The following is a 144,179-nucleotide window of genomic DNA, read 5'->3' on the forward strand; positions in this document are numbered from 1 at the left end:
AGTGTATATTAATGATTTCTTCCAGGCTTCAGAGAATGAGGTGTCTAGAAGAAATCCCTGCCTCTTCTCTTCATTACAATGGCATTCTCCTCCATAGCATGTCACAATGACCTGTGATGAGCAGTTGCAGTGCTGGAAGCCTGGCATGCACCGTCCACTCTCATGAACTTTATCTGCTCATCTGTGAGCAGTCTTCATCAATCTTCTGCGCAAGCAAGTCAATGCGCAGTGGGCAGTAGCCATGAATGATCTTCTGCTTCATCACACCCTGGAACTTAACAGAAAATTGTGGGTCCTGGCTGGGTGTTAGTGTTGTGAGGGTCTTGTGCCCATGCAGGCCACCAGTAGCCAGTGGTATTGACTAGCCAGGACCATGAGCTCCACAGATTAGTGAAGGAGACTTCCTTTCAAACATGGGGCCTTTACTGAACTTGATAAGGGTTATGTATAAGGGTTAGTGGGTATAAAGTCTTATGGACGTTTCTATCACAGTGTAATGCATTTTCACACAGAAAAATGATCCTTCCACTGTAGTCTACTACAGGACCAATGAAGCACACTATTTTGCCCTACTGTGTCACAGTCTAGCTTATCGCCACAGTCCTGATCTCTACCTGCTCAGCGGTTCCGTGTCTTATCACTTTGTACACCCTGGACCACCCCATAGTCCCCAGCAACTCAGTCCTGTTTAGGTCTGTTACCGTTTAGCAAACTCAGGGTTTTTTGTAGAACGTTGTCTTATTCAAGGACCCCTTTAAGGTGGAAGGCCAGTCTGTCTCTTCTGTAAGTTTCAGGTCACTCTACTTCCTTATCCCTTTGCCTCCTTTGCTGTAGTTCACCCAAACGCCAGCACTGCTCACAGACAGACACCTCCTAGTGCTACTTAAATTTGTCTCTCTCTGACTATCAGGAAACAGTCACTTGCCCTAATACTAAGCACTCCCCCTGTGGGCTAGTTCCAACATTAACTCGCTCTGACCCTGCAGTCTGTTGCTGGGCATTATACATTACTAATATTACCTATAACACTACTAATATCACGCGACTGGTGTCTCCAGGGATAGGAGTGCGACAGTCATTGTCCACACTTCTTACACTTGAGTTAAACAATCCAAACTGCAAATGTCTTGGCACCAGACACCACAGGACACCTTCCAAGTTATTATGGAGGCCATGCTTTGGTGGCATCAGAGAAAGCTATTTTCTTACAACTGCTTGGTCTGTATACCGATCTAAAAAACTAAAATCTGCTCCACTCTCCTTGTATTAACTTGTGTGAAGCTGAATTTAGATGAAATATATATTTTTTTAAATGCAGCACTTACTATTAAGCAGACCTGCTTTACAGTGAGCATGCAAAAAAGTTATATACAGGACATGGAGTGACAGGTATACATGGCAGCACATAGTGGCATCTGATTTATCATGGTATTGAAGAGAGTGAAAAACAGCTGGTGCTGTCTGTGGCAGTAATGGGACAGTGACATCTTTATTGTTACCCAAACAGCTCTAAATTATTCTGAAATATTCTTGGCCTCAGGGAATCTGTTTATACAGTTGTTTTGGAGGAACTCGGAATATACTGACAATGACAGAGGATTCCCTTAAATTAAAGTGTATTTGTCAGAAAATGATATTAGTCTCCAATGTTTAAATCATTTCTTGATATTTCAAAAGTAAAAACAATAACATACAATGAAAAAAATCTAAATTCTATGATTTAAATGTCTTTATTAAACTTTTTATTGTTTGCAAGAAAAAAATCCTGTTACTTTAGTTTGAATGAAGACTCTGAAGACAAGAATGTGCTATAAACTCTCCAAGGTCTGTAATAAACTGTCCAATCCTTCCTTGGACACAGTCACAGAATGTTTATTCATCTGTTTGCCCTACCCTCAGACTTTGCCATCTGGTATCTGCATTTAGGGTGAGATACAATGAATCATCTGGTAGGGCAATCAGTGTTAAATCCTCGCCCAGCTACAATGCCATGGCTGAAACACTGCCCCCTTATTCCATTGACAACTTCCTGATATGAATATTAGCCTACATAAATGTGTATTTTTTTTCTTGATTTTTGGGTTCTAGAATACACATCAAAATTGACCATTTAGAACGAAATTATATTACAAGTTACAACAGCTACAAATGGCAGAAAAACAATATGCAACTATATAATACAGAAATTAGGCGTAATAATGGTAGAAAGAGAAAACAAACTCTCATTCAAAAAAACAAAACACATTCCATGAACTTTCTGTGAAAGAGTTATAGTGGAACAACTCCCATGGTGTGACAATGCGAGACCCAAGAATCAGCGTAATGGTTAATGAGGAACGTTTATAGGGTGAATGAGGAGTTAACCTCCATAGCAGTCAACAAACGGATGAGAAAGGAGACTATGTCTGGAAAGGGTGGAGATTTCCTTGTGTGACAAGCGCACACATTCACACTTTACAGTGCACTATGACACAGTAGGTAACTTATTGCACTCTCTCACGCACCCACACTCTGCCTTCAACCATCTTTTTTAACCCCCACAAAAAACAGACTTTGGGGCTATCTCATATCTATTCTGCAAGTTAAAAGATGTGATTCATAGACGATTGAGGACACCTTCTGCAACAGCTGTTTGAGGTGAGGAGTATGTCTGAGTGTGATTATTCCGATATGTATGACTTAATCTAAAGCAAAGGAGAGTGCCTTATACTGTCTGCTTTCACATATGGTATCTTATTCTAAAATGCGAATAACATCATTGGAATATACAGTTTTATTTTTCATGAATTACTCAAGCATTTCAAATTAGATTTTGTCCATTGTGGCTTAGATAAGAAAATGTAAGTGCTTCTACAGCGATTAGTTTTCCATACTGCAGGTCTCCTCCATTGTCTCCCTGTATGATGTCTTTATTCTTATTTTCCTCCAAATCACACACTGTAGCTAAATGCATCCAGTGCTCAGCTACCATTTAGCTGGTTGTGGCCTGGCATCTCCTGGAGATTTCTATCTATTTCGGGCTGTCTCAGATGTCTGTATTTTTAGATCTCTTAATTGTTGGTTGGATAAGGATAGAGTCAACGTGTTATGTATGCGTGCGTGTATATCTGTGTATACTCATGTATATAACTATACTTGTATATATAAATATACATGTGTGATTACGGTATATATGTCATTATACATATGTATATATATATATAGATATATCGAAAGAGAGATATATATGTGTACAGTGGTGCTTGAAAGTTTACATACCCCAGCAGAATTTTTGCTTGGCCTTTTTTCAGAAAATATGAATGATAACACCAAAACTTTTTTTCCACTCATGGCTAGTGGTTGAGTGAAGACATTTATTGTCAAACTACTGTATGTTCTCTTTTTACATCATAATGACAACCCAAACATCAAAATGACCCTGTTTAAAAGTTTACATACCCCATTTCTTAATACTGTGTATTGCCCCCTCTAACATCAATGATAGCTTGAAATCTTTTGTGGTAGTTGTGGATGAGGTTCTTTATTTTCTCATAAGGTAAAGCTGCCCATTCTTTTTCGCAAAAGACCTCCAGTTCCTGTAAATTTGTGGGCTATCTAGCATGAACGGCGCGCTTGAGATCTCCCCAGAATGGCTCAATGATATTGAGGTCAGGAGACTGAGATGGCCACTCAGTTTGTTCTGCTGTAGCCAATGACAGGTCGACTTGGCCTTGTGTTTTGGATCGTTGTCATATTGGAACGCCCAAGTACGTCCCATGTGCAGCTTCTAGGCTGATGATTGCAAATTTGCCTGCAGTATTTGCTGATAACGTGCTGCATTCATCTTTTCTTCAACTTTGACCAAGTTTCCTGTGCCTTTGTAGCTCACACATCCACAAAACATCAGTGATCCACTTCTGTGCTTTACAGTAGGAATGGTGTCACTTTCATCACAGGCCTTGTCGACCTCTGTCCAAATGTAACGTTTATGGTTGTTGCCAAAAAGTTCAATTTTGGTCTCATTATTCCAAATTAGCTTGTTCCAGACATTTTGAGGCTTGTCACTGTGCTGTTTTGCATATTGTATGTGAGATAATTTGTGACATTTGCGCAGTAATGACTTTCTTCTGGTGACTCGACCATTTTCTTCAAGTGCCTCCTTATTGTACATCTTGAAACAGCCACACTTCTAGTTTTCAGGGAGCCCAGTATTTCAGCTGATGTTATTTGTGGGTTTTTCTTTGCATCCCAAACAATTTTCCTGGCAGTTGTGGACGAAATTTTTGTTGGTCTACCTGATAGTGGTTTTGTTTTTACAGATCCCCTAATTTTCCATTTGTTAATCACAGTTTAAACGCTGCTAACTGGCATTATCAATTCCTTGGATATCTTTTTGTATCCCTTTCCTGTTTTATACAGTTCAACTACCTTTTCCCATAGATCCACTGACAATTCTTTTGCTTTCCCCATGACTCCCAATCCAAAAACGTTAGTGACTGGATGAAAGGTGCAAGAGTCGGTCTGGATCCCAGAAGCTTTTATGCACACACACTGATTACAAGCAAACAGGTGAGGATGTTACCTTTAGTAACCATTCAAACCCATTTGTGTCAACGTCTGTGCATGTTATCAGGCCAAATCACCAGGGTATGTGAACTTTTGATCAGGGTCATTTGCATGTTTTGGTTTGCCATTATGATTTAAAAAGAGAAAACACAGTAGTTTGACAATAAATGGCTTCACCCAATGACTAACCATGAGTGGAGAAAAAGTTTTGGTGTTATCATTCATATTCTCTGAAAAAAGGCCAATAAAACAAAAATTCTGCTGGGGTATGTAAACTTTTGAGCACAATTGTATATATATATATATATATACACACATATATACATATATATATGTCTATATACATAATTGTCTAAGGGGTACTTCCGTCTGTCTGTCCTTCTGTCACAGATATTCATTGGTCCTGGCCTCTGTCTATCATGGGAATCCAAGTCGCTGATTGGTCGCTGCAAAACAGCCACGACCAATCAGCGACGGGCACAGTCCGGAAGAAAATGGCCGCTCCATACTCCCCGCAGTCAGTGGCCGACGCCCGCTCCCCGCAGTCACTGTCCCCAGCGCTCCGCTCCCCGTAGTCATTGTCCCCGGCGCTCCACTCCCCGCACCGTGTCCCCGCCGCTCCCCACACTGTGTCCCCGGTGCTCCGCTCCCCACACTGTGTCCCCGGCGCTCTGCTCCCCACACTGTGTCCCCGGCGCTCCGCTCCCCGCACGCTCCATATTTCCCTCCAGTCACCACTAACACAGGGTTAATGCCGGCGGTAACGCATTCCGTTACCGCCGCTATTAACCCTGTGTCCCCAACCTTTTACTATTGATACTGCCTATGCGGCATCAATAGTAAAAATATGTTGTGTTAAAAATAATTAAAAAAAACAAAAAACCTGCTATACTCACCCTCCGCCGCCTTTCTCGCTCCTCTCCACGCTCCCGGGATCGCTCCATTGCAAGTGGCAGGTTCCGCTCCCGTCCCAGGGCTGGTGTGGGACAAGGACCTGCCGTGACGTCACGGTCGGTCATGTGACCACGACGTCATCATAGGTCCTGCTCACACCAGCCCTGGGACCGGACCGCAAGCTGCCGCTTGCAATAAAGCGATCCCGGGAGCGTGGAGAGGAGCGAGAAAGGCAGCGGAGGGTAAGTATAGCAGGACTTCAACGGGCTATAGGTGAGTATATGTTTTTTTTTTCTTTTTTTAAGTCTCTATACTACGTGCCTCTGTGCTGGGCAATATACTACGTGGCTCTGCTATATACTATGTGGCTGGGCAATACGTGGCTGGGCAATATACTACAATGCTGGGCAATATACTACGTGGCTGGGCAATATACTACGTAACTGGGCAATATACTACGTGGCTGGGCAATATACTACGTGGCTGGGCAATATACTACGTGGCTCTGTGCTGGGCAATATACTACGTGGCTGGGCAATATACTACGTGGCTGGGCAATATACTACATGGACATGCATATTCTAGAATACCCGATGCGTTAGAATCGGGGCACCATCTAGTATATATACACATATATATATATATATATATATATATATATATATATGTGTGTAAATGAATGAAACTGGGTGTAGGTGGCTGATATAATTCTTGTCCCTTGTTAAAACTTGAACAGGCTAGAGTAGTTCCTATTTGAAAAACGTGCCTTTAGATAAAAGCATTTTCCTGGCTACTAATTAAAATTTATGGACAGCTATTTTGTTTTACATAACATTGCGTCTCCATGCCATCTACTTCTTATTGTGTGAAACGTTTATTGTGGCTGCTGGCAATATTAAAGCATTGATAAAATCAAAATATGCTAAAAAATCAAATAATATTACAGAATTGCCAGTTTGTTCAGACTACATGTTATATGCATGCTTGTGTGTATATATAAATGTACCGTATATACTCGAGTGTAAGCCGACCCGAGTTTAAGCCGAGACCCCTAATTTTGCCACAAAAAACTGGGAAAACTTAATGACTCGAGTATAAGCCTAGGGCGGGAAATGCAGCAGCTACCGGTAAATGTCAAAAATAAAAATAGATACCAATAAAAGTAAAATTAATTGTGACATCAGTAGGTTAAGTGTTTTTGAATATCCATATTGAATCAGGAGCCCCATATAATGCTCCATATAGTTTATGATGTGCCCCATAAGATGCTCCATACAGACATTTGCCCCATATAATGCGGCACAAATGCTGATTATGGCCCCATAAGGTGCTCCATAGACACATTTGCACTGTATAATGTTCCACAAATGCTGATTATGGCCCCATAAGATGCTCCATAGACACATCTACCTCGTATAATGCTCCACAAATGCTGATTATGGCCCCATAAGATACTCCATAGACACATTTGCCCCGTATAGTGCTGCACAAATGCTGATTATGACCCCATAAGATGCTCCATAGACACATCTACCTCCATATACCTCAATATATCCATATTGAATCAGGAGCCCCATGTAATGCTCCATATAGTTTATGATGGGCCCCATAAGATGCTCCATACAGACATTTGCCCCATATAATGCTGCACAAATGCTGATTATGGCCCCATAAGGTGCTCCATAGACACATTTGCACTGTATAATGCTCCACAAATGCTGATTATGGCCCCATAAGATGCTCCATAGACACATCTACCTCGTATAATGCTGCACAAATGCTGATTATGACCCCATAAGATGCTCCATAGACACATCTACCTCGTATAATGCTCCACAAATGCTAATTATGGCCCCATAAGATGCTCCATAGAGATATTTGCCCCACATAATGCTGCACAAATGCTGATTATGACCCCATAAGATGCTCCATAGACACATTTGCCCCATATAATGCTGCACAAATGCTGATTATGGCCCCATAAGATGCTCCATAGACACATTTGCCCCGTATAATGCTGCACAAATGCTGATTATGACCCCATAAGATGCTCCATAGACACATTTGCCTCGTATAATGTTCCACAAATGCTGATTATGGCCCCATAAGATGCTTCATAGAGATATTTGCCCCATATAATGCTGCACAAATGCTGATTGTAGCCCCATAAGATGCTCCATAGACTATTATGCCCCATATGCTGATGCTCCGATTAAAAAAAAAAGAAGAAAATCACATACTCACCTCTCGTCGCTCAGGCCCCCAGCACTTGCTATATTCACCTGTCTGCGTTCCACCATCGGCGCTGCTGTGTATTCCTCGTCCTCCGCACTGACTGTTCAGGCAGAGGGCAGTAAGCACACTAATCGCTTCATCACGCCCTCTGACTTGAGCGTCACTGCAGATGATACAGAACACACAGCGGCGCCAACGGTGGAACGGGGGACAGGTGAATATCGCTAGCATGTGACCGCTCAATACAGGAAGAAGCTGCCAGCGCCCGGAGAACCACGGACGTGCAGGGACCGCTCCAGGAACAGGTGAGTATTATTAGACAACTGTCGCTCCCCCTCCCCTGCCGACCCCTGAGAATGACTCGAGTATAAGCCGAGAGGGGCAATTTCAGCCTAAACAAATGGGCTCAAATTCTCGTCTTATACTCGATTCTCGATTAAATACGGTATATATATTTCTATTTTATAAATATATAATAAATGTGTGTGTGTGTGTATATATACAGTATATATATATATATATATATATATACACACAGTATGTATATATATAGTACAGACCAAAAGTTTGGACACACCTTCTCATTTACAGATTTTTCTGTATTTTCATGACTATGAAAATTGTACATTCACACTGAAGGCATAAAAACTATGAATTATCACATGTGGAATTACATACATAACAAAAAAGTGTGAAACAACTGAAATTATGTCTTATATTCTAGGTTCTTCGAAGTAGCCACCTTTTGCTTTGATGACTGCTTTGCACACTCTTGGCATTCTCTTGATGAGCTTCATGAGGTAGTCACCGGGAATGGTTTTCACTTCACAGGTGTGCCCTGTCAGGTTGAATACGTGGGATTTCTTGCCTAATAAACGCGGTTGGGACCATCAGTTGTTTTGGGCAGAAGTCTGGTGAATACACAGCTGATAGTCCTACTGAATAGACTGTTAGAATTTGTATTATGGCAAGAAAAAAGCAGTTAAGGAAAGAAAAACGAGTGGCCATCATTACTTTAAGAAATGAAGGTCAGTCAGTCCGAAAAATTGGGAAAACTTTGAAAGTGTCCCCAAGTGCAGTTGCAAAAACCATCAAGCGCTACAAAGAAACTGGCTCACATGAGGACCGCCCCAGGAAAGGAAGACCAAGAGTCACCTCTGCTTCTGAGGATAAGTTTATCCGAGTCACCAGCCTCAAAAATTGCAGGTTAACAGCAGCTTAGATTAGAGACCAGGTCAATGGCACACAGAGTTCTAGCAGCAGACACATCTCTACAACAACTGTTAAGAGGAGACTTTGTGCAGCAGGCCTTCATGGTCCAAATTTGAGTTCTTTGGTTCAAACCACCGTGTCTTTGTGCAACGCAGAAAAGGTGAACGGATGGACTCTACATGCCTGGTTCCCACCGTGAAGCATGGAGGAGGAGGTGTAATGTTGTGGGGGTGCTTTTCTGGTGATACTGTTGGGGATTTATTCAAAATTGAAGGCATACTGAACCAACATGGCTACCACAGCATCTTGCAGCAGCATACTATTCCATCCGGTTTACGTTTAGTTGGACCATCATTTATTTTTCAACAGGACAATGACCCCAAACGCACCTTCAGGCTGTGTAAGGGTTATTTGACCAAGAAGGAGAGTGATGGGGTGCTACTCTAGATGACCTGGCATCCACAGTCACCAGACCTGAACCCAATCGAGATGGTTTGGGGTGAGCTGGACCACAGAGTGAAGGCAAAAGGGCCAACAAGTGCTAAGCATCTCTGGGAACTCCTTCAAGATTGTTGGAAGACCATTCCCGGTGACTACCTCTTGAAGTTCATCAAGAGAATGCCAAGAGTGTGCAAAGCAGTCATCAAAGGAAAAGGTGGTTACTTTGAAGAACCTAGAATATAAGACATAACAAAAAAGTGTGAAACAACTGAAATTACGTATATAATTGCACATGTGTTAATTCATAGTTTTGATGCCTTCAGTGTGAATGTACATTTTTCATAGTTATGAAATGACAGAAAAATCTTTAAATGAAAAGGTGTGTCCAAACTTTTGGACTGAACTGTATATATACACAGTGGGTATGGAAAGTATTCATACCCCTTTAAATTTTTCACTCTTTGTTTCATTACAGCCACTTGGTAAATTCAAAAAAGTTCATTTTTTTCTCATTGATGTACACTCTGCACCCCATCTTGACTGAAAAAAACTGAAATGTAGTAATTTTTGCAAATTTATTAACCCCTTCCCGACCCATGACGCCACGTAGGCGTCATGAAAGTCGGTGCCAATCCGACCCATGACGCCTATGTGGCGTCATGGAAAGATCGCGTCCCTGCAGATCGGGTGAAAGGGTTAACTCCCATTTCACCCGATCTGCAGGGACAGGGGGAGTGGTAGTTTAGCCCAGGGGGGGTGGCTTCACCCCCCCGTGGCTACGATCGCTCTGATTGGCTGTTGAAAGTGAAACTGCCAATCAGAGTGATTTGTAATATTTCACCTATTATAACGGGTGAAATATTACAATCCAGCCATGGCCGATGCTGCAATATCATCGACCATGGCTGGAAATACTAATGTGCCCCCACCCCACCCCACCGATCGCCCCCCCAGCCCTCCGATCTGCCCGGCACACTGCCCCGCTCCCCTCCGTCCTGTGCTTCGCTCCCCCCCGTGCTCTTGTCCGCTCACCCCCATGCTCCAATCACCCCCTTGTGCTCCAATCACCCCCCCGCACTCCGATCCACCCCCCCGTGCTCCGTTCCACCCCCCCGTGCTCCGTTCCACCCCTCCCGCGTTCCGATCCACCCCCACATGCTCCGATCCCCCCCCCCGTGCTCCCCCCCACCCCATCATACTTACCGATCCTGCCGGGGTCCGTCCGTCTTCTCCCTGGGCGCCGCCATCTTCCAAAATGGCGGGCGCATGCGCAGTGCGCCCGCCGAATCTGCCGGACGGCAGAGTCGTTCAAAGTGCATTTTGATCACTGAGATATAATCTATCCCAGTGATCAAAATAAAAAAATGATAAATGACCCCCCCCCCCCTTTGTCACCCCCATAGGAAGGGACAATAAAAAAAATATAGAATTTTTTTTTTCCACTAATGTTAGAATAGGGTTAGGGGTAGGGCTAGGGTTAGGTTTAGGGTTAGGGTTAGAGCTAGGGTTAGGGTTAGAGCTAGGGTTAGGGCTAGGGTTAGGGTTAGGGCTAGGGGTAGGGTTAGGGGTAGGGCTAGGGTTAGGGCTAGGGTTAGGGTTAGAGCTAGGGTTAGGGCTAGGGTTAGGGCTAGGGTTAGGGTTTCGGTATGTGTACACGTATTCTGGTCCTCTGCGGATTTTTCCGCTGCAGATTTGATAAATCCGCAGTGCTAAACCGCTGTGGATTTATGGCGGATTTACCATGTTTTTTCTGCGCATTTCACTGCGGTTTTACAACTGCGGTTTTCTATTGGAGCAGTTGTAAAACCGCTGCGGAATCTGCAGAAAGAAGAGACATGCTGCGGAATGTAAACCGCTGCGTTTCCGTGCAGTTTTTCTGCAGCATGTGTACAGCGATTTTTGTTTCCCATAGGTTTACATTGAACTGTAAACTCATGGGAAACTGCTTCGGATCCGCAGCGTTTTCCGCAGCGTGTGCACATACCTTTAGAATTAGGCTATGTGCACACGGTGCGGATTTGGCTGCGGATCCGCAGCGGATTGGCCACTGCGGATTCGCAGCAGTGTTCCATCAGGTTTACAGTACCAAGTAAACCTATGGAAAACCAAATCCGCTGTGCCCATGGTGCGGAAAATACCGTGCGGAATCCGCAGATGAAATCCGCACAAAAAACACTGGAAATCCGCGGAAAATCCGCAGGTAAAACGCAGTGCCTTTTACCCGCGGATTTTTCAAAAATGATGCTGAAAAATCTTACACGAATCCGCAACGTGGGCACATAGCCTTAGGGTTAGGGTTGTGGTTAGGGTTGTGATTAGGGTTATGGCTACAGTTGGGATTAGAGTTAGGGGTGTGTTGGGGTTAGTGTTGGAGTTAGAATTGAGGGGTTTCCACTGTTTAGGCACATCAGGTCTCCAAACGCAACATGGCGCCACCATTGATTCCAGCCAATCTCGTATTCAAAAAGTCAAATGGTGCTCCCTCAATTCCGAGCCCCGACGTGTGCCCAAACAGTGGTTTACCCCCACATATGGGGTACCAGCATACTCAGGATAAACTGCGCAACAATTACTGGGGTCCAATTTCTCCTGTTACCCTTGTGAAAATAAAAAAATGCTTGCTAAAACATCATTTTTGAGGAAAGAAAAATGATTTTTTATTTTCACGGCTCTGCGTTGTAAACGTCTGTGAAGCACTTGGGGGTTCAAAGTGCTCACCACATATCTCGATAAGTTCCTTGGGGGGTCTAGTTTCTAAAATGGGGTCACTTGTGGGGGGTTTCTACTGTTTAGGCACACCAGGGGCTCTGCAAACGCAACGTGACGCCCGCAGACCATTCCATCAAAGTCTGCATTTCAAAAGTCACTACTTCCCTTCTGAGCCCCGACGTGTGCCCAAACAGTGGTTTACCCCCACATATGGGGTATCAGCGTACTCAGGAGAAACTGGACAACAACTTTTGGGGTCAAATTTCTCCTGTTACCCTTGGGAAAATAAAAAATTGCAGGCTAAAAGATCATTTTTGAGAAAATAATTTTTTTTTTTCCATGGCTCTGCGTTATAAACTTCTGTGAAGCACTTGGGGGTTCAAAGTCCTCACCACACATCTAGATTAGTTCCTTTGGGGGGCTAGTTTCCAAAATGGGGTCATTTGTGGGGGATCGCCAATATTTAGGGGCTCTCCAAACGTGACATGGTGTCCGCTAATGATTGGAGCTAATTTTCCATTTAAAAAGCCAAATGGCGTGCCTTCCCTTCTGAGCCCTGCCGTGCGCCCAAACAGTGGTTTACCCCCACATATGGGGTATCAGCATACTCAGGACAAACTGGACAACAACATTTGGGGTCCAATTTCTCCTATTACCCTTGGCAAAATAGGAAATTCCAGGCTAAAAAATCATTTTTGAGGAAAGAAAAATTATTTTTTATTTTCATGGCTCTGCGTTATAAACTTCTGTGAAGCACCTGGGGGTTTAAAGTGCTCAATATGCATCTAGATAAGTTCCTTGGGGGGTCTAGTTTCCAAAATGGGGTCACTTGTGGGGGAGCTCCAATGTTTAGGCACACAGGGGCTCTCCAAACGCGACATGGTGTCCGCTAACAATTGGAGCTAATTTTTCATTCAAAAAGTCAAATGGCGCTCCTTCCCTTCCGAGCCTTACCATGTGCCCAAACAGTGGTTTACCCCCACATGTGAGGTATTGGTCTACTCAGGAGAAATTGCCCAACAAATTTTAGGATCCATTTTATCCTGTTGCCCATGTGAAAATGAAAAAATTGAGGCTAAAAGAATTTTTTTGTGAAAAAAAAAGTACTTTTTCATTTTTACGGATCAATTTGTGAAGCACCTGGGGGTTCAAAGTGCTCACTATGCATCTAGATAAGTTCCTTGGGGCGTCTAGTTTCCAAAATGGGGTCACTTGTGGGGGAGCTCCAATTTTTAGGCACACGGGGGTTCTCCAAACGTGACATGAGTGGAGCCAATTTTTCATTCAAAAAGTCAAATGGCGCTCCTTCCCTTCCAAGCCGTGCCGTGCGCCCAAACAGTGGTTTACCCCAACATATGAGGTATCAGCGTACTCAGGACAAATTGGACAACAAATTTCGTGGTTCAGTTTCTCCTTTTACCATTGGGAAAATAAAAAAATTGTTGCTAAAAGATAATTTGTGTGACTAAAAAGTTAAATGTTCATTTTTTCCTTGCATGTTGCTTCTGCTGCTGTGAAGCACCTGAAGGGTTAATAAACTTCTTGAATGTGGTTTTGTGTACCTTGAGGGGTGCATTTTTTAGAATGGTGTCACTTTTGGGTATTTTCAGCCATATAGACCCCTCAAACTGACTTCAAATATGAGGTGGTCCCTAAAAAAATGGTTTTGTAAATTTCGTTGTTAAAATGAGAAATCGCTGGTCAAATTTTAACCCTTATAACTTCCTAGCAAAAAAAAATTTTGTTTCCAAAATTGTGCTGATGTAAAGTATACATGTGGGAAATGTTATTTATTAACTATTTTGTGTCACATAACTCTCTGGTTTAACAGAATAAAAATTCAAAATGTGAAAATTGCGAAATTTTCAAAATTTTCGCCAAATTTCCGTTTTTATCACAAATAAACGCAGAATTTATTGACCTAAATTTACCACTAACATGAAGCCCAATATCTCACGAAAAAACAATCTCAGAACCGCTAGGATCCGTTGAAGCGTTCCTGAGTTATTACCTCATAAAGGGACACTGGTCAGAATTGCAAAAAACGGCAAGGTCTTTAAGGTCAAAATAGGCTGGGTCATGAAGGGGTTAAAAAAAAAGAAAATTTTAAATATCACATGGTCATAAGGATTCAGACCCTTTGCTCAGTATTGAGTAGAAGCACCCTTTCTAGTACAGCCATGAGGCTTCTTGGGAATGATGCAACAAGTTTTTCACACCTGGATTTGGGGATCCTCTGCCATTCTTCTTTGCAGATCATCTCCAGTTCCATCAGGGTGGATGGCAAACGTTGGTGGACAGCCATTTTCAGGTCTCTCCAGAGATGCTCAATTGGGTTTAGGTCAGGGCTCTGGCTGGACCAGTCAAGAATGGTCACTGAGTTGTTCTGGAGCGACTCCTTTGTTATTTTAGCTGTGTGCTTAGGGTCATTGTCTCGTTGGAAGGTGAACCTTCAGCCAAGTCTGAGGTCCAGAGCACTCTGGAAGATGTTTTCATCCAGGATATCTCTGTACTTGGCCCCATTCATGTTTCATTCAATGACATCCTGTCGTCCTGTCCCTACAGCTGAAAAACATCCCCATAACATGATGGTGCCACCACCATGTTTCACTGTTGGGATTGTATTGGGCAGGGGATGAGCAGTGCCTGTTTTTCTCCACACATACCACTTAGAATTATCACCAAAAAGGTCTATCTTCATCTCATTAGACCAGAGAATCTTATTTCTCATAGTCTGGGAGTCGTTCATGTGTTTTATTTTAGCAAACTCTATGTGGGCTTTCATATGTCTTGCACTGAGGAGAGGCTTCCGTAGGGCCACTGTGCCATAAAGGCCCAACTGGTGGAGGGCTGCAGTGATAGTTGACGGAACTATCTACCATCTCTCTACTGCATCTCTGGAGCTCAGCCACAGTGATCTTGGGGTTCTTCTTTTCCTCTCTCACCAAGGCTCTTCTCCCACGATTGCTCAGTTTGGTTGGACGGCCAGGTCTAGGAAGACTTCTGGTGGTCCCAAACTTCTTCCATTTAAGGATTATGGAGGCCACTGTGCTTTTAGGAACCATGAGTACTGCAGAAATTCTTTTGTAACTTTGGCCAGATCTGTGCCTTGCCACAATTCTGTCTCTGAGCTCGTGGCCAGTTCCTTTGACCTCAGGATTCTCATTTGGTCTGACATGCACTGTGAGCTGTGAGGTCTTACATAGACACGTGTGTGCCTTTCCAAATCAAGTGCTCTTAGTTTAATTAAACACAGCTGGACTCCAATGAAGGAGTAGAACAATCTCAAGGAATATCACAAGGAAATGGACAGCATGTGACTTAAATATGAGTGTCTGAGCAAAGGGTCTGAATACTTATGACCATGTGATATTACATTTTGTCTTATTTATTAAATTTGCAAACGTTTCTACATTTCTGGGTTTTTGTATCAGTCAAGATGGGGTGCAGAGTATATTAATGAGAAAAAAATGAACTTTTTTTGAATTTACCAAATGGCTGCAATGAAACAAAGAGTGAAAAATTTAAAGGGGTCTGAATACTTTCCGTACCCACTGTATGTATATATACAGTACAGACTAAAAGTTTGGACACACCTTCTCATGTAAAGATTTTTCTGTATTTTCATGACTAAGAAAATTGTACATTCACACTGAAGGCATCAAAACTATGAATTAACACATGTGGAATTATATATTTAACAAAAAAGTGTGAAGCAACTGAAAATATGTCTTATATTCTAGGTTCTTCAAAGTAGCCACCTTTTGCTTTGATGACTGCTTTGCACACTCTTGGCATTCTCTTGATGAGCTTCAAGAGGTAGTCAGCCGGAATTGTTTTCAGTTCACAGGTGTGCCCTGTCAGGTTTAATAAGTGGGCTTTCTTGCCTTATAAATGGGGTTGGTACCATCAGTTGTGTTGTGCAGAAGTCTGGTGGATACACAGCTGATAGTCCTGCTGAATAGCAAATAGATCAATGGTTGCACTCAATGTTACTGTACTAAAGCAAGGAAATGTGCGATACATGAAATGTGAATAGCATAATGGCTTGTGAAATCTATGAAAAAACACATGAGAAGCTTAGCACAAGATTTGGCCAAAAATTGTGAGCCCATCCACCAAACGTCAAGGTAATCTCAGATCGGATGGGTACCTGACCTGTCTGCCTAGTGTGAACACTTACCTCTGGCTAATAACATGGTAAAGCCTGCATTTATAGGAAGGTCGGAACCAACTGTGTTTGGATGTAATTAAAATCACAGCATGGTGAAGGGCGGGGCGTTCAAGTAAAAAAAATAGTGCATAGTAAATATAGGAAAACTGACTGAACAGCAATCTAGTCTGAACTGGTGCATAACCAAAAAAGACATACATAGCAAATAGATCAATGGCTGCACTCACATTTCATGTATCGCACATTTCCTTGCTTTAGTACAGTAAAATTGAGTGCAACCATTGATCTATTTGCTAAGACTAAGTTTAGTCTTTCAGGTTTAATTAAAGGGGTTGAACAAATATGTCCTGTGAAACATTTAGGAATTGCAACAATTTTCTGCAAAGCCTCCTCATTCAGGGGCTCAAACGTACCATATATACTCGAGTATAAGCTGAGATTTTCAGCCCAAATTTTTGGGCTGAAAGTGCCCCTCTCGGCTTATACTCGAGGGGGAGAGAGGACTGTGACATACTCACCTAGTCCCGGCGCTCCTGGCGCTCCCCCTGCCCGTCCCACAGTCTTCGGTGCCGCAGCTCTTCCCCTGTTCAGCGGTCACGTGGGACCGCTCATTAAAGTTATGAATATGGACTCCACTCCCATAAGGGTGGAGCCACATATTCATTCCTCTAATGAGCGATAACAGTGACCGCTGACAGAGGAAGAGGCTGCGGCACCCGGACACCAGCTGTCTGGGATAAGGAGCCAGGGACGCCGGGAGCAGGTAAGTATGTCATAGTTACCTGTCCACGTTCCACCCGCCAGGCGCCGCTCTGTCTTCCGCATCCTCTTGCTCTGACTGTTCAGGTCAGAGGGCGCGATGACGTACTAGTGTGCGCGCCGCCCTCTGCCTGAACAGTCAGTGCGGAGAGACGCCGAGACGGGACGCTGAGGAGCTGCAAGCAAGAGAGGCATGTCATTTTTTTTTTTTATTGCAGCAGCACCAGCAGCATTCTATATTGCATAGATTTATATGGAGTGTCTATGGGGCAATAATGAACGGTGCAGAGCATTCTATATTGCACAGCTTTTTACGGGGCCTTGAGGGTGGGGGAGTTGGTGTCTCCCACTACAGTTCATCAGGGGGGCCTTTGGGCGGGGGACTTTTTTGTTTCCGAGGGGTCATTGCAGTTTTGGATTCGGAAGTCTAAGACGGATCAGACGGGAAGGGGTAAAAGGGTGGTTTTGGGCGCCGTTCCTGGGTCCATTATGTGTTCTGTCCATTGCTGGTGGGATTTTGATAGGCTCCACCCGTGGGGTGATGGGCCTTTGTTACGTCATGAGGACGGGTCTTTTCTGTCTAAATACCAGTTTGTAGCGGTTTTCTGGCAGTCTTTGGAGGCCATTGGCGTGGATTCTTCCAGGTTCGCCTCGCATTCTTTCCGGATCGGGGCCGCTATGGAGGCGGCGCGGAGTGGTTTGGCTCCTGCTGTGGTACAGAGGATAGGACGGTGGGAGTCTGGTCGTTATCGGAGTTATGTGAAGCCCTGAGAGGCTGGTGACTGTCGGTCATTGTACTCGTTGTCGACGCGTGCCTAAGTTATGTTTTTCAGGTTCATCCTCGCTGTTGGTGTGGACTGTCGGCCACTCTTACGTGTACTGGGGTGCAAAGCGAGCAGATGTCCGACGGGATGGAAGACAGCTCGGCTTTTCCAGGGATGTTGCCGTCATCAGGTGGTTGGGGTTTCGGGGCTTAGGTTGGAATAGAGTCCTGGAGGAGGTACACAACGGCGTGCGGTTGGACAGGCCTCCCGACATTTTGGTTTTACACGTTGGGGGAAACGACTTGGGAGTTCGCCCTTGTCGTGAGTTGATCCGGGACATTAAGCATGACTTGCTACAGCTATGGGTTTCTTTTCGGGACATGTCTATCATGTGGTCGGAGATCGTTCCACGGAAATCCTGGAGGCACGCTAGGTCAGTGGACAAGATTAATAAGGCCCGCATCAAGGTGAATCGGGCCGTGTCTGGTTTTGTCGCACGGAATGGGGGTTTTGCCGTGCGTCATTTTGAGTTGGAGCGTGGTGGTGACCAATATCTTTTGGGTGATGGCGTTCATCTGAACGCGGTGGGCATTGACTTGTGGGCCCTCGGGCTGCAGTCTGGAATTGAGCGGGCCATAGCGGTTAAGGCTGGTGGGGTCTCGGGTACTTGAGGGGGTCAAGTATCCTCGTGGTGGTGGGGGGAGGGGTCCTTGGAGTTGGTACTAAATTGGCCTGGGGGGTCCGTGGGGATACGGATTCTCCAGTTGGTATATGTTTTGGTTGCGGGTCTGGTGGTTTGGGGGAATCTTGGTAACGGTGGGCCAGATTCCTAAGTTGGAAATGGGCAAGGGTAACCCTTTGGGGTATTTTGGTGCTCTCGAGCCTGTGGGGTAACGGCTGAGAGTAATCTACAGTTGGTCTCTTGTCCACTTGTTTATACTATGGTTAACACCAGACTTTTAGCTTCAAGGACCCCTTCTCGGATCATGTTACGGTTAAATGTTTGTCTGTTTATAATAAAGGCCGCTGTGGCCAATTATATCCAACGTGATGATGGGAAGGAAAGGGGTCGGAGACCCTTGGGGAGACACTTATTCACGGTGGTCGACAATACCAATGTCATGAAAGGTGCAGAGCATTATATATGGCACAGCTTTCTATGGAGCATCTATGGGGCCATACTGAACGGTGCAGAGCATTGTATATGGCACAGCTTTCTATGGAGCATCTATGGGACCATACTGAACGGTGCAGAGCATTCTATATGGCACAGCTTTATGTGGAGCATCTATGGGGCCATACTGAACGGTGCAGAGCATTCTATATTGCACAGCTTTATGTGGAGCATCTATGGGGCCATACTGAACAGTGCAGAGCATTCTATATGGCACAGCTTTATGTGGAGCATCTATGGGGCCATAATGAACGGTGCAGAGCATTCTATATTGCACAGCGTTATGTGGAGCATCTATGGGGCCATACTGAACGGTGCAGAGCATTTTATATGGCACAGCTTTATATGGAGCATCTATGGGGCCATACTGAACGGTGCAGAGCATTATATATGGCACAGCTTTATGTGGAGCATCTATGGGGCCATACTGAACGGTGCAGAGCATTCTATATAGCACAGCTTTATGTGGAACATCTATGGGGCCATACTGAACAGTTCAGAGCATTCTATATGGCACAGCTTTATGTGGAGCATCTATGGGGCCATACTGAATGGTGCAGAGCATTCTATATGGCACAGCTTTATATGGAGCATCTATGGGGCCATAATGAACGGTGCAGAGCATTATATATGGCACAGCTTTATATGGAGCATCTATGGGGCAATAATCAACGGTGCAGAGCATTCTATATGGCACAGATTTCTATGGAGCATCTATGGGGCCATAGTGAATGGTGCAGAGCATTCTATATTGCACAGCTTTATGTGGAGCATCTATGGGGCCATACTGAACGGTGCAGAGCATTATACATGGCACAGCTTTATATGGAGCATCTATGGGGCCATAATGAACGGTATGGAGCATCTATTTTTATTTTTTAAATTCACCAATAGCTGCTGCATTTTCCACCCTAGGCTTATACTCGAGTCAATAAGTTTTCCCAGTTTTTTGTGGCAAAATTAGGGGGGTCGGCTTATACTCGGGTCGGCTTATACTCGAGTATATATGGTAATTGGACGAATGAACTTTACCATAAATAAAATGTTCAGTTTTAGTACCGTATATAATCGAGTATAAGCCGACCCGAGTATAAGCCGACCCCCCTAATTTTGCCACAAAAAAACTGGGAAAACTTATTGACTCGAGTATAAGCCTAGGGTAGGAAATGCAGCAGCTACCGGTGAATTTCAAAAATAAAAAAAGATGCTCCATACCGTTCATTATTGCCCCATAAGATGCTCCATATAAAGCTGTGCCACATATAATTCTCCATATCGTTCATTGTTGCCCCATAGATGCTCCATATAAAGCTGTGCCACATTTAATGCTCTGCACCGTTCATTATGGCCCCATAGATGCTCCATAGAAAGCTGTGCCCCATATATAATGCTCTGCACCGTTCATTATGGCCCCATAGATGCTCCATAGAAAGCTGTGCCATGTATAATGCTCTGCACCGTTCATTATGGCCCCATAGATGCTCCATAGAAAGCTGTGCCATATATAATGCTCTGCACCGTTCATTATGGCCCCATAGATGCTACATAGAAAGCTGTGCCATATATAATGCTCTGCACCGTTGATTATGGCCCCATAGATGCTCCATAGAAAGCTGTGCCATATATAATGCTCTGCACCGTTGATTATGGCCCCACTGATGCTCCATAGAAAGCTGTGCTATATAGAATGCTCTGCTCCTTTCATTATTGCTCCATAGGAAGCTGTGCCCCATACAGAATGCTCTGCACCGTTCATTATGGCCCCATAGATGCTCCATAGAAAGCTGTGCCCCATATATAATGCTCTGCACCGTTCATTATTGCCCCATGGATGCTCCTTATAAAGCTTTGCCATATATAATGCTGCTGCTGCTGCTGCAATAAAAAAAAAATCACATACTCACCTCTCTTCGCTCAGGACGCTGGCGCTTTCAATATTTACCTGCTCCTCGTGCGGTTCCGTCTCCAGCACTGTCGCTCAGCAGAGGGTGCGCACTGACTACGTCACTACGACTGACTAACCTGAGCGTCACTGCCAGAGGACGCTGGAGACGGGGCCGCACTGGAGTGAGGAGCAGGTAAATATCGCGCAGCGCTCCCCTCCCCATATACTTACCTGCTCCTGGCGCGGTCCCTGCAGTCCCTGGCTTCCCCGGTGCTGCATCTTCTTCCTGTATTGAGCAGTCACAGTTACCGCTCTTTTACAGCAATGAATATGCAGCTCCACCCCTATGGGAGGTGGAGCCGCATATTCATTTCTGTAATGAGCGGTACCATGTGACCACTCAGTACAGGAAGAATCTGCAGCGTCGGGGAAGCCAGGGACTGCAGGGACCGCGCCGGGAGCAGGTAAGTATAATTACACAGCCCCCGCTCCCCCTCCCCTGCTGACCTCCCGGTATATGACTCGAGTTTAAGCCGAGAGGGGGACTTTCAGCCAAAAAAAATGGGCTGAAAATCTCGGCTTATACTCGAGTATATACGGTACTTTGTAGAGAATCCTTTGCAGGCAATGACTGCCTGAAGTCTTGTAGCCATGGACATCACCAAATGCCTTTCCCTCAGCTGACTTCAGTTGTTACTTGTTTGTGGGTCTTTCTGCCTTAAATTGTGTCTTAGTCATATGAAATATATGCTCAATGGGGTTGAGATCTGGTGATTGACTGAGCCATTGTAGAATATTCCACTTATTTTGCTATGTGCCCACTATCAGGAAGTAGCAGCATTTTGCATGCAGAGTATTTTCGTGCTTCCAAAACGCTGCTTTCTAATCACACATTTTTTCCCTTTTCACTAAATCATGCAGATTTACCGCATTTAATGAATGGCTATGCGTGAAACTACGCAGCCGAGAAGCTAATCTCCGCTGCAGATAATTGACATGCCGTGGCTCGTATACCTGCACCGCGGGTGAGTTTACTCAGTGTTAAATAGAGGCACAGTGGGCATGGGATTTATAGAAATCCCATCAACTATGCTTCTAATGTAGAACGCTGTTTTTTGGGCATAGTGCAGGTAAGCTGCATCCAAAACACTGGTCTTCCTGATAGTGGGCATGTAGCCTTTGCCTTAAAAAACTTCTGGGTTGCTATCGCATTATATTTTGGGTCATTGTTTATGTCTACTTTGAAGCGCCGTCCAATCAACCTTGCTGCGTTTGGTTGAATCTGGGCAGAAAATATAGCCCTGTACACTTCAGAAGTCATCCAACTGTTTCTGTCTTATCAGCAATAAACACTAGTGTCCCAGTGTCATTCTGGTACAGGTTGATCTTAGTTTCATCTGTCCAAAGAATGCTTTTGCATAACTGGGCTGGGTTTTCTAGATTTTTTTTAGCAAGGTCTATTCTGGCCTTTTTATTTTTAAGGCTGATTAATAGTTTGCATTTTGTGGTAAACCCTCCGTATTTGCTCTCATGAAGTCTTCTCTTTAGGCTATGCGCACACGTTCAGGATTTTTCGTTTTGGTTTTTTTTTTGCATTTTTCGGCCGTTTTCCGAGGAAAAAACGCTAAAAAACAAAGCTTACATTAAGCATCCCATCATTTTAATGCATTCCGCAATTTTTGTGCACGTGCTGCTTTTTTCCGCAAGAAAGCATCGCGGTAAAAAATGCAGCATGTTCATTAATTTTGTGGATTTTTTGCATTTTTGCCGCTATATTATTGCATTGGGAAGCTTCAGGAAAAAAAAGCGAGAACTCTGCAAAAAAAAGCGATAAAAACTTGAAAAAAAACGCAAGCAGATTTCCTGCAAAAACAGTCCGGTTTTGTTCAGGAAAATTCTGCAGACATTCCTGAACATGTGCACATAGCCTTATGATAGATTTAGATACCGAAACCCCTTCTTCCTGAAGAATATTGGGTGGATGTTGGGAAGGGGTTTTTCTTCACCATGGAAAGGATTCTGCAATCATTTATCACTGTTGTCTTATGTGAACATCCAGGCCTTTTTGATTTCCCAAGCTCACCACTGTGCTTTTTGTGTTTTGCAGAATGTACCAAACTATTGATTTAGCCTCTTCTAACATTTCTGATATCCCTCCGATGGATTTCTTATTTATTTCAGACTTATGCTGGTCTGTTTTTTTCCATTGAAAGTTCCTTTAACCACATGTTGTGGATTCACAGCAACAGCAACCAAATGCAAATGCCACACTTGGAATCAGCAACAGGTCTTTTACCTGCCGAATTGATGATATATATATATATATACACTGCTCAAAAAAATAAAGGGAACACTTAAGGGGAACCTGTCACCCTAAAAATCGTATATGAGCTAAGGCCACCGCCATTGAGGTCTTATCTACAGCATTCTTTAATGCTGTAGATAAGCCCCCGATGTAACCTGAAAGGTAAGAAAAACAGGTTATACCAAACTCACCCAGGGACGGTCCCGCTGCGGTCCGGTCCGATGGGCGTTGCGATCCGGGTCCAGTACATCCTATCTTCATGCAATGACGTCCTCTTCTTGTCTTCCTGCCACTGCTCCAGCGTACTTTGTCTGCCCTGTTGAGGGTAGAGCAAAGTACTGCAGTGCGCAGGCACCTGGCCTTCTGACCTTTCCCGGCGCCTGCACACTGCAGTACTGTGCTCAGCCTTTGTGCAAGGAGGAACAGGAGGAGCACTGCCAGAGCCCTGCAAAATGACCTCCAGCAGGCCACAAATATGCATGTGTCTGCGCAAAGGGTTAAAAACCGACTTCATGAGGATGGTCTGAGTGCCTGACAGATGGGGGTTGTGCCTACAGACCAACACCGTGCAGGATGCTTGGCGTTTGCCACAGAACACCAGGATTGGCAAATTGCATGCCCTTATCATCTCCTGCCTCGACTACTGCAACCTCCTACTCTCTGGACTCCCCTCTAGCACTCTGGCACCGCTCCAATCCATCCTACACTCTGCTGCCTGACTAATCTACCTGTCTCCCCGCTATTCCCCAGCCTCTCCCCTATGTCAAGCCCTTCACTGGCTTCCTATCGCCCAGAGACTCCAGTTCAAAACCCTCACAATGACATACAAAGCCATCCACAACCTTTCTCCTCCATACATCTGTGACATGGTCTCCCGGTACCTACCTACACGCAACCTCCGATCCTCTCAAGACCTCCTTCTCTACTCCCCTCTCATCTCTTCTTCCCACAACCACATCCAAGACTTCTCCCGTGCTTGCCCCATACTCTGGAACTCTCTACCCCAACACATCAGACTCTCGCCTACCATAGAAACCTTCAAAAAGAACCTGAAGACCCACCTCTTCCGACAAGCCTACAGCCTGCAGTGATCCTGAAGTTACTGAACCACCGCGCAACCTGCCCTACCCTCTCCTAGTGTTTCATCACCCATCCCTTGCAGACTGTGAGCCCTCACGGGCAGGGTCCTCCCTCCTTATGTACCCGTGTGCCTGTTATCTGCTCATGTTTAATGTATTTGTCTATATTTGCCTCGTATTCACATGTAAAGCGCCATGGAATAAATGGCGCTATAAAAATGTATAATAATAATAATAAATTCACCACTGGCGCCTTGTGCTCTTCACAGATAAAAGCAGGTTCACACTGCGCAAATGTGACAGACGTGACAGAATCTGGAGACGGCGTGTAGAGCGACCTGCTGCCTGCAACATCCTTCAGCATGAAGGTTTGGCAGTGGGTCAGTAATGGTGTGGTGTGGCATTTCTTTGGAGGGACACACAGCCCCCCCATGTGCTTGCCAGAGGTAACCTGACTGCCATTACAGTTAGGGCCAGAAATATTTGGACAGTGACACAAGTTTTGTTATTTTAGCTGTTTACAAAAACATGTTCAGAAATACAATTATATATATAATATGGGCTGAAAGTGCACACTCCCAGCTGCAATATGATAGTTTCCACATCCAAATCGGAGAAAGGGTTTAGGAATCATAGCTCTGTAATGCATAGCGTCCTCTTTTTCAAGGGACCAAAAGTAATTGGACAATGGACTCTAAGGGCTGCAATTAACTCTGAAGGCGTCTCCCTCGTTAACCTGTAATCAATGAAGTAGTTAAAAGGTCAGGGGTGGATTCCAGGTGTGTGGTTTTGCATTTGGAAGCTGTTGCTGTGAGCAGACAACATGTGGTCAAAGGAACTCTCAATTGAGGTGAAGCAGAACATCCTGAGGCTGAAAAAAAAGAAAAAATCCATCAGAGAGATAGCAGACATGCTTGGAGTAGCAAAATCAACAGTTGGGTACATTCTGAGAAAAAAGGAATTGACTGGTGAGCTTGGGAACTCAAAAAGGCCTGGGCGTCCACGGATGACAACAGTGGTGGATGATCGCCGCATACTTAATTTGGTGAAGAAGAACCCGTTCACAACATCAACTGAAGTCCAGAACACTCTCAGTGAAGTAGGTGTATCTGTCTCTAAGTCAACAGTAAAGAGAAGACTCCATGACAGTAAATACAAAGGGTTCACATCTAGATGCAAACCATTCATCAATACCAAAAATAGACAGGCCAGAGTTAAATTTGCAGAAAAACACCTCAAGAAGCCAGCTCAGTTCTGGAAAAGTATTCTATGGACAGATGAGACAAAGATCAACCTGTACCAGAATGATGGGAAGAAAAAAGTTTGGAGAAGAAAGGGAGCGGCACATGATCCAAGGCACACCACATCCTCTGTAAAACATGGTGGAGGCAACGTGATGGCATGGGCATGCATGGCTTTCAATGGCACTGGGTCACTTGTGTTTATTGATGACATAAGAGCAGACAAGAGTAGCCGGATGAATTCTGAAGTGTACCGGGATATACTTTCAGCCCAGATTCAGCCAAATGCTGCAAAGTTGATTGGACGGCGCTTCATAGTACAGATGGACAATGACCCCAAGCATACATCCAAAGCTACCCAGGAGTTCATGAGTGCCAAAAAGTGGAACATTCTGCAATGGCCAAGTCAATCTCCAGATCTAAACCCAATTGAGCATGCATTTCACTTGCTCAAATCTAGACTTAAGACGGAAAGACCCACAAACAAGCAAGACCTGAAGGCTGCGGCTGTAAAGGCCTGGCAAAGCATTAAGAAGGAGGAAACCCAGCGTTTGGTGATGTCCATGGGTTCCAGACTTAAGGCAGTGATTGCCTCCAAAGGATTTGCAACAAAATATTGAAAATAAAAATAATTTGTTTGGGTTATGTTTATTTGTCCAATTACTTTTGACCTCCTAAAATGTGGAGTGTTTGTAAAGAAATGTGTACAATTCCTACATTTTCTATCAGATATTTTTGTTCAACCCTTCAAATTAAACGTTACAATCTGCACTTGAATTCTGTTGTAGAGGTTTCATTTCAAATCCAATGTGGTGGCATGCAGAGCCCAACTCGCGAAAATTGTGTCACTGTCCAAATATTTCTGGCCCTAACTGTAGGTACCGAGATGAGATCCTCAGACCCCTTGTGAGATCATATGCTGGTGCGGTTGGCCCTGGTTTCCTCCTAATGCAGGACAATGCCAGGCCTCATGTGGCTGGAGTGTGTCAGCAGTTCTTGCAAAATGAAGGCATTGAAGCTATGGAATGTCTGGCCAGTTCCCCAGACATGAATCCGATTCAACACATCTGGGACATCATGCCTCGCACCATCCACCAACGTCATGCTGCACCACAGACTGTCCAGGAGTTAGCGGATGCTTTAGTCCAGGTCTGGGAGGAGATCCCTCAGGAGACCATCCACCGCCTCATCAGGAGGATGCCCTGGCGTTGTAGGGAGATCATACAGACACGTGGAGTCCACACACACAACTGAACACAATTACTGAAGTTGGACCAGCCTGCAATTTGATTTTGAGTAGCATTCCGAATCCAGACCTCCATGGGATATTAATTTTGATTTACATTGATCATTTTTATGTTTTATTGTTCTCAACACATTCCAATATGTAATGAATAAAGATTTGCTGAAATATATAATATAGTGATATCTAGGATGTGGTATTTTAGTGTTCCCCTTATGTTTTTGAGCAGTGTATATATACTGTGTATATATATATATATATATATATATATATATATATATATATATATACAGTATATATATACTGTATATACTCATGTAAATTGCATCCTTATCCAACTGTATATATATATATACATATATATATATATATATATATATATATGTGGGTATGCAATATTACATATGATTCCTTTCAGTGAACACTTTGGTCTAGTGATACCTGTGTTTTATTAGTTATATTATTCAATAAGCTTACCAATGTTGTTATCACCCTTTTGTTCTATTATTTCTTGTGTTTTCTATCATTTTCTCTACTTATAATTTTTTCGAAAATATTTATATTGTTGAATGACTACAACTCATCTTTGGTATAAATGTATATCTTCTATATATTACAGCTGCTGTTTTCCTTGAAGTTCTGGTTTTATTCTTTGGCAATCCATGACTGATCAAATGTTAGTATGACACCTGTGGTGCATCTTGTACCACTCAGTGGATCCAAAGGGAGGGTGACTGCATCCGACCGTCTTGAGGCAGACAAAGCAAAGTATGTGAAATCTCCACAAGTAATACATCGCAGGCAAAATCCTGCCATCAACACCAACTTCACCCCTGTGCTGTCAAGGAAACCAAAAGCATTACCTTGTAGTTTGCAATTCCAAAGCGAAGACACTTTTCACAATCTCCTTAGCTCAACTGAGCAACAAGAATCCCCTAAGGAAAGTTACTCACATTTCAACAAGTGTAATGATGTATTTCAAATTTCTACTGTATCAAAGCCTTCCTCACCAGAACAAAGGTGTAAACCAGAAACTATCCTATCTCATTGCAGTAGCCTCTCTCCAAGTATGCTGAAAAAGCAAGTAAATCTTAATTTTGATCCTCAGAAAGAACAAAGTAGTCTATGTGGCAAATATCCTTTATCCCAGACTTGTTTGACATCCAATCATGGAAATAACCCACAAAAAGCTCTTGTGTCTCCAACAGACAAATCTCACTGTTTAAGGAGATTGAGTGGTAAAAGAATGAACCGACCAGACTCCCTTATTATTTATAGACAAAAGCGTGATGTAGCATCATCTAGCAAAGAAAACAATAATGAAGAGGCGGGACTGGTCATTCGGCTTCTCCAGGGGACACCACTCTTAAGAAGAAGCTCTCGATTATCACAAAATCCAGCCCAAACCAGCAATCAAGAGGAACCACTATCACCTCGGTTGCAAAGGGGAAAAGGTAAAACCATTGTTTGCCCGCTTCCTAGCCCCCCATCCTCTAATGTTAAGGAGATCCAATTAGCAGAGCAGCTGACTTTTACTGATTTGGAAGCTCAACATTTTTTTGAGAGCTGTGGGCTAGAAGGTAGTTTGTTGAATTTGCTTAACAGCTACCAAAAGGGAGAAAATACACCAATGGGCAGCCTGGAATCCATGGATAGAGTGAGTTGTGCTCTTGGTGCTGCAGAAGAAGAGAAAGAAGATAAAGCTCCTGTATCTGTTATTGAGCGAAATGCCCGTGTGATAAAGTGGATATACAGCTGTCATCATGCACGTAACATTGAAGGTCAAGGAAATAAGCAGCTGACAAGGGAATCTACAGTTTGACATGGTTCATGACCCAACTGAAAGCTACTACAAGCCATTGATGACTCACCAACATTTCTAGGGCTAAAAAAGAAACAGTAACTTTTTACATCTTGCTTTCACAGCTGAAAAAATATGAAAATTGTAAGAGTAGATTTCAGGAACTCACCATATATTCTTACACTTTAGATAAAATGTCAATCTTTATTATAATATATCAAGAATGATACCGAAAAATAAAAGGAAAAAATGAAAAAAGCACAACACCAGACAAAATATAGAAATGAACACCGCAGGCAGGTGCCTGTCCCTGTACTGGTCTGAGTATCCCTACCTACCAGCAAAGGTTGGCACCTTAAAAACCTGCGCAATGGCGCCCCCGCTCAACGGCTGCTCATGCTGCTAACCCTATATGGCCCTAATTTTTGGCAGGGAGGTGATATGATGTTCAGTAGGTGGAATAGAGAGACTATGAAATGCAAGAAGATATCTACATGTCTTGAATAAATGGCATGACAAATAGATGTAGGTTCCTTCTCTAGGTCTACATACACTAATGTAAATTCTCTCTAACTACTAATAATCTATCCATATGCTCTATTATCTTCACATGCCGGGGTAGACACCATGGGGCCACATGGCTGATATCACATAGTTGGTGTTCCTGATTGTCAAAAGGATAATTCCATCTATTATCAAAGGACAGTAAATATTTGAGATACTCAAAAGAAAATTGAGTTAAGAGCAAAGAAAGATAAAAGAGATAGTTCAGTCCAGTAACATTTTAAAAAAAAAGTGTTTAAAGAAGGGTGATTATGGATAGTGGAGTAAAATCAGATTATATATATATATATATATATATATATATATATATATATATATATATATATATCCAAACATGCGTGGCAAAATTGCAATGACTTATTATTCAAATGATCTTTTATATGTTGTCACAAAGAAGGGATAGGCATCAGATGACTACTGTCATTCCCCAAATTCTTATTTCATAAATAAAACACTCATGTCTAACCATAGCAAGGCTCCTTCCTTTAGATGCATATGCTTCACCCCTATAGATAAACACAGCAAACAAAATGTCATATATCCACACCACCTGTTTGCAAAGCAAAATAACACTTCAAGCTACAATGCAACTCAACGCGTTGTCACTTTTCCAAGGTTCATCAGGAGTACGGTAAGAAGCACAGAGTACTTAGCTCAATGTTGTCCCAGTTCAAAGAATGCTCAGTGGCCAGATAACGAACCATATCTGGGGTCAATCCCCTCTCTGGTGTGATACTGTATCACACCAGAGAGGGGATTAACCCCAGACATCATTTGTCTACCTCCGCATGTGAAGATAATAGAGCATAAAGCCCCCGTCACACACAGCGAGATCGCTAGCGAGATCGCTGCTGAGTCACAAGTTTTGTGACGCAACAGCGATCTCAGTAACGATCTCGCTATGTGTGACACGTAGCAGCGACCAGGCCCCTGCTGTGAGATCGCTGGTCATGTCGGAATGGCCTGGGCCATTTTTTGATCGTTGAGGTCCCGCTGGGTAGCACACATCGCTGTGTTTGACACCTTACCAACGACCTCGCTGACAGGACGTCCCATTGAATCATCATGAAATAGCATCGTTCTACAGGTCGCCGCATCGCTGCTGCGTCGTTGGTGAGATCTCACTGTGTGACATCTCACCAGCGACCACATAGCGACGCTTGAGCGATCCCTGACAGGTCGTATCGTTGTCGGAATCGCTCAAGCGTCGCTATGTGTGACGGGGCCTTAAGGATAGATTATTAGTAGTTAGAGTGAATTTACATTAGTGCATATAGACCTAGAGAAGGAACCTACATCGATTTGTCATGCCATTTATTCAAGACATATAGATATCTTCTTACATTTCATATTCTCTCTATCCCACATAATGAACATCTTATCACGTCCCTGCCAAAAATTAGGGCCATATAGGGTTAGCAGGGTGAGCCGCGTTGAGCGGGGGCGCCATTGCGCAGGTTTTTAAGATGCCAACCTCCGCTGGTAGATAGGGATACTCAGACCAGTACAGGGACAGGCACCTCCCTATGGTGTTCATTTCTATATTTTGTCTGGTGCTGGTGTTGTGCTTTCTTCATATTTGCCTTTTATTTTTTGGTATTATTGTTGATATGTTATAATAAAGATTTACATTTTATCTAAAGTGTAAGAATATACGATGAGTTCCTTAACTTTTTACATCCTAAATTATGCTTTCACATCTTATAGTTAGTTCTAAGGATGAATGTTAATTTTATACCTTTATGTCAGTGATTCTCAACTACCCCAAATGCCATTTTCTGCCTCCAAGAAGCAAGAAGTTTGGTGTAGGTGGCTGATATAATTCTGATCCCTTGTAATAAGTTTGCTCACATATGTTTACTGCTTTGGAAAGCTTCTTTGAACAAGCTGAGATAGGTTTGCCTTCCGTATAAAGTTCATGTTACCCCTTTATTCTAGGAAACCCTAGCTGAAAAACACTGATATGAACAAAGCATTTTCTTGACTGCCTAATTAAAATTTATGGACAACTTTTTTATTTCACTTTACATTATGGATCCATGCCACCTACTTCATATTGTGTATCTTTTATTGCGGATGCTGTCAATATTAAAGCATTAAGAAAATCAAAATATGCTAATAAATCAAATAATATTACAGTATTATAGAATTGTCTTGGTTCCTAGAATATGTAAAAATTCTATTTTGATTACGTAATCTGGCTATTTATTTTTAGAACATTTTTAAATCTGAAGTTTACTTTGTTGCCTTGATGGCCACATTGATGTTGGATAAAAATAAATTTTTAAACACAAAAACCTATACAATTTAAAGCCATAACATCTAAAACAAATTATATTGAGATTAAAAATTTCCTCTGTTTCAGCAGCTATTGTAGAAACAGGTTACCCAGCTTAGCACCAGAGATCCTTTTGATGCCCTGTGACTCCCTTGGTTCGCCTTATTCTACCTTACTGGCCTGACCAATGTGATCTCAACCTCTGCCTTTAAACCTCTACCAATAATTCATTTACCCATATCTGATGAACACCAAATACCTTTTTAGGTGGCACTTCCTCAGATCATGTTTTATCTACCTAATGTGAACTGTGTGTTGAATGACACAGCCTTATTACCATGTATTATGTTTTTATTTATTAGATTTTGTATTATTTTCGCCAACAGTACATACCAACAAAACCTCTTGTGTGGGTTTCTTTTGTTGTCCATGATAATCGCTAAGTGTTTTGCTTTATAAAACATCAATAAAATTATTTGAATAATTGAAGATAGAAAATCAGATATGGAAAGATTCATTTTTTATGTCCATTTTATAGTTACACGTATACAGAATGTGTTATAGATTGTAGAAAGAACCTATCGTCAAAAATGTGAGTGTTTGCCAGCTGGATATTTTTTTTAAGGGGCTCAGAGTGGCTTAAGTCAAATAAACAATACTGACTCTCACCAATCCCCTGCTACACCCATTCTGACACTTATCCTGGGATTTCTTGCCTGTCGAGACAGAGTGAAAATGTAGAGACCTGAGAAAACTACAGCTGAAGCAGCAGGGAATCTGTGAGGATGGGTATTGTCTTTTTTATGGCTTTCTTTTTTTAACCAATCTGAGCCACTTGTAAATATAAATATAAATATATATATATATATATATATATACATATATATATATATATATATATATATATATATATATTCTTGCCTTTAGGAGAAAAAATAGTTGCCTTTAGTTTAGATGCTACAAAAAATGGATGCAGGTGCAATTCCAACCCTGATTATGTCACACAGTTCTGTTAGAGCAAAATCTGTTCAGCTTGGGTACAGGATGCTAAGATATGGAGTTCCTCAAGGAATGATTTCTATATGTTCCTTTAGGTTCTAGTTCTTACTCATTCTTGCTTCTTAGCTCTTCTAGTTTTTTAGTGAGGAAACTCCACTTAAACGGTGTCTCCTCTACATGCTGGGCTTCATTGCGTTCTTCTGGAGGCTCTGCCAGTACTCCTCTTGCATCGGAGCGTTGAACAGTATTCTGTTGCCACCTGCTAGTGAATACATTCCAGAGTGCGGAGGAACTTTTCTGTGGATGGTTATCTGAAGTGCATGAAGCTGGCGTCCTGCAGAAAAGCAGTAAACCTTGTCAGTGGTCCCAACTAGTACCAACAGTGATTTACCTTAATCAGCGCCACACAAGTTTATATTTACTCTTCAGTTGTAATCTCCGGTTCTTGTTCAACTCTCCCATCTGTTCCATGTTCTTCTTCTTTAGTGAACAAAGAAGTTACAGTTTTCCAACCAAATGTTCCTTGAACCTGGAAACAATATGTACAGTACTGAAATATTCATCAATATATAATATATAGACGTCACAAAATATACTAAACATCAATACCAACATTTCTGATAAAACATTAAAATAACTCCTTATCTCTCTACTAAATGTACAGTTTTTCACAGATAACAAAAAAATTGTCCATAAATTTTAATTGGAGACTGAAATTAAAAACAGAGTAAGAATTAACACTTCCTCATTCTGAGCTGTAAATGTGTAATATGTAAATGGTTATTCTAGTAAGAAAGATCACATTTCAGCTTTAAATGCAGTCATTGGATAACACCTTAAAGTTATAGTCTACTGCGCTATTCAGACATGTCAAGGCCCCCATACAAGTTAGACTAATGTTGGCCAAAGCCACCGTTACTAGTTGACTTGGCTGACAGTCTATATATGATGCCTCTCATTCTATCGTCTGACAGTCTGATGTGTATGGTGCCCTCCCAACTCTCTTAGCAGATACACGCATGGTAGAAAATTTCAGAGCAAGGGTCCCCAACCTGTAGCTCGAGACACAAACATGGCTCGTGGGCCTGTGATGTGTGACTAATGGCTGTCTGCCAGCTTGGTGCATTAGCACCAGGAATAGCAACTAGCTATTAACAGTAGATCTCTAGATGGGTCTTTTGTGTATAGCCCTGCACAGAAGAACAGATCTGAATGGGGGTAGGATAGAAAACCCTGGAGCTTGGCATACTGCCTTGGTGTGATTTCAGTGGAAAAGCTTTAGCTGTCATTATACTGGTTGTAAGGGGTTCTGAATGTGGCTTTTAAGGTCAGAAAGGCTGGGGACATCTATCCTTGCAGGTAAGCTTGCCCTTGAAGAATCTGCCAGTGGCTCTGTCATAGAGAACACAGGAGCATTTGCCCAAACTGAAAATCTAAGGTGTATTAGGGTTCGTTAGAAGTTTACAACAATATGTGTGAATTTAAGTATACACTGATTACCTAAAATAGGGAGCAGCAATATCTATTAAGCTGTTCCTGCAGATTTCAATCACAGGAAATCGACTCTACATTCTAAACAAAAGGTCATTCAGACTAAAGGTACTTTTCATACAATTTTGTGCCATATGAAATCTCTGAGTAGGGCCTACTGTTATGACCTGGTGGTCAGGACAATAATGGACCTGGTGGTTAAGAGCACACGGAATGACCTGATAGTTACTGATAATAAAGGACGAGCTCTGGGACATGGGAACTCTGCTGACCGCAATCCCTAATCCTATCAAACACACTAGAAATAGCCGTGGATTGCGCCTAACGCTCCCTATGCAACTCGGCACAGCCTAAGAAACTAGCTAGCCCTGAAGATAGAAAAATAAAGCCTACCTTGCCTCAGAGAAATTCCCCAAAGGAAAAGGCAGCCCCCCACATATAATGACTGTGAGTAAGATGAAAATACAAACACAGAGATGAAATAGATTTAGCAAAGTGAGGCCCGACTTACTGAACAGACCGAGGATAGGAAAGGTTACTTTGTGATCAGCACAAAAACCTACAAAAAGACCACGCAGAGGGCGCAAAAAGACCCTCCGCACCGACTCACGGTGCGGAGGCGCTCCCTCTGCGTCCCAGAGCTTCCAGCAAGCAAGACAACAATAAAAATTGCAAGCTGGACAGAAAAAAAGCAAACCAAAGAAATACAAGCTGAAACTTAGCTTCTGCAGGGAAGACAGGTCACAAGAACGATCCAGGAGTGAAGTAAACCAATACTGGAACATTGACAGGTGGCATGGAGCAAAGAACTAAGTGGAGTTAAATAGAGCAGTAGCTAACGAATTAACCTCGTCACCTGTGGAAGGAAACTCAGAAACACCCACCAGAGGAAGTCCATGGACAGAACCAGCCGAAGTACCATTCATGACCACCGGAGGGAGCCCGACAACAGAATTCACAACAGCCTACTGCTTAAGTCACAGAATAAAGGACTATAGCCCATTTATTTTTAACCTCTTCCATACTCGGGCACTTTTCTTTTGCCCCTTTTATGTTTACCTCCTCTTCTTCCAAGTGTGATTATGTTTGCCTTTCATCAAAAAGTCTAAATGAGTTTCATGATTGGAAGAAGACACAAATTTCATTGAGTACAACTTATTCCCTAAAATGATGATTCATAATAAGGCCAAAAACCCATGAGGCAGATCCTAACTGCCCCATATTAGCGGAAAAATGATTTTCCTGCTCCACATCCAGTAATCAGGCTAATTCCCTAGATCAGCATCCCATCAGAGAATCTTGTACCATAACTATAATATTATCTCTTTCAAGTAATGCATCCAGACCCTCCTTGAACTTTTTTAGTGAATCAACCATTACACCATGTGTCAGAGAGTTCCATAGTCTCATTGCTTATACGGTAAAGAATCACCATATATGATTATGATTAAAGTGGTTGTCCGGTCTAGAATGACAAGTCTGCAGCCTCATTGACAAGTGTATTGAGCAAATCCTCGCCCACTGGCTGTGAATTTGCATCTTACTTACTTGACTGCCGTTCCACACACAGACAACAGCAAATCCTCGCAGTACACGCTGGAAGGTTTCACAAGTCTGCATCACACACAGAGTGACTGGACTGTACACTTGTCATTCTAGACTGGACAACCCCTTTAAACTTTTTTAATGTTAGACATAGAAGATCAACCTTTGTCATCGATGTTAACCTAAAAAAGATAATTAGAAATATCTTGGCCCAAGTGTATGACCTTACATTTATCTACATTAAATTTCAACTTTATAACTCAAATAATGTCCACAAATAATGTACTCGTAACTTAACCCCTTTACCCCCAAGGGTGGTTTGCACATTAATGACCAGGCCAATTTTTACAATTCTGACCACTGTCCATTTATGAGGTTATAACTCTGGAACGCTTCAACGGATCCCAGTGATTCTGACATTGTTTTCTCATGACATATTGTACTCCATAATAGTGGTAAAATTACTTTGATATTACCTGCGTTTATTTGTGAAAAAAATGGAAATTTGGCGACAATTGTGAAAATTTCGCAATTTTCCAAATTTTAATTTTTATCCAATTAAATCACAGAGATATGTCACACAAAATACTTAATAAGTAAAATTTCCCACATGTCTACTTTACATCAGCACAATTTTGGAACCAAAATTTTTTTTTGTTAGGGAGTTATAAGGGTTAAAAGTTGACCAACAATTTCTCATTTTTACAATACCATTTTTTTAGGGACCACATCTCATTTGTAGTCATTTTGAGAGGTCTATATAATAAAAAATAACCAAGTGTGACACCATTCTAAAAACTGCACCCCTCAAGGTGCTCAAAACCACATTCAAGAAGTTTATTAACCCTTCAGGTGTTTCACAGGAATTTTTGGAATGTTTAAATAAAAATGAACATTTAACTTTTTTTCACAAAAAATTTACTTCAGCTCCAATTTGTTTTATTTTACCAAGGGTAACAGGAGAAAATGGACACCAAAAGTTGTTGTCCAATTTGTCCTGAGTACGCTGATACCCCATATGTGGGGGTAAACCATTGTTTGGGCGCATGAGAGAGCTCGGAAGGGAAGGAGCGCCGTTTGACTTTTCAATGCAAAATTGACAGGAATTGAGATGGGACACCATGTTGCGTTTGGAGAGCCACTGATGTGCCTAAACATTGAAACCCCCCACAAGTGACACCATTTTGGAAAGTAGACCCCCTAAGGAACTTATCTAGAGGTGTGGTGAGCACTTTGACCCACCAAGTTCTTCACAGAAGTTTATAATGCAGAACCGTAAAAATAAAAAATCATATTTTTTCACAAAAATTATTTTTTCGCCCCCAATTTTTTATTTTCCCAAGGGTAAGAGAAGAAATTGGACCACAAAAGTTGTTGTACAATTTGTCCTGAGTACGCTGATACCCCATATGTGGGGGTAAACCACTGTTTGGGTGCATGGGAGAGCTCGGTAGGGAAGGAGCGCCGTTTGACTTTTCAATGCAAAATTGACAGGAATTGAGATGGGATGCCATATTGCATTTGGAGAGCCACTGATGTGCCTAAACATTGAAACCCCCCACAAGTGACACCATTTTGGAAAGTAGACCCCTAAGGAACTTATCTAGAGGTGTGGTGAGCACTTTGACCCACCAAGGGCTTCACAGAATTTTATAATGCAGAGCCATAAAAATAAAACAAACATTTTTTTCCCACAAAAATTATTTTTTAGCCCCTAGTTATTTTTCCAAGGGTAACAGGAGAAATAGGACCCTAAATGTTGTTGTCCAATTTGTCCTCAGTACGCGGATATCTGATATGTGGGGGGATCCACCGTTTGAGCGCATGGCAGAGCTCGGAAGGGAAGGAGCATCATTTGGAATGCAGACTTAGATGGATTGGTCTGCAGGCGTCACATTGCGTTTGCAGAGCTCCTAATGTACCTAAACAGTAGAAACCCCCCACAAGTGGCCCCATATTGGAAACTAGACCCACCAAGGAACCTATCTAGATGTGTTGTGAGAACTTTGAACCCCCAAGTGTTTCACTACAGTTTATAACGCAGAGCCGTGAAAATAAAAAAATAAAAAATTCCCCCCAAAATTATTTTTTTAGCCCCCAGTTTTGTATTTTCCCAAGGCTAACAGGATAAATTGGACCCCAAAAGTTGTCCAATTTGTCCTGAGTACGCTGATACCCCATATGTGGAAGGGAACCACCGTTTGGGCGCGTGGGAGTGCTCGGAAGGGAAGGAGCACCATTTGGAATGCAGACTTAGATGGAATGGTCTGCAGGCGTCACATTGCGTTTGCAGAGCCCCTAATGTACCTAAACAGTAGAAACCCCCCACAAGTGACCCCATATTGAAAACTAGACCCCGAAGGAACTTATCTAGATGTGTTGTGAGAACTTTGAACCCCCAAATGTTTCACTACAGTTTATAATGCAGAGCCGTGAAAATAAAAAATATATATTTTTTCCCCCCAAAATTATTTTTTTGCCCGCAGTTTTGTATTTTCCCAGGGGTAACAGGAGAAACTGGACCCCAAAAGTTGTTGTCCAATTTGTCCTGAGTACGCTTATGCCCCATATGTTGGGGTAAACCCCTGTTTGGGCACACGGGAGAGCTCAGAAGGGAAGGAGCACTGATTTACTTTTTCAACGCAGAATTGGCTGGAATTGAGATCGGACACCATGTCGCGTTTGGAGAGCCCCTGATGTGCCTAAACATTGAAACCCCAACAAGTGACACCATTTTGGAAAGTAGACCCCCTAAGGAACTTATCTAGAGGTGTGGTGAGCACTTTGACCCACCAAGTGCTTCACAGAAGTTTATAATGCAGAACCGTAAAAATAAAAAATCATATTTTTTCACAAAAATTATTTTTTCGCCCCCAATTTTTTATTTTCCCAAGGGTAAGAGAAGAAATTGGACCACAAAAGTTGTTGTACAATTTGTCCTGAGTACGCTGATACCCCATATGTGGGGGTAAACCACTGTTTGGGTGCATGGGAGAGGTCGGTAGGGAAGGAGCGCCGTTTGACTTTTCAATGCAACCCTAGCCCTAACCCTACTGAGAAAATGGAAATAAATGCATTTTTTTTATTTTTTTATTTTTTCCTAACTAAGGGGGTGATGAAAGGGGGTTTGATTTACTTTTATAGCGGGTTATTTAGCGGATTTTTATGATTGGCAGCCGTCACACACTGAAAGACGCTTTTTATTGCAAAAAATATTTTTTGTGTTACCACATTTTGAGACCTATAATTTTTCCATATTTGAGTCCACAGAGTCATGTGAGGTCTTGTTTTTTGCGGGACGAGTTGACGTTTTTATTGGTAACATTTTCAGGCACGTGACTTTTTTATCGCTTTTTATTCCGATTTTTGTGAGGCAGAATGACCAAAAACCAGCTATTCATGAATTTCTTTTGGGGGAGGCATTTATACCGTTCCGCGTTTGGTAAAATTGATAAAGCAGTTTTATTCTTCGGGTCAGTACAATTACAGCGATACCTCATTTATATCATTTTTTATGTTTTGGCGCTTTTATACGATAAAAACTATTTTATAGAAAAAATAATTATTTTTGCATCGCTTTATTCTGAAGACTATAACTTTTTTATTTTTTCGCTAATGGTGCTGTATGGCGGCTCGTTATTTGCAGGACAAGATGACGTTTTCAGCGGTACCATGGTTATTTATATCCGTCTTTTTGATCGCGTGTTATTCCACTTTTTATTTGGCGGTATGAGAAAAAAGCGTTATTTTTTGCCCCCTTTTTTCTTTTTTTCGGTGTTCACTGAAGGGGTTAACTAGTGATATCGTTTTATAGGTGGGGTCGTTACGGACGCGGCGATACGAAATATGTGTACTTTTATTGTTTTTTTTTATTATTTAGATAAAGAAATGTATTTATAGGAACATTTTTTTGGGGGGGAGGGGGATTTTTTTTACATTTTTTTACACATGTGAATATTATTTTTTTTTACACTATAACATTGCCACATTGGGGGTGGGGCATCATGGTATAGTGTAAGATCGCTGATCTGACACTTTGCTGTGCACTGTGTCAGATCAGCGATCTGACGTGCACTTTTCCTATGCTTCCCGGCGCCTGCTCTGAGCAGGCGCAGTGAAGCCACCTCCTTGCAAGGACCCGGATGCCGCGGCCATCTTGGATCCGGGCCTGCAAGGAGGAGGTAAGAGACTCTCACAGCAACGCGATCACATCGCGTTGCTCCAGAGTTTCAGGGAAGCCCGCAGGGAGCCCCCTCCCTGCTCGATGCTTCCCTATACCGCCGGCACACCGCGATCATGTTTGATCGCGGTGTACCGGGGGTAATGTGCCGGGGGCGGTCCATGACCGCTCCTGGCACTTAGTGCCGGATGTCAGCTGCTATGATGTACTATCCCATCGAGGGTCAGATAGGCCCAGGTCACCTCGATGGGATAGTACGTCATAGGTCGTCAGAAAGGGGTTAAAGTTGGGGTTTAGTACTTCAAGGAATACATACTTCACACAAAATTTACCGCTAAGGCTGGTTTAACACTTGCGTTTTGATCTGCAGCGTTTGTACCGCATATAAACGCATGCGTTTTTTTTCTATGTTTAACATTAAAAGCGTTTTTTTGTGTACGCGTTTGGCCGCGTTTAACGACACATGCGTTTTTTTGCTGCATGCGTCCTGCCTCGGAAATGCAACATGTAGTAATTTTCAGAGGCTTTTTTTGGCGCATGGAAATGCATGCGTTCGTTTGCGTTTGATTTGCATCAAAAAATACATTGGTGTCTATGGAAACGCATGCGTTTTTGAACGCATGCGTTTCAATTAAGATAACCATGTCTAGACACTGATAAGCCATCCCCTACCATCAGGGTGATAAAAGGGAGGATGGGGACAGTTTCAGGACACTTCTCACCAGACTCTCAAGAAGACAAGACACTGGCAAGCTGCATTTTGGAGGACAAGACACAGATCAATGTGAGTATATCCTAGCCAATGCCTTTATTTTCTATTTTTTGGCTCTACATGTCCTAATTTCTTCCATTTATTTCTTTCTACATGCATCAGAATGTCTTCTGCGGAGTCTTCATCTGATGAGGAATATCAGCCACGTCAGTCGGAAGTGGACCATGTCAGTGAGGTGAGTATTTGCCTCTTCAGCTTGATAAGTATTCACTGTCACATCGACACATGTAACAATTTGATTTTTCCTTTTTTTTAGAGCACTTCTACTGAGGCACAGACCAGGCAGGAGCAGCGGAGTCAAGCTCCGGTGGGAAGACGGCAGCGGGTACGTATACAAGGCTGACTGTCCTCATTGTAATATTCTTGAATCTTACTTTCTTTACACTCATATTTATTTAATTTTTTCTTCTGGAATCCTTTTGTATGTTGACTTTCGTATTCATGCCATTTATCATCATCTGTTCTCTTTCTTTTCCTTATGTAATTGAGCAAACTTTAATGACGTTCTTTAATTTTTAGGTTTCACAACGGGACGATGACCTGATCGACAACGACCTCCTAATAACACTGGTCCAGGAGCGAGTTCCGTTGTGGGACAGCCGGGATCCACTGCATTCGATGAACAGCACGCTCCGCCGTTTATGGAATGAGGTGGCCCAAGCGTTGTGGGATGGCTGGGACAACGCCCCGCCACGGGTCCGTAGTGCATTTGTTAAGTATGGCACTGCAGTGTGAAGCAGCAGAGACCTTGGCCGTGCTCTCCGGAGTTTCTCTCATCACACACAGTTGTCTGTGCACGGCAAAAAGTCCATTTCCTGACCATAATGTTTTTTGTTTTTTTTTAACAGTGGACACGTTAACAGTAAAAACACGTTGGCGTTCGATGAAGGACCGCTTCAACAAGGACGTGCGCCAAGAGAGTCGTGCTGCCAGTGGTTCAAGAGCAAGGATCAGACTGTACAAGTATCATCGCGTGCTGTCATTTTTAAGACCGGTCCTTGTCCAGAGAACGTAAGTTTTTGTCATATGCTTTCGGTTGTATTGTATTGACATAATCTGTATTTTTTAATTCCACAGGATTTAGCGTCTGGTTATTTTTTGGTATTAATTTTCTGTTTTCTTTTTTCACAGCACACACAGCACGACTGTCGGCCCAGGTTCTGGAGCGGTCCTTCATCCGGTAGCCACGTACCCGTCCCAGCCATCCAGCAGCGCAGCAGCAGGTGGGCCTTCCACACTAACTGGAGACCAGGGAGCTGGCCCATCAGGTCTTCCTCTTTTGCAGTCCTCTTCCACTGCACCATTTTTTTGGGGCACATCCCGGCAGCGACAGAGGGCTTCGGACAGGTCACTCATGCCCGAGTTTTTGCACTTGAGCTCGGTTTTACATGAAGCAATCAAGGCTTTAGGTGACCGAATGGATGTTTCTCATAACCTCTTGAATGCCCGTATCCAGGAGGTCACCAAAAGCCTTGATCAAGTGAAAGCCGACCTCCAAAGGCCAGCTCATCATTTTTTTAACCACATTGAGCAGGACATGTCTGAACACCTTACCCCTGATCTCCAGCTCAGTGTGATGCAGGCCTGCAATGCTGCTTTTGTGCAGGCTATGCAGCAGAGTCGTTATTTACAGCAGACAGTGGCGGCATATCCAACTGTGCAGTCACTGTCACGATTAACCTCAATGCCGACCTCTGCTGCATACCACTGCACGGCCACCTCAATTCCTTCCACAGGCAGACTCCACTACAGCGCCAACACCATGACGAGTGCAGTTGGACATCCCACCGCCACCACCGTGACAACCGCTGCTCCGGCTTGGACCTCCTCCACTGACACCACGATGCATCAGGACCCTGGCGTGGCTTTTCGGACCGGCCCCACCACGATGCCACAGGACCCTGCCATGGCTTTCAGGACCGCGCCCCACCACGATGCAGCAGGACCCTGACGTGGCTTTTCAGACTGGCCCCACCACGATACCGCAGGACCCTGCCATGGCTTTCAGGACCGCCCCCACCACGATGCAGCAGGACCCTGGCATGCCTTTACGGACCGGCCCCACCACGATGCAGCAGGACCCTGGCAGAGCTTTATGTACCCCCCCACCACGACGCAGCAGGACCCTGGCATGGCCGTTCACTCGACAAGCGCTATGGACTTTGAGACAGTGCAGCCGGACCCTGACGGGTCACCCGCCACCACGCTACAACATATGAGCCCACCAAGACGTCCCCCTACCAGGCAAAACAAAAAAAAACTCAGAAAAAAAAAACACTCTTAGTATTCCTCCCCCTTCACCTACCGATGTGTCTGTATTGTCAGTTTTGTCTCACCCTTCCAGTGCGTCTCAAGCCTCTCATGTGTCAAGCCCCATCCCCGAACTTCCAGACCCTTCTAGTTTCATTGCACCTTCTCCTGCCACCTCTGCGTCGTCCACAGTTAGCCAGGCCTCATTTCTTCACACCCCCCGTTTACATCACTATACCCCAAGCCGACGCAGTAAAAAATACATTTTTTCAGTTGTTTGTTAACAAAATAAAAAAAGTTTGATTTGCCACAATTATGTTTGGTTTATTGTGTCTATCGCCGCCGGCAACACACACCGTGCACCAAGAAACGTCGCCACACACTTACTTTTTGGGCCACATCATATCTCCAGTAGTTAAAGATAAAAAGACTGCAGCTTTGTGTGTCTTTAGTATACAGATATGAGGTGGGCCAAAAAATATAACATGTATCTCCATATTCTCTTTTTGTCTATGCCTAGTGTGGCAGTCTGAAGAGAAAATGGTGGAAATACAGTGCAGTCCTCTACTGAACAGGTCAGGTGTCAAAAAACTCATTAGTTATGACACCTGACCTGTTGAGTAGATAACTGACTTGTGCATAATCTATTACACACAAATTGAGGGCACAATGGTTGTCACACGCTACATATCTATGCTCACCTGCCCATGTGTCAGAAATAGTGAATTCATGAGCCTGTATATGTTTATCATGAATTCATTATTTCTGATGAGTATAGATAGTGTGACAGTGATTGTCTCTTCAGTTTGTGTCCAATGGATACATGAGAAGACAATCATGACGCAATGACGTCAACAAGCTTACCAATAAAGCAACATGGCTGCCATTATTAGCAGTACGTGGCCAGTGTGTTATAACAGTATTTGTAAACCAAAACAAGGAGTGGAAAAATTATAGGTAAATTATGATAACATAATAACTAGCACCTCTGCTTGTATCGCCCACTCCTGGTTTTGGATTACAAAAAATGATATTAAATACCGATCAAATACTGCCAGGTTTTGTACAACCTTGGTTTAGAGAGGAAAAAGATAGGAGACACGGTCAACACAACCAACACTAAAGTTTATTAATGTGAAATATTATTTTCATTGTAGAAAATTACTGGTACAGATAAAGATACAACAGGACATTTACACAACATTGTCCTGCCATGACACCCGTCCAATATCTGAATCAAAAAAGGTAGCAAATTGGTCCCGCATGAGACCAACGGCTGCAGTTGACCGCAGAGGGTGATGCTGGAAATCGGGCAGTGGGTGTGCAACTGGTTCATCCAGTTCAATGTTGCGTCGCTCCTTAGTAATTATGTAATTGTGGAGAACCACACAGGCTTTGACCACCTCGTCAACTGTTTCCACTTTTAGATTTATGGCTGATGCAAGAATGCGCCATTTAGCTACCAGAATGCCAAAAGTACACTCTACTGTTCTTCGGGCCCTGGTCAGTCTGTAGTTGAAGATCCTTCTAGTGTGGTCCAAGTCCCGACTGGAATAGGGCTTCAGTAGGTTTTCACACATCTGGAAGGCCTCATCCCCAACCATAACAAATGGCAGCGGTGGACCTTGAGTGTTGGGGAGAGGCTGTGGAGGGGGAAAATTGAAATTGTTGCCATACACACGCTGGCCCATATCCGAGCTCTTGAAAGTCTGGGAATCGTTGCCACGGACACAGTCCGCATCAGCTATTGCCATGAGCACTACAGAAAAATATTTTTTATAGTTGAAAAACTCTGATCCGGTTCTGGCAGCTTTGATAATGCAGATGTGCTTTCCATCCACCACTCCTAAACAGTTGGGGAAATCACACACATTCCAGAATTTTTCTGCAATTTCACGCCTCATGTCCGCGGTGGGTAGGGGTATAAACTCATCACGGAGTACATTCCACAAAGCCCGACAGGTGTCCACAACTATTCCGGACAGGGTGGATATTCCAAGCCGGTATTGGAAGTGGAGGGATGATAAACTCTCCCCTGTGGCAAGAAATCTAGAAGAAAAACATAAACAAAAGAAACAACATTACAATCTATTCTTTTTATGGTGTGGTTACAAAAAAAAAAAAAAAAAGAGGAAAATACACAAAAAATACATGTCAGAATAACCTAAATTTGGACTGTCATTGGTTTAGATGTTGAACGTACCTTAATGTCACCAGCAGACGTTCCTCGGGTGGAATCGCTCTACGGAGCTGGGTGTCCTGTCGCCGTATGGCTCCTTGGACACGAGACAGCAAATCCCGGAACGATTCTTGCGACATTCTCGTGTACTCCTGGAATTTCTCCGGGTTGGCATTCAGCTCAGCATAGAGCGTGTGATAGGCTCCACGGCTATCACGCACTTCAATAATGGGGTGCCTCCAAAAACGCCTACGTTGTCTCCTTCTCCATCTTTCGCGATTTCGGTCTTGCTCCCAAGCAAAAGCACAGGCAAGAAACATCTTGAAGCTGAAATCCAGGTTGAAATAAAAGCTCTCCATGCGAAGATCCATTATGACACAGGATACAATAGCAAGCTGTTAAAATTTCAGTAGCCCTAGGTTCTATATATAGAGATCCCATCATATACGCCCTCTCTAGTCCCATTGATGTTGTCTGGTTATCTTGATTTTTTTCTTGTGAAATTTCTCTTCTTGCGCACCAAAAACGCAAACGCAGGAAAAAACGTTAACGCATGTGTCTAAAAAACGCTGCGTTTGTGCGCGTTTACATGCGTTTTTTCCTGCACTTGCAGATGCGTTTAAAACGCTGCAGATCAAAACGCAAGTGTGAAACCAGCCTAAGATATAACCATTTGTAAAAAAAAAAGAAGTACACTAATAAAGGATAAAACATAAAAATGTTATTGATAATGATATTAACCCCTTCGCGCCATGCACCGTACTAGTACTGCGCTGCCGGCACTGCATTTGTGCCAGCAGCAGTACTAGTACGGCGCACCGATCACCGCGGTCTCGCGCTGAGCGCCGCGGTGATCGGGTGCGGGTGTCAGCTGTATATGACAGCTGACACCCCGCAGCAATGCCCACGATCGGCACTATCACCGATCGCGGGCATTTAACCCCTCTGATGCCGCTGTCAGTGGTGACAGCGGCATAGAGGGGGATCGCGCAGGGACGGGGGCTCCCTGCGCTCTCCCACCGGAGCAACGCAATGAGATCGCGTTGCTCCGGTGACCCGGAAGGAGTCCCAGAATCCAAGATGGCCGCCGGACTCCTTCCGGGTCATGAAGTGACCTGGCTAGCCGGCGCCTGCTGAGAGCAGGCGCTGGAGAGCCAGCTAAACTGCATGTCAGATCGTTGATCTGACAGTGTGCTATGCACAGTGTCAGATCAACGATCTGATCTAATACAGAGATGTCCCACCCTGGGACAATGTTAGAAAGTAAAAAAAAAAAAAATAGAATGTGTAAAAAAAAAAAAAAACATTTCCCAATAAATCCATTTATGTATGTAAATTAAAAAAAACAATAAATGTACACATATTTGGTATCGCCGCGTCCGTAACGACCCGCTCTATAAAACTATCCCACTAGTTAACCCCTTCAGTGAACACCGCAAAAAAAAAAAAAAAAAAACAAGGCAAAAAACATTGCTTTATTATCATACAGGCGAACAAAAAGTGGAATAACACGCGATCAAAACGACGGATATAAATAACCATGGTACCGCTGAAAACGTCATCTTGTCCCGCAAAAAAAAGCCGCCATACAGCATCATCAGCAGAAAAATAAAAAAGTTATAGCTCTCAGAATAATGCGATGCAAAAACAATTATTTTTTTATATAAAATAGTTTTAATTGTGTAAAAGTGCCAAAACATAAAAAAAATTACATAAATGAGGTATCGCTGTAATCGTACTGACCTGAAGAATAAAACTGCTTTATCATTTTACCACACGTGGAACGGTATAAACGCCCCCCTAAAAGAAATTCAGGAATTGCTGGTTTTTGTTCATTCCGCCTCCCAAAAATCGGAATAAAAAGCGATCAAAAAATGTCATCTGCCCGAAAATGTTACCAATAAAAATGTCAACTCGTCCCGCAAAAAACAAGATCTCAAATGACTCTGTGGGCCAAAATATGGATAAATTATAGCTCTCAAAATGTGGTGATGCAAAAACTATTTTTTGCAATAAAAAGCGTCTTTTAGTGTGTGACAGCTGCCAATCATAAAAATCCGCCAAAAAACGCTATAAAAGTAAATCAAACCCCCCTTCATCACCCCCTTAGTTAGGGAAAAATAATAAAATGTAAAAAAATGTATTTATTTCCATTTTCCCATTAGGGCTAGGGTTAGGGCTAGGGTTAGGGCTAGGGTTAGGGCTAGGGTTAGGGCTAGGGTTAGGGCTAGGGTTAGGGTTGGGGTTAGGGTTAGGGGTGTGTTTGGATTAGGGTTTCAGTTATAATTGGGGGTTTCCACTGTTTAGGCACATCAGGGGCTCTCCAAACGTGACATGGCGTCCGATCTCAATTCCAGCCAATTCTGCTTTGAAAAAGTAAAACAGTGCTACTTCCCTTCCGAGTTCTCCTGTGTGCCCAAACAGTGGTTCCCCCCAACATATGGGGTATCAGCGTTCTCAGGACAAGTTGGACAACAACTTTTGGGGTCTAATTTGTCCTGTTACCCTTGGGAAAATAAAAACGTGGGGGCTAAAATATCATTTTCGTGGAAAAAAATATTTTTTATTTTCACGGCTCTGCGTTATAAACTGTAGTGAAACACTTGTTGGTTCAAAGCTCTCACAACACATCTAGATAAGTTCCTTGGGGGGTCTAGTTTCCAATATGGGGTCACTTGTGGGGGGTTTCTACTGTTTAGGTACATCAGGGGCTCTGCAAATGCAACATGACGCCTGCAGACCAATCCATCTAATTCTGCATTTCAAATGGCGCTCCTTCCCTTCCGAGCTCTGACGTGCACCCAAACAGTGGTTCCCCCCAACATATGGGGCATTAGCGTTCTCAGGACAAGTTGGACAACAACTTTTGGGGTCCAATTTGTCCTGTTACCCTTGGGAAAATAAAAACATAGGGGATAAAATATCATTTTCGTGGAAAAAAAAATATTTTTTATTTTCACGGCTCTGCGTTATAAACTGTAGTGAAACACTTGTTGGTTCAAAGCTCTCACAACACATCTAGATAAGTTCCTTGGGGGGTCTAGTTTCCAATATGGGGTCACTTGTGGGGGGTTTCTGTTTAGGTACATCAGGGGCTCTGCAAATGCAACATGACACCTGCAGTCCATTCCATCTAAGTCTGCATTTCACATGGCGCTCCTTCCCTTCCGAGCTCTGCCGTGCACCCAAACAGTGGTTCCCCCCAACATATGGGGTATCAGCATTCTCAGGACAAGTTGCACAACAACTTTTGGGGTCCAATTTGTCCTGTTACCCTTGGGAAAATAAAAACATAGGGGATAAAATATCATTTTCGTGGAAAAAAAAATATTTTTTATTTTCACGGCTCTGCGTTATAAACTGTAGTGAAACACTTGTTGGCTCAAAGCTCTCACAACACATCTAGATAAGTTCCTTGGGGGGTCTAGTTTCCAATATGGGGTCACTTGTGGGGGGTTTCTACTGTTTAGGTACATCAGGGACTCTGCAAATGCAACATGACACCTGCAGTCCATTCCATCTAAGTCTGCATTTCAAACGGTGCTCCTTCCCTTCCGAGCTCTGCCAAGCACTCAAACGGTGGTTCCCCCCCACATGTGGGGTATCAGCGTACTCAGGTCAAATTGGACAATAACATTTGTGGTCCAATTTCTCCTGTTACCCTTGGGAAAAAAAAATTGCGGGCTAAAACATCATTTTGTGGAAAGAAAAAATTTTTTTTTAATTTTCACAATGCTACATTCTAAACTTTAGTGAAACAATTGGGGGTTAAAAGTGCTCACCACACATCTAGATAAGTTCCTTAGGGGGTCTTCTTTCCTAAATGGGGTCACTTGTGGGGGGTTTCCACTGTTAAGGCACGTCAGGGGCTCTCCAAATGCGACATGGCGTCCGATCTCAATTCCTGCCAATTTTGCATTGAAAAGTCAAATGGCACTCCATCCCTTCCGAGCTCTGCCATGCGCTCAAACAGTGGTTTATCCCCATATATGAAGTATCGGCGTACTCAGGACAAATTGCACAATAACTTTTGGGGTCCAATTTATCCTGTTACCCTTGGGAAAATAAAAAATTTGGGGCAAAAAGATCATTTTTTGTGAAAATTAATATAATTTTTTTTTTTACGGCTCTACATTATAAACTTCTGTGAAGCACTTGGAGGTTCAAAGTGCTCACCACACATCTAGATTAGTTCCTTAGGGGGTCTACTTTCCAAAATGGTGTCACTTGTGGGAGTTTCCACTGTTTAGGCACATCAGGGGCTCTCCAATCGTGACATGGGCTCCGATCTCAATTCCAGCAAATCTTGCATTGAAACGTCAAATGGCACTCCTTCCCTTCCGAGCTCTGCCATGTGCCCAAACAGTGGTTTACCCCCACATATGGGGTATCGGCGTACTCAGGACAAATTGTACAATGACTTTTTTGGTCCAATTTCTCCTGTTACCCTTGGTAAAATGAAACAAATTGGACCTGAATTAAAAATTTTGTGAAAAAAAAGTTAAATGTTCAATTTTTTTAAACATTCAAAAAATTCCTGTGAAGCACCTGAAGGGTTAATAAACTTTTTGAATGTGGTTTTGAGTACCTTGAGGGGTGCAGTTTTTAGAATGGTGTCACTTTTGGGCATTTTCTGTCATATAGACCCCTCAAAGTCACTTCAAGTGTGAGGTGGTCCGTAAAAAAATGGTTTTGCAAATTTTGTTGCAAAAATGAGAAATCGCTGGTCAACTTTTAACCCTTATAACGTCCTAACAAAAAAAAATTATGTTTCCAAAATTGTGCTGATGTAAAGCAGACATGTGGGAAATGTTGTTTATTAACTATATTATGTGATATAACTCTCTAATTTAAGGGCATAAAAACTAAGAGTTTGAAAATTGCTAAATTTTCATAATTTCCAACAAATTTTTGTTTTTTTCACAAATAAATACAAGTCATATCGAAGAAGTTTTACCACTATCATGAAGTACAATATGTCACGAGAAAACAATGTCAGAATCACCATGATCCGTTGAAGCGTTTCAGAGTTATGACCTCATAAAGTGACAGTGGTCAGAATTGTAAAAATTGGCCCTGTCACTTAGGTGAAAACAGGCTTTGGGTGAAGGGGTTAAAAAATGTATTTTTTGTAAAAGAGGGATTATATTCACTACATCTCAAAGGGATCCCACATACAGTGACGTCAAAATTCCAGAAATCATTACAAAATCATTACAAAATTATTAGATTACCAACATATCTCCAGGCCACAAAACCATGCCTGACTGGAAAGATTTCTGGATAAAGTAAATAGGGCCCTAAATTAATGCCAAAAAATGAACAAATAAAGCAAAAAAAAGTCACTGTGTGAAATGCAAACACGAAAAATCACCAAATATACCACATTTGATAATCAAAAATAGTCAGTTACCAATGGTTACTTTATAAGTGGAGCGCCCCCATGGGGCCGTGGGGTACTCCGTACCAGGTCCTTCGGTTTACAGGGGGATGTCACGGTGGCTGACCTGGTCTGTGGCCCTGAGAAGTCCGTGTAAAAGGGGAAAGGTCTTTAAGGGGAATGTTCGTAATGCCACCTGTGGTATTCGGTCAGAGTGACCGACGCTGCTTTAAGGGGTCCGCTGGGGTGATGTTATGGCAGCTAGATGGTATACCTTCCCACAGGTGAAGTATGTCCCCAGGGCTTCCCGGTGTGTAGATGGTGGATGGTGAGAGGCGCAGAGAAGAACGAGGACACAGGGTTGCAGTCTCTCTACCTTTACTGAAGACTTCAGCATCCACAGTCCAGGGCACCAGATCAGAGGGCAGGCAGAGTCCGGCTGGTTTGGAGGCAAGCCCAGAGTTCCCTTGTCCAGGTGAAAATCAGTAGCGTTCCCTTGCGCTGCAGTGGTGTAGTCCCTTACTGCCTATGGCTTCACATAAGGGACTCACAGATGCAATGATCTTTCTGGGAGCTGCAGCTTTGAGGGCATGCACAGCTCCTTAGACCTTCCATCCTCCTCAGAGTCTGGTCTGGAACTTTCTAACAGAACTCCTGTCTGGAGCTCTGCCAGGAACTGAACTCACTTTCCCTACAGACTACCAGTTATACATATATGGGGAGGGACCTAATAAATAGGAGCAGCTGCTCCCCCTGGTGGTCTGGAGTGTGAAATGTGTTGCATGTTTGTGATACCTGGATGCAGTTATCATTCTTTGCCTCCAAACGTAATATCACTCTCCCCGAAAGGAAAGCAATACCTCTGCGACGACCAGGACCCTGGGGCGCCACATAAGCATGTAAACTATCATAAAAGTCAGCTGATATACAAATAATCAGTTACCAATGGCTGCTTTACAAGCATGAAGAAGTATAAGCATCTGCTGGTACTATGATAAAAACTAATACACTGTCTGTAGCAATCTTGAACATACAGTGGATATGGAAAGTATTCATACCCATTAAAATGTTTCACTCTTTGATTCATTGTAGCCATTTGGCAAATTCAAAAAAGTAAATTTTTTTCTCATTGCACTCTGCACCCCATAAGTATTCAAACTCTTTGCTCAGACACTCATATTTAAGTCACATGCTGTCCATTTCCTTGTGATCCTTTTTGAGATGGTTCTACTCCTTCATTGGAGTCCACCTGTGTTTAATTAAACTGATAGGACACACACCTGTCTTATAAGACCTAGTAACATAGTAACATAGTAACATAGTTAGTAAGGCCGAAAAAAGACATTTGTCCATCCAGTTCAGCCTATATTCCATCATAATAAATCCCCAGATCTACGTCCTTCTACAGAACCTAATTGTATGATACAATATTGTTCTGCTCCAGGAAGACATCCAGGCCTCTCTTGAACCCCTCGACTGAGTTCGCCATCACCACCTCCTCAGGCAAGCAATTCCAGATTCTCACTGCCCTAACAGTAAAGAATCCTCTTCTATGTTGGTGGAAAAACCTTCTCTCCTCCAGACGCAAAGAATGCCCCCTTGTGCCCGTCACCTTCCTTGGTATAAACAGATCCTCAGCGAGATATTTGTATTGTCCCCTTATATACTTATACATGGTTATTAGATCGCCCCTCAGTCGTCTTTTTTCTAGACTAAATAATCCTAATTTCGCTAATCTATCTGGGTATTGTAGTTCTCCCATCCCCTTTATTAATTTTGTTGCCCTCCTTTGTACTCTCTCTAGTTCCATTATATCCTTCCTGAGCACCGGTGCCCAAAACTGGACACAGTACTCCATGTGCGATCTAACTAGGGATTTGTACAGAGGCAGTATAATGCTCTCATCATGTGTATCCAGACCTCTTTTAATGCACCCCATGATCCTGTTTGCCTTGGCAGCTGCTGCCTGGCACTGGCTGCTCCAGGTAAGTTTATCATTAACTAGGATCCCCAAGTCCTTCTCCCTGTCAGATTTACCCAGTGGTTTCCCATTCAGTGTGTAATGGTGACATTGATTCCTTCTTCCCATGTGTATAACCTTACATTTATCATTGTTAAACCTCATCTGCCACCTTTCAGCCCAAGTTTCCAACTTATCCAGATCCATCTGTAGCAGAATACTATCTTCTCTTGTATTAACTGCTTTACATAGTTTTGTATCATCTGCAAATATCGATATTTTACTGTGTAAACCTTCTACCAGATCATTAATGAATATGTTGAAGAGAACAGGTCCCAATACTGACCCCTGCGGTACCCCACTGGTCACAGCGACCCAGTTAGAGACTATACCATTTATAACCACCCTCTGCTTTCTATCACTAAGCCAGTTACTAACCCATTTACACACAATTTCCCCCAGACCAAGCATTCTCATTTTGTGTACCAACCTCTTGTGCGGCACGGTATCAAACGCTTTGGAAAAATCGAGATATACCACGTCCAATGACTCACCGTGGTCCAGCCTATAGCTTACCTCTTCATAAAAACTGATTAGATTGGTTTGACAGGAGCGATTTCTCATAAACCCATGCTGATATGGAGTTAAACAGTTATTCTCATTGAGATAATCCAGAATAAGATCCCTCAGAAACCCTTCAAATATTTTACCAACAATAGAGGTTAGACTTACTGGCCTATAATTTCCAGGTTCACTTTTAGAGCCCTTTTTGAATATTGGCACCACATTTGCTATGCGCCAATCCTGCGGAACAGACCCTGTCTCTATAGAGTCCCTAAAAATAAGAAATAATGGTTTATCTATTACATTACTTAGTTCTCTTAGTACTCGTGGGTGTATGCCATCCGGACCCGGAGATTTATCTATTTTAATCTTATTTAGCCGGTTTCGCACCTCTTCTTGGGTTAGATTGGTGACCCTTAATATAGGGTTTTCATTGTTTCTTGGGATTTCACCTAGCATTTCATTTTCCACCGTGAATACCGTGGAGAAGAAGGTGTTTAATATGTTAGCTTTTTCCTCGTCATCTACAACCATTCTTTCCTCACTATTTTTTAAGGGGCCTACATTTTCAGTTTTTATTCTTTTACTATTGATATAGTTGAAGAACAGTTTGGGATTAGTTTTACTCTCCTTAGCAATGTGCTTCTCTGTTTCCTTTTTGGCAGCTTTAATTAGTTTTTTAGATAAAGTATTTTTCTCCCTATAGTTTTTTAGAGCTTCAATGGTGCCATCCTGCTTTAGTAGTGCAAATGCTTTCTTTTTACTGTTAATTGCCTGTCTTACTTCTTTGTTTAGCCACATTGGGTTTTTCCTATTTCTAGTCCTTTTATTCCCACAAGGTATAAACCGCTTACACTGCCTATTTAGGATGTTCTTAAACATTTCCCATTTATTATCTGTATTATTAGTTCTGAGGATATTGTCCCAGTCTACCAGATTAAGGGCATCTCTAAGCTGGTCAAACTTTGCCTTCCTAAAGTTCAGTGTTTTTGTGACTCCCTGACAAGTCCCCCTAGTGAAAGACAGGTGAAACTGTACAATATTGTGGTCGCTATTTCCTAGATGCCCGACCACCTGCAGATTTGTTATTCTGTCAGGTCTATTAGATAGTATTAGGTCTAAAAATGCTGCTCCTCTGGTTGGATTCTGCACCAATTGTGAAAGATAATTTTTCTTGGTTATTAGCAGAAACCTGTTGCCTTTATGGGTTTCACAGGTTTCTGTTTCCCAGTTAATATCCGGGTAGTTAAAGTCCCCCATAACCAGGACCTCATTATGGGTTGCAGCTTCATCTATCTGCTTTAGATAGACCTCACAGCTCACAGTGCATGTGAGACCAAATGAGAATCGTGAGGTCAAAGAAACTGGCCATGGAGTTTGCAAAAATTACTACGTTTCTGTTTTTTTCAATCTAGATGGGGTGCACAATGTACATTAATGAGAAAAAAAATGAACTTTTTTGAAACAAAGAGTGAAAAATTTAAAGGGGTATGAATACTTTCCGTACCCACTGTATGTAACACGGCCAACCTGGAAATCACTGGTAAGGCTGATGTGACGGCGTGGGTAGAGAATGTGCCTATATTGCCCACACAGGAATCAAATATAAGACTTCTGAGACAAAGTGGGTAAAGCCTATGCCTGTATTGCACTAAACCTGATGAATGCAGTGAGGTCCCTCTGCCCCTGGTTATGGTAAGTTTTTTGAATAGGCCACACAGGGATAGTTAGATTAATGTGTTGAGGTGGTAGGTCAGTCTGAAGAAATGCATTTTTAGGGCTCGCATAAAACTGTGGGTATTGAGGATTAATCAAATTATCCTGGGTAGTGCATTCCAAAAAAATTGCCGCAGCACATGAGAAGTCTTTGAGACGGGCATTGGAGGTTCTGATTATTGAGGAAGTTAACCTCACGTCATTCGCATAATGGAGGGTATGGGTAGGGTGGTAGACTGAGACGAGAGAGGAGATGTAGGGTGGTGTTGAACCATGGAGTGCTTTGTGGGTGAGAGTAATAAGTTTACATTGAATTCTGGAGTGGATAGGTTACCAGTGCAATGACTGTCAAAAAGTAGAGGCATCGGTGTAACGGTTGGTGAGGAATATGATCCTTGCTGCAGCATTCATGACAGATTGGAGAGGGGAGAGTTTGGTAAGAGGGAGACTGATTAGTAGAGAGCTACAATAGTCCAGACAAGAATGAATAAGAGCAACAGTAAGAGTTTTTACAGAGTCGAAAGTAAGAAAAGGTTGAATTCTAGAAATATTTTTGAGTTGCAGATAACAAGAGCGAGCCAGTGATCGGATGTGGGGGGTGAATGAAAGCTCGGAATCAAGTATGACCCCAAGGCAGCGGGCATGTTTTTGGGGTGTGATGGTGGAACCCCACACGGAAATGGCAGTGTTGGGCATAGGTAGGTTAGGAGAGGGAGGAAACACAAGGAGTTCAGTTTTCGAATGGTCTGTCTATCACAGTACTTCATTACTGCAGTACTTGGGGGTGTATGCCATCCAGGCACGGTGATTTGTCTAGTTTAGTGTTTTTGAGGTGGCACCTGTTGGGTTAAGCATGTGACATTTAATGGAGAATTTACATGTCGTCGGTCATGGGATTTTCTTGTATAAATGAAGTAGAGAATAAGGTGTTTAGTACATTGGTCTTTCCCTCATCCTCTTGTACCATTTCACCTAGATTATTTTTATGGCAGCCAATGCTATCATTTTTGAGTCTCTTCCTATTTATATAGCTTGTAGAGATTCACTTTTTCTGATAGGCATTAGGCCTTAGGTAGCATTCACACAGGCAATACAGCTTAGGGCCAAACACGTGAAGTTTTATTGCTTTCCACAGATTGCACAGCACCAAAAACAAACTCATAAAGATAAATTCCTAGCCTGCCCAGGTACTAACTAAACAGAACAAACCCTGGCTACTAGGGCAGCACGGTGGCTCAGTGGATAGCACTGCAGTCTTGCAGCGCTGGAGTCCTGGGTTCTAATCCCACCCAGGACAACATCTGCAAGGAGTTTGTATGTTCTCTCCGTGTTTGCGTGGGTTTCCTCCGGGCTCTCCGGTTTCCTCCCACATTTCAAAGACATACTGATAGTCCATAGCAACCACTGATATTTGTGGTTCTGTGCACACGGCCTGTGCAGACTCTTCTGAGAGAAGAACTCTGTCCTGTCTCTTTCTCTTCATCCCTGAGCTGACTGACTCAGATCAACACCTAGCCTGTTTATTTGCAGAGCTAACCAGATGAACTATGCAAAGCTGCAGAGCTAGGATTTAACCCTAGTCTACATGACATTCCTGCAAGTTGAAGAATATTTTTGGATTATTCTTCTTATTATTATTATCACTTCTTCCTGATTTGCTGCCTCATCTATTTGCTTTATGAGGATATTTGTTGCTGCTTCCATTTTACTTGCAGACTTATAACAGACCCCATCAATATTTTATTCTTTTTTATCTACCTTATCTTGACCCATATGGATTTGACATTTTCATGTTCCTCACACATATTAGCACACTGGAGGAATATTAGGGAAGATTTTACATAAAAGATAACTCCTCCCCCTTGCTTATTTGTATATTCATTAGTGATGAGCGAGTGTGCTCGTTACTCGAGTTTTCCAAGCATGCTCGTGTGTTCCCTGAGTATTTTGGGCGTGCTCGTAGATTATGTTTTTGTCTCCACAGCTGCATGATTTGCGGCTGTTAGATAACCTGAACATATACAGGGATTTCCTGTTTGTTAGGGAATCCCCACATGTATTCAGGCTGTCTGGCAGCTACAAATCATGCAGCTGCAGAGACAAAACAAGCGCGCCCAAAATACTCGGAGAACACCCGAGCATGCTCGGAAAACTCGAGTAACGAGCACACTCATCACTAATATTAATTCCTCACAGACTATAGACCTGTAGACTATAGAGCTGTTGTTCAACCATGTCTCTGTTATCTGCAATATCATAATTTTCTTCCATTACCACCTTCCACTTTCATTATTTAGGCCCAGGTCACAAAATGCACTCCCTCTTCTATACAATAATTGCCCTTCCCCTGTCCCTAGTTTAAAGGGACACTGTCACCTGAATTTGGAGGGAACAATCTTCAGCCATGGAGGCGGGGTTTGGGGTTTTTTGATTCACCCTTTCCTTACCCGCTGGCTGCATGCTGGCTGCAATATTGGATTGAAGTTCATTCTCTGTCCTCCATAGTACATGCCTGCGCAAGGCAAGATTGCACCTTGTGCAGGCATGTACTACGGAGGACAGAGAATGAACTTCAATCCAATATTGCAGCCAGCATGCAGCCAGCGGGTAAGGAAAGGGTGAATCAAACACACAAAAACCCCGCCTCTATGGCTGAAGATTGTTCCCTCCAAATTCAGGTGACAGTGTCCCTTTAAACACTCTTCCAACGTTATAGCCACTCTTTCCCACAGCACAGCTGCACCCTCCCCATTGACGTGCAGCCCATCTCTAGCCCGGAGCTTGTAAGTAACAGAGAAGTCAGCCCATTATTCTCATCCTACACCAATTTCTGGACTACTTATTTTTGCAGGATGAGTGTAATTTTGGCTAGGACAATTCACATTACAATATAATGTACAGAAAATGGAATAATAATGATAAATAACATGAAAATATGGCACTGTTTTTTATGTTTTTCTTTGAGGTGCTCAGCTAAAATTGTAGCTATTCACTATTTTCTAAGATCCATAACTTTTATATATTTCCATCAATGGAACTATTTAAGAACTTTTTTTTGTGAGTTGAACAGCCATTTTTATTAGCACTATTTAGGTGTGAATATGACATTTTTTATTGCTCTTTGCTTCATTTTTGGTGAGATTAGGCGACTGAAAAAATAAAACAATTCTGAGGTTTAGTTTTTATTCTTAACAGCATCTATTATATGTTGAATAATTTTACATTTTTAAAGATTTAACTTTTACAAATTTGCTATTTTATTAAAATTGGAAAATGAAGGGGAGATTTGAACTTTATTTTTTGGAACTATATTTTTTATTATTTTTTACACTTTTTTAGGCAATGTAGAAGATATATTGCAAGCTTGTTAAAGGGAACCTGTCAGCAGGATTGTGCACAGTAACCTACAGACACTGTCAGGTTTGCGCCGTTATGCTGATTAAAATGATATCTTTGTTGATCAAATCTGTCTTGTGGTTGTTGTTTCATCTTTATTTGAAGATTTGAGTGCTTCAGGGCAGGCCTGTGGCCATGGTCTTTATGTGGTGCTCTGATTAGATATTCATGTGTATGGCTTCTGACAGGTCACTGATCCCTCAGTGACCTGCCCCCTAGTTTACATAATGAATATTATATATCTTTAAAAAAACCTTTTAAAAAAAAAACATTTTGCAAGCAGGTGCCAGCACTGCAGCATTGAATATAGAGATCACTGCACACGTTCAAAGGAAGATATGCTTGAAAGTGGAAGTTTATTGATAGTGATATCAAGAATAAGCGACTGGTAAGTTTGACGTTTCGGCCAATAAATAGCCTTGGTCACAACGTCGCTAATATGCAGAGTAAGTCTCGGTTCAGGGTGTCGCAAATGTGATACTGACAAGAGATTACGTCCCTATTGTTTTCAAAGGAACCCGCAATGTCTCTTTTGGAACAAATACAGTAAATAGATATCCCGGTCATGTGCCAGAAGCCTTTGGAAATGTTTAGATGGCAAGCAAGCTCCGATATGGAATCCGAGAGTACACTTATGAGATTAGCACTCTATTAGGGTGAGATGCTCGTATATATGGCACTAGGTCCTGGTAAAGTGTAATAGTGTACAGAAGACACAGCGGTGTCAGGAGCAGGAGATCCCAGGTAGAAGTAGCCCTCTAAGTTTGGCGTTCTTGGCGGTGGAGTTGGTGACACAGCCGTGTCTAGGTGGATGAGCGTCTGGGAACCCGGGCAGGACCGGTGCTGACACTCCCGTGTCTCAGCTGTGGCATGATTGACGTAATCCTGAGGTTCCTTAAAAAATTAAAATAAATAAATCAGTTTGAAAATGTCAGCTGAGCAGTAGCAGCTATGCGATCACCAATAGCTGCTACTGCGCAGGCGAGGCTGGCGCTATTTTAAAATGTATTTTTTTTCTAGGAACTTCAGGATTACATCAACCAAATGTGTATGTAATTCATTGTAGATACAGTGATTAAACAGCTGACAGGGTTGTGGACCATTTCCATGATGAATTGGCATCTGTACAAGTATGGTTGCAGATGCTGCAGGACCCACAGAATTGCCAGACATTTCTTATCCATGGTGGAGTAGGCCACCTCCCTCGGTAGGAGGTTCCTGCTCAGGGAAAGCACAGGATGTTCTTGGCCCGTAGAGTCGACCAAAACAGTCGACCAAAAGTCTTACAAACGGCGGTGTACAGTCGGTTGCTTATGGTACCGGGAAACTGGAATGGGCATGCTTCAGTGCCCGGAGGCCGTCTCATAGTTGTTTGTTCAATCGACTGCGAAGAGCAGCTTCTTCTTGGTGAGGTCAATCATAGTCTTCGCCAGGCTACTTTAGTGTTGAGCCCCCTGTAGTCCAAGCAGAACAGAGTTGTCTGGTCTTTCTTTGGGAAAAGTACTATGGGCCAGGCCAAAGTGGATTGGATGACCCCCAGCTTCAGCATTTCATCAATCTCCTGGCGCCTGTGCAGCTGTAACTCCAGGGAGACCTGAACGCCGGATTTGGGGGTGATGCCCAGTGTTCATGTGATGGACAGCCGACTCTGTCCTTCTGAGCTTGTTGCTGAACAAATCTTGAAGGGGTGTAGGGTTGCCCACAGCAGGGACTGTTGGGCCAACAAGATTTGGCTGCAAACCTCCATATCCTCGATAGTCCTACCCGCCTTAGCGAGTATACCCAGGAGGGTTTCCGCTTCTCCCTCTTCTGGCAGATTGCATACGGGGAGAGTACAAGCCTCCCAATCATGATGTGCCTTCATCATTGTTCATGTGGAAGGCCTTCCCCTTTCCCCTGGCGTGGTCCAGGGTGTGACCAGGTACATTGCGGCATTTAGCTGCTGGTTCACAAGGTATGGGTCATCTGAAGCTTGTTCTGAGGTGCGGGGACCATTACCCATTCCTTTTGGCCCACCTAGTAGGTCCCCTCTCAAGCATTCTGGTCATACCATTGTTTTTGATCAGCCTGGGCTCGCGTCATATTATTCTGCACCAACTGCACCATTGCCTTCATCTTGACACGGAAGAGCATGACATACTCGATGACCGACACTCCTGGAGTTGCTAAGTCTCCTTCCCAGTCCTCTTTCACCAGAGCCAGGGGCCCCGGCACACGTCACCCGTACAAAAACTCGTAGGGGAAGAACCCCGTTGAGGCCTGTGGAACTTCCAGGTAGGCAATAGCAGGTGTGGGAGGTGCCACTCCCGGGCGCACAAGCGGGAGTGAACCAACATCTTAAGCATCTGCTTCAGAGAGCCATTGAACTGTTCGCACAGGTCGTTGGTTTGTGGGTTGCACTGGCTGGTCACTGGATGTTGCACCTGTGTTTGTTTACAGAGGGACTCCATCAGCTGCAACTTGAACTAGGTCCCCTGGTTGTTGAACATTTTATTGGAGAAAACCCACTCTGGATAAAATCTCTATTAAGGCGGAGGCCATCTTGTCAGCCAGAATGGATGACAAGGCTACCGCTTCCAGATACTGGGTGGCATAGTCTACTCCTGTCAGTACAAAGCGTTTTCCAGAGCAGCTGGATTGGCCATTGGGCCAACCTAATCCACAGCCCCTCTTCTGAGAGACTTCAATAATGGGAAGAGTTACAAGTAGGGCTTTGAGGCACTTCCTTGCCTTCCCCACCCTCTGACAGGTGTTGCATGAACGGCAGTAGGCAGTCACGTCGGTCCCCGTCCTTGAACAGTAGAAATGCTCGGCTAGCTTGGCCTTGATCCCTAGATGTCCGGCCATCAGAATCTCATGTGCAATCTGCAGCAACTCCATGCTGTACGAATAGGGTACCACCAATTCTCGGTCCCTGGGCCACACCTCTGGAGGACCCTGTTGGACCATTATCCGATAAAACCATCCTTGGTCCCAGACCATCCAAGGTCTGAGTCCGAGAGAGGCTGTGCCGCCTGCTCCTTGAGAGCTTTCAGACTATCATCAGTTTCTAATGCCACCTAAAACCTCTGACTCGACATAAATAGACAGGACTGCCACATCTTCTGTCAGTTCCCAGGGACCTGTCTCCTGGCTTCCATCTTGCCCTGCAGCCACTTGGTCAGAAGAAGAAAAGCCATCAAATCCCCGAGTGGCCCCTGGGGGTCTGGCGCTACCACTGCATGTGACAGTGGCCACGGATGCAGCAACAGCGGTTCATGCCGACTTCTCCTACCTACCAAATCATCGGTCCAGACTGACTAACCTGGCCCTCTGGCATCCAAGTTGTGGAGAAACCCTGCATGAAGCCTTATCTGGGAGCTCTACCTATCCTGGGACAGCTCCGCCTTCAATTGCACACAGCTGTCTGTCCCCTGTCTGGCTTTTTCACAACAACCTTATAGGACAACTATATAAAAAGACCGCGTAGGTTGAAACATGTAGGATTCATTCCTTGCACTGGGATTGCTCATATCTGCATATCTGTGCTTTTTAATATGATGATAAATAAACATCAAGTTTTAAGAATCATATCTTCTGTGGTTGCTGGAAACAACTTTTCTTGCACACTGGGCTTATAGGACAACTGGTTCCAACATGCCGGCTCACGGGACAACTGGTTAATCGCCTTAAGGGCACACTAAACATTACACTAAATACATGATGGTTATACATATACAATGGTCAGATTTGCAAATACAATAGTGGTAGAACAAAGTATGCAGAATATAAGAGTCAGTTATCAGTCAGATGAAAGGCCTGGCTTGTGGGGGAGGGCCTGCCACATGGGAGGCTTGTGGTCCCCTCTGCACCTTGACTTCTCCCCACACAATATGTTGTTGCGACCTCCCTTGAGAAAAAGCAATAGGCCATGCTTTACATGAGCACTCAACCTCGTTGGGTCACTCCTCTGCTGCCCCCTAAACTCAACCTAAATCCCCTCCCCTTGGCTGTGGCAGCTAAAAACTCCAAAGCCTATGATGGATCATAACTCCTTAATTTATGCTCCTAGGGAGAAGGTGTGGAGACATGAGGCACCTCGGTCACATGGACCAAAGATCATCCCACCGCACACCTACTCTCCCTTTAACGTGGGCAAAATGCTACTCAGACAACACAGGGTGAGGGTAAAACAGTGTGACAATACTTTATTGGACCACAAAAAAGGCAGATATCATGTAAACCAGTCCCAGCAAAATAATCCAAGATGGTGCACATTATAGTCTCACCCTTCTGCTAAGTCGCCGGGATAAGAGCAGCTGTGACTTCAAAGCTTCCAGGGTCGACTACTCAAACCTGTGACACACACTCAAAGAGGAGGTAACGACATGTGTAGGAAGATGACAATCCATTCAGGTATAATGGTTAATTGATGGGAGGGTCACAACCTGGCTTCTCTGAACATATCCATGGTGCCAGATGACCGGATGGTCCCAACCTGGTTTCTCCAAACGTATCCATAGGTGCCAGGTGACTGGATGGTCCCAACCTGGTTTCTCCAAACATATCCATAGGTGCCAGGTGACTGGATGGTCCCAACCTGGTTTATCCAAACAAATCCATGGGTTCCATGTGACCGAATGATCTCTACCTGGGTTTCACAAACGTATCCATAGTTTAGCGATGGTCCATGGAGCAGATCTGTATTCTTCCAATTGGGTCTGAGGTTCCTTAAGTTGGCATCCTGTAGAATAATAAATCTTTGACCCTCGTGATGGAGCCATGATGTATTGGCTGGTGTCCTGTCTCTGGTTCTTTGGATCTTTTGATGTCTTGGCTGAATTTCTGCCTGTCTCACTCTCAGAGAGGCATGTCACTTCTTTTTATGCTTAACAAATGTCTTTGAATTGAGCATCACTAATAAGGGGAAGATTGGTGATGACCAAGTCGCATTGTTTGATTATGTAATCTATTTTCATAGCTTTTCCTCCTCTGTTTGGAATGCCAGCAAACTATCTCTCCTAGACAATGCATAATTAGCATATCAGTAAACATCACTAGTCATCAAGAATAAGAACACAATGTTACATCAAATGTCAACTTACAAGTCAATATTTCAGGCTTACACAAACAAAAGTCTGTTTTCTTGACCAAACAGAAATAAACACATACTTTCATGAAAGGGATTGACCCAGTATTAAACGACCCAACCGTAGGTCAGTCACCAACAGCACAACAAACAAGGGAATACCGGGGACACAATTACATCGGTGGGCCTTGCGATAGGGAACTGGGAAATGGATACATCCTGCACTCTCCTAAGAATGCGCCCTGATCTCCCAGACGTCCCTATACAGGTTTTTTTTAACCTGTCGCTGAGCAGGATACCTAAGCCCTCGCTTGCCATGCACCTATCCCTAAGTAGGGAATTGGAAAGTGAGGACACTGGTCCCACCGATGCACTAATATAACACAAAGGGAAGGTATGACAGACAAGGTAAAGGAAAATAACACTTAGCTTACTGCTGCAAAGCACAGCACAGCAGGAATGAAACACCAGACTCAGCTGACAAATAACTGTTCCCAGCAAGCTCCTACTCCCAGCTTGGTTGCTGCCGAATGAACTCTAACACCGATGATCAGCTGATGCATCAGGTGACCTTTTAAAGGGCGGTGGGAGTGGTCCCCACCTGCATAAGCAAACTAGGCAGCAATGTAATTACACCAGCGGCCACCAGGGAAAAACTGCATTAATCCCCGATAGCCTGAAAGGAAAAAAAGTTTTAATCTGAGAGGTCAGATCTGCCACAGATCCAAACATGGATCGTGACACATACATTCAAAAGTCAACATATAGATAACAGTCTATTCCTTCTGGCTCGCTAAAAATATTCGTCTAGTTAATTAGGATAAAATGCTGTGTCTCCATAGGTGGTTTTGATGCCATCAGATCCCGCCAGGCCCCTGCTACGCGTTGAGACCAAACACTGCTTTGTTACCTGGCTCCTACTAGCCATTCTATGTACCTCCCTTCCCTAGGTGCAAGAACTGATCAAGACTCCGGAAGGCGTTCGGCCCTTTCCTGAGATCTCGAAAATGCAGCTGATGTGTGGCCATGATGCACGACAAGTGCGAGATCCACCACTCTAACCCTCCTGAGACCTGACACCCCGCTGGGCCAGGCATCTAGATACAGCTGCACAAAGGAAGTGGCTTTTATAATCCCGTGTCAAATAGGATACAAATAATTGACATGAAAATATGTTTCCAATATTCTTCACAGGAGAAAGGCTTCTTTCACACTAGCGTCGGATTCGGCCCGTCGCAGTGCGTTGGGCCGAGGTTCTGACGCTAGCAGTGAATGCGCCGCACAACGGAGGCAGCGGATGCATTTTTCCTGCGCATCCGCTGCCCCATTGTGAGATGGAGGGAGGTGGGGGCGGAGTTCCGGCCGCGCATGTGCGGTCAGAAAAAGCGGTCCGTCGGCAGCAAAAAACGTTACATGTAACGTTTTTTGCTCCCGGCGGTCCGCCACAACACGGCACAACCGTTGCACGACGGTTGCAACGTGTGTCAATGCATCGCAATGCGTCGCTAATGTTAATCTATGGGGCAAAAACGCATCCTGCAAACAACTTTGCAGGATGCGTTTTTTCCCATAAACGACGCATTGCGACGTATTGCAAAAAACGCTAGTGTGAAAGTAGCCTAATGAGAAAAAAATCTAAATCCCAGACCTATGTTTTTTGGAAATAGCAACATTGCAATAAAATGCAATAAGTGTTGATCAAAACATTGTATTGTATTTACCCTAAAATGGTATCGATATAAACGTCAGCTTAGGGTGCAAAAATAAGCCCTCAGACAGCAGCATATCCCCAAAAAAGAAAGTGTTATGGATCTTGGAAAATGGCAACACAAGAAAAGTTTTTTTTTCCACAATTTCCTAATTGTTTTTCAACATTTAAATAAAAAAAAACTATGCATGTTTGGTATCTGTGCATTCACACTGTACTGGAGAATCATTTTGTCAAGTCAGTTTTACAGTATAGTGAACATAGTAAGTGAAATTACACTTTTTTCCTGCTTTCCAGTGCATCACATGAAAAAATGAATGGTGTGATTCAAAAGTACTACTCCTCCTGCAAATAAAAACAAGCTCTTGGAAGGAGAAGAAAAAAAAATGAAAATGGTCTGGAGGTGAATGAGTTAAAGGAAACCTGTCCATTTGGAAAGGGTGCGTGATCTATTGGAAGCATGTTGTAGAATAGAAAAAGCTGAACAGATTAATATATAGGTCTGTGGGTAAAGATTTAATATAACCTGTATTTTATTGTTTTAAATCCCTGTTCATTCTAGACCTAGCCGTCAAGTTGCTGGTCCTAGTCAGAGAGTCACAACCTTCCCTGTCTAAGTGTACATACAGAGAGATAGCTGTTAGTTGATATGTACAGCCTGCTTGACTGATAAGCTTAGAATGAGCGGGATTTTAAGGCCGGGGACACACACAACGTATAAAAAAACAGTCCGTTTTTGACGGACGAGAATCGCACAAATGTTACCAAAACAATGATCCGTGTGCAGTGCGAGGATGCGATTTTCTCGCATTAAATGATCCGTGTGACATCCGTGTGACATCCGTATGGCATCCGTATGGTGAGATTTTCTCACACACTTGCAAAATGAGCAAATAATGGCTGAGCCTTTCCTGTCACCTGCCCAATGCCTGAGAATTTCTCGCAAGTCACACTGATGGTCCGTGTGCTGTGCTATTTTTTCTCACCCCCATAGACTTTCATTGGCGATTCTCGGCCGAGAAACGCTGACAATCGCAGCATGCTGCGATTTCACTCGGATCCTGAATACGGCCGAGAAAATATCGGATGATGGGAGCTGCCCCATTGATTAACATTGGGACGAGTGCTATGCGATTTTTTATCGCTTTGCACTCGTCCGTATTACGGTCTAGTGTGACCCCGGCCTAATTAATACAATGCAAATTACAGCCCAGTCAGATGGCTGTATTACTCGTGTGAGGATCGCATCCCAATCCTCAGACTGGCTATCTGCTCTACTGGCCTAAGCATGTATGCAGCTATCGCGCTCAGGTCAGGAGAACCGGCGATCAGTCCGAGGATTGCCAAAAGATCCTCGCGTGAGTAATACAGCCCTCTGACTGAGCCCTAATATTGATTTTTTTCAGGTTTTGTTGTTCTTTAACATTTTCCTAACAGCTTATACTGCATGATCAATTTGACGAATTCCGTTTAAGATGAAAATAACCAATATATAACCAACTCAATGGAGTACTTTCAAGCTCAATCACAACATCATGGTTTTCATTATAAACAACAGTCATGATGTCTAGTGTTAATTGAGCTGTAAGGTGGTGGCCAGACACATAGTGGATGGGAGATATGTATCACAGAGGTACATGTTATCTATGATATCAATCTGGAGTAATGCTCTAGTGCATATAGTACTAAGAGGGATTAATCGGCCATGTTAGGGCCAGCCCTAATTATGAGCAGCTGAAGAGTTAGGACGGGTAGGCTGCTCACCACTCATCAGACACTCATTTTTAAGTCACATGCTGTCCATTTCCTTGTGATCCTCCTTGATATGGTTCTACTCCTTCATTGGAGTCCAGCTGTGTTTAATTAAACTGATAGGACTTGATTTGGAAAGGCGCACACCTGTCTATATAAGACCTCACAGCTCACAGTGCATGTCAGACCAAATAAGAATCATGAGGTCAAAGGAACTGGCCAAGGAGCTCAGAGACAGAATTGTGGCAATGCACAGATCTTGCCAAGATTACAAAATATTTTCTGCAGTACTCAAGGTTCCTAAGAGCACAGTGGCCTCCATAATCCTTAAATGGAAGAGCTTTGGGACCACCAGAAATCTTCCTAGACCTGGCCGTCCAGCCAAACTGAGCAATCATGGGAGAATAGCCTCAGTGAGAGAGGTACAGAAGAACCCCAAGATCACTGTGGCTGAGCTTCGGAGATGCAGTAGGGAGATGGAAGAAAGTTCCACAAAGTCAACTATCACTGCAGCCCTCCACCAGTGTGTGGCCCGACGGAAGCCTCTCCTCAGTGCAAGACATATGAAAGCCCATAGAGTTTGCTAAAAAACACATGAAGGACTCCCAGACTATGAGAAATAAGATTCTCTGGTCTGATGAGACGAACATAGACCTTTTTGGTGATAATTCTAAGTGGTATGGAGAAAACCAGGCATTGCTCATCACCTGCCCAATACAATCCCAACAGTGAAACATGGTGGTGGCAGCATCATGCTATGAGAGTGTTTTTCAGCTGCAGGAACAGGACAACTGGTTGCCATTGAAGCAAACATGAAAGCGGCCAAGTACAGAGATATCCTGGATTGAAAACCTCTTCCAGAGTGCTCTGGACCTCAGATTTGGCCGAAGGTTCACCTTCCAACAAGACAATGACCCTAAGCACACAGCTAAAATAACAAAGGAGTGGCTTCATAACAACTCTGTGGCCATTCTTGACTGGCCCAGCCAGAGCCCTGTCTTAAACCCAATTGAGCATCTCTGGAGAGACCTGAAAATGGCTGTCCACCAACGTTCACCATCCAACCTGATGCAACTGGAGAGGATCTGCAAGGAAGAATGGCTGAGGATCCCCAAATCCAGGTGTGAATAACTTGTTGCATCATTCCCAAGAAGACTCATGGCTGTACTAGCTTAAAAGGGTGCTTCTACTCAATACTGAGCAAAGGGTCTGAATACTTATGACCATATGATATTTCAGCCTTTCTTTTTTAATACATTTGCAAAAATTTCTACATTTTTGTTTTTTTCAGTCAAGATGGGGTGCAGAGCGTACATTAATGAGAAAAAATGAACTTTTTTGAATTTACCAAATGGCTGCAATGAAACAAATAGTGAAAAATTTAAAGGGGTCTGAATACTTTCCGTATCCACTGTAAATGTGGCTCGTGACCCTCTCTTAAAGCTATGGCTCTCAAGGTCAGAAAGGTTGGGGACCAATGCTTTTAACCATTCGCACACAATGTCTTTTAGACAGTCATATTCACATCATTTTTGAAGCTTCAGACTAAGCAAGAAAGCACTGTTTTTTTTTCCATGATTTGTCTTTTCTGACATCTCTCTGGACATCTTTAGTATTGCCTCATTATATATCACTAGATGGCAGCCCGATTCTAAAGAATCGGGAGTCTAGAATCCATATATACTTTATTTATTCAAATGTAAGAATAATACAATTAATAAATAATAGTAAGAAAGAACAAAAATAATAGGCAGTATATGGAGAAAACACCAAACAAAAGTTCAAAATTGGTGTGAAAATGTCACTGAACCACTTCACAACTAAATATATATAGTTTTGGTAAATGGTATTATCATTTTTTTGACGAAATTCGGCAGGAGCTTGAAGAGCAACGTCACTGGGCCCGCCTCCACGCAGTAGAAACTTGCTGTGAGGTAAAAATTCAAAAATCACACCAAAATGGCGGGCGGAGTGTGTCACAGTACGACACGTTTCTGATTGGTCGCTCGCAGCAGGTGGCAACCAATCAGACACTGGACACTGTTGACGTCACTTATCTCCGGACATTAGCTCCGGACATTAGCTCCGGACAGGAAGTGGGCACAAATTGCAGGAAGTAGTATTCTAGGCAATTATATATTAGATACTGGCGACTTCCAAGGGGAAGCTGCTAGAAGAATGGACCAGTCACTTGTTTCAGCCATTATACAGTTATATGAAAAACTTTGGGCACCCCTATTAATCTTAAGCTTAATGTTTTATAAAAAAAATTTTTTTTGCAACAGCTATTTCAGTTTCATATATCTAATAACTGTTGGACACAGTAATGTTTCTGCCTTGAAATGAGGTTTATTGTACTAACAGAAAATGTGCAATCTGCATTCAAACAAAATTTGACAGGTGCATAAGTATGGGCACCCCACCAGAAAAGTGACATTAATATTTAGTAGATCCTCCTTTTGCAAAAATAACAGCCTCTAGTCGCTTCCTGTAGCTTTTAATGAGTTCCTGGATTTTGGTTGAAGGTATTTTTGACCATTCCTCTTCACAAAACAATTCCAGTTCAGTTAAGTTTGATGGTCGCCGAACATGGACAACCCTCTTCAAATGATCCCACAGATGTTCAATGATATTCAGGTCTGGGGACTGGGATGGCCATTCCAGAACAGTGTAATTGTTCCTCTGCATGAATGCCTGAGTAGATTTGGAGCGGTGTTTTGGATCATTGTCTTGCTGAAAGATCCATTCCCTGCGTAACTTCAACTTTGTCACTGATTCATGAACATTATTGTCAAGAACCTGCTGATACTGAGAGGAATCCATGCGTCCCTCAACTTTAACAAGATTCCCGGTGCCGACAATGGCCACACAGCCCCAAAGCATGATGGAACCTCCACCAAATTTTACTGTGGGTAGAAGTGTTTTTCTTGGAATGCTGTGTTTTTTGGCCGCCATGCATAACGCCTTTTTGTATGACCAAAAAACTCAATCTTGGTTTCATCAGTCCACAGGACCTTCTTCCAAAAAGAAATTGGCTTCTCCAAATGTGCTTTTGCATACCTCAGCCGACTCTGTTTGTGGCGTCCTTGCAGAAACGGCTGCTTTCGCATCACACTCCCATACAGCTTCTCCTTGTGAAAAGTGCGTTGTATAGTTGACCGATGCACAGTGACACCATCTGCAGCAAGTTGATGCTGCAGTTCTCTGGAGGTGATCTGAGGATTGTCCTTGACTGATCTCACCATTCTTCTTCTCTGCCTTTCTGATGTTTTTCTTGGCCTGCCACTTCTGGCCATAACAAGAACTGTACCTGTGTTCTTCCATTTCCTTACTATGTCCCTCACAGTGGAAATTGACAGGTTAAATCTCTGAGACAGCTTTTTGTATCCTTCCCCTGAACAACTATGTTGAATAATCTGTGTTTTCAGATCATTAGACAGTTGTTTTGAGGAGCCCATGATGCCTCTCTTTAGAGGAGATTTAAACAGGAGAACAACTTGCAAGTGGCCACTTTAAGTAGCTTTTCTAATGATTGCATACACCTGGCTATGAAGTTCAAAGCTCAATGAGGTTAGAAAACCAAAAAAAGTGCTTTAGTAAGTCAGTAAAAAGTAGGTAGGAGTATTTAAAACAAGAAAATGATAAGGGTGCCCATACTTATGCACCTGTCAAATTTTGTTTGAATGCAGATTGCAAATTTTCTGTTAGTACAATAAACCTCATTTCAAGGCAGAAACATTACTGTATCCAACAGTTATTAGATATATGAAACTGAAATAGCTGTTGCAAAAAAAACAATTTTTATAAAACATTAAACTTAAGATTAATAGGGGTGCCCAAACTTTTTCATATAACTGTACTTCAAAACCTGAAATGGATAAAAGAAGTTACAAAGGACGGAATATATGCTCTACTGCAAGTGATTTTGACATTACTCTGCATATGCTCATTCTTTATTTTTGCCATTTTTTAGCGCCTTTTCAGGTGGGTATCAAGGTTGTTAACACATACCCTTGTTCTAGACCATGAAGCCACTGGTAGAGTAAACCTGAAACCATCCGTAAAGTCTATGACTTTAGGGGGCTTCAGGCCCTGGGCCTGTTGCAATAATAGAAAGTACTATGAATTTTTCATTGTACCAGGGATTGTTAAATGTATAATGTGAGTAACATCCATCAGAAAACTGAGAATAGACCTTGCAACAGGACATTTACTCTAAGCATCTAAACATGCTAGTGAAACCAAGGAATAGGTGAGAATGAGCTTTAAGTCAAAGTCAAGTCAAAGCATTATTTTAAAAGCCATCAAGTTGCCTTGAGGGCTGTGCATGAAAAAATCCTCAAATATCCTCAATTTTGATTGATGTCAAAGACTGGCAGACAACTATAAGAAACACCTATTTTAGGATTTTCTGTCAAAGAAGGGAAATGAAAAGCATTATTTCTAAGCTTCCAAAAAAGCAAATGGTACATCAGTCAATTTAATGTACGAAATTATTCCAAAGTCAATGTATTATTGTTCAGTTACATTACCTTTATCTTTTGTTATACTTTTTAACCCCTTAATCCCATATGACGTACTATCCCGTCAAGGTGACCTGGGCCTTAATTCCCAGTGACGGGAGAGTTCGTCATACTGTTTAATGCGACATTGCGACTTCAGTCGCGGTGATCGCATTAAATTTCTGGCGCCATCTTACCTGGAGGAAGATGGCGTCGGCATCCCAGGGCCTGGCTCCACCCCCCAGGCCTCTCAATCGCTGTGATTGGCTGTTTTGAACAGCCAATCACAGCGCTTCTCATTGTTTCAGCCAATCGGAGCGGCTGAAATAATGAGGTCCCAGGCTAGGATCGAGTACCGATGTACTCGATCCTAGGGACGGTGCCTGGCAATGCCAGGCACCGACAAAACCCTACCGGATTGGCGCGATCGCCGATCGTATCGATCGTGCCAATCGCAGGGCACAGCGGCGGTATTACCACGCTGTGCCCTGCTGTACTGGCCTGGATCGGTGCTGCAATAGCACCAATCGTAGGCCAGAGCCTAGTGCAGGCCCAGCAGGGCCTGCAGGAGCTAATTGGCGTGATCGATGCTACCGACGATCGCGCCAATCACAGGGCACAGCGGCGGTATTACCGCACTGTTCCCTGCTGTACCCTGCTCCCTGCTGTACCCTGCTGGATCGGCCTGGATCGGTGCTGCAATCGCACCGATCATAGGCCAGAGACTAGTGCAGGAGCTGATTGGCGCGATCGATGCTATCGACGATCGCGCCAATCACAGGGCACAGCGGCGGTCACGTTGTGACCGCTGTGTGCCCTACTGGTGACCTGGCTGTGATCTGCCTAGGATCGGAGGGATCCTAGGCAGTTGCCATGGTCACCAGGACCTGCAGGGATTGGTGGGATCGATGTGATTATTCAATCCCACCAATGACAGCTCACAGCAGCGGTGTGACCGCTCTGTGACCTGTCTGCCACCTGCAGGTAACCTGTCTGACCGCTCTGAAGGGGTCCTCACTCTAGCTGAGGACTCCTGCAGAGCGGTCACACAGCCAAATCTAGTCTTGCTGGGCCTTGTGGTGCTACAGAAGCCTGTCACACCACAATCCCTGCGTTAGGAAAGAAATTAGACCAAAGAAAGAAGAAAGAAGAGAGACTACAAACATAAGTGTTATCAGCCCCTACCCGATCTCTCTTCACCCTCAATCCCCCATCCCCCTCTTTTTTACCCCCCTCCATCCCTCTTTGCGCCGCCTCTGTGCGCACGTTTAGCAGCCGCCGAGCGTTGTTTGGTGATGCAGTTCACCGATCAACACTCGTGCTCGCTTGTTTTCATCAGCCCCCTTTGCCCAATTCCGTACACCCGTCCCGCAGCCGCCAAACTTTGATAAGTGACGCAGTTCACTTATCAGAGCTTGTGCCTGCCGTTTTCTTTTCTTTTTTCACCACACCTGTGCGCACACCCAGCAGCTGCCGGACTTTGATAAGTGACGTGGTTCACTTATCAAAGCTCTCGTGCCTGCCGTTTTTTTTTTTTCCCATCCCCATGCGCTCACCCAGCCTCTGCGTCTAACCCGTGCCTTCCTTTTCTTTTTTCCCTTCCCCATGCGCTCATCTCACCCAGCCCCCGCGTCTAACCTGTGCCTTCCTTTTCTTTTTTTTCCCATCCCCGTGCGCTCACCCAGCCGCCGCGTCTAACCCGTGCCTTCCTTTTCTTTTTTTCCCATCCCCGTGCGCTCACCCAGCCGCTGCGTCTAACAAGTGCCTTCCTTTTTTTTTCCCATCCCCGTGCGCTCACCCAGCCTCCGCGTCTGACTTGTGCCTTCCTTTTCTTTTTTCCCATCCCCGTGCGCTCAGCTCACCCAGCCGCCGCGTCTAACCTGTGCCTTCCTTTACTTTTTTTTTCCCATCCCCGTGCGCTCACCCAGCCGGTGCGTCTAACCCGTGCCTTCCTTTTTTTTCTTTTTTTCCCATCCCAGTGCGCTCTCCCAGCCGCCGCTTCTAACCCGTGCCTTCCTTTTCTTTTCTTTTTTCCCATCCCCGTGCGCTCACCCAGCTGCCGCGTCTAACCCATGCCTTCCTTTTCTTTTTTTTTTCCCATCCCCGTGCGCTCACCCAGCCGCTGGGTCTAACCCGTGCCTTCCTTTTCTTTTTCTTTTTTTTCACATCTCCGTTCGCACACCCAGGAGCCGCTGAACTTTGATAAGTGACGCGGTTCGCTTATCAGAGCTCTCGCGCCTGCTGTTTTTTTTTCACATCCCCGTTCGCACACCCAGCAGCGGCCGAACTTTGATAAGTGACGCGGTTCACTTATCAGAGCTCTCGTGCCTGCCATTTTTTTTCACATCCCTGTACGCACACCCAGCAGCCGCCGAGCTATGATAAGTGACGCGGTTCACTTATCAGAGCTAGGGCCTGCTGTTGTAGACTTTTCTTTCACAGGTTTTTTTTTTTCCCTATTTGCTTTTTTTCCTTTAGCTTTTTTTTTCAGAGTAGTTTGCACCAAGCACTATCCCCCCACACTTACACACAGCTACCAATAAAGTACACCCAAGCACCATACTTACAAAAAAAATGTCCCGCTCGTCCCGTTCGTCCCAACAGCGGAGGAGGCATATTCTTTCCTTGCCTCCGACACTGATAGCAAGGGTGAGGATCCCACTTTTCTTTATTTTTCCGATTCTTCCTCATCTTCTTCCCACTCCTCATCTTCCTCCTCCGGCCCTGCGGAATCGCCACGCAGACGCCGCAGGACAGAAGATGAGGCAACGCCCATCATTGATGAAGATGATGAAGCGCCCACCATTGCCGATGATGAACCAGCACGCCCCTCTTCAGAACCCGTATGGACCTCGCCACCCGAAAATTACACCACCGGCCTCACAGAAATAGACTTTTTCAAAGTCTTTGTCTCTGAGGCTTTTGTTAACCTCATGGTGGAGCAAACTAACTTGTATGCTCGGCAATTTTGGGACCAAAACTCGGGTTCATTATATTCTAACTGATCTCCTGTAGACGCAGTTGAAATGATGCAGTTTTGAGGCCTGGTCCTCCACATGGGGATCCTGAAGAAGCCTGAACTTCGGCAATATTGGAGTGTTGATATTTTATATAAGACTCCAGTGTTCCGAATGGTCATGACCCAGACGCGTTTTGAGGCCATCCATAAGTTCCTGCATTACAACGATAAAGCACGGTGTCCCGCACGAGATGACCCCAACTTTGACCGTCTGTTCAAAGTTCGGCCGGTCATCGAACACTTCAACAAAAAGTTTGCTAAAGTGTACGTGCCTCAAAGGGTCATCTGCGTGGATGAGTCATTAATTCATTTTAAGGGGCGGCTCAGATTCCGTCAATACCTGCCCAGCAAAAGGGCCAGTTACGGAATCAAACTCTGCAAGCTGTGTGAAAGTACCTCAGGGTACATCCACAGCTTTAGAGTCTACGAAAGGAAGGACACCAGGGTTCAACCGCCTTCTATCCTGGGAATGAGTGGGAAAATTGTGTGGGATTTGGTGCACCCACTGCTGGATAAAGGTTATCCTAGTTAATGATAAACTTACCTGGAGCAGCCAGTGCCAGGCAGCAGCTGCCAAGGCAAACAGGATCATGGGGTGCATTAAAAGAGGTCTGGATACAAATGATGAGAGCATTATACTGCCTCTGTACAAATCCCTAGTTAGACCGCACATGGAGTACTGTGTCCAGTTTTGGGCACCGGTGCTCAGGAAGGATATAATGGAACTAGAGAGAGTACAAAGGAGGGCAACAAAATTAATAAAGGGGATGGGAGAACTACAATACCCAGATAGATTAGCGAAATTAGGATTATTTAGTCTAGAAAAAAGACGACTGAGGGGCGATCTAATAACCATGTATAAGTATATAAGGGGACAATACAAAAATATCTCGCTGAGGATCTGTTTATACCAAGGAAGGTGACGGGCACAAGGGGGCATTCTTTGCGTCTGGAGGAGAGAAGGTTTTTCCACCAACATAGAAGAGGATTCTTTACTGTTAGGGCAGTGAGAATCTGGAATTGCTTGCCTGAGGAGGTGGTGATGGCGAACTCAGTCGAGGGGTTCAAGAGAGGCCTGGATGTCTTCCTGGAGCAGAACAATATTGTATCATACAATTATTAGGTTCTGTAGAAGGACGTAGATCTGGGGATTTATTATGATGGAATATAGGCTGAACTGGATGGACAAATGTCTTTTTTCGGCCTTACTAACTATGTTACTATGTTACTATGTTACCTCTATACTGATAACTTTTACACCAGCATCCCACTCTACAAATCTCTCTCTGCGCGAGGTACCGCAGCCTGTGGTACTGTCCGCAAAAATCAGAGAGGCCTCCCGAAGACGCTACTTGGGCAGACTCTCAGAAAAGGTGAGAGCAAAGCCCAATGTAGCGACCACCTGCTGGTGGTCAAGTATAAGGACAAAAGGGATGTCCTTCTCTTGACCACCATACATGGTGATGGCAGCGCCCTCAGCACTGTAAGGGGTACCTCTACAGAGGTCAGCAAACCGACCTGTGTACTGGGGTACAACAAAAACATGGGGGGTGTTGATCTCTCTGATCAACTCCTCCAACCATACAGTGCTTTGAGAAAGGCCAGGCTGTGGTACAAAAAGCTGTCCGTGCACATTGTACAAGTGGCAATTCTCATCGCTTTCCTGCTGTCACGATGTGCACACAACACCGATACGTTGTACCTTCATTTCCAGGAGGTCGTGGTTAAGGCCCTGATGTTTGGCACGCGGGAAGGAGCGGGCCCCAGTACTTCTGGAACTGAAGGTGCACGTATCGTACCAGGTCAGCATTTTCCGGGGGTGGTCCCACCAACTGGAAGAACAGGTAAGCCGCAAAAAAGGTGCCGAGTGTGCTACAAAAGAGGAATACGCAAGGACACCATCTATCAATGCGACACCTGCCCCGACAAACCTGGCCTGTGTATGAAGGATTGCTTTAAATTGTACCACACCTCCATGCACTACTAATTTACAGGAAACAGATTTATTCCAAAGGAGGCACATCTATGTAAGTTCTTTGGGTGTCTACTTTCCAAAATGCTGTCACTTGTGGGTTTTTTCCTGTTTAGGCACATCAGGGGCTCTGCAAACGGAACATGACGCCCGCAGACGATTCCATCAAAGTCTGCATTCCAAAACGTCAGTACTTCCCTTTCGAGCCCCAACGTGTGCCCAAACAGTTTTTTCCCACATATGGGGTACCAGCGTACTCAGGACAAATTGGACAACAACTTGTGCAGTCCAATTTCTCCTGTTACCCTTGGGAAATTAAAAAATTGGGGACTAAAAGATGATTTTTGTGGGCAAAAAATAGGATTTTTTATTTTCACACACGGGCGTTATAAACTTTAGTGAAACACTTGGGGGTTCAAAGTTCTCACCACACATCTAGACAAGTTCCTTTCGGGGTCTAGTTTCCAAACTGGGGTCACTTGGGGCTTTCCACTGTTTAGGAACATCAGGGGCTCATCAAACGGAACATGACGGCCGCAGACGATTCCATCAAAGCCTGCATTCCAAAACGTCACTTCTTCCCTTCCGAGCCCTGACGTGTGCCCAAACAGTAGTTTTCTCCCACATATGGGGTACCAGCGTACTCAGGACAAATTGGACAACAACTTTTGTGGTCAAATTTATCCTGTTACCCTTGGGAAATTAAAAAAATTGGGGACTAAAGATCATTTTTGTGGGCAAAAAATATGATTTTTTATTTTCACGCCCGGGCGTTATAAACTTCTGTGAAGCACTTGGGGGATAAAAGTGCTCACCAAACATCTACATAAGTTCCTTAGGGGGTCTAGTTTCCAAAATGGGGTCACTTGTGGGGGGTTTCCACTGTTTAGGCACATCATGGGCTCACCAAACGCGACATGGTGTCCGATCTCAATTCCAGCTAATTTTAGCTTGAAAAAGTCAAATGGTGCTCCTTCCCTTCTGAGCCCTGCCATGCGCCCAAACAGTGGTCCCCCCCTACATATGGGGTAAATTGGACAACAACTTTTGCAGTCCAATTTCTCCTGTTACCTTTGGGAAAATAAAAAAATTGGGGACTAAACCATCATGTTTGTGGAAAAAATATGATTCTTTATTTTCATGCCCAGGCGTTATAAACTTCTGTGAAGCACCTGGGGGTTCAAAGTGCTCATCACACATCTAGATAAGTTCCTTAGGGGGTTTAGTTTCCAAAATGGGGTCACTTGTGGGGGGTTTCCACTGTTTAGGCACATCAGGGGCTCATCAAACGCAAAGTGGCGTCCGATCGCAATTCCAGCCAATTTTAGGTTGAAAAAATCAAACGGCGCTCCTTCCCTTCTGAGCCCTGCCATGCGCCCAAACAGTGGTTCCCCCCTACATATGGGGTATCAGTGTACTAAGGACAAATGGGACAACAACTTTTGCAGTCCAATTTCTCCTGATACTTTTGGGAAAGTAAAAAAAATTGTTGCTAAAAGATCGTTTTCATGACTAAAAAGTAAAATTTTCATTTTTTCCTTCAACATTGCTTTAGCTCTCATGAAGCACCTGAAGGGTTAATAAACTTCTTGAATGTGGTTTGGATCAGCTTGAGGGGTGCAGTTTTTAGAATAGTGTCACTTTTGGGTATTTTTTGCTATATAGACCCCTAAATGTGACTTCAAATGTGAGGTAGTCCCTAAAAAAAATGGTTTTGTAAATTTTGTTGTAAAAATGAGAAATTGCTGGTCAACTTTTAACCCTTATAACTCCCTAACAAAAAAAAATTTGGTTTCCAAAATTGTTGTGATGTAAAGTAGACTTGTGGGAAATGTTACTTATTAAGTATTTTGGGTGACATATATCTGTGATTTAAGGGCATAAAAATTCAAAGTTGCAAAATTTTCAAAATTTTTGCCAAATTTCCGTTTTTTTCACAAATAAACGCAGGTAATATCAAAGAAATATTACCACTATCATGAAGTAGAATATGTCACGAGAAAACAATGTCAGAATTGCCAAGATCCGTTGAAGCGTTCCAGAGTTATAACCTCATAAAGGGACAGTGGTCAGAATTGTCAAAATTGGCCCGGTCATTAACGTGCAATCCACCCTCGGGGCTTAAGGGGTTAATATGCCATGAATTTTTATGTTGGGATTATTCGTTTTCCTAACACAAGTTCAAGTTTGCAAAGAAAAATATTGATTTTTTTATTCCTTTGGTTCCACTCAGATCATTAGAGTTCTGTGTTTTGATAACCAACATTCCTTCAAAAGTCATTAAAATTTACATGGTATGTTCCCCAAATCTTCACATGTACATATGACTCTGATGCGGATGAAGACTGTATTTCTCTATATACAGAAATCTTATTCCACTGACCTTTTTTGCAAAGTGGGACATGTTTAACCCTTCACCTCCATTTTCTGGGTTTTCAGGTTCAATAATCTCTGTACTGTCGCTCTGAAATACATTATTCACATTGCTTTTACTCTTGTGTACTCTTATGTTAGAATCACAATATCACCTAATTTATTAATATCTGAATATTTTTCAAAGTCACTCCTAAAATAGTAATTACCAATTGACACAGTTACATACATACATTTTTTTCCATTGCACAATCTATTTGCTTGGTGCCTTCTATATAGCATAATGGTACAGAGGCAGGGCTACATTGGAAATATTGGAGACCACACTGCAGTGCCTTAAATCCATCATTTAATTGGGGTTTCTGTTGCTCACCAGAGGAAATGATTCCGAGGGTCTATGATCCATCTACTATACTACATATAAGAAATGTACACATCTACGGGTGCATGTTTTGGTTGCAGTGGCAGATATTGAAAAGTGGCAAATATGGTTGACTTCCACTAGACCTTTGGTGGCCCACTATTGTGTCAGATTCTGGACACACCAGTTTAGCTGTAGATAATTTAACTATGATTGGAACCCGAAAAAATAAAACTTGTGCAGCATTATGTCATTTTGTTTAAGCACTAAGGCATCATCTCTTCATTTTCCATAGATATCTCTTGAATTGAGCCCTTCAGTGCTTACCTCTTCCAGCGTTTCTTCATCGTCGTCTGCATTGAACGTCTGCAGAACTTTTGCCTTATAAACTTTCCAAAAGTTTTGGCTCATGGTAGAAAATACTGTGAAAGATGTAGAAGAGAATGACTATTTGAAATATCTGGTAACGTAATCTTGTGCGTACAACCTTTCTGTGATCGTCAACTCTGCTTCCCAGCAAAGATTGTTGGGAATATGTGAAATAGATCCAGGTTTGACTTTAATCCAGGTTTGCCCAATTGATGACAAGTGGTCTTCAGTTATACATCAAGTCTTCCAACACGATGTGCCTCTTGCTAGGTCAGCTGAGTATCTAATGGTCTGCAAATTTAATTTGGGTATGCGTGGCATCTCACAATATGCGAAACATCTCAGGTGCACTGCTCTTTGGCTTCATTGGCTCAGACGCACTGGAGTTTTGTGACCTCATTAAAGTTGCAGGAAGTTCTTCATACAGGGGAAATTTAATAGGTGACATGTGAAAGGCTGAACTAATGCAGTAACAGACAAAAGGAAAACGATTAGCTCTGACGTTGTATGTCTAGGAGTCTCACATGTTTGCCTGTAAATACTACTTTGCACTGTTCCCTCACATATTATGGGATTAATAAAATTAATTTATTCATGTTATTGGGCCTTTAAAGGGTATATTTCAGACATTTTATGTTGCCAAGACCAGCTCCAGGCTTTTGTGGACCAGGGGCTCAGAAACCGGCCAATCTTCGCAGCGCACAGCATACAGAGTGACTCCAGACTTATCATTTTAGACTGGACAGTATAGACCTCCATGCAGAATTATGTACAGTATTATGGGCCCCATATATTGCTCCATACAGTATATAATGGCCCCATACATTGCTTCATACAGTATATAATGGCCCCATACATTGCTCCATATAGTATAATGGCCCCATATGTTGCTACATACAGTATAATGGCCCTATACAATTTCAATACAGTATAATGGGCCCCATATATTGCTGCATACAGTACAATAGGCCCCATATATTGCTCCATACAGAATAATGGACCCCATATATAATGCTCCATCTACTATATAATTTTCTAAGGGTCACTTCCGTCTGTCTGTCTGTCTTTCTGTCTGTCTTTCTGTCTGTCATAGATATTCATTGGTCGCAGCCTCTGTCTGTCATGGAAATCCAAGTCGCTGATTGGTCGCGGCAAAACAGCCACGACCAATCAGCGACCGGCATATTCCGGCGGAAAAATGGCCGCTCCTTACTCCCCGCAGTCAGTGCCCGCTCCTCACACAGGGTTAATGGCTGCGTTACACTGTGTAATGCCGCGGTGTAACGCCCTCCATTAACCCCGCTATTAACCCTGTGTGACCAACTTTTTACTATTGATGCTGTGTATGTATGTAAAAGATCTAATGTTAAAAATAATAAAAAAATAAAAAATCATTATATACTCACCGTCTGTCAGCCCCTCGGATCCACAACAGGCCTTTCCCGCTGCTCGCGACGTTCCGGTGACCGCTCCATGCATTGCGATCTCGCGAGATGATGACGTGCCGGTCTCGCGAGACCACTATGTCATCATCTCGCGAGACCGCAAGGCACTGCGCGACCAATCAGCAACATTGCCGCGGGATTTAAATCCCTCTTCGATGATTGGTCGCGCCCAGCCAACATTGGTGCGAGATTTAAATCCCACTTCGCTGATTGGTAGCGCCCAGCCGGCGCGCGTGACCAATCAGCGACATTGCCACGCAGGATTTAAATCCCGCTTCACTGATTGGGCGCGCCCAGCTGGCGTGCACAAACAATCAGCGACATTGGTGCGGGATTTTAATCCCGCTTCGCTGATTGGTCGCTCCCAGCCGGCGCGCGTGACCAATCAGTGACATTGGCGCGGGATTTAAATCCCGCTTCGCTGATTGGTCGCGCCCAGATGGCGCGTGCGACCTATCAGCGACATTGGCAGGGGATTTGAATCCCGCTTCGCTGACTGGTTGTGCCCAGCTGGCGCACGCGACCAATCAGCGACATTGGCGTGGGATTTAATTCCCGCTTCGCTAATTGCTTGCGCCCAATCAATGACATTGGCACGCGATTTGAATCCCGTTTCGCTGATTGGTCACGCCCAGCCGGCGCGCGACCAATCAGCGACATTGGCACGGGATTTGAATCCCGCTTCGCTAACTGGTCGTGCCCAGCCGGCGAGCGTGACCAATCAGTGACATTGGCGCGGGATTTAATTCCTGCTTCGTTGATTGCTCGCGCCCAATCAGTGACATTGGCTTCGCTGATTGCTCGCGCCCAGCCGGCGCGTGCAACTAACAGCCTCATTGGCTTCGCTGATTGGTCACGCCCGACTGGCGCGACATTCAGTGACAAATCAGCGACATTGCCACGCGGGATTTAAATCCTGCTTCGCTGATTGGTCGCTCCCAGCTGGCACACGCGACCAATCAGCGACATTGGCAGGGAATTTGAATCCCGCTTCGCTGACTGGTCGTGCCCAGCTGGTGCACGCGACCAATCAGCGACATTGGCGCGGGATTTAATTCCCGCTTCGCTAATTGCTTGCGCCCAATCAGCGACATTGGCGCGGAATTTGAATCCCGTTTCGCTGATTGTTCACTCCCAGCCGGCGCGCGCGACCAATCAGCGATATATATTTGCCTAAAATACAAATGAAATGTGTCGTCTTTAACTTTAGGCCTTTTACAGATCATTTAATCTTCAACTTGCTTAACTGTTCACAGTAACAGTAATTTTTACCAAGGGTGCCCAAACTTTTACATGCCACTGTATTTGTTAAGCAGCTGTCCAGTATCCATGATTTGCTTCCCTCATCTCGGTTCATTAGATTTTCTTGGGCTCATCGTTGGCTTTGGAAGTGGTCCTGCATGCTCACATACAGTACAGACCAAAAGTTTGGACACAACTTCTCATTTAAAGATTTTTCTGTATTTTCATGACTATGAAAATTGTACATTCACATTGAAGGCATCAAAACTATGAATTAACATATGTGGAATTATATACTTAACAAAAAAGTGTGAAAGAACTGAGAATATGTCTTATATTCTAGGTTCTTCACCTCCAGGCTGTGTAAGGGCTATTTGACCAAGAAGGAGAGTGATGAGGTGCTACGCCAGAAGACCTGGCCTCCACCGTCACCAGACCTGAACCCAATCGAGATGGTTTGGGGTGAGCTGGACCGCAGAGTGAAGGCAAAAGGGCCAACAAGTGCTAAGCATCTCTGGGAACTCCTTCAAGATTGTTGGAAGACCATTCCCGGTGGCTACTTCTTGAAGCTCATCAAGAGAATGCCAAGAGTGTGCAAAGCAGTCATCAAAGCAAAAGGTGGCTACTTTGAAGAACCTAGAATATAAGACATATTTTCAGTTGTTTCACACTTTTTTGATATGTATATAATTCCACATAATAATAATAATAATAATAATTTTTATTTATATAGCGCCAACATATTCCGCAGCGCTTTACAAATTATAGAGGGGACTTGTACAGACAATAGACATTACAGCATAACAGAAATACAGTTCAAAACAGATACCAGGAGGAGTGAGGGCCCTGCTCGCAAGCTTACAAACTATGAGGAAAAGGGGAGACACGAGAGGTGGATGGTAACAATTGCTTTAGTTAGTCAGACCAGCCATAGTGTAAGGCTCAGGTGTTCATGTAAAGCTGCATGAACCAGTATGTAGCAGTACAGACACAGAGGGCTAATACTGCATAAAGTGTATGAGAACATGATGCGAGGAACCTTTTTTTTTTTTATTATTATAAATAGGCCACACAGGGATCATTAGGTTAATGCACATGTGTTAATTCATAGTTTTGATGCCTTAAGTGTGAATGTACAATTTTCATAGTCATGAAAATACAGAAAAATCTTTAAATGAGGTGTGTCCAAACTTTTGGTCTGTACTGTATGTTGAACTTTCATGGCCTATATAAGATCTCACAAGACACACACCTGTGTCTCGGTATTATATTAAGACTTCCTAGTAACTCTTTAATTTGGTCTGTCCATAGTTCCTGTATACAGGCTTCAGGACATCTCCTGGTTGCCTGTGATTTCCAGTCCCTGAGGTACTTCTCTGCGTCTTCCAGTAAATCTGCTATTGGTCAGTAGTCACCAGGACTTCACCTGTTTGTCTGTGACTTTGTAAGGTGCCCAAACAAGGTAGTCATGAGCGAGCTTAGGTCCCCACTCACTCTGGCATCCTACAGACAAGGGGTGTTTCAGTCCTGGTGTGCTGCTGTGTATGTGATGCAGTCTGACAGTCTGTACAATATTTACACGCAGATTTAAAAGATGAGGCCCAACGGGTTGTCATCTTTCCCACAGGTACTGGATACAACTTTAGCCCTGGTTCTCGAGATAGGTGGCATATGACCCTTTCTGGTGTCATGATCCAGATCAGGTTTTGAGTCCTGTTTTCCCTTTAACCCGGTCTGGTCATGTCGAGAGTTAACCTTTCTCAGCCTGTGTTTGGGTTCAGGTTGGCTATTTATCACCGCTGCTTCCTGCAGGCGATGTCAGTTATAGTTTTTGCCTAGTGCTGCTGTAGCTGACTCTGATTGCTCTGATGTGTCCTGCTGTGTTGCTGTCTGAACCCGTGTCTCTGTTTTCTCCTATTCCCCTCTTGACTCTGTGTTTCCCTTCAGTGTGCTGACTCCCTGGTTTTGACTTGGCTTGTATCCTGACCTGCTTCTGTCTTTTGTTTTATCCACTCCTGACCATTATTGACTCCCTGGCTTGTCTCTGACTGTGAGTTTGCTTATTTCTTTGGTACTGTGCAACAGTCTAGGATTTGACCTGGCTAGTTTGACTATTCTGCTAACACCTGTGGTAGCCTCACTGCTGCACTGCACGCCAGCTTTGTTTAGATACAGTCCTGCTTCCACTCTACTGCCATCTAGTGGAGCCTGCACCTACCTGCATTGCAGCAGTGTGACATCTGGATTTCCTAGCCCTTGGGGATATTACTCACCTCTAGCAGCATTTCTGGATTGCGATACCTTCCGCCGCATGTAGTCTGACTCCATCCTTTCATCTAGCTTCCCAAGCTGAGTGTGCCCCTGGCCCACCACATACATCTCGAGGTTGCCCTTGGACATTAGAAGGAATCACACAAAAGATATTTATGACAATCTGCTGTTCCAAATATTGAGCTCATGGGGTCTCTAGCAGCCTACTATTGCTGATGCATATGCACTCCTGCCCTCCCATTAACTGAACTGTCACTTCCTGCCTCTGCCTCTAACACTTCCCCCCTCCCAATTGGGTTGGCTGCTACAGTTAACTCTGTCCCAGCTGACTGCAGCCCCATGGGGTATTCTACCTGCACCACAAACAAGTACATAAAACACATTTAACCCTTGGGGGTCTGGAAGCAATCCATGAGCTTGCACCACTGTTACAACTTGCAGTAACCTTGCTACTGGTCTGTGGTCTCCAGCACTCTACCTATTTATCTGTGACTTTCAGTAACAGCAGTCTCCAGTTCTTCACCAATTCGCCTGCGGCTTGCAGTAACAGTCTTCCAGTAACAGTGGTCTCCAGGACTTCACCGGTTTATCTGCAGCTTACAGTTTCTTGCTACCTGTCAATAGACTCCAGGACTTCACCTGTTTGCAGTTTCCAGTAACCCTGCTACCTGTCAGTGGACTCCAGGACTTCACCTGTTTGCAGTTTCCAGTAGCCCTGCTATCTGTCAGTGGTCTCCAGGACTTCACTGGTATGTCTAAGGCTTGCCGTAATCCTGCTACCTGTCAGTATTCTCTAGGATGTCAGCTGTGTAACTGCAGGTTCCATTAACCCTTGCTATGGATCTGCTTGCAGCTTCCAGGTCATTATTAAGACTATTGGCTTGCCTTTGCTATGTGTCTGCCAGCAGCTTCCAAGACGTCTCCTGTCTGCTTGCAGCTTCAAGGACCTGATCAACATTTTTAGTTTGACTTTGCTATGTGTCCACCTGTGGTTTCCTGGATGTCTCCTGTCCACTTATGGATTCCAGAACCTCTTTAAAAGGGTTTTCCCATCAACAGAGTACATTATAATTAATAGATCCTTTAATAATAATAAGTTCTACAATTGGATGTGTTCAAAAAATGTTCTCATGCTGAGATAATCATCTTATAAATGTGCCCCTTCTCTGTATTACACAATATCTGTGTCTCACTTGAATGTACCACATCTACCATGTAGGGTAGGAAGCAAAAGAATATACTAACATCCCGTGAATACAGCACGGGTTCACAGCTGATTCTTTTTGTAAAGTAAAACATTTCACTGCTTGTTTTTAAGCAATGTTTTACCTGAAAGAAAGAATCAGCTGTGATCCAGTGCTGTAATGTTTGTATATTTGTTTGCTTCCTCACTTTCCCAGGAGCTGTGGTATGATCAGGCCATGTCCCTGCACACTTGTCCACTTGTATCTTCCAAGTCTTTATTAAGACTTATAGTTTGCTTTTGCTACGTGTCCACCTTTGGATTCCAGGACATCTTCTGTTCGCTTGCGGTTTACAGGGCCTCATTAAAATGTTTCACTTTCCTTTCCTACGTGTCCTTCTACAGCTTCCAGGACATCTCCTGTCCGCTTGTGGCTTCAGGGACATCATTGAGACTTTTTGTTTGAGACTACCTGTCTGCAGTCTTCTGGACTTCTCATGTCTGCCTCCGACTTCCAGTAACTCTACTATTTGTTTCCCGTGTGCAACACCTGCCTACTGCACTGACGCTCATGGCCCATGTGCCCTCAAGGACCTTGAGCTCAGAGGATCCACCTCACCTACCCAGCAAGCTTTACGTAACAACAATGTATAACAGCCAGGAAGTCTCCTTCTTTTTCCCCAAGTCCTTTTCGCTTGGGTTCAGCTTTATTATTGGTTAGGGTGGTTCCGATAATGGACATCACTTCTCATGTTTTTCCTTTGTAATGATGCATTGAACTTCTTATCACAAGGATCTCGGAAGGAGATATAAAAAGGGGAGACAAGGGGCGCAGAGTCTAAGTGTAGATGTATATTCACAACAATTTATAATATGTCTTGTATATTTATTTACATATATATAATTTTTTTTTTTTTTATTATACCAGGATTGGTTTAAGATCACACTGACTCACTTGGGGTGGTGTGTTAATCCTAATCAATTCAGGCACACCCCTGCTATGTGTTAGGAGTCAGCAGTCTATAAAGATAACTTTCTTGTAAAACATTTTTAAAAGCACATATAATACCTGATGAAGGCCGTTGTGGGCTGAAACGCGTTGTTTTATTCTTATTAAAGTGTCCTAATAAATTTGGTACTGAGCAAATGATCTCAACCTTCAAATTATCCTTGTCTTCCGGAAGCGCCTAGAAAGGAATTTTTTTTTTTTTTCTCTAACCATTGAACTTCTTATGCTACTAGATCTGGACCTTGTTTTCTGGTTATCTCTGTGGTATCTTTGCATGCAACACCCTCTTTCAGTGCCTTCTTGGAGGAGTTCTGGTTTCATGTGTAACTGATACACATGAATAGGAGCTCATTCAGTGTGTGGAAATAGTATCAGCAAATAAATAATTTGTCACGTCTCCCTAAAGCTGAACTGCTTCCTATAGTTATCCAGGAAATATATACATAAAAACACAATGCACTCATAAATGTGGAACCATCATGTTCAGTAACCACGTGTTTGTACCACACGAGGAAATATGAAGAAATAGTGAAGCAAACACTGTTACCCTTCAAACAGATTTCTGCTCCATTTCTCTAAGATCCTTTAACGCCCTGGTTTTCACCCTTTAAACCCTATAAAAGAATCTTGCCTTTGCCGCAAAGACCCTTACAGGTTGTGTCTGCGAAGCAGTCACTGACCAGTAGAATAAGCAAGAGGAAACACAAAGCTACACTAGTCAGAACCAGGAGGGCAATCCAAAGTTGACATAGGTTAACCCAGAAGACTGGTCAAGAGAAATGCCAGGTTAGAATGCAAGAACAAAGAGTTATCCAAATAACCGGTAAAATGGATTCTGCAACTAGCCAGAATCCCTGCCTTTAACCCTGTCTTACAGTCATGGCCAAAAGTATTAACACCCCTGCAATTCTGTCAGATAATACTCAGTTTCTTCCTGAAAATGATTGCAATCACAAATTCTTTGGTATTATTATCTTCATTTAATTTGTCTTAAATGAAAAAAACACAAAAGAGAATGAAGCAAAAAGCAAAACATTGATCATTTCACACAAAACTCCAAAAATGGGCCAGACAAAAATATTGGCACCCTCAGCCTAATACTTAGTTGCACAACCTTTAGCCAAAATAACTGCGACCAACCGCTTCCAGTAACCATCAATGAGTTTCTTACAATGCTCTGCTGGAATTTTAGACCATTCTTCTTTGGCAAACTGCTCCAGGTCCCTGATATTTGAAGGGTGCCTTCTCCAAACTGCCATTTTTAGATCTCTCCAGAGGTGTTCTATGGGATTCAGGTCTGGACTCATTGCTGGCCAGTGGCCACCTTAGAAGTCTCCAGTGCTTTCTCTCAAACCATTTTCTAGTGCTTTTTGAAGTGTGTTTTTGGGTCATTGTCCTGCTGGAAGACCCATGACCTCTGAGGGAGACCCAGCTTTCTCACCCTGGGTCCTACATTATGCTGCAAAATTTGTTGGTAGTTTTCAGACTTCATAATGCCATGCACACGGTCAAGCAGTCCAGTGCCAGAGGCAGCAAAGCAACCCCAAAACATCAGGGAACCTTCGCCATGTTTGACTGTAGGGACCGTGTTCTTTTCTTTGAATGCCTCTTTTTTTTCTCCTGTAAACTCTATGTTGATGCCTTTGCCCAAAAAGCTCTACTTTTGTCTCATCTGACCAGAGAACATTCTTCCAAAACGTTTTACGCTTTTTCAGGTAAGTTTTGGCAAACTCCAGCCTGGCTTTTTAATGTCTTGGGGTAAGAAGTGGGGTCTTCCTGAGTCTCCTACCATACAGTCCCTTTTCATTCAGATGCCGACAGATAGTACGGGTTGACACTGTTGTACCCTCGGACTGCAGGGCAGCTTGAACTTGTTTGGATGTTAGTTGAGGTTCTTTATCCAACATCCGCACAATCTTGCATTGAAATTTTTCTTTTCCATCCACATCTAGGGAGGTTAGCCACAGTGCCATAGGCTTTAAACTTCTTGATGACACTGCGCACGGTAGACACAGGAACATTCAGGTCTTTGGAGATGGACTTGTAGCATTGAGATTGCTCATGCTTCCTCACAATTTGGTTTCTCAAGTCCTCGGACAGTTCTTTGGTCTTTTTGTTCTCCATGCTCAGTGAGGTACACACAAGGACACAGGACAGAGGTTGAGTCAACTTTAATCCATGTCAACTGGCTGCAAGTGTGATTTAGTTATTGCCAACACCTGTTAGGTGCCACAGGTAAGTTACAGGTGCTGTTAATTACACAAATTAGGGAAGCATCACGTGATTTTTCGAACGGTGCCAATACTTTTGTCCACCACCTTTTTTATGTTTGGTGTGGAATTATATCCAATTTGGCTTTAGGACAATTCTTTTTGTGTTTTTTCATTTAAGACAAATTAAATGAAGATAATAATACCAAAGAAGTTGTGATTGCAATCATTTTCAGGAAGAAACTGAGTATTATCTGACAGAATTGCAGGGGTGTTATTACTTTTGGCCATGACTGTACCTTGCAATGCATGAAACAAATGATCAGCACTGGAGTGTGTGAAGGTGAGTTTACGACAATAAATTAATATATGCATCAAATTTGTTAGGATCTTTTAAAAATTGCATCTGTAATTGAGGGAATCATGAGGTTAATGAGAAAAAAAATCTTAAAGGGAACCTGTTATAAGATTTATGTTGCCCAAACCTGGCTTCATGGTTGTAGTCAGGTATGTGCACACATGGATGAGACCAGTCAATCATCTGGGGTGGAATAGGAAGAAGATGACCGGCAGCCGTGCCCCTGGGTCGCCAACTCTGCCTTACTATTTTTTCTGGTCAGCTTATCAAAAAATCACGGACAGACAATATTTTTTAAGGATACATGGAAAACCATAATAAATCATTATGATTATAAGTGTTACATGTGTACAGGCCATACTTTTGATATGAAGACATTAGTTGCATTCACTGTAAACTGTAATACAAAATAATTTTGTATAAGTTTCTGCAGTTTCAAAAAATGTCCTGGAACTGTCCTGGAACTTCAGGAAGGTTGGCAACCATGCCGCACTGGACTAGTCAGGTTTCTCCTATGGTCCCTGGATGGCTTTTCAAATATTTTCTTGGAACACTCCAGATTTTCAGAGCAAAATAAACCCAACTGCAAATGTGCAGCAAGCCTCTGATTGTCATGCTTCTGGCAGCATGAATCCAGCATCGGGTTCCCTTTAAAGCCAGTTTCAGCCATGTAAATACAGGCTTACCGTCTTATAAAAAAAAAAGATCTACCACTTTGTAATATACCTGTGTTTAAAATCTTTATCATGTTCTGTGTTCTGATCTAATATGATTTAACATGTTATGGATAAATGACTATATAGTATAGCTGAAGAAATGGGCAAACACCATCAACTTGACACAGCATTCCTACAAAGTCCAAGCTATAAGAAGTGTGAGTCTCCCATTCCTCTGGTGACACGCTATCTAAATTGGCAAGACTGGATCCACACACCACCACATCTGGTAAAGGTATCTCCATGCAGGGTCGGTTTTAGGCAAAGTAGGGCCCCAGGCAAAAGTTTAAAATGGGGCCCCAAATGCTAACAAATTGCACCATCACACAGAAACATTTCGGTTGCAGTTACATGCGCCGATTTCAGGCCACTAAACAAGTGTGATTAACAATATTGAAGCCATTCGCCGCTTGTTTCCGGCCACTTTACACCGGCTGAGGAATGATGAGGAATCTGTCAACATACAGTACCATCTGAGCAGCATATCTGCAGTTTTCACCGGGCGATGTGCTGCTGAGAACAATTATTTTTGTTGCGGCATAACCAATCCAATCACTCCATGAATATCTTGCATTTTGCACTCCCCATAGTCCTCCATATAGTATAATAGACTCCCCATAGTCCTCCATTTAGTATAATACACCCCCATTGTCCTCCATAGAGTATAATACACTCCCCATAGTCCTCCATAAAGTATAATACACTCCCACAGTCCTCCATAGAGTATAATGCAGTCCCCATATAGAATATAATTCTGACCACATATAGTATAACACAACCCCCCATAGAATATAATGCAGCCCCCTCACAAAATATAATGCAGTCCCCAACAGAATATAATACTGTGTGTTTGTAATAAACATATATATATATATATATATATATATATATATATATATGTGTGTTACACCATACATACATATACATATACTGTACATGCAAACACACACACATACTGTACATACATATACACATACATACTGTACATGCAAACACACACATACTGTACATACATACACACAGATACACATAAATATACCGTACATACATACACATACTGTACATACAGTCATGGCCAAAAGTATTGACACCCCTGCAATTCTGTCAGATAATACTCATTTTCTTCCTGAAAATGATTGCAAACACAAATTATTTGGTATTATTATCTTCATTTAATTTGTCTTAAATGAAAAAACACAAAAGAGAATGATGCAAAAAGCAAAACATTGATCATTTCACACAAAACTCCAAAAATGGGCCAGACAAAAGAAATTGGCACCCTTAACCTAATACTTGGTTGCGCAACCTTTAGCCAAAATAACTGCGACCCACCGCTTCCGGTAACCATCAATGAGTTTCTTACAATGCTCTGCTGGAATTTTAGAACATTCTTCTTTGGCAAACTGCTCCAGGTCCCTGATATTTGAAGGGTGCCTACTCTAAACTGCCACTTTTAGATCTCTCCACAGGTGTTCTATGGGATTCAGGTCTGGACTCATTGCTGGCCACCATAGAAGTCTCCAGTGCTTTCTCTCAAACCATTTTCTAGAGCTTTTTGAAGTGTGTTTTGGGTCATTGTCCTGCTGGAAGACCCATGACCTCTGAGGCAGACCCAGCTTTACAACACTGGGCCCTACATTATGCTACAAAATTTGTTGGTAGTCTTCCGACTTCATAATGCCATGCACACGGTCAAGCAGTCCAGTGCCAGAGGCAGCAAAGCAACCCCAAAACATCAGGGAACCTCCGCCATGTTTGACTGTAGGGACCGTGTTCTTTTCTTTGAATGCCTCTTATTTTTGTCCTGTAAACTCTATGTTGATGCCTTTGCCCAAAAAGCTCTACTTTTCTCATCTGACCAGAGAACATTCTTCCAAAACCTTTTAGGCTTTTTCAGGTAAGTTTTGGCAAACTCCAGCCTGGCTTTTTTATGTCTCGGGGTAAGAAGTGGGGTCTTCCTGGGTCTCCTACCATACAGTCCCTTTTCATTCAGACGCCGACGGATAGTACGGGTTGACACTGTAGTACCCTCGGACTGCAGGGCAGCTTGAACTTGTTTGGATGTTAGTCGAGGTTCTTTATCCAACATCTGCACAATCTTGCATTGAAATCTCGTCAATTTTTCTTTTCCGTCCACATCTAGGGAGGTTAGCCACAGTGCCATGGGCTTTAAACTTCTTGATGGCACTGCGCACGGTAGACACAGGAACATTCAGGTCTTTGGAGATGGACTTGTAGCCTTGAGATTGCTCATGCTTCCTCACAATTTGGTTTCTCAAGTCCTCAGACAGTTCTTTGGTCTTCTTTCTTGTCTCCATGCTCAATGTGGTACACGCAAGGACACAAGACAGAGGTTGAGTCAACTTTAATCCATGTCAACTGGCTGCAAGTGTGATTTAGTTATTGCCAACACCTGTTAGGTGCCACAGGTAAGTTACAGGTGCTGTTAATTACACAAATTAGAGAAGCATCACATGATTTTTCGAACAGTGACAATACTTTTGTCCACCCCCTTTTTTATGTTTGGTGTGGAATTATATCCAATTTGGCTTTAGGACAATTCTTTTTGTGTTTTTTTCATTTAAGACAAATTAAATGAAGATAATAATACCAAATAATTTGTGTTTGCAATCATCTTCAGGAAGAAAATGAGTATTATCTGACAGAATTGCAGGGGTGACAATACTTTTGGCCATGACTGTATATACACACAGATACACATACATATACCATACATACATACACACAGATACGCATACATATACCGTCCATGCAAACACACATTTATACCATACATACACACAGATACACATACCGTCATACATACACATACTGTACATACACACATGCATATACTGAGCATACACACAGATATACCGTATATACAAACACACACATACTGTATACTATACATACACACAGATACACATACATATACCGTCATACATACACATACTATACATACACACACGCATATACCGTACATACACAGACATACCGTACATACATGTACCGTATATACAAACACATATACCGTCATACATACATATACTGTACATACACACATACCGTACATACACATGGATACACATACATATACCGTACATACATACACACATATACTGTACATATATACACACAGATACACATACATATACCATACATACATGCACACAGATACGCATACATATACCGTATGTTAGGACTGGTGGAACGCACCAAGAAAGATGTAATAGATGCGTTCGCAGTCCGGGGTCCACCGTGCAGGTAAAAACCTGCTGCTAGTAAATGGCAGCGTAATATGGCGGTGGAAGCGAACCCGGTAAAACCACAGGTCCGCAATACCGCACTAAAGAGTGCAAGCAAGGAGTCAGCGAACACAACCCCAAGACACAGGATTGAAGTCCGATTAGACCACTTGCTGACACAACACCACAACAGGGTGTGTTAGGCAACTCTTATAATTAGAGCACCGAAGTGCGAACTGTGCCGTGCTGGCAGGCACCACTAAGCACCCAGACGTGGGTCAGGAAGCGCACTACTGGCGCGTGGCGCCGCACTGGCGGTCACAGCAATAGACGCTGATACGTGTGTGACACGTTGAGTGATTAGTCGGGCGCTAGATAGCAGCCATACTCCATACGCGAACAGTCATACAATAGGGTAGGGGTATTTAATGAACGACTTGCACTCACAACAAACACACGTATTCAATTGTAAGACAATACTAGCGCATGGCCGTGCGGTCATGCGCAGTTTATATAGCAGCAGCACAGGAAGTGGCTACAGTACCTTTGCCCTTCCAAGACCTGCCAAAAAGACCAATGGAATGTGCTGCAGAGCCTGAGCACATGACCCTCGATCTCCAACGGGAGATCTTACCCTGGACATGCTCAGTACGTGCAGACAAGGACTTAGTCCCAGAGAAGTCCGCTCGCTGCTGACCAGCACTGACTTTAATGGCAGAGACTGGAGAAGCAGCAGTAACTCTCAGAACAGAGTGAGAATGAGCAAGACGCTGGGACCGACGTCTTTGCTGAGCAGACTCCACTGCGGCTGGACAAGAATGGGAGACCGCAGCGGAGGTGGCTCGAGATTCCCCCTGTGCAGAAGCGGGAACTCGACCCCTAACATTACCCCCCCTCCTAGGGCCCCCCCTCCTTGTGCCTCGCTACGTTCGAAGGCAGCAATGAGCTGCGGAGCCTGAATGTGCTCAGCAGGCTCCCAGGATCTATCCTCAGGACCGTAACCCCTCCAATCCACCAAATAAAATTTTTTGCCACGAACCACCTTGTATCCCAAGATAGCGTTCACCTCGTAATCGTCCGTAGACGAACCCGACGTCCCAGTAGATGACTCAGAAAACCGGGACATGTAGACGGGCTTAAGGAGGGACACGTGAAAGGTGTCGGTGATACCTAGGCGTGGAGGAAGGGCCAGACGGTAAACCACAGGATTAACCTGTTCGAGGACCTTAAAAGGACCTAAGTAGCGAGGTGCAAACTTGGTAGACTCAACTCGCAGCCTGATGTTACGGGCGGAGAGCCACACTAAGTCGCCAGGAGCAAAGGTTGGAGCGGGGCGCCGATGTGCGTCGGCGGAGGACCTCATTCTCTCCTTGGAAGCCTGAATGGCATCCTGAGTGCGATCCCAAATGTCCCGTGCCTCCACAGCCCAGTCTGCCACCCTGGAATCGGCAGAAGACACGGGCATGGGCACAGGTACCCGCGGATGCTGACCATAGTTAAGGAGGAATGGAGTCTGTCCAGTGGAATCAGCGACGGCATTGTTAAGAGCAAACTCCGCCCACGGTATCAAAGATGCCCAGTCATCTTGCTTAGCCGAAACAAAATGTCGCAGATATGTGACCAAGGTCTGGTTGGCTCTCTCTACCAACCCATTCGTCTCGGGATGATAAGCCGAAGAGAGATTCAACTCGATACTGAGAAGACGACAAAGCTCTCTCCAGAACCGAGACGCAAACTGGGGACCTCGGTCACTGACAATTTTGTCTGGCATACCGTGAAGACGAAAGATGTGTTTGACAAACAACGCTGCCAAGGCCCGTGCAGAAGGTAACCGGGGAAGCGGCACCAAATGCACCATTTTAGAAAAATGGTCGGTGATTACCCAAATAATGGTACAGCCACGAGACTTGGGCAGACCCACAACAAAATCCATCCCGACCATCTCCCAGGGCCTGTCTGCCACCGGCAGAGGGTATAACAAACCAGCTGGCCGTTGTCGGGAAGACTTATTCTTGGCACAAGAGACACATGCCTGAACGTAGTCTCTGACGTCACGAACCATATGTGGCCACCAGTACGTCCTCGCCAGTAGCTCAGATGTCCTTTTTGCCCCAAAGTGTCCACCCACTCTGGGTGAATGAGCCCAAGCGAGAACCTCCGGACGCAAATTGATGGGAACAAAAGTCTTGCCCGGGGGCACAGACTCCAGCGAAACCGGAGCTACAGTTCTCAGACTCTCCGAAGGGACAATGAGCCGAGGCTCGTCCTCCTCCTCCTCAGCTGACACGAAGGAGCGAGAGAGAGCGTCAGCACGAATGTTCTTCTCCCCGGCGAGATAATGTAGGGTAAAGTGGAACCGGGAGAAAAACAAGGACCATCTGGCCTGACGAGAATTCAGCCGCTGGGCTGTTTGTAAATAGACCAAATTCTTGTGATCCGTGAAAACTTGGAATGGGAACCGAGCACCCTCCAAGAGATGTCTCCACTCCGAAAAGGCCAACTTCATTGCCAGCAACTCTCTATCCCCGATGGAGTAATTTCTCTCCACTGGTGTGAAGGTCTTTGAGAAAAAGAAGCATGGGTGCTTCCGACCCTGAGCATCCTTTTGATAGAGGACTGCTCCAGCACCAACGGATGAGGCATCCACTTCCAAAAGGAATGGCTTACCCACATCGGGACGATGTAAGATAGGAGCACTGGCAAAATGGGACTTTATAGAAGAGAAGGCCTTGGAGACCCCTTCGGACCACGATTTGGGATTCGCTCCCTTCTTGGTGAGGGATACCAAGGGAGCTACCAAAGTTGAGAAGTGGGGAATGAACTGGCGATAGTAATTTATGAACCCCATAAAGCGCTGCACCGCTTTAAGAGAATGGGGTTCCTGCCAGTCCATCACTGCTTGTAGTTTGGCAGGATCCATAGCCAATCCCTGGGCCGAGATGATATAGCCCAGGAAAGGCAAGGACTCCTGTTCAAACACACACTTCTCCAACTTTGCATATAAGGAATTCGCCCGTAAGAGTTCGAAGACTCTGCCAACATCTCTCCGGTGGGAGTCAATATCTGGAGAGAAGATGAGAATATCATCCAGATAGACTACAACCGAGGTGGAAAGCATATCCCGGAAGATATCGTTGACAAAGTCCTGAAAAAAGGCTGGGGCATTACAGAGCCCGAAGGGCATCACCAGGTACTCATAGTGCCCATCCCTGGTATTGAAAGCCGTTTTCCATTCGTCCCCCTCACGGATGCGAATTAAGTTGTAGGCACCCCGCAGATCTAGTTTGGTGAATATCTTTGCTCCCCTTAGCCTGTCAAAGAGCTCCGATATCAGGGGCAACGGGTACTTATTTTTAATGGTGATAGCATTGAGACCCCTGTAATCAATGCAAGGACGTAATTCCCCGTTCTTCTTCTGTACGAAGAAGAATCCCGCCCCTGCAGGAGACACTGACTTCCTAATGAATCCTCTTGCCAAATTCTCCTGGATGTATTGAGACATAGCCTCCGTCTCAGGGAGAGAGAGGGGATATACCCTTCCCCGAGGAGGTTCAGCTCCAGGCAAGAGGTCAATAGGACAGTCATAGGGGCGATGAGGCGGTAGAGTCTCTGCTGCCTTTTTAGAGAATACATCTGCATAGCACCAATAGTACCTTGGAAGAGATGAAAGGTCTGCGGGTACCTCGGTAGTAGAGACCTGTACACACTCACTCACACACCTGCCCATACAAGACTTACTCCAACCCAATATTCTCCCAGAGGACCACTCAATATGTGGGGAGTGGTAACGGAGCCAGGGTATTCCCAGTAAAATCTCATCCATTCCCTCGGGTAGGACTAGAAGGGAAATAATCTCCTGGTGGGAAGGGGACATGGACAACGAGAATGGAACAGTCTGGTGTGTGATTTGTTGTGGAAGTGTCGACCCATTCACAACTCTAACAGTTACAGGTTTGGCGAGCATAACAAGTGGTACAGCGTGGCGCAGAGCAAAGCAGAGGACATGAAATTTCCCTCTGCTCCTGAATCCACACAAAGCTCGACTGGTAGAGTGGATGAGTCAAACAGGATTGTCCCTTTAAAGGACAGTTTGGAGGAAAAAGCCGCTATGTCTAGTGAACCTCCCCCTAAGGTTACTAGACGCGATCGTTTTCCCGACCGCCGTGGACATTTATTAGTGTAATGTCCTCGTTGGTGACAATTTTTACAAACCATGGGTACTCGAGCGGCCTGAGACTTAGGTCCCGCTCGAGAAACCTCCATGGGCTCATGGGAGTCGGACGCCAAAATGGAAGATTCAAGAGGTCTGGCGAAGGTGGGAGCCAGTTTAAACCTCTGCCTACACTGGGTCTGCTCTAACCTTCGTTCGTGAAAACGGAGGTCGATGCGGGTAGATAGAGAAATAAGCTCCTCCAGTGTGGCGGGTATCTCCCTGGTGGCTAAGGCGTCCTTCACGTGGTCTGCCAGTCCCCTCCAGAACACCGGAATTAGAACTTTATCCGACCACTCTAACTCCGAGGCTAGAGTCCGGAACTGGATGGCAAACTGACTGACCACGGACGAACCCTGAGTGATTGTCAATAACTAGAGCGCAGTATCGTATGTAATACGGGGTCCCAAAAAGACCTGCTTCAGAGCGTCCAGAAAGAGCGGAGCACTCTGTACCACACGGTCATCACGCTCCCAAAGTGGCGTTGCCCACTCCAACGCCCTGCCCGACAAGAGAGATAAAATAAATCCCACTTTCGCCCGTTCCGTAGGGAAACACGCCGCCAGGAGCTCAAGGTGTATGGAGCACTGGCTTACGAATCCGCGACATTGTTTACTGTCACCAGCAAACTTGACAGGAAGCGGGAGACGGGATAAAGTCGGGGCAGAGGTGGCAGCGGACAAACTGGCTGCGGCTACACTTGCAGCCTGAACAGCGACAGCAGTGACATCCACAGCTGAGGTTGAACGCTCTAGAGCCGCCAACCTTCCCTCCAGCTGCTGGATGTACCGCTGTAAACGCTGATCGTCTGCCATTTACTAGCCAGACCCTGGCGCTAGTATTCTGTTAGGACTGGCGGAACGCACCAAGAAAGATGTAATAGATGCGTTCGCAGTCCGGGGTCCACCGTGCAGGTAAAAACCTGCTGCTAGTAAATGGCAGCGTAATATGGCGGTGGAAGCGAACCCGGTAAAACCACAGGTCCGCAATACCGCACTAAAGAGTGCAAGCAAGGAGTCAGCGAACACAACCCCAAGACACAGGATTGAAGTCTGATTAGACCACTTGCTGACACAACACCGCAACAGGGTGTGTTAGGCAACTCTTATAATTAGAGCACCGAAGTGCGAACTGTGCCGTGCTGGCAGGCACCACTAAGCACCCAGACGTGGGTCAGGAAGCGCACTACTGGCGCGTGGCGCCGCACTGGCGGTCACAGCAATAGACGCTGATACGTGTGTGACACGTTGAGTGATTAGTCGGGCACTAGATAGCAGCCATACTCCATACGCGAACAGTCATACAATAGGGTAGGGGTATTTAATGAACGACTTGCACTCACAACAAACACACGTATTCAATTGTAAGACAATACTAGCGCATGGCCGTGCGGTCATGCGCAGTTTATATAGCAGCAGCACAGGAAATGGCTACAGTACCTTTGCCCTTCCAAGACCTGCCAAAAAGACCAATGGAATGTGCTGCAGAGCCTGAGCACATGACCCTCGATCTCCAACGGGAGATCTTACCCTGGACATGCTCAGTACGTGCAGACAAGGACTTAGTCCCAGAGAAGTCCGCTCGCTGCTGACCAGCACTGACTTTAATGGCAGAGACTGGAGAAGCAGCAGTAACTCTCAGAACAGAGTGAGAATGAGCAAGACGCTGGGACCGACGTCTTTGCTGAGCAGACTCCACTGCGGCTGGACAAGAATGGGAGACCGCAGCGGAGGTGGCTCGAGATTCCCCCTGTGCAGAAGTGGGAACTCGACCCCTAACACCGTACATGCAAACGCATATATCGTACATACACAGACATACCGTACATACATATACTGTGTATACACACACATACAGTTAGGGCCAGAAATATTTGGACAGTGACACAATTTTCGCGAGTTGGGCTCTGCATGCCACCACATTGGATTTGAAATGAAACCTCTACAACAGAATTCAAGTGCAGATTGTAACGTTTAATTTGAAGGGTTGAACAAAAATATCTGATAGAAAATGTAGGAATTGTACACATTTCTTTACAAACACTCCACATTTTAGGAGGTCAAAAGTAATTGGACAAATAAACATAACCCAAACAAAATATTTTTATTTTCAATATTTTGTTGCAAATCCTTTGGAGGCAATCACTGCCTTAAGTCTGGAACCCATGGACATCACCAAACGCTGGGTTTCCTCCTTCTTAATGCTTTGCCAGGCCTTTACAGCCGCAGCCTTCAGGTCTTGCTTGTTTGTGGGTCTTTCTGTCTTAAGTCTGGATTTGAGCAAGTGAAATGCATGCTCAATTGGGTTTAGATCTGGAGATTGACTTGGCCATTGCAGAATGTTCCACTTTTTGGCACTCATGAACTCCTGGGTAGCTTTGGATGTATGCTTGGGGTCATTGTCCATCTGTACTATGAAGCGCCGTCCAATCAACTTTGCAGCATTTGGCTGAATCTGGGCTGAAAGTATATCCCGGTACACTTCAGAATTCATCCGGCTACTCTTGTCTGCTCTTATGTCATCAATAAACACAAGTGACCCAGTGCCATTGAAAGCCATGCATGCCCATGCCATCACGTTGCCTCCACCATGTTTTACAGAGGATGTGGTGTGCCTTGGATCATGTGCCGTTCCCTTTCTTCTCCAAACTTTTTTCTTCCCATCATTCTGGTACAGGTTGATCTTTGTCTCATCTGTCCATAGAATACTTTTCCAGAACTGAGCTGGCTTCTTGAGGTGTTTTTCTGCAAATTTAACTCTGGCCTGTCTATTTTTCGTATTGATGAATGGTTTGCATCTAGATGTGAACCCTTTGTATTTACTGTCATGGAGTCTTCTCTTTACTGTTGACTTAGAGACAGAAACACCTACTTCACTGAGAGTGTTCTGGACTTCAGTTGATGTTGTGAACGGGTTCTTCTTCACCAAATTAAGTATGCGGTGATCATCCACCACTGTTGTCATCCGTGGACGCCCAGGCCTTTTTGAGTTCCCAAGCTCACCAGTCAATTCCTTTTTTCTCAGAATGTACCCAACTGTTGATTTTGCTACTCCAAGCATGTCTGCTATCTCTCTGATGGATTTTTTCTTTTTTTTCAGGCTCAGGATGTTCTGCTTCACCTCAATTGTGAGTTCCTTTGACCACATGTTGTCTGCTCACAGCAACAGCTTCCAAATGCAAAACCACACACCTGGAATCCACCCCTGACCTTTTAACTACTTCATTGATTACAGGTTAACGAGGGAGACGCCTTCAGAGTTAATTGCAGCCCTTAGAGTCCATTGTCCAATTACTTTTGGTCCCTTGAAAAAGAGGACACTATGCATTACAGAGCTATGATTCCTAAACCCTTTCTCCAATTTGGATGTGGAAACTATCATATTGCAGCTGGGAGTGTGCACTTTTAGCCAATATTATATATATAATTGTATTTCTGAACATGTTTTTGTAAACAGCTAAATTAACAAAACTTGTGTCACTGTCCAAATATTTCTGGCCCTAACTGTATACTGTACATACAGATACACATACATATACTGTCATACATACATATACTGTACATCCACACATATACCATACAAACATACAGATACACATACTCGTACTGTACATACATATACAAACATACTGTACATACACACATATACCGTACATACATACACATATACTGTACAAACAGTGCAGACCAAAAGTTTGGACACACCTCATTTAAAGATTTTTCTGTATTTTCATGACAATGAAAATTGTACATTCACACTGAAGGCATCAAAACTATGAATTAACATGTGGAATTATATACTTAACAAAAAAGTGTGAAACAACTGAAAATATGTCTTATATTCTAGGTTCTTCAAAGTAGCCACCTTTTGCTTTGATGACTACTTTGCACACTCTTGGCATTCTCTTGATGAGCTTCAAGAGGTAGTCACAGGAAATGGTCTTCCAACAATCTTGAAGGAGTTCCCAGAGATGCTTAGCACTTGTTGGCCCTTTTGCCTTCACTCTGTGCGGTCCAGCCCGCCCCAAACCATCATCTGGCCAGGTCATCTGGCGTAGCACCCCATCACTCTCCTTCTTGGTCAAATAGCCCTTACACAGCCTGGAGGTGTGTTTGGGGTCATTGTCCTGTTGAAACATAAATGATGGTCCAACTAAACGCAAACCGGATGGAATAGCATGCCGCTGCAAGATGCTTTGGTAGCCATGCTGGTTCAGTAAGCCTTCAATTTTGAATAAATCCCCAACAGTGTCACCAGCAAAGCACCCCCACACCATTACACCTCCTCCTCCATGCTTCACGGTGGGAACCAGGCATGTAGAGTCCATCCGTTCATCTTTTCTGCATCGCACAAAGACACGGTGGTTAGAAACAAAGATCTCAAATTTGGACTCATCAGACCAAAGCACAGATTTCCACTGGTCTAATGTCCATTCCTTGTGTTCTTTAGCCCAAAAAAGTCTCTTCTGCTTGTTGCCTGTCCTTAGCAGTGGTTTCCTAGCAGCTATTTTACCATGAAGGCCTGCTGCACAAAGTCTCCTCTTAAAAGTTGTTGTAGAGATGTGTCTGCTGCTAGAACTCTGTGTGGCATTGACCTGGTCTCTAATCTGAGCTGCTGTTAACCTGCGATTTCTGAGGCTGGGGACTCGGATAAACTTATCCTCAGAAGCAGAGGTGACTCTTGGTCTTCCTTTCCTGGAGCAGTCCTCATGTGAGCCAGTTTCTTTGTAACGCTTGATGGTTTTTGCCACTGCACTTGGGGACACTTTCAAAGTTTTCCCAATTTTTCGGACTGACTGACCTTCATTTCTTAAAGTAATGATAGCCACTCGTTTTTCTGTACTTATCTGCTTTTTTCTTGCCATAATACAAATTCTAACAGTCTATTCAGTAGGACTATCAGCTGTGAATCCACCAGACTTCTGCACAACACAACTGATGGTCCCAACACCATTTAAAAGGCAAGAAATCCCACTTATTAAACCTGACAGGGCACACCTGTGAAGTGAAAACCATCCCCGGTGACTACCTCTTGAAGCTCATCAAGAGAATGCCAAAAGTGTGCAAAGCAGTCATCAAAGCAAAAGGTGGCTACTTTGAAGAACCTAGAATATAAGACATAACAAAAAAGTGTGAAACAACTGAAATTAAGTATATAATCCCACATGTGTTAATTCATAGTTTTGATGCCTTCAGTGTGAATGTACAATTTTCATAGTCATGAAAATACGGAAAAATCTTTAAATGAGAAGGTGTGTCCAAACTTTTGGTCTGTACTGTACATGCACATAAACATACATATATACCATATATACATACAAATATATTGCATATACACAGATACACACATTATACACACAGACATACACATATACTGTACATGCAAACACATAGATACACACACTGTACATACACGGATGCACATACATAATTCTACAAGCATATACATACACACATACTAATCTTGTTTATCAGGTGATCAGATGAGCCCTGGAGGAGGTCAGTTCAGTTGGAGAGGGCTGCAGAACTCACTGTGGGGGATGGGGCACAGAGCAAACAGGACTGATATCAGCCCCCTGGTGCTGCCATGTTGTCCCATGCAGTGAGCCTCCTCCCCCATCTCTTCACAGTGAGAAGATGCCGCAGCCTGCTGGGAACAGAACAGTGGAGGGAGCAGATATACAACTTAAAGGGACTCTGTCACCTGAATTTTGGAGGGAACAATCTTCAGCCATAGGGGCGGGATTTTCGGGTGTTTGATTCACCCTTTCCTTACCCGCTGGCTGCATGCTGGCTGCAATATTGGATTGAAGTTCATTCTTTGTCCTCCATAGTACACGCCTGCACAAGGCAAGATTGCCTTGTGCAGGCATGTACTACGGAGGACAGAGAATGAACTTCAATCCAATATTGCAGCCAGCATGCAGCCAGCACTTTGGGAGTGCTGGTTGGCTTTTTTTTCTTTGTTTAGTGTATGGATGTGGCTGCATCCAGACTGATCTTACACTCCTCCCATTGACATTGCAGGTGGTGGTAATCAACTCTACCTGCCCATAAATTGTAGGTTTAGCCCAGAGTGACATGTTTGTCCAAAGTTGTAGGCTGGTGGTCCAAGAGTGGCATGTACAGTAGAGTAGGACCCATCAGGGGGAGATCACCTTGTCGTGGTTGATGGGCACACATGAATTGGCCAATTTATGCGCTAAAAATCTTCATTTTATCTATAACTGTAAGTTTTAAGAAAAAATTTTTTTTGAAAATTTTTTTAGGAAAAAATATTTTTGAGTAGTATGATTCATATCAAACATTTGTCTGTGTTTTCACATGGCCTAGATTCATGTACATGTGCTGCTGTGTTCTTTTATATCTATATGATACAGCTTGCATGTGTTCACATTGGGAGTGCTGGTTGGCTTTTTTTTTTTCTTTGTTTTTTTTTGTTGTTATCTATCTATCTATCTATCTATCTATCTATCTATCTATCTATCTATCTATCTATCTATCTATATATACAGTACAGACCAGAAGTTTGGACACACCTTCTCATTTAAAGATTTTTCTGTACTTTCATGACCAGGGACGTGCAGGGACCGCGCCAGGAGCAGGTGAGTATTATTAGACAGCTGCCACTCCCCCTCCCCTGCCGACCCCTGGGAATGACTAGAGTATAAGCTAAGAGGGGCAATTTCAGACTTAAAAAGTGGGCTGAAATTCTCGGTTTATACTCCAGTATATACGGTAATACCCATTTTGTCATTTTTACGGTGGGCAAGCCAGGGAGTAAATCAAGTATGGTACATAAAAAAATCCTGGAGAACACCTTTAAAGATAGGGAAGTTTGCAAAGGATGAATAAAAAGAATGTTTCCTTTTTTTTCTGTTAGAATGTTTGTGTTCGAGCTTGAGCTCCACAATAATAAGCAAACAATTTTATTTTTTTTCTTATGTAAATAATTCAAGGTATAGCACAAGATTGCTCCAGTTCAGGATATCCTATGGAGAATTACTTTTTCATAAGGTTCTCCAGAATGGGTGAGGCTGATCAGCTTACCCCAGCACAATAAGAGCCTTGTGACTCCACTGTGTGTCACTATGGAGATGAATATTACTTATTCTGTTACCATCTGCAATGAAACCTTAAAGGAGGTATTCCCATCTCCAAGGTCCTATCCTAATATGTCTTAGGTGTGATAATAATAATATAAGCAAATAGCTAAAATTATAAATTTCTACAGTTCTTATGATTCGCTCTGTCACTTCCTATGTGCGCGGCATTGCAGTAGCCTAGGTATCCATGGTTATGACCACTAACAATTAATTGTCACTATATGAGTTGTAATCATGGCTGACTAAGCTACTGCAATGCCCTGCACATGGGGTAAGAGACATAGCTTATCAGAAGAAATATACTACATTTTGAATGGGAGGTATTTACCAAGATTATTATCACACCTAGTACATATTGGGATAGGATATTGAAGTTGGAAATACCCCTTTAAAGAGACCGCCACCAGGTTTTTGCAACCTCAATTGAAAGCAACATAATGTACAGAGAGAGACGGATTCCAGAGATGTGTAACATATTGGGCTATTTGCTGTAGTTTTGATAAGGCCACTGTATTATCAACAGGAGATTATTACTAGAGGACTAGTAAACCTGTTGTCTGGTAGTGCTCCATATTCATAAGCTCTGTATGACCCTGCCACCACCACTGATGGGCAGCATTTTATTATATTACGTTTATATCTTTGTCTTTCTCTCTTGTCCCGATACCGTATGTTTTCAGTGTATGTGTATGGATTAACACATGATGGTATTGCTACATGGTTTAGTGTATTACCACCCCTTATATAATTTTAATGCTACACTAACAGGTGTATTACCATGTCTTGTTCATGATTTACAGTATATAGAGAGAGAGAAAATGTTATATTGCCTTTCTTTTCCTTTAATCTGCTAAATGTATATATTGCTATTTGGTGTGTCCGTTATATAGGGACAACGTAGTTCTGAAGTTTGTCCTCTAGATGGAAGTACCTAAGGCTGGTTTCACATTTGCATTTTTTGCCGCTGCGTTTTAGCGCAAAAAAAGCATGCTTTTATTCCTATAGTTAACATTAAAACACATGCTTTTTTTGCATGCGTTTTGCCGCGTTTTGACGACGCATGCCTCGTTTCTATGCTTGCGTTTTGTTGCAGAAATGCAACATGTAGTAATTTCTAGCTGCATTTTTTTGCCGCAAAAGAACGCATGCGTTTTTTTGCGGCAAAAAAACGTATTGCTGTCTACGTAAACGCATGCGTTTTTAAGCACATGCGTTTGCATGCGCTTTTAAACGCATGCGTTTCAATAGAAAAACACAAGAATACACACTGATAAGCCACCCCCCAACCCTAACCCTAAGAGATCCTAACCCTAGGGGTTAGGATCCCTAGGGTTAGGGTTAGGATCCCTAGGGTTAGGGTTAGGATCCCTAGGGTTACTAGGGATCCTAACCCTAACCCTAGCTATTTCTGTTTATAGTGGGTTTTCTAGTTGATTTTGATGATTGGCAACTGTCACACACTTCTCATCATGCATTTCAAAAACGCAAACGCAGGAAAAAACGCATGTAAACGCGTCAAAACGCCACATTTGTTTTAACACATGCAAAAACGCATGCGTCTAAAAAACGCAGCGTTTAACCCCTTCCCGACCTTTGAAAACCCGTGCCAATCCGACCTGTGACGCAGCATATACGTCATGGCCGGATTGGGCTCCTGCAGGCCGGGTGAAAGGGTTAACTCCAATTTCACCCGATCTGCAGAGACAGGGGGAGTGGTAGTTTAGCCCAGGGGGGCTTCACCCCCCCGTGGCTACGATCGCTCTGATTGGCTGTTGAAAGTGAAACTGCCAATCAGAGCGATTTGTAATATTTCACCTAAAAAACTGGTGAAATATTACAATCCAGCCATGGCCGATGCTGCAATATCATCGGCCATGGCTGGAAACACTTTTGTGCCCCCCACCCCACCCATCACCCCCCCAGCCCCCTGATCTGTGGTCCGCTCCCCTCCGTGCTCCGATGCCCCCCCCGTGCCCTGATCTCCCCCCCTTATACTTACCGAGCCTCACAGGGTCCGTCCGTATTCTTTCCTGGGCGCCTCCATGTTCCAAAATGGCGGGCGAATGCGCAGTGCGCCCGCCGAATCTGCCGGCCGGCAGATTCGTTCCAATGTGAATTTTGATCACTGTGATAGGTTTTATCACAGTGATCAAAATAAAAAAAAGTAAATGACCCCCCCCCTTTGTCCCCCATAGGTAGGGACAATAATAAAATAAAGAATTTTTTTTTCCACTAAGCTTGGAGTTAGAACTAGGGTTAGGGGTGGGGTTAGGGTTAGGGTAGGGTTAGGGTTAGGGGTAGGGTTAGGGGTAGGGTTAGGGTTTCGGTATGTGCACTGTTATGACCTGGTGGTCAGGACAATAATGGACCTGGTGGTTAAGAGCACACGGAATGACCTGATAGTTACTGATAATAAAGGACGAGCTCTGGGACGTGGGAACTCTGCTGACCGCAATCCCTAATCCTATCAAACACACTAGAAATAGCCGTGGATTGTGCCTAACGCTCCCTATGCAACTCGGCACAGCCTAAGGAACTAGCTAGCCCTGAAGATAGAAAAATAAAGCCTACCTTGCCTCAGAGAAATTCCCCAAAGGAAAAGGCAGCCCCCCACATATAATGACTGTGAGTAAAGATGAAAATACAAACACAGAGATTAAATAGATTTAGCAAAGTGAGGCCCGACTTACTGAACAGACCGAGGATAGGAAAGGTTACTTTGCGATCAGCACAAAAACCTACAAAAAGACCACGCAGAGGGCGCAAAAAGACCCTCCGCACTGACTCACGGTGCGGAGGCGCTCCCTCTGCATCCCAGAGCTTCCAGCAAGCAAGACAACAATAAAAATAGCAAGCTGGACAGAAAAATAGCAAACCAAAGAAATACAAGCTGGAACTTAGCTTCTGCTGGGAAGACAGGTCACAAGAACGATCCAGGAGTGAACTAGACCAATACTGGAACATTGACAGGTGGCATGGAGCAAAGATCTAAGTGGAGTTAAATAGAGCAGCCAGCTAACGAATTAACCTTGTCACCTGTGGAAGGAAACTCAGAAACCCCCACCAGAGGAAGTCCATGGACAGAACCAGCTGAAGTACCATTCATGACCACAGGAGGGAGCCCGACAACAGAATTCACAACAGTACCCCCCCCTTGAGGAGGGGTCACCGAACCCTCACCAGAGCCCCCAGGCCGACCAGGATGAGCCAAATGAAAGGCACGAACCAGATCGGCAGCATGAACATCAGAGGCAAAAACCCAGGAATTATCTTCCTGACCATAACCCTTCCACTTGACCAGGTACTGGAGTTTCCGTCTCGAAACACGAGAATCCAAAATCTTCTCCACCACATACTCCAACTCCCCCTCAACCAACACCGGGGCAGGAGGATCAACGGATGGAACCACAGGCGCCACGTATCTCCGCAATAACGACCTATGGAACACATTATGGATGGCAAAAGAAGCAGGAAGGGCCAAACGAAATGACACAGGATTGATAACCTCAGAAATCTTATACGGACCAATGAAACGAGGCTTAAACTTAGGAGAGGAAACCTTCATAGGAACATAACGAGACGACAACCAAACCAAATCCCCAACACGAAGTCGGGAACCCACATAGCGCCGGCGGTTAGCGAAACGTTGAGCCTTTTCCTGGGACAATGTCAAATTGTCCACCACATGAGTCCAAATCTGCTGCAACCTATCCACCACAGTATCTACACCAGGACAGTCCGAAGACTCAACCTGCCCTGAAGAGAAACGAGGATGGAAACCAGAATTGCAGAAAAACGGCGAAACCAAAGTAGCCGAGCTGGCCCGATTATTAAGGGCGAACTCAGCCAACGGCAAAAAGGACACCCAATCATCCTGATCAGCAGAAACAAAGCATCTCAGATATGTTTCCAAAGTTTGATTAGTTCGTTCGGTTTGGCCATTTGTCTGAGGATGGAAAGCCGAGGAAAAAGACAAATCAATGCCCATCCTTGCACAAAAGGATCGCCAAAACCTCGAAACAAACTGGGAACCTCTGTCAGAAACGATGTTCTCCGGGATACCATGTAAACAAACCACATGCTGGAAAAATAATGGCACCAAATCAGAGGAGGAAGGCAATTTAGACAAAGGTACCAAATGGACCATCTTAGAAAAGCGATCACAAACCACCCAAATGACCGACATCTTTTGAGAGACGGGGAGATCCGAAATAAAATCCATAGAAATATGCGTCCAGGGCCTCTTCGGGACCGGCAAGGGCAAAAGCAACCCACTGGCACAAGAACAGCAGGGCTTAGCCCGAGCACAAGTCCCACAGGACTGCACAAAAGAACGCACATCCCGTGACAAAGACGGCCACCAAAAGGATCTAGCCACCAAATCTCTGGTACCAAAGATTCCAGGATGCCCAGCCAACACTGAACAATCAATCTCAGAGATAACTCTACTAGTCCATCTATCAGGGACAAACAGTTTCTCCGCTGGGCAACGGTCAGGTCTATCAGCCTGAAATTTTTGCAGCACCCGCCGCAAATCAGGGGAGATGGCAGACAAAATTACCCCCTCTTTGAGAATACCCGCCGGCTCAGGAACACCCGGAGAGTCAGGCACAAAACTCCTTGACAGGGCATCAGCCTTCACATTCTTAGAGCCCGGAAGGTACGAAACCACAAAATCAAAACGGGAGAAAAATAACGACCATCGAGCCTGTCTCGGATTCAACCGTTTGGCAGACTCAAGATAAGTCAAATTCTTGTGATCTGTCAAGACCACCACGCGATGCTTGGCTCCTTCAAGCCAATGACGCCACTCCTCGAATGCCCACTTCATGGCCAACAACTCACGATTACCAACATCATAATTACGCTCAGCAGGCGAAAACTTTCTAGAAAAGAAAGCACATGGCTTCATCACCGAGCCATCAGAACTTCTTTGCGACAAAACAGCCCCTGCTCCAATCTCAGAAGCGTCAACCTCAACCTGAAACGGGAGCGAAACATCTGGCTGGCACAACACAGGGGCAGAAGAAAAACGACGCTTCAACTCCTGAAAAGCCTCTACAGCTGCAGAAGACCAATTGACCACATCAGCACCCTTCTTGGTCAAATCAGTCAACGGTTTAGCAACAGTAGAAAAATTAGCGATGAAGCGCCGGTAAAAATTAGCAAACCCCAGGAACTTTTGCATGCTCTTCACAGATGTCGGCTGTGTCCAATCGTAAATGGCCTGGACTTTAACAGGGTCTATCTCGATAGTGGAAGGGGAAAAAAATGAACTCCAAAAATGAAACCTTCTGAACTCCAAAGAGAAACTTTGACCCCTTCACAAACAAGGAATTCGCACGAAGGACCTGGAACACCATTCTGACCTGCTTCACATGAGACTCCCAATCATCCGAAAAGACCAAAATATCATCCAAATACACAATCAGGAATTTATCCAGGTACTCTCGGAAGATGTCATGCATAAAGGACTGAAATACTGATGGAGCATTGGAAAGCCCGAATGGCATAACCAGGTACTCAAAATGGCCTTTGGGCGTATTAAATGCTGTTTTCCATTCATCGCCTTGTTTAATACGCACAAGATTATACGCCCCTCGAAGATCTATCTTGGTGAACCAACTAGCCCCTTTAATACGAGCAAACAAATCAGACAGCAATGGCAAAGGATACTGAAATTTGACTGTAATTTTATTAAGAAGGCGGTAATCAATACAAGGTCTCAAAGAACCATCCTTCTTGGCCACAAAAAAGAACCCTGCTCCTAACGGTGATGACGACGGGCGAATATGGCCTTTCTCCAAGGATTCCTTTATATAACTCCGCATAGCGGCGTGTTCTGGCACAGATAAATTGAACAATCGGCCCTTAGGAAACTTACTACCAGGAATCAAATTAATTGCACAATCGCAATCCCTATGAGGAGGTAGGGCACTGGCTTTGGGCTCATCAAATACATCCCGATAATCCGACAAAAACTCTGGAACTTCAGAAGGAGTGGAAGACGAAATAGACAAAAATGGAACATCACCATGTACCCCCTGGCAACCCCAGCTGGACACAGACATAGATTTCCAGTCCAATACTGGATTATGAACCTGTAGCCATGGCAACCCCAAAACGACCACATCATGCAGATTATGCAACACCAGAAAGCGGATATCCTCCTGATGTGCAGGAGCCATGCACATGGTCAATTGGGTGAAGTACTGAGGCTTATTCTTGGCCAAAGGCGTAGCATCAATTCCTCTCAATGGAATAGGATACTGCAAGGGCTCCAAGAAAAAACCACAGCGCCTAGCATACTCCAAGTCCATCAAATTCAGGGCAGCGCCTGAATCCACAAATGCCATAACAGAATAGGATGACAAAGAGCAAATCAGAGTAACGGACAATAGAAATTTAGACTGTACCGTACCAATGGTGGCAGACCTAACGAACCGCTTAGTGCACTTAGGACAATCGGAGATAGCATGAGTGGAATCACCACAGTAAAAACACAGCCCATTCCGACGTCTGTGTTCTTGCCGTTCAGCTCTGGTCAAAGTCCTATCACATTGCATATGCTCAGGCCCATGCTCAGATAGTACCGCCAAATGGTGCACAGCTTTACGCTCACGCAAGCGTCGATCGATCTGAATGGCCAAGGACATAGAATCATTCAGACCAGCAGGCATGGGAAATCCCACCATGACATCCTTAAGGGTTTCAGAGAGACCCTTTCTGAAGATTGCTGCCAGGGCACATTCATTCCACTGAGTGAGCACAGACCACTTTCTAAACTTCTGACAATATATCTCCGCTTCATCCTGACCCTGACACAGAGCCAGCAAGATTTTCTCTGCCTGAGCCACTGAATTAGGTTCGTCATAAAGCAATCCAAGCGCCAGGAAAAACGCATCAACATCACGCAATGCCGGATCTCCTGGCGCAAGGGAAAATGCCCAGTCTTGAGGGTCACCACGTAACAAAGAAATAATGATCTTTACTTGTTGAACAGGGTCACCTGAGGAGCGAGGTTTCAAGGCAAGAAACAATTTACAATTATTTTTGAAATTCAAGAACTTAGATCTATCACCAAAAAACAAATCAGGAATTGGAATCCTAGTCTCTGACATCGGATTCTGAACCACAAAATCTTGAATGTTTTGTACCCTTGTAGTGAGATTATCCATCCAAGAGGACAGACCTTGAATGTCCATGTTTACACCTGTGTCCTGAACCACCCAGAGGTAAAGGGGAAAAGAGAGACAAAACACACTGCAAAGAAAAAAAAATGGTCTCAGAACTTCTCTTATCCCTCTATTGAGATGCATTAGTACTTTGGTCCACCTGTACTGTTATGACCTGGTGGTCAGGACAATAATGGACCTGGTGGTTAAGAGCACACGGAATGACCTGATAGTTACTGATAATAAAGGACGAGCTCTGGGACGTGGGAACTCTGCTGACCGCAATCCCTAATCCTATCAAACACACTAGAAATAGCCGTGGATTGTGCCTAACGCTCCCTATGCAACTCGGCACAGCCTAAGGAACTAGCTAGCCCTGAAGATAGAAAAATAAAGCCTACCTTGCCTCAGAGAAATTCCCCAAAGGAAAAGGCAGCCCCCCACATATAATGACTGTGAGTAAAGATGAAAATACAAACACAGAGATTAAATAGATTTAGCAAACACTGAACAGACCGAGGATAGGAAAGGTTACTTTGCGGTCAGCACAAAAACCTACAAAAAGACCACGCAGAGGGCGCAAAAAGACCCTCCGCACCGACTCACGGTGCGGAGGCGCTCCCTCTGCGTCCCAGAGCTTCCAGCAAGCAAGACAACAATAAAAATAGCAAGCTGGACAGAAAAATAGCAAACCAAAGAAATACAAGCTGGAACTTAGCTTCTGCTGGGAAGACAGGTCACAAGAACGATCCAGGAGTGAACTAGACCAATACTGGAACATTGACAGGTGGCATGGAGCAAAGATCTAAGTGGAGTTAAATAGAGCAGCCAGCTAACGAATTAACCTCGTCACCTGTGGAAAGAAACTCAGAAACACCCACCAGATGAAGTCCATGGACAGAACCAGATGAAGGACCATTCATGACCACAGGAGGGAGCCCGACAACAGAATTCACAACAGTGCACACGTATTCTGGGGTTAGGATCCCTAGGGTTAGGGTTAGGATCCCTAGGGTTAGGGTTAGGATCCCTAGGGTTACTAGGGATCCTAACCCTAACCCTAGCTATTTCTGTTTATAGTGGGTTTTCTAGTTGATTTTCATGATTGGCAGCTGTCACACACTTCTCATCATGCATTTCAAAAACGCAAACGCAGGAAAAAACGCATGTAAACGCGTCAAAACGCCACATTTGTTTTAACACATGCAAAAACGCATGCGTCTAAAAAATGCATGCGTCTAAAAAACGCAGCGTTTAACCCCTTCCCGACCTTTGAAAACCCATGCCAATCCGACCTGTGACGCAGCATATGCGTCATGGCCGGATTGGGCTCCTGCAGGCTGGGTGAAAGGGTTAACTCCAATTTCACCCGATCTGCAGAGACAGGGGGAGTGGTAGTTTAGCCCAGGGGGGGTGGCTTCACCCCCCCGTGGCTATGATCGCTCTGATTGGCTGTTGAAAGTGAAACTGCCAATCAGAGCGATTTGTAATATTTCACCTAAAAAACTGGTGAAATATTACAATCCAGCCATGGCCGATGCTGCAATATCATCGGCCATGGCTGGAAACACTTTTGTGCCCCCCACCCCACCCATCACCCCCCCAGCCCCCTGATCTGTGGTCCGCTCCCCTCCGTGCTCCGATGCCCCCCCCCGTGCCCTGATCTCCCCCCCTTATACTTACCGAGCCTCACGGGGTCCGTCCGTATTCTTTCCTGGGCGCCGCCATGTTCCAAAATGGCGGGCGCATGCGCAGTGCGCCCGCCGAATCTGCCGGCCGGCAGATTCGTTCCAATGTGAATTTTGATCACTGTGATAGGTTTTATTACAGTGATCAAAATAAAAAAAAAGTAAATGACCCCCCCCCTTTGTCCCCCATAGGTAGGGACAATAATAAAATAAAGAATTTTTTTTTCCACTAAGCTTGGAGTTAGAACTAGGGTTAGGGTTAGGGGTGGGGTTAGGGTAGGGTTAGGGTTAGGGGTAGGGTTAGGGGTAGGGTTAGGGTTTCGGTATGTGCACTGTTAGGACCTGGTGGTCAGGACAATAATGGACCTGGTGGTTAAGAGCACACGGAATGACCTGATAGTTACTGATAATAAAGGACGAGCTCTGGGACGTGGGAACTCTGCTGACCGCAATCCCTAATCCTATCAAACTCACAAGAAATAGCCGTGGATTGTGCCTAACGCTCCCTATGCAACTCGGCACAGCCTAAGGAACTAGCTAGCCCTGAAGATAGAAAAATAAAGCCTACCTTGCCTCAGAGAAATTCCCCAAAGGAAAAGGCAGCCCCCCACATATAATGACTGTGAGTAAAGATGAAAATACAAACACAGAGATTAAATAGATTTAGCAAACACTGAACAGACCGAGGATAGGAAAGGTTACTTTGCGGTCAGCACAAAAACCTACAAAAAGACCACGCAGAGGGCGCAAAAAGACCCTCCGCACCGACTCACGGTGCGGAGGCGCTCCCTCTGCGTCCCAGAGCTTCCAGCAAGCAAGACAACAATAAAAATAGCAAGCTGGACAGAAAAATAGCAAACCAAAGAAATACAAGCTGGAACTTAGCTTCTGCTGGGAAGACAGGTCACAAGAACGATCCAGGAGTGAACTAGACCAATACTGGAACATTGACAGGTGGCATGGAGCAAAGATCTAAGTGGAGTTAAATAGAGCAGCCAGCTAACGAATTAACCTCGTCACCTGTGGAAAGAAACTCAGAAACACCCACCAGATGAAGTCCATGGACAGAACCAGATGAAGGACCATTCATGACCACAGGAGGGAGCCCGACAACAGAATTCACAACAGTGCACACGTATTCTGGGGTTAGGATCCCTAGGGTTAGGGTTAGGATCCCTAGGGTTAGGGTTAGGATCCCTAGGGTTACTAGGGATCCTAACCCTAACCCTAGCTATTTCTGTTTATAGTGGGTTTTCTAGTTGATTTTCATGATTGGCAGCTGTCACACACTTCTCATCATGCATTTCAAAAACGCAAACGCAGGAAAAAACGCATGTAAACGCGTCAAAACGCCACATTTGTTTTAACACATGCAAAAACGCATGCGTCTAAAAAATGCATGCGTCTAAAAAACGCAGCGTTTAACCCCTTCCCGACCTTTGAAAACCCATGCCAATCCGACCTGTGACGCAGCATATGCGTCATGGCCGGATTGGGCTCCTGCAGGCTGGGTGAAAGGGTTAACTCCAATTTCACCCGATCTGCAGAGACAGGGGGAGTGGTAGTTTAGCCCAGGGGGGGTGGCTTCACCCCCCCGTGGCTATGATCGCTCTGATTGGCTGTTGAAAGTGAAACTGCCAATCAGAGCGATTTGTAATATTTCACCTAAAAAACTGGTGAAATATTACAATCCAGCCATGGCCGATGCTGCAATATCATCGGCCATGGCTGGAAACACTTTTGTGCCCCCCACCCCACCCATCACCCCCCCAGCCCCCTGATCTGTGGTCCGCTCCCCTCCGTGCTCCGATGCCCCCCCCCGTGCCCTGATCTCCCCCCCTTATACTTACCGAGCCTCACGGGGTCCGTCCGTATTCTTTCCTGGGCGCCGCCATGTTCCAAAATGGCGGGCGCATGCGCAGTGCGCCCGCCGAATCTGCCGGCCGGCAGATTCGTTCCAATGTGAATTTTGATCACTGTGATAGGTTTTATCACAGTGATCAAAATAAAAAAAAAGTAAATGACCCCCCCCCCTTTGTCCCCCATAGGTAGGGACAATAATAAAATAAAGAATTTTTTTTTCCACTAAGCTTGGAGTTAGAACTAGGGTTAGGGTTAGGGGTGGGGTTAGGGTAGGGTTAGGGTTAGGGGTAGGGTTAGGGGTAGGGTTAGGGTTTCGGTATGTGCACTGTTAGGACCTGGTGGTCAGGACAATAATGGACCTGGTGGTTAAGAGCACACGGAATGACCTGATAGTTACTGATAATAAAGGACGAGCTCTGGGACGTGGGAACTCTGCTGACCGCAATCCCTAATCCTATCAAACTCACAAGAAATAGCCGTGGATTGTGCCTAACGCTCCCTATGCAACTCGGCACAGCCTAAGGAACTAGCTAGCCCTGAAGATAGAAAAATAAAGCCTACCTTGCCTCAGAGAAATTCCCCAAAGGAAAAGGCAGCCCCCCACATATAATGACTGTGAGTAAAGATGAAAATACAAACACAGAGATGAAATAGATTTAGCAAAGTGAGGCCCGACTTACTGAACAGACCGAGGATAGGAAAGGTTACTTTGCGATCAGCACAAAAACCTACAAAAAGACCCTCCGCACCGACTCACGTTGCGGAGGCGCTCCCTCTGCGTCCCAGAGCTTCCAGCAAGCAAGACAACAATAAAAATAGCAAGCTGGACAGAAAAATAGCAAACCAAAGAAATACAAGCTGGAACTTAGCTTCTGCTGGGAAGACAGGTCACAAGAACGATCCAGGAGTGAACTAGACCAATACTGGAACATTGACAGGTGGCATGGAGCAAAGATCTAAGTGGAGTTAAATAGAGCAGCCAGCTAACGAATTAACCTTGTCACCTGTGGAAGGAAACTCAGAAACACCCACCAGAGGAAGTCCATGGACAGAACCAGCTGAAGTACCATTCATGACCACAGGAGGGAGCCCGACAACAGAATTCACAACAGTACCCCCCCCTTGAGGAGGGGTCACCGAACCCTCACCAGAGCCCCCAGGCTGACCAGGATGAGCCAAATGAAAGGCACGAACCAGATCGGCAGCATGAACATCAGAGGCAAAAACCCAGGAATTATCTTCCTGACCATAACCCTTCCACTTGACCAGGTACTGGAGTTTCCGTCTCGAAACACGAGAATCCAAAATCTTCTCCACCACATACTCCAACTCCCCCTCAACCAACACCGGGGCAGGAGGATCAACGGATGGAACCACAGGCGCCACGTATCTCCGCAATAACGACCTATGGAACACATTATGGATGGCAAAAGAAGCAGGAAGGGCCAAACGAAATGACACAGGATTGATAACCTCAGAAATCTTATACGGACCAATGAAACGAGGCTTAAACTTAGGAGAGGAAACCTTCATAGGAACATAACGAGACGACAACCAAACCAAATCCCCAACACGAAGTCGGGGACCCACATAGCGCCGGCGGTTAGCGAAACGTTGAGCCTTCTCCTGGGACAATGTCAAATTGTCCACCACATGAGTCCAAATCTGCTGCAACCTATCCACCACAGTATCTACACCAGGACAGTCCGAAGACTCAACCTGCCCTGAAGAGAAACGAGGATGGAAACCAGAATTGCAGAAAAACGGCGAAACCAGCTGGCCCGATTATTAAGGGCGAACTCAGCCAACGGCAAAAAGGACACCCAATCATCCTGATCAGCAGAAACAAAGCATCTCAGATATGTTTCCAAAGTTTGATTAGTTCGTTCGGTTTGGCCATTTGTCTGAGGATGGAAAGCCGAGGAAAAAGACAAATCAATGCCCATCCTTGCACAAAAGGATCGCCAAAACCTCGAAACAAACTGGGAACCTCTGTCAGAAACGATGTTCTCCGGGATACCATGTAAACAAACCACATGCTGGAAAAATAATGGCACCAAATCAGAGGAGGAAGGCAATTTAGACAAAAGTACCAAATGGACCATCTTAGAAAAGCGATCACAAACCACCCAAATGACCGACATCTTTTGAGAGACGGGGAGATCCGAAATAAAATCCATAGAAATATGCATCCAGGGCCTCTTCGGGACCGGCAAGGGCAAAAGCAACCCACTGGCACGAGAACAGCAGGGCTTGGCCCGAGCACAAGTCCCACAAGACTGCACAAAAGAACGCACATCCCGTGACAAAGATGGCCACCAAAAGGATCTAGCCACCAAATCTCTGGTACCAAAGATTCCAGGATGCCCAGCCAACACTGAACAATCAATCTCAGAGATAACTCTACTAGTCCATCTATCAGGGACAAACAGTTTCTCCGCTGGGCAACGGTCAGGTCTATCAGCCTGAAATTTTTGCAGCACCCGCCGCAAATCAGGGGAGATGGCAGACAAAATTACCCCCTCTTTGAGAATACCCGCCGGCTCAGGAACACCCGGAGAGTCAGGCACAAAACTCCTTGACAGGGCATCAGCCTTCACATTCTTAGAGCCCGGAAGGTACGAAACCACAAAATCAAAACGGGAGAAAAATAACGACCATCGAGCCTGTCTCGGATTCAACCGTTTGGCAGACTCAAGATAAGTCAAATTCTTGTGATCTGTCAAGACCACCACGCGATGCTTGGCTCCTTCAAGCCAATGACGCCACTCCTCGAATGCCCACTTCATGGCCAACAACTCACGATTACCAACATCATAATTACGCTCAGCAGGCGAAAACTTTCTAGAAAAGAAAGCACATGGCTTCATCACCGAGCCATCAGAACTTCTTTGCGACAAAACAGCCCCTGCTCCAATCTCAGAAGCGTCAACCTCAACCTGAAACGGGAGCGAAACATCTGGCTGGCACAACACAGGGGCAGAAGAAAAACGACGCTTCAACTCCTGAAAAGCCTCTACAGCTGCAGAAGACCAATTGACCACATCAGCACCCTTCTTGGTCAAATCAGTCAACGGTTTAGCAACAGTAGAAAAATTAGCGATGAAGCGCCGATAAAAATTAGCAAAGCCCAGGAACTTTTGCATGCTCTTCACAGATGTCGGCTGTGTCCAATCGTAAATGGCCTGGACTTTAACAGGGTCTATCTCGATAGTGGAAGGGGAAAAAAATGAACCCCAAAAATGAAACCTTCTGAACTCCAAAGAGACACTTTGACCCCTTCACAAACAAGGAATTCGCACGAAGGACCTGGAACACCATTCTGACCTGCTTCACATGAGACTACCAATCATCCGAATAGACCAAAATATCATCCAAATACACAATCAGGAATTTATCCAGGTACTCTCGGAAGATGTCATGCATAAAGGACTGAAATACTGATGGAGCATTGGAAAGCCCGAATGGCATAACCAGGTACTCAAAATGGCCTTTGGGCGTATTAAATGCTGTTTTCCATTCATCGCCTTGTTTAATACGCACAAGATTATACGCCCCTCGAAGATCTATCTTGGTGAACCAACTAGCCCCTTTAATACGAGCAAACAAATCAGACAGCAATGGCAAAGGATACTGAAATTTGACTGTAATTTTATTAAGAAGGCGGTAATCAATACAAGGTCTCAAAGAACCATCCTTCTTGGCCACAAAAAAGAACCCTGCTCCTAACGGTGATGACGACGGGCGAATATGGCCTTTCTCCAAGGATTCCTTTATATAACTCCGCATAGCGGCGTGTTCTGGGACAGATAAATTGAACAATCGGCCCTTAGGAAACTTACTACCAGGAATCAAATTAATTGCACAATCGCAATCCCTATGAGGAGGTAGGGCACTGGCTTTGGGCTCATCAAATACATCCCGATAATCCGACAAAAACTCTGGAACTTCAGAAGGAGTGGAAGACGAAATAGACAAAAATGGAACATCACCATGTACCCCCTGGCAACCCCAGCTGGACACAGACATAGATTTCCAGTCCAATACTGAATTATGAACCTGTAGCCATGGCAACCCCAAAACGACCACATCATGCAGATTATGCAACACCAGAAAGCGGATATCCTCCTGATGTGCAGGAGCCATGCACATGGTCAATTGGGTCCAGTACTGAGGCTTATTCTTGGCCAAAGGCGTAGCATCAATTCCTCTCAATGGAATAGGATACTGCAAGGGCTCCAAGAAAAAACCACAGCGCCTAGCATACTCCAAGTCCATCAAATTCAGGGCAGCGCCTGAATCCACACATGCCATAACAGAATAGGATGACAAAGAGCAAATCAGAGTAACGGACAATAGAAATTTAGACTGTACCGTACCAATGGTGGCAGACCTAACGAACCGCTTAGTGCACTTAGGACAATCGGAGATAGCATGAGTGGAATCACCACAGTAAAAACACAGCCCATTCCGACGTCTGTGTTCTTGCCGTTCAGCTCTGGTCAAAGTCCTATCACATTGCATATGCTCAGGCCCATGCTCAGATAGTACCGCTAAATGGTGCACAGCTTTACGCTCACGCAAGCGTCGATCGATCTGAATGGCCAAGGACATAGACTCATTCAGACCAGCAGGCATGGGAAATCCCACCATGACATCCTTAAGGGTTTCAAAGAGACCCTTTCTGAAGATTGCTGCCAGGGCACATTCATTCCACTGAGTGAGCACAGACCACTTTCTAAACTTCTGACAATATATCTCCGCTTCATCCTGACCCTGACACAGAGCCAGCAAGATTTTCTCTGCCTGATCCACTGAATTAGGTTCGTCATAAAGCAATCCAAGCGCCAGGAAAAACGCATCAACATCACGCAATGCCGGATCTCCTGGCGCAAGGGAAAATGCCCAGTCTTGAGGGTCACCACGTAACAAAGAAATAATGATCTTTACTTGTTGAACAGGGTCACCTGAGGAGCGAGGTTTCAAGGCAAGAAACAATTTACAATTATTTTTGAAATTCAAGAACTTAGATCTATCACCAAAAAACAAATCAGGAATTGGAATCCTAGTCTCTGACATCGGATTCTGAACCACAAAATCTTGAATGTTTTGTACCCTTGTAGTGAGATTATCCATCCAAGAGGACAGACCTTGATTGTCCATGTTTACACCTGTGTCCTGAACCACCCAGAGGTAAAGGGGAAAAGAGAGACAAAACACACTGCAAAGAAAAAAAAATGGTCTCAGAACTTCTCTTATCCCTCTATTGAGATGCATTAGTACTTTGGTCCACCTGTACTGTTATGACCTGGTGGTCAGGACAATAATGGACCTGGTGGTTAAGAGCACACGGAATGACCTGATAGTTACTGATAATAAAGGACGAGCTCTGGGACGTGGGAATTCTGCTGACCGCAATCCCTAATCCTATCAAACACACTAGAAATAGCCGTGGATTGTGCCTAACGCTCCCTATGCAACTCGGCACAGCCTAAGGAACTAGCTAGCCCTGAAGATAGAAAAATAAAGCCTACCTTGCCTCAGAGAAATTCCCCAAAGGAAAAGGCAGCCCCCCACATATAATGACTGTGAGTAAAGGTGAAAATACAAACACTGTTAGGACTGGCGGAACGCACCAAGAGAGATGATATAGATGCGTTCGCAGTCCGGGGTCCACCGTGCAGGTGAAACCTGCTGCTAGGAAATGACAGACAATATGGCGGTATTCAAAAGTATACACGCGTGGGTTAAACCTCACCCAGTGTGAAGAAAGCGATCCTGTTGCGTCACAGGACCGCGGTACCGCACATAGAGCGCGAGCAAGTGGTCAGCGAACTAAACCCCAACAGGGATTGTAGTCCGATTAGACCCTTGCTGGCACTACACCGCTACTGGGTGTGAAAGGAATTATAATAATAAAGGCACCGAAGTGCGAACTGTGCCGTGCTGGCAGGCACCACTAAGCACCCAGACGTGGGTCAGGAAGCGCACACTGGCGCGTGGCACCGCACTGGCGGTCACAGCAGTAGACGCTGACACATGTGTGACACGTTGAGTGATAAGTCGGGCGCTAGATAGCAGCCATACTCCATACGCAAACAATCATACAATAGGGTAAGGGGTATTTAAAGAACGACTTGCACTCACAACAAATACACGTATTAAATTGTACACTAGCGCATGGCCGTGCAGTCATGCGCAGTTTATATAGTTGCAGGACAGGAAGCGGCCACAGAAACTTTGCCCTTCCAAGACCTGCCAAGAGGACCAATAGAATGCGCTGCAGAGTCTGAGCACATGACCCTCGATCTCCAACGGGAGATCTTGCCCTGGGCATGCTCAGTGTGCGCAGACAAGGACTTAGTCCCAGAGAAGTCCACTCGCTGCTGACCAGTATAGGCTTTACAGGCAGAAGCTGGAGAAGCAGCAGTAACTCTTCTCACAGAGTCAGACTGAGCGAGACGCTGGGATCGACATCCCTGCTGAACAGGCTCCATTGCGGCTGGAGGAGAATGGGAGACCGCAGCGGAGACGGATCGAGATTCCCCCTGTGCAGCAGAGGAAACTCGACTCCTAGGGCCCCCCCCTCCTTGGGCCTCGCTACGTTCGAAGGCAGCAATGAGCTGTGGGGCCCGAATGTTTTCAGCAGGCTCCCATGACCTGTTCTCTGGACCATAACCCTTCCAATCCACCAGATAGAACTTTTTGCCGCGTACCACCTTACACCCCAAAATAGCGTTCACCTTGTAATCGTCCGTAGACGAACCCGATGTCCTGGCAGATGACTCGGAAAACCGGGACATGTATACGGGTTTCAAGAGGGACACATGAAAGGTGTCGGTGATACCCAAGCGTGGAGGAAGAGCCAGGCGGTAGACCACAGGATTAACCTGTTCGAGAACCTTGAAGGGACCCAAGTAGCGAGGCGCAAACTTAGTGGACTCATCTCGCAGCCTGATGTTACGGGCGGAGAGCCACACCAAGTCGCCAGGAGCAAAGGTCGGAGCGGGGCGCCGATGAACATCGGCGGAGGACCTCATTCTCTCCTTGGAAGCCCGAATGGCATCCTGAGTGCGATCCCAAATGTCCCGTGCCTCCACAGCCCAGTCTGCCACCCTGGAATCGGCGGAAGACACGGGCATGGGCACAGGTACCCGCGGATGCTGACCATAGTTAAGGAGGAATGGGGTCTGTCCAGTGGAGTCAGCTACAGCATTGTTAAGAGCAAACTCCGCCCACGGTAGCAAAGATGCCCAGTCATCTTGTTTAGCAGAGACAAAATGTCGCAGATATGTGACCAAGGTCTGGTTGGCTCTCTCCACCAACCCATTCGTCTCGGGATGATATGCCGAAGAGAGATTCAACTCGATACTGAGAAGGCGACAAAGCTCTCTCCAGAACCGAGACGCAAACTGGGGACCCCTGTCACTGACAATTTTGTCTAACAAATAGGGCAGCACACTGCAGCGCCAAAACATGCAAACTTGAAAACACGAAATTTTTTTTTTTAAACTGCATTACTGCACTAGAAATATGAAAAATGAGAGCTTTTAGCGCATAAAAATGGCCAATTTTATGTGTACCTCGTAGCCACGTTACGGCATCTCTCTTATACGAGGTCCTACTCTAAACCTACCTCTCTGAGAATAAACGTCTCCATCTGAATGGGTACATGTGAAACCTCTCCTTGGACTCAAATTCTCTCTCACTGTGGAGGGGTATTGGACCTACTATAATTAAAACACCTGAAGCTAGGAGGCAGGGAGTGCACGATCAGAAGGCTAGAGAATACATTTCAAAAAACCTGATCTGCACATCCAAACATAGACACAGTGTGAACAGGTGCTGAACCCAGAGTCGCCAACTCGTATATAATCAAACAAATAGGGCAGCACACTGCAGCGCCAAAACATGCAAACTTGAAAACACGAAATTTTTTTTTAAACTGCATTACTGCACTAGAAATATGAAAAATGAGAGCTTTTAGCGCATAAAAATGGCCAATTTTATGTGTACTTCGTAGCCACGTTACGGCATCTCTCTTATACGAGGTCCTACTCTAAACCTACCACTCTGAGAATAAACGTCTCCATCTGAATGGGTACATGTGAAACCTCTCCTTGGACTCAAATTCTCTCTCACTGTGGAGGGGTATTGGACCTACTATAATTAAAACACCTGAAGCTAGGAGGCAGGGAGTGCACGATCAGAAGGCTAGAGAATACATTTCAAAAAACCTGATCTGCACATCCAAACATAGACACAGTGTGAACAGGTGCTGAACCCAGAGTCGCCAACTCGTATATAATCAAACAAATAGGGCAGCACACTGCAGCGCCAAAACATGCAAACTTGAAAACACGAATTTTTTTTTTTTTTAAACTGCATTACTGCACTAGAAATATGAAAAATGAGAGCTTTTAGCGCATAAAAATGGCCAATTTTATGTGTACTTCGTAGCCACGTTACGGCATCTCTCTTATACGAGGTCCTACTCTAAACCTACCTCTCTGAGAATAAACGTCTCCATCTGAATGGGTACATGTGAAACCTCTCCTTGGACTCAAATTCTCTCTCACTGTGGAGGGGTATTGGACCTACTATAATTAAAACACCTGAAGCTAGGAGGCAGGGAGTGCACGATCAGAAGGCTAGAGAATACATTTCAAAAAACCTGATCTGCACATCCAAACATAGACACAGTGTGAACAGGTGCTGAACCCAGAGTCGCCAACTCGTATATAATCAAACAAATAGGGCAGCACACTGCAGCGCCAAAACATTCAAACTTGAAAACACGAAATTTTTTTTAATTATGTTTTAATTATGGCAGGTCCGATACCCCTCCACAGAGAGAGAGAATTTTGGTCTAGGAAGAGGTTTCACATGTACCCATTCAGATGGAGACATTTATTCTCAGCGAGGTAAGGCAAGTGTAGGACCTGGTATAAGAGAGATGCCGTAACGTGGCTACGAGGTACACATAAAATTGGCCATTTTTATGCGCTAAAAGCTCTCATTTTTCATATTTCTAGTGCAGTAATGCAGTTTAAAAAAAAATTCGTGTTTTCAAGTTTGCATGTTTTGGCGCTGCAGTGTGCTGCCCTATTTGTTTGATTATATACGAGTTGGCGACTCTGGGTTCAGCACCTGTTCACACTGTGTCTATGTTTGGATGTGCAGATCAGGTTTTTTGAAATGTATTCTCTAGCCTTCTGATCGTGCACTCCCTGCCTCCTAGCTTCAGGTGTTTTAATTATAGTAGGTCCAATACCCCTCCACAGTGAGAGAGAATTTGAGTCCAAGGAGAGGTTTCACATGTACCCATTCAGATGGAGACGTTTATTCTCAGAGAGGTAGGTTTAGAGTAGGACCTCGTATAAGAGAGATGCCGTAACGTGGCTACGAGGTACACATAAAATTGGCCATTTTTATGCGCTAAAAGCTCTCATTTTTCATATTTCTAGTGCAGTAATGCAGTTTAAAAAAAAAAAATTTCGTGTTTTCAAGTTTGCATGTTTTGGCGCTGCAGTGTGCTGCCCTATTTGTTTGATTATATACGAGTTGGCGACTCTGGGTTCAGCACCTGTTCACACTGTGTCTATGTTTGGATGTGCAGATCAGGTTTTTTGAAATGTATTCTCTAGCCTTCTGATCGTGCACTCCCTGCCTCCTAGCTTCAGGTGTTTTAATTATAGTAGGTCCAATACCCCTCCACAGTGAGAGAGAATTTGAGTCCAAGGAGAGGTTTCACATGTACCCATTCAGATGGAGACGTTTATTCTCAGAGAGGTAGGTTTAGAGTAGGACCTCGTATAAGAGAGATGCCGTAACGTGGCTACGAGGTACACATAAAATTGGCCATTTTTATGCGCTAAAAGCTCTCATTTTTCATATTTCTAGTGCAGTAATGCAGTTTAAAAATAAAAAAAAAATTCGTGTTTTCAAGTTTGCATGTTTTGGCGCTGCAGTGTGCTGCCCTATTTGTTTGATTATATACGAGTTGGCGACTCTGGGTTCAGCACCTGTTCACACTGTGTCTATGTTTGGATGTGCAGATCAGGTTTTTTGAAATGTATTCTCTAGCCTTCTGATCGTGCACTCCCTGCCTCCTAGCTTCAGGTGTTTTAATTATAGTAGGTCCAATACCCCTCCACAGTGAGAGAGAATTTGAGTCCAAGGAGAGGTTTCACATGTACCCATTCAGATGGAGACGTTTATTCTCAGAGAGGTAGGTTTAGAGTAGGACCTCGTATAAGAGAGATGCCGTAACGTGGCTACGAGGTACACATAAAATTGGCCATTTTTATGCGCTAAAAGCTCTCATTTTTCATATTTCTAGTGCAGTAATGCAGTTTAAAAAAAAAAAAAAAAAATTTCGTGTTTTCAAGTTTGCATGTTTTGGCGCTGCAGTGTGCTGCCCTATTTGTTTGATTATATACGAGTTGGCGACTCTGGGTTCAGCACCTGTTCACACTGTGTCTATGTTTGGATGTGCAGATCAGGTTTTTTGAAATGTATTCTCTAGCCTTCTGATCGTGCACTCCCTGCCTCCTAGCTTCAGGTGTTTTAATTATAGTAGGTCCAATACCCCTCCACAGTGAGAGAGAATTTGAGTCCAAGGAGAGGTTTCACATGTACCCATTCAGATGGAGACGTTTATTCTCAGAGAGGTAGGTTTAGAGTAGGACCTCGTATAAGAGAGATGCCGTAACGTGGCTACGAGGTACACATAAAATTGGCCATTTTTATGCGCTAAAAGCTCTCATTTTTCATATTTCTAGTGCAGTAATGCAGTTTAAAAAAAAAATTTCGTGTTTTCAAGTTTGCATGTTTTGGCGCTGCAGTGTGCTGCCCTATTTGTTTGATTATATACGAGTTGGCGACTCTGGGTTCAGCACCTGTTCACACTGTGTCTATGTTTGGATGTGCAGATCAGGTTTTTTGAAATGTATTCTCTAGCCTTCTGATCGTGCACTCCCTGCCTCCTAGCTTCAGGTGTTTTAATTATAGTAGGTCCAATACCCCTCCACAGTGAGAGAGAATTTGAGTCCAAGGAGAGGTTTCACATGTACCCATTCAGATGGAGACGTTTATTCTCAGAGAGGTAGGTTTAGAGTAGGACCTCGTATAAGAGAGATGCCGTAACGTGGCTACGAGGTACACATAAAATTGGCCATTTTTATGCGCTAAAAGCTCTCATTTTTCATATTTCTAGTGCAGTAATGCAGTTTAAAAAAAAAAAATTTCGTGTTTTCAAGTTTGCATGTTTTGGCGCTGCAGTGTGCTGCCCTATTTGTTTGATTATATACGAGTTGGCGACTCTGGGTTCAGCACCTGTTCACACTGTGTCTATGTTTGGATGTGCAGATCAGGTTTTTTGAAATGTATTCTCTAGCCTTCTGATCGTGCACTCCCTGCCTCCTAGCTTCAGGTGTTTTAATTATAGTAGGTCCAATACCCCTCCACAGTGAGAGAGAATTTGAGTCCAAGGAGAGGTTTCACATGTACCCATTCAGATGGAGACGTTTATTCTCAGAGAGGTAGGTTTAGAGTAGGACCTCGTATAAGAGAGATGCCGTAACGTGGCTACGAGGTACACATAAAATTGGCCGTTTTTATGCGCTAAAAGCTCTCATTTTTCATATTTCTAGTGCAGTAATGCAGTTTAAAAAAAAAAAAATTTCGTGTTTTCAAGTTTGCATGTTTTGGCGCTGCAGTGTGCTGCCCTATTTGTTTGATTATATACGAGTTGGCGACTCTGGGTTCAGCACCTGTTCACACTGTGTCTATGTTTGGATGTGCAGATCAGGTTTTTTGAAATGTATTCTCTAGCCTTCTGATCGTGCACTCCCTGCCTCCTAGCTTCAGGTGTTTTAATTATAGTAGGTCCAATACCCCTCCACAGTGAGAGAGAATTTGAGTCCAAGGAGAGGTTTCACATGTACCCATTCAGATGGAGACGTTTATTCTCAGAGAGGTAGGTTTAGAGTAGGACCTCGTATAAGAGAGATGCCGTAACGTGGCTACGAGGTACACATAAAATTGGCCATTTTTATGCGCTAAAAGCTCTCATTTTTCATATTTCTAGTGCAGTAATGCAGTTTAAAAAAAAAAAAAAAAAAATTTCGTGTTTTCAAGTTTGCATGTTTTGGCGCTGCAGTGTGCTGCCCTATTTGTTTGATTATATACGAGTTGGCGACTCTGGGTTCAGCACCTGTTCACACTGTGTCTATGTTTGGATGTGCAGATCAGGTTTTATTAAATGTATTCTCTAGCCTTCTGATCGTGCACTCCCTGCCTCCTAGCTTCAGGTGTTTTAATTATAGTAGGTCCAATACCCCTCCACAGTGAGAGAGAATTTGAGTCCAAGGAGAGGTTTTACATGTACCCATTCAGATGGAGACGTTTATTCTCAGAGAGGTAGGTTTAGAGTAGGACCTCGTATAAGAGAGATGCCGTAACGTGGCTACGAGGTACACATAAAATTGGCCATTTTTATGCGCTAAAAGCTCTCATTTTTCATATTTCTAGTGCAGTAATGCAGTTTAAAAAAAAAAAAAAAAATTTCGTGTTTTCAAGTTTGCATGTTTTGGCGCTGCAGTGTGCTGCCCTATTTGTTTGATTATATACGAGTTGGCGACTCTGGGTTCAGCACCTGTTCACACTGTGTCTATGTTTGGATGTGCAGATCAGGTTTTTTGAAATGTATTCTCTAGCCTTCTGATCGTGCACTCCCTGCCTCCTAGCTTCAGGTGTTTTAATTATAGTAGGTCCAATACCCCTCCACAGTGAGAGAGAATTTGAGTCCAAGGAGAGGTTTCACATGTACCCATTCAGATGGAGATGTTTATTCTCAGAGAGGTAGGTTTAGAGTAGGACCTCGTATAAGAGAGATGCCGTAACGTGGCTACGAGGTACACATAAAATTGGCCATTTTTATGCGCTAAAAGCTCTCATTTTTCATATTTCTAGTGCAGTAATGCAGTTTAAAAAAAAAATTTCGTGTTTTCAAGTTTGCATGTTTTGGCGCTGCAGTGTGCTGCCCTATTTGTTTGATTATATACGAGTTGGCGACTCTGGGTTCAGCACCTGTTCACACTGTGTCTATGTTTGGATGTGCAGATCAGGTTTTTTGAAATGTATTCTCTAGCCTTCTGATCGTGCACTCCCTGCCTCCTAGCTTCAGGTGTTTTAATTATAGTAGGTCCAATACCCCTCCACAGTGAGAGAGAATTTGAGTCCAAGGAGAGGTTTCACATGTACCCATTCAGATGGAGACGTTTATTCTCAGAGAGGTAGGTTTAGAGTAGGACCTCGTATAAGAGAGATGCCGTAACGTGGCTACGAGGTACACATAAAATTGGCCATTTTTATGCGCTAAAAGCTCTCATTTTTCATATTTCTAGTGCAGTAATGCAGTTTAAAAAAAAAAAATTTAGTGTTTTCAAGTTTGCATGTTTTGGCGCTGCAGTGTGCTGCCCTATTTGTTTGATTATATACGAGTTGGCGACTCTGGGTTCAGCACCTGTTCACACTGTGTCTATGTTTGGATGTGCAGATCAGGTTTTTTGAAATGTATTCTCTAGCCTTCTGATCGTGCACTCCCTGCCTCCTAGCTTCAGGTGTTTTAATTATAGTAGGTCCAATACCCCTCCACAGTGAGAGAGAATTTGAGTCCAAGGAGAGGTTTCACATGTACCCATTCAGATGGAGACGTTTATTCTCAGAGAGGTAGGTTTAGAGTAGGACCTCGTATAAGAGAGATGCCGTAACGTGGCTACGAGGTACACATAAAATTGGCCATTTTTATGCGCTAAAAGCTCTCATTTTTCATATTTCTAGTGCAGTAATGCAGTTTAAAAAAAAAAAAATTTCGTGTTTTCAAGTTTGCATGTTTTGGCGCTGCAGTGTGCTGCCCTATTTGTTTGATTATATACGAGTTGGCGACTCTGGGTTCAGCACCTGTTCACACTGTGTCTATGTTTGGATGTGCAGATCAGGTTTTTTGAAATGTATTCTCTAGCCTTCTGATCGTGCACTCCCTGCCTCCTAGCTTCAGGTGTTTTAATTATAGTAGGTCCAATACCCCTCCACAGTGAGAGAGAATTTGAGTGCAAGGAGAGGTTTCACATGTACCCATTCAGATGGAGACGTTTATTCTCAGAGAGGTAGGTTTAGAGTAGGACCTCGTATAAGAGAGATGCCGTAACGTGGCTACGAGGTACACATAAAATTGGCCATTTTTATGCGCTAAAAGCTCTCATTTTTCATATTTCTAGTGCAGTAATGCAGTTTAAAAAAAAAAAAAAAAATTTCGTGTTTTCAAGTTTGCATGTTTTGGCGCTGCAGTGTGCTGCCCTATTTGTTTGATTATATACGAGTTGGCGACTCTGGGTTCAGCACCTGTTCACACTGTGTCTATGTTTGGATGTGCAGATCAGGTTTTTTGAAATGTATTCTCTAGCCTTCTGATCGTGCACTCCCTGCCTCCTAGCTTCAGGTGTTTTAATTATAGTAGGTCCAATACCCCTCCACAGTGAGAGAGAATTTGAGTCCAAGGAGAGGTTTCACATGTACCCATTCAGATGGAGACGTTTATTCTCAGAGAGGTAGGTTTAGAGTAGGACCTCGTATAAGAGAGATGCCGTAACGTGGCTACGAGGTACACATAAAATTGGCCATTTTTATGCGCTAAAAGCTCTCATTTTTCATATTTCTAGTGCAGTAATGCAGTTTAAAAAAAAAAAAAAAAAAATTTCGTGTTTTCAAGTTTGCATGTTTTGGCGCTGCAGTGTGCTGCCCTATTTGTTTGATTATATACGAGTTGGCGACTCTGGGTTCAGCACCTGTTCACACTGTGTCTATGTTTGGATGTGCAGATCAGGTTTTTTGAAATGTATTCTCTAGCCTTCTGATCGTGCACTCCCTGCCTCCTAGCTTCAGGTGTTTTAATTATAGTAGGTCCAATACCCCTCCACAGTGAGAGAGAATTTGAGTCCAAGGAGAGGTTTCACATGTACCCATTCAGATGGAGACGTTTATTCTCAGAGAGGTAGGTTTAGAGTAGGACCTCGTATAAGAGAGATGCCGTAACGTGGCTACGAGGTACACATAAAATTGGCCATTTTTATGCGCTAAAAGCTCTCATTTTTCATATTTCTAGTGCAGTAATGCAGTTTAAAAAAAAAAAATTTCGTGTTTTCAAGTTTGCATGTTTTGGCGCTGCAGTGTGCTGCCCTATTTGTTTGATTATATACGAGTTGGCGACTCTGGGTTCAGCACCTGTTCACACTGTGTCTATGTTTGGATGTGCAGATCAGGTTTTTTGAAATGACAATTTTGTCTGGCATACCGTGAAGACGGAAGATGTGTTTAACAAACAATGCTGCCAAGGCCCGTGCAGAAGGTAGCCGGGGAAGCGGCACCAAATGCACCATTTTAGAAAAATGGTCGGTGATAACCCAAATGACAGTACAGCCATGTGACTTGGGCAAACCCACCACAAAGTCCATCCCGACCATCTCCCAGGGCCTGTCTGCCACCGGCAGAGGGTATAACAACCCAGCTGGCCGTTGACGGAGAGACTTATTTTTGGCACAAGAGACACATGCCCGAACGTAGTCTCCAACGTCACGAACCATATGTGGCCACCAATACATTCTCGCCAACAACTCAGATGTCCTCTTTGCCCCAAAGTGTCCACCCACTCTGGACGAATGAGCCCACGAGAGAACCTCCGGACGCAAATTGATGGGGACAAAAGTCTTGCCCGGAGGCACAGACTCAAGCGAAACCGGAGCTACGGTTCTCAGACTCTCTGAAGGGACAATGAGCCGAGGCTCGTCCTCCTCCTCCACAGTTGACACCAGGGAGCGAGAGAGAGCGTCAGCACGAATGTTCTTCTCCCCGGCGAGATAATGTAGAGTGAAGTGGAACCGGGAGAAAAACAAGGACCATCTGGCCTGACGAGAATTCAGCCGCTGGGCTGTCTGTAAATAGACCAAATTCTTGTGGTCCGTGAAGACTTGGAATGGGAACCGAGCACCCTCCAAGAGATGTCTCCATTCAGAAAAGGTCAACTTCATTGCCAGCAACTCCCTATCCCCGATGGAGTAATTTCTCTCCGCTGGTGAGAAGGTTTTTGAGAAGAAGAAGCATGGATGCTTCCGACCTTGAGCATCCTTTTGATAGAGGACTGCTCCTGCACCAACGGAAGAGGCATCCACCTCCATTAGGAATGGCTTATCCACATCGGGACGATGTAAGATGGGAGCGCTAGCAAAGTGGGACTTAATAGAAGTGAAGGCCTTGGAGACCTCTTCGGACCACGATTTAGGATTCGCTCCCTTCTTGGTGAGGGATACCAAGGGAGCTACCAGGGTTGAGAAGTGGGGGATGAACTGACGATAGTAATTTATGAACCCCATAAAGCGCTGCACCGCTTTCAGAGAATGGGGTTCCTGCCAGTCCATCACTGCCTGTAGTTTGGCAGGATCCATAGCCAATCCCTGGGCCGAGATGATGTAGCCCAGGAAAGGTAAAGACTCCTGCTCAAACATACACTTCTCCAATTTGGCATAGAGGGAGTTTGCCCATAGGAGGTCGAAGACTTTGCAAACATCTCTCCGGTGGGAGTCAATATCTGGAGAGTAGATAAGAATATCATCCAGATAGACTACGACCGAGGTGGAAAGCATATCCCGGAAGATATCGTTCACAAAGTCTTGGAAAACGGCTGGGGCATTACAGAGCCCGAAGGGCATCACCAGATATTCATAGTGCCCATCCCTGGTGTTAAAGGCTGTCTTCCATTCGTCCCCCTCACGGATGCGAATCAGGTTGTAAGCACCCCGCAAATCTAATTTAGTAAATACCCTTGCTCCCCGAAGTCTATCGAATAACTCAGATATCAAGGGCAAAGGATACTTATTCTTAACGGTGATGGCGTTAAGACCCCTGTAGTCTATGCATGGGCGCAATTCCCCATTCTTCTTCTGCACGAAGAAGAACCCTGCCCCAGCAGGTGACACTGACTTCCTAATGAATCCTCTTGCCAGATTTTCCTGGATGTACTGTGACATTGCCTCCGTCTCCGGGAGAGATAGCGGATAAACTCGACCCCGGGGAGGCTCAGCACCAGGCAAGAGATCAATAGGACAGTCATAGGGGCGATGAGGCGGAAGGACCTCCGCCGCCTTTTTGGAGAACACGTCTGCATAAGACCAATACTGCTTGGGGAGAGAGGATAGATCTGCGGGTACCTCAGTAGTAGCAACCTGAACGCACTCCCTCTGACACCTACCCCCACAAGATTCACCCCAACCCAGAATTCTGCCTGAGGACCACTCGATATGAGGAGAGTGGTACCGTAGCCAAGGTATTCCCAACAGGACCTCATCAATTCCTTCCGGAATGACGAGCAGAGAAATTATCTCCTGATGAGATGGCGACATGGACAGAGTAAAAGGGATGGTCTGGTGTGTTATCTGTGAGGGCAATATCGACCCATTCACCACTCGCACCGTTACTGGTTGAGCAAGCATAACCAGGGGTATTGCGTGACGTTGGGCAAAGGCAGAAGACATAAAATTGCCCTCCGCCCCAGAATCCACGCAGAGCTCTACCGAGTGGGAGAATGAGCCAATAGTAATTGTCCCCTTAAAGGACAACTTAGAGGCAAACGTCGCCGTGTCTAGTGTACTTCCACCTACTACCACTAGACGCTGACGTTTCCTCGACCGCTGAGGACATCTGGTGGCTAGATGTCCTGACTGCTGGCAAACATGACAGACCCTGAGTGCACAAGCGGTCCGGGACTTAGATCCTGCTTGTGACACTTCCCTGGCCTCATGTGACTCAGGAACCAGGACCGGAAATTCCAGAGGTTTGGCGAAAGTAGGAGCCAGCCGAAACCTCTGCCTACACTGGGCTCGCTCTAACCTCCGCTCGTTAAAACGGAGGTCAATTCGAGTGGAGACAGTTATTAACTCCTCCAGTGTGGCAGGAATCTCCCTAGTGGCCAGAGCGTCCTTTACGTGGTCAGCCAAGCCCCTCCAAAATATGGGGATAAGAGCTTTATCCGACCAATCCAGCTCAGATGCTAAGGTGCGGAATTGGACGGCAAAATGACTGACCAAGGACTCACCCTGAGTTAATGCCAGCAATTGGAGCGCAGTATCATGGGTGACTTGAGGTCCTAAAAAGACCTGTTTCAGAGCGCTCAGAAACAGCGGAGCACTCTGCACCACATGATCGCCACGCTCCCACAGCGGCGTAGCCCATTCCAACGCCCTGTCCGACAATAGAGACAGAATAAATCCCACCTTAGCCCGCTCTGTGGGAAAACGTGTAGCCAGGAGCTCGAGGTGAATAGAGCACTGACTCACAAATCCCCTACAAAACTTGCTATCACCAGAAAATTTTTCTGGCAGCGGGAGGCGAGATAATGTCGGAACAGGGGTGGCAATGGACATAGTAGCTGCAGCCACGCTGGCAGCCTGTACAGCTACTGCAGTAACATCCACAGCTGAGGTCGCGCTCTCGAGAGCCGCCAACCTACCCTCCAGCTGCTGGATATGCCACAGAGATTGCTGTTTGTCTGTCATCACTAGCCAGACCCTGGCGCTAGTGTAATGTTAGGACTGGCGGAACGCACCAAGAGAGATGATATAGATGCGTTCGCAGTCCGGGGTCCACCGTGCAGGTGAAACTTGCTGCTAGGAAATGACAGACAATATGGCGGTATTCAAAAGTATACACGCGTGGGTTAAACCTCACCCAGCGTGAAGAAAGCGATCCTGTTGCATCACAGGACCGCGGTACCGCACATAGAGCGCGAGCAAGTGGTCAGCGAACTAAACCCCAACAGGGATTGTAGTCCGATTAGACCCTTGCTGGCACTACACCGCTACTGGGTGTGAAAGGAATTATAATAATAAAGGCACCGAAGTGCGAACTGTGCCGGGCTGGCAGGCACCACTAAGCACCCAGACGTGGGTCAGGAAGCGCACACTGGCGCGTGGCACCGCACTGGCGGTCACAGCAGTAGACGCTGACACGTGTGTGACACGTTGAGTGATAAGTCGGGCGCTAGATAGCAGCCATACTCCATACGTGAACAATCATACAATAGGGTAGGGGTATTTAAAGAACGACTTGCACTCACAACAAACACACGTATTAAATTGTACACTAGCGCATGGCCGTGCGGTCATGCGCAGTTTATATAGTTGCAGGACAGGAAGCGGCCACAGAAACTTTGCCCTTCCAAGACCTGCCAAGAGGACCAATAGAATGCGCTGCAGAGTCTCAGCACATGACCCTCGATCTCCAACGGGAGATCTTGCCCTGGGCATGCTCAGTGTGCGCAGACAAGGACTTAGTCCCAGAGAAGTCCACTCGCTGCTGACCAGTATAGGCTTTACAGGCAGAAGCTGGAGAAGCAGCAGTAACTCTTCTCACAGAGTCAGACTGAGCGAGACGCTGGGATCGACATCCCTGCTGAGCAGGCTCCACTGCGGCTGGAGAAGAATGGGAGACCGCAGCGGAGAAGGATCGAGAATCCCCCTGTGCAGAAGAGGAAACTCGACTCCTAACAAACACAGAGATGAAATAGATTTAGCAAAGTGAGGCCCGACTTACTGAACAGACCGAGGATAGGAAAGGTTACTTTGCGGTCAGCAAAAAAACCTACAAAAAGACCACGCAGAGGGCGCAAAAAGACCCTCCGCACCGACTCACGGTGCGGAGGCGCTCCCTCTGCGTTCCAGAGCTTCCAGCAAGCAAGACAACAATAAAAATAGCAAGCTGGACAGAAAAATAGCAAACCAAAGAAATACAAGCTGGAACTTAGCTTCTGCTGGGAAGACAGGTCACAAGAAAGATCCAGGAGTGAACTAGACCAATACTGGAACATTGACAGGTGGCATGGAGCAAAGATCTAAGTGGAGTTAAATAGAGCAGCCAGCTAACGAATTAACCTCGTCACCTGTGGAAGGAAACTCAGAAACACCCACCAGATGAAGTCCATGGACAGAACCAGCCGAAGGACCATTCATGACCACAGGAGGGAGCCCGACAACAGAATTCACAACAGTGCACACGTATTCTGGGGTTAGGATCCCTAGGGTTAGGGTTAGGATCCCTAGGGTTAGGGTTAGGATCCCTAGGGTTACTAGGGATCCTAACCCTAACCCTAGCTATTTCTGTTTATAGTGGGTTTTCTAGTTGATTTTGATGATTGGCAGCTGTCATACACTTCTCATCATGCATTTCAAAAACGCAAACGCAGGCAAAAACGCATGTAAATGCGTCAAAATGCCACATTTGTTTTAACACATGCAAAAACGCATGCGTCTAAAAAACGCAGCGTTTAACCCCTTCCCGACCTTTGAAAACCCGTGCCAATCCGACCTGTGACGCAGCATATGCGTCATGGCCGGATTGGGCTCCTGCAGGCCGGGTGAAAGGGTTAACTCCAATTTCACCCGATCTGCAGAGACAGGGGGAGTGGTAGTTTAGCCCAGGGGGGGTGGCTTCACCCCCCCGTGGCTACGATCGCTCTGATTGGCTGTTGAAAGTGAAACTGCCAATCAGAGCGATTTGTAATATTTCACCTAAAAAACTGGTGAAATATTACAATCCAGCCATGGCCGATGCTGCAATATCATCGGCCATGGCTGGAAACACTTTTGTGCCCCCCACCCCACCCATCACCCCCCCAGCCCCCTGATCTGTGGTCCGCTCCCCTCCGTGCTCCGATGCCCCCCCCGTACCCTGATCTTCCCCCCTTAAACTTACCGATCCTCACGGGGTCCGTCCGTATTCTTTCCTGGGCGCTGCCATGTTCCAAAATGGCGGGCGCATGCGCAGTGCGCCCGCCGAATCTGCCGGCCGGCAGATTCGTTCCAATGTGAATTTTGATCACTGTGATAGGATTTATCACAGTGATCAAAATAAAAAAAAAGTAAATGACCCCCCCCCCCTTTGTCCCCCATAGGTAGGGACAATAATAAAATAAAGAATTTTTTTTTCCACTAAGCTTGGAGTTAGAACTAGGGTTAGGGTTAGGGGTGGGGTTAGGGTTAGGGTAGGGTTAGGGGTAGGGTTAGGGTTTCGGTATGTGCACTGTTATGACCTGGTGGTCAGGACAATAATGGACCTGGTGGTTAAGAGCACACGGAATGACCTGATAGTTACTGATAATAAAGGACGAGCTCTGGGACGTGGGAACTCTGCTGACCGCAATCCCTAATCCTATCAAACACACTAGAAATAGCCGTGGATTGTGCCTAACACTCCCTATGCAACTCGGCACAGCCTAAGGAACTAACTAGCCCTGAAGATAGAAAAATAAAGCCTACCTTGCCTCAGAGAAATTCCCCAAAGGAAAAGGCAGCCCCCCCACATATAATGACTGTGAGTAAAGATGAAAATACAAACACAGAGATGAAATAGATTTAGCAAAGTGAGGCCCGACTTACTGAACAGACCGAGGATAGGAAAGGTTACTTTGCGGTCAGCACAAAAACCTACAAAAAGACCACGCAGAGGGCGCAAAAAGACCCTCCGCACCGACTCACGGTGCGGAGGCGCTCCCTCTGCGTCCCAGAGCTTCCAGCAAGCAAGACAACAATAAAAATAGCAAGCTGGACAGAAAAATAGCAAACCAAAGAAATACAAGCTGGAACTTAGCTTCTGCTGGGAAGACAGGTCACAAGAACGATCCAGGAGTGAACTAGACCAATACTGGAACATTGACAGGTGGCATGGAGCAAAGATCTAAGTGGAGTTAAATAGAAGCAGCCAGCTAACGAATTAACCTCTTCACCTGTGGAAGGAAACTCAGAAACACCCACCAGATGAAGTCCATGGACAGAACCAGCCGAAGTACCATTCATGACCACAGGAGGGAGCCGGACAACAGAATTCACAACAGTGCACACGTATTCTGGTCCTCTGCGGATTTTTCCGCAGCGGATTTGATAAATCCGCAGTGCTAAACCGCTGTGGATTTATCGCGGATTTACCGCGGTTTTTCTGCGCATTTCACTGCGGTTTTACAACTGCGATTTTTTTATTGGAGCAGTTGTAAAACCGCTGCGGAATCCGCAGAAAGAAGTGACATGCTGCTGAATGTAAACCGCTGCGTTTCCGTGCAGTTTTTCTGCAGCATGTGTACAGCGATTTTTGTTTCCCATAGGCTTACATTGAAATGCAAACTCATGGGAAACTGCTGCGGATCCGCAGCGTTTTCCGCAGCGTGTGCACATACCTTTAGAATTAGGCTATGTGCACACGGTGCGGATTTGGCTGCGGATCCGCAGCGGATTGGCCGCTGCGGATCTGCAGCAGTGTTCCATCAGGTTTACAGTACCATGTAAACATATGGAAAACCAAATCCGCTGTGCCCATGGTGCGGAAAATACCACGCGGAAACGCTACGTCGTATTTTCCGCAGCATGCCAATTCTTTGTGCGGATTCCGCAGCGTTTTACACCTGATCCTCAATAGGAATCCGCAGGTGAAATCTGCACAAAAAACACTGGAAATCCGCTGTAAATCCGCAGGTAAAACGTAGTGCCTTTTACCCGCGGATTTTTCAAAAATGGTGCGGAAAAATCTCACACGAATCCGCAACGTGGGCACATAGCCTTAGGGTTATTGTTGGGTTGGAATTAGGGTTGTGGTTAGGGTTAGGGGTGTGTTGGGGTTAGGGTTGTGGTTAAGGGTGTGTTGGGGTTAGGGTTGTGGTTAGGGTTGTGATTAGGGTTACGGCTACAGTTGGGATAAGGGTTAGGGGTGTGTTGGAGTTAGAATTGAGGAGTTTACACTGTTTAGGCACATCAGGGGGTCTCCAAACGCAACATGGCGCCACCATTGATTCCAGCCAATCTTTTATTCAAAAAGTCAAATGGTGCTCCCTCCCTTCCGAGCCCTGACGTGTGCCCAAACAGTGGTTTACCCCCACATATGGGGTACCACCATAGTCAGGACAAACTGCGCAACAATTACTGGGGTCCAATTTCTCCTGTTACCCTTGAGAAAATAAAAAAATTGCTTGCTAAAACATCATTTTTGAGGAAAGAAAAATTATTTTTTATTTTCACGGCTCTGCGTTGTAAACGTCTGTGAAGCACTTGGGGGTTCAAAGTGCTCACCACATATCTAGATTAGTTCCCTGGGGGGTCTAGTTTCCAAAATGGGGTCACTTGTGGGGGGTTTCTACTGTTTAGGCACACAAGGGGCTCTGCAAACGCAACGTGACGCCCGCAGACCATTCCATCAAAGTCTGCATTTCAAAAGTCACTACTTCCCTTCTGAGCCCCGACGTGTGACCAAACAGTGGTTTACCCCCACACATGGGGTATCAGCGTACTCAGGAGAAACTGGACAACAACTTTTGGGGTCCAAATTCTCCTGTAACCCTTGGGAAAATAAAAAATTCTGGGCTAAAAAATTATTTTTGAGGAAAGAAAACGTATTTATTATTTTCATGGCTCTGCGTTATAAACTTCTGTGAAGCACTTGGGGGTTGAAAGTGCTCACCACATATCTAGATTAGTTCCTTTCGGGGTCTAGTTTCCAAAATGGGGTCACTTGTGGGGGGTTTCTACTGTTTAGCCACATCAGGGGCTCTGCAAACGCAACGTGACATCCGTAGAGCATTCCATCAAAGTCTGCATTTCAAAACTTCACTACTTCACTTCTGAGCCCCGGCATGTGCCCAAACAGTAGTTTACCCCCACATATGGGGTACCACCGTACTCAGGAGAAACTGGACAACAAATATTGGGGTCAAATTTCTCCTGTTACCTTTGGGAAAATAAAAAATTGCGGGCTAAAATATCATTTTTGAGAAAAGAAAATTTTTTTTTTAATTTTCATGGCTCTGCGTTATAAACTTCTGTGAAGCACTTGAGGGTTCAAAGTGCTCACCACACATCTAGATTAGTTCCTTTGGGGTTCTAGTTTCCAAAATAGGGTCATTTGTGGGGGTTCTTCAATGTTTAGGCACACAGGGGCTCTCCAAACGCGACATGGTGTCCGCTAATGATTGGAGCTAATTTTCCATTTAAAAAGCCAAATGGCGTGCCTTCCCTTCCGAGCCCTGCCGTGCGCCCAAACAGTGGTTTACCCCCACATATGGGGTATCTTCGTACTCAAGACAGACTGGACAATAACATTTATGGTCCAATTTCTCCTATTACCGTTGGCAAAATAGGAAATTCCAGGCTAAAAAATCATTTTTGAGGAAAGAAAAATTATTTTTTATTTTCATGGCTCTGCATTATAAACTTCTGTGAAGCACCTGGGGGTTTAAAGTGCTCAGTATGCATCTAGATACGTTCCTTGGGGGGTCTAGTTTCCAAAATGGGGTCACTTGTGGTGGAGCTCCAATGCATAGGCACACAGGGGCTCTCCAAACGCGACATGGTGTCCGCTAACAATTGGAGCTAATTTTCCATTCAAAAAGTCAAAAGGCGCGCCTTCCCTTCCGAGCCCTTCTGTGTGCCCAAACAGTGGTTTACCCCCACATATGAGGTATCGGCGTACTCGGGAGAAATTGCCCAACAAATTTTAGGATCCATTTTATCCTATTGCCCATGTGAAAATGAAAAAATTCAGGCAAAAATAATTTTTTTTTGAAAAAAAAAGTACTTTTTCATTTTTACGGATCAATTTGTGAAGCACCTGAGGGTTTAAAGTGTTCACTAGACATCTAGATAAGTTCCTTGGGGGGTCCAGTTTCCAAAATGGGGTAACTTGTGGGGGAGCTCCAATGTTTAGGCACACAGGGTCTTTCCAAACGCGACATGGTGTCCGCTAACGATGGAGATAATTTTTCATTCAAAAAGTCAAATGGCGCTCCTTCCCTTCCGAGCCTTACCATGTGCCCAAACAGTGGTTTACCCCCACATGTGAGGTATCGGTGTACTCAGGAGAAATTGCCCAACAAATTTTAGGATCCATTTTATCCTGTTGCCCATGTGAAAATGAAAAAATTGAGGCTAATATAATTTTTTTGTGAAAAAAAAGTACTTTTTCATTTTTTTGGATCAATTTGTGAAGCACCTGGGGGTTTAAAGTGCTGACTATGCATCTAGATAAGTTCCTTGGGGCGTCTAGTTTCCAAAATGGGGTCACTTGTAGGGGAGCTCCAATTTTTAGGCACACGGGGGCTCTCCAAATGTGACATGGTGTCCGCTAAAGAGTGCAGCCAATTTTTCATTCAAAAATTCAAATGGCGCTCCTTCCCTTCCAAGCCCTGCCGTGCGCCCAAACAGTGGTTTACCCCCACATATGAGGTATCAGCGTACTCAGGACAAATTGGACAACAACTTTCGTGGTTCAGTTTCTCCTTTTACCATTGGGAAAATAAAAAAATTGTTGCTGAAAGATCATTTTTGTGACTAAAAAGTTAAATGTTCATTTTTTCCTTCCATGTTGCTTCTGCTGCTGTGAAGCACCTGAAGGGTTAATAAACTTCTTGAATGTGGTTTTGTGCACCTTGATGGGTGCAGTTTTTAGAATGGTGTCACTTTTGGGTATTTTCAGCCATATAGACCCCTCAATCTGACTTCAAATGTGAGGTGGTCCCTAAAAAAAATGGTTTTGTAAATTTCGTTGTAAAAATGAGAAATCGCTGGTCAAATTTTAACCCTTATAACTTCCTTGCAAAAAAAAATTTTGTTTCCAAAATTGTGCTGATGTAAAGTATACATGTGGGAAATGTTATTTATTAACTATTTTATGTCACATAACTCTCTGGTTTAACAGAATAAAAATTCAAAATGTGAAAATTGCGAAATTTTCGCCAAATTTCCGTTTTTATCACAAATAAACACAGAATTTATTGACCTAAATTTACAACTAACATGAAGCCCAATATGTCACGAAAAAACAATCTCAGAACCGCTAGGATCCATTGAAGCGTTCCTGAGTTATTACCTCATAAAGGGACACTGGTCAGAATTGCAAAAAACGGCAAGGTCTTTAAGGTCAAAATAGGCTGGGTCATGAAGGGGTTAAACGCGTTTTTTTCACCACATGCGTTTGCGTTTAAAACGCTGCGTTTTTAAACGCAAATGTGAAACCAGTCTTAGATGAGTGTAAATATTACTGGTTAATGTAGGAGTGGTCAGCTGCAGCTAGAGAGAGAACATTTCCTGATTCAGGTGAGAGGAGCCCTAGTGCCAGGCGGTCCGCACGGGCCTAAGTGCCCTGGACATTAGCAGCTACCACGCAACATTGTTTGATTAAGAGGAGAGAGCCCAGCCATCCACAGCATTGGGCCAGAACCGAGAAGGCCAGTACAGCAGTGGGAAAGGAGGAAAGAAGACAGCACACGAGCACAGGTAGCCGTAGAATGTGGCAGCTTATAGCCTGGTCAGATGTCCCCAGTACCAGGGCGAAAGAGTGGCTGGGGCAGATCCCAGAAGTAGTGAGCTGGAAACAGGACAGCGCTGGGATATCACAGAGCACAATACTGAAGGGCGGGTCACTCACCTGGTGGCAACTGGCTTTGGAAATGGAGGCTGTCTTGCCTGGTGCAAAACAAATGACTAAACGACACACATATACACTATAAGAATTAAAAAAAAAAAAAATAGAATGATAATCTAAAATTTAAATTAAAATACTGTCTATAAAATCAATATATATAGTGCATAAAAAGTGTGACAAAAGAAGTGGAACCCACTCAATATATAGAGAACACCAAACCTAAAACAAGGATCACAGAAAAGAAGTACCACCAGGCTAAGATGTGCCAATATTCAATTATTTATTTATTAAGATAACACGTGATAATACATAATATAAAATATTAAAAAAGGATGTGCACTACAGGACATATATTACCATAGATATTACATAAACATATATAGAAATATTGTATAAAATGGTAACCTACAATAGGTAAAACCTGATGCCAAAAAAGAAAAAAATATTATAATAATAAAAAAATAAATGTGTTTGTGTAACCAATTATTTTGTATAAGCCATATACACATATATATATATAAACAAATAAAGTGCTCAAGTGCACAAGTGCTATGTTAATGTATTGCAGTGGTCCAATATACTATAGACCAGAGCCAATATAGAAACCCCACTGTGAGTAAAAGGCGTGATAAAAAAGAAAAATTAGGAGCATACAGGTACCTAATAGGATTGCTGTCCAAGTGCACAACGCGCCCCGACGCGCGTTTCGGTAAAATTTCCTTCGTCAGGGGGAGTAAATTACAATAGAACGCCGGGTTTTTATAGTGTGTGCACTTCCGTGATTAGCTGCGGTCCGAGTACCTACGGCGCATGCGCAGCTAGGAGGTCCCAGAAGTCCCGGAGCGCCGCGCCACGTGACCGGACGCACGGCATTATGGAGCCGGCGTAACCAAGGCCACAGCGACGCTACACACCAGGGCACCGGAGACGCAAGCCACGCATGCGCGCAACCCTGAACGCGCAATCACCGAGTACAAACACAGGAATTATATAGCAAATTAAAGAAAATTATATGTACATATAGTGATGAAGGAGGTCAATAACTAATGTCTAGGTGTGACTAAAAAATGCCCGTATTATATGGCCGGACACACTAAAAAAGTATCAGATGTAATCACGGCCACAGTGTAACAATATCAAAGGCAATAACCGCGCATGCGCATAACCAACAGCGCACTCTTAATGGACGCAAGTAACAAAGTATATGAAACAGCACTAATAACATAATCAAGACACATACTATTAAGTACATAGCTATATATATGGAAAAAACCATATATATATATACAGACAGAAATGAAAAATATATAATAACAATAATAATAATGGATGTAAATATGCAAAATAATAAAAAAAATATAGAAAAAAATAATAATAATATAATAATAAAAAATAAAAAATAATAAAAATAAAAATAAAAAATAAAAAATAAAAATAATAATAAATAACCATAAATAAATAATAATAATAAAAAATAATAAATTTATAAAGTAAAAAACAAATAGAAAATAAATAATAAATAAATGACAAATACTAATGAAAAAAGAAAAAAGAAGAAATATCTCTATTCCACCCAATACAATATCAATCAAATACATCATATAATAATATCTGAAGAAAATATATGTCAACAATGATCTTCATATAGTAACATCCAGCTAAGTAGGTTGATAAATGTCCATAGTTGCTGAAGAAAAAAATATATTTCAACGATTAAGCGTCCATAGTAGTCATATTGATCCATCTTCAAAACTGAATAATAATACTTCACTAAAAGATATATATGAAATAAAATGGCGTTAAAAACATATAAAAGCAGAATAAAATAACATAACAGTGTGCAAAAAGAAGAAAAAGGTCCAACTCAAAGGAATATGAAAAAAGAAAAAAGAAAGAAAAAAGACGAAAAACATGGGAACCAGAATAAATCATAGAAAAGGGGCAAAGGATATATGTTCATTTAGGCCCTTAGGGAAAACTGTATCGAGTGTCCATATCCACTTTGTTTCCATCATGGCCAACCTTGAACTAATATTCCCACCACGTTCACTGGGTTTAATGACATCAATACCGGTCACTCTCAAAAGGGACGCATCACAATTGTGAAATAATTTAAAATGTTTTGGTAGAGTCTTCAAAATAGAAATATCATTAATATCATTAGCTGCTTGGATACCCAGGACGTGTTCGCGAATTCGAACTTTCAATTGCCGCGTTGTCATTCCCACATAGATCAGGGCACAAGGACATGTCGCATAATAGATAACTGCCTTTGTTCCACATGTTATTGTATTTTTTATATCATATGTCTTAGTTCTTTTTGAATTTGAGAAAAACTGGGTTCTTTCAATGTTTGGACATGCCACACATCCCTTACATGGCCTACAACCAGGGGAGTCTTTAAAATTAGATAAAAAGGTAGGGGCTATAGGGTCATAGTGGTAATGACTTCTAACAAGGTAATTACCTAAATTTTTGGCCCGTTTATATGTAATATTGGGGGTCTTACCAATATATTGTGCTAAAACAGGATCAGCCTGAAGAATTGACCAAGATTTCGAGAGATATAATCTCATTAAATCAGTCTGTCCATGAAATTTTGTAATATACCTAACTACATTGTTTGGTGGAGTAGGTTTATCACAGTATAAAGCTTGGTGTCTAGATGTATACTTTGCACGGTGATAAGCCCTTTTTATAGAACGCTGGCTATATCCACGCTCATGAAACCTACTTTTCAACTCCATTGCCTGTTTTTCAAAGTCCCTATCATCAGAGCATAGCCTCCGAAGGCGTAAAAACTGTCCTATAGGGATGGATTTTATCATTGCTGGGGGATGTGATGAAGTGGCATGTAACAAAGCATTAACTGAAGTGGATTTACGATATAGATCAGTTTGCAAACAGTCATCCTCCCCCCTCTTCACTATAACATCTAGGAACTCAATCATATTTTTGTCAAACTTATATGTTAGATGTATATTATGACCATTCTGATTCAGAAGAGACATAAAAGAATGAAGTGCCTCCTCTGAATCCTGCCAAATAATAAAAATATCGTCTATGAATCGCACCCAAAGTGGGATGCG

General features: G+C 44.2%; 3 protein-coding genes across 3 annotated transcripts; 2 read left to right on the forward strand and 1 right to left on the reverse strand.

Annotated features, from left to right (window-relative positions):
• The first annotated feature begins 2,450 nt into the window (after positions 1–2,450).
• On the forward strand, positions 2,451–28,761 carry FAM110D (family with sequence similarity 110 member D). The gene is made up of 2 exons (XM_069756459.1): positions 2,451–2,637; positions 27,280–28,761. The coding sequence occupies exon 2, from the start codon at positions 27,343–27,345 to the stop codon at positions 28,480–28,482; it is 1,140 nt and encodes a 379-aa protein (XP_069612560.1). The 5' UTR covers positions 2,451–2,637; positions 27,280–27,342; the 3' UTR covers positions 28,483–28,761.
• Positions 28,762–31,646: 2,885 nt separating this feature from the next.
• C3H1orf232 (chromosome 3 C1orf232 homolog) lies at positions 31,647–79,386 on the reverse strand. Its single transcript, XM_069756460.1, has 4 exons — positions 78,818–79,386; positions 78,140–78,220; positions 32,725–32,831; positions 31,647–32,636 (listed from the first exon to the last, which is right to left on the reverse strand). The coding sequence occupies exons 1-4, from the start codon at positions 78,899–78,901 to the stop codon at positions 32,408–32,410; spliced, it is 501 nt and encodes a 166-aa protein (XP_069612561.1). The 5' UTR covers positions 78,902–79,386; the 3' UTR covers positions 31,647–32,407.
• Positions 39,719–42,965, forward strand: LOC138672046 (uncharacterized). Its single transcript, XM_069760123.1, has 2 exons — positions 39,719–41,301; positions 41,422–42,965. Exons 1-2 carry the CDS (start codon positions 40,937–40,939, stop codon positions 42,239–42,241), a joined length of 1,185 nt encoding a protein of 394 aa, XP_069616224.1. The 5' UTR covers positions 39,719–40,936; the 3' UTR covers positions 42,242–42,965.
• Positions 79,387–144,179: the final 64,793 nt, after the last annotated feature.

This window comes from Ranitomeya imitator, chromosome 3 (genome assembly GCF_032444005.1).
Source record: "Ranitomeya imitator isolate aRanImi1 chromosome 3, aRanImi1.pri, whole genome shotgun sequence".
Classification (NCBI taxonomy): domain Eukaryota; kingdom Metazoa; phylum Chordata; class Amphibia; order Anura; family Dendrobatidae; genus Ranitomeya; species Ranitomeya imitator.

Bases quoted from the DNA above. Each gene is read 5' to 3' on its own strand.
- C3H1orf232 (XM_069756460.1), bottom strand. From the start codon at position 78,901: ATGAGCCAAAACTTTTGGAAAGTTTATAAGGCAAAAGTTCTGCAGACG. The intron at 78,221-78,817 runs GTAAGCACTGAA...AATGTATTTCAG, and splicing joins ATGAAGAAACGCTGGAAGAG to AGCGACAGTACAGAGATTAT. The intron at 32,832-78,139 runs GTCAGTGGAATA...TATTGTTTCCAG, and splicing joins TGTCCCACTTTGCAAAAAAG to GTTCAAGGAACATTTGGTTG.
- FAM110D (XM_069756459.1), top strand. From the start codon at position 27,343: ATGACACCTGTGGTGCATCTTGTACCACTCAGTGGATCCAAAGGGAGG.
- LOC138672046 (XM_069760123.1), top strand. From the start codon at position 40,937: ATGAGGTGGCCCAAGCGTTGTGGGATGGCTGGGACAACGCCCCGCCAC. The intron at 41,302-41,421 runs GTAAGTTTTTGT...CTTTTTTCACAG, and splicing joins CCGGTCCTTGTCCAGAGAAC to CACACACAGCACGACTGTCG.